At 47.2% G+C, this 141,259-nt stretch overlaps 4 protein-coding genes, 1 long non-coding RNA gene and 1 other non-coding gene across 63 annotated transcripts; 4 read left to right on the plus strand and 2 right to left on the minus strand.

The window, feature by feature from the left end:
- Positions 1-2,817: 2,817 nt before the first annotated feature.
- On the minus strand, positions 2,818-30,782 carry LOC145518568 (testis expressed protein 56-like). Of its 35 annotated transcripts, none has more exons than XM_081523277.1 (8): positions 30,466-30,782; positions 25,020-25,218; positions 23,271-24,290; positions 19,985-20,100; positions 16,940-17,014; positions 15,121-15,375; positions 10,319-10,451; positions 2,818-3,467 (listed from the first exon to the last, which is right to left on the minus strand). In XM_081523277.1, the coding sequence occupies exons 1-3, from the start codon at positions 30,656-30,658 to the stop codon at positions 24,017-24,019; spliced, it is 666 nt and encodes a 221-aa protein (XP_081379403.1). In that variant the 5' UTR covers positions 30,659-30,782; the 3' UTR covers positions 2,818-3,467; positions 10,319-10,451; positions 15,121-15,375; positions 16,940-17,014; positions 19,985-20,100; positions 23,271-24,016. The 35 variants fall into 35 exon arrangements, with proteins under 35 accessions (XP_081379403.1, XP_081379425.1, XP_081379422.1 ...); XM_081523299.1 differs by lacking the exon at positions 2,818-3,467 and adding an exon at positions 9,612-9,820 and having other exon boundaries at positions 23,580-24,290; XM_081523296.1 differs by lacking the exon at positions 2,818-3,467 and adding an exon at positions 9,612-9,820 and having other exon boundaries at positions 15,121-15,476; positions 23,580-24,290.
- Positions 9,129-27,714, plus strand: ECI2 (enoyl-CoA delta isomerase 2). Of its 4 annotated transcripts, XR_014062980.1 has the most exons (12): positions 9,129-9,202; positions 12,383-12,545; positions 14,618-14,716; positions 14,939-15,127; positions 15,345-15,414; positions 18,364-18,466; positions 19,178-19,298; positions 21,563-21,652; positions 22,958-23,101; positions 23,699-24,331; positions 25,867-26,002; positions 26,351-27,714. XR_014062980.1 is itself a non-coding variant. In XM_081523257.1 (11 exons), the coding sequence occupies exons 1-11, from the start codon at positions 9,152-9,154 to the stop codon at positions 23,852-23,854; spliced, it is 1,260 nt and encodes a 419-aa protein (XP_081379383.1). In that variant the 5' UTR covers positions 9,129-9,151; the 3' UTR covers positions 23,855-27,714. The 4 variants fall into 4 exon arrangements, 3 of the variants coding, with proteins under 3 accessions (XP_081379383.1, XP_081379385.1, XP_081379386.1); XM_081523257.1 differs by adding an exon at positions 10,297-10,370 and having other exon boundaries at positions 23,699-27,714; XM_081523259.1 differs by having other exon boundaries at positions 23,699-27,714.
- Positions 30,677-45,829, plus strand: FAM217A (family with sequence similarity 217 member A). Its single transcript, XM_081523256.1, has 9 exons — positions 30,677-31,173; positions 34,513-34,745; positions 37,596-37,700; positions 38,469-38,553; positions 40,979-41,063; positions 41,211-41,224; positions 41,832-41,906; positions 41,999-42,066; positions 44,291-45,829. The coding sequence occupies exons 1-9, from the start codon at positions 31,156-31,158 to the stop codon at positions 45,501-45,503; spliced, it is 1,896 nt and encodes a 631-aa protein (XP_081379382.1). The 5' UTR covers positions 30,677-31,155; the 3' UTR covers positions 45,504-45,829.
- A 2,616-nt stretch (positions 45,830-48,445) lies between these two features.
- On the minus strand, positions 48,446-76,002 carry PRP4K (pre-mRNA processing factor kinase PRP4K). 21 transcript variants are annotated; one of them, XR_014062988.1, is made up of 21 exons: positions 75,936-76,002; positions 67,711-68,907; positions 65,623-65,799; positions 65,102-65,257; positions 64,347-64,428; positions 62,848-63,058; positions 61,860-61,933; positions 60,736-60,826; positions 60,028-60,175; positions 58,951-59,088; positions 58,184-58,337; positions 55,364-55,478; positions 54,642-54,793; positions 53,465-53,551; positions 52,502-52,779; positions 52,043-52,174; positions 51,490-51,535; positions 50,891-50,973; positions 50,562-50,634; positions 50,061-50,105; positions 48,446-48,627 (listed from the first exon to the last, which is right to left on the minus strand). XR_014062988.1 is itself a non-coding variant. In XM_081523302.1 (15 exons), the coding sequence occupies exons 1-15, from the start codon at positions 75,974-75,976 to the stop codon at positions 52,076-52,078; spliced, it is 2,922 nt and encodes a 973-aa protein (XP_081379428.1). In that variant the 5' UTR covers positions 75,977-76,002; the 3' UTR covers positions 51,284-52,075. The 21 variants fall into 21 exon arrangements, 4 of the variants coding, with proteins under 4 accessions (XP_081379428.1, XP_081379426.1, XP_081379429.1 ...); XR_014062986.1 differs by having other exon boundaries at positions 50,514-50,634; XR_014062995.1 differs by lacking the exon at positions 52,502-52,779.
- On the plus strand, positions 75,702-119,369 carry LOC145518570 (uncharacterized). The gene is made up of 4 exons (XR_014062998.1): positions 75,702-76,216; positions 112,167-112,241; positions 115,021-116,172; positions 117,929-119,369. It is a non-coding gene; the product is annotated as an uncharacterized LOC145518570 (long non-coding RNA).
- LOC145519204 (U1 spliceosomal RNA) lies at positions 92,609-92,771 on the plus strand. The gene has a single exon (XR_014063629.1). It is a non-coding gene; the product is annotated as a U1 spliceosomal RNA (small nuclear RNA).
- Positions 119,370-141,259: the final 21,890 nt, after the last annotated feature.

A 141,259-nucleotide genomic window follows, 5' to 3' on the forward strand; every position in this document is an offset into this window, starting at 1 on the left:
GCCCCAGCTCGCTGGGGCTGGAGAAAGTCCCAGTGCAGCAACAAAGGCCCAGCACAGACAAAAATAAATCTTTTAAAAATAATAACAAAAAATAAATAAATAAATACACATATAGGAGACAAGCTTATGCACTTCAGTCGCTCACTCGAGTCCAACTCTTTGTGGCCCCATGGACTGCAGCACGCCAGGCTTCCCTGTCCATCACCAACTCTCAGAGCGGACTCAAACTCATGTCCTTTGATTCAGTGGTGCCATCCAACCATCTCATCCTCTGTCGTCCGCTTCTCCTCCTGCCTTCAATCTTTCCCAGCATCAGGGTCTTTTCCAATGAGTCAGCTCTTCGCATCAGGTGGCCAGAGTATTGGAGTTTCAGCTTCAGCATCAGTCCATCCAATGAATATTCAAGACTGATCTCCTCCTTTAGGATGTACTGGTTGGATCTCCTTACAGTCCAGGGGACTCTCAAGAGTCTTCTCCAACACCACAGTTCAAAAGCATCAATTCTTCAGTGCTCAGCTTTCTTCACCATCCAACTCTCACATCCATACATGACTACTGGAAAAACCACAGCCTTGACTAGATGGACCTTTGTTGGCAAAGTAATGTCTCTGCTTTTTAATATGCTATCTAGGTTGGTCATAAGTTTCCTTCCAAGGAGTAAACGTCTTTTAATTTCATGACTGCAATCACCATCTGCAGTGATTTTGGAGCCCCAGAAAATAAAGTCTCACACTGTTTCCACTGTTTCCCCATCTATTTCCCATGAAGTGATGGGACCAGATGTCATGATCTTAGTTTTCTGAATGTTGAGCTTTAAGCCAACTTTTTCATTCTCCTCTCTTACTTTCATCAAGAGGCTCTTTAGCTCTTCTTCGCTCTCTGGGAAGGGTGGTATTATCTGCATATCTGAGGTTATTGATATTTCTCCCAGCAATCTTGATTCCAGCTTGTGCTTCTTCCAACCCAACGTTTCTCACGATGTACTCTGCATATAAGTTAAATAAGCAGGGTAACAATATACAGCCTTGACGTACTCCTTTTCCTATTTGGAACCAGTCTGTTGTTCCATGTCCAGTTCTAACTGTTGCTTCCTGACCTGCACACAGGTTTCTCAAGAGACAGGTCAGGTGGTCTGGTATTCCCATCTCTTTCAGAATTTTCCACAGTTTACTGTGATCCACATAGTCAAAGACTTTGGCATAGTCAATAAAGCAGAAATAGATGTTTTTCTGGAACTCTCTTGCTTTTTCGATGATCCAGCGGATGTTGGCAATTTGATCTCTGGTTCCTCTGCCTTTTCTAAAACCAGCTTGAACATCTGGAAATGCAAGGATTGAGATCATAAAATCTGTTCCCAAACATCCAGTGATCTAAAGAACTGTCACACCAGCTTCCCTGGAGCAGAGGGCGTCACTCTACCCTGAACTCCCTCAAGGGTTTATCGAAGGCCAACAGCTATAGCAGCACAGGGTTCAGTCTCCCTGGAGGCAGATGGCAAACGCCTTGTTGTTCAGTTGTTGGCAATGCTCTTGGTAAGTGCCAATTTGTAGTTGACCGTTGCAAGCCCAGAATCTGACTCTGGCCAACACCAGCAAAAATAGACTAGGACATTAGGGACAATCTGAAGACAGATTGGGAAAGATGAGGGCAGAGCAGACACAGGGCCCAGGGGTCCAGCCAGGACTTACTGAGCATCAGTCAGCGCTTCAGAGCTGGGGAAGAGCTCTGAGCATTTCCTGTCCCTCCTTGTGGCACATCAGTCACATTCCAGGTCCTGAGATGAGTGTCTAGGGGCCCAGCCTGAGTCCCATGTGCTCCCTGGGGCCAGGAGAGGGCAGAGCCCTTAACAGGCAGATGGACACTCCTGCACATAAGTGTGGAGAGAAAACATCCCCTGCAGAATAAGCAGCAAAATGTGGTGATCATTAAACAAGAGAAGACTAGTACGCAGGGTGGAAATCAGCTATGGGGAGAAAGGGGAGAGCTTGGCATTTTTACAAAGACATGGTTGCTTGTTTATTGGAGCCAAAGGTCAGGAGTACGTGATACCACAAAGAACCTCCCGGACGAGTCCCAGTCTGAGCTTTATCAGGACAGTCCGGAGAACCCCTGGAAGGTCTGAGGTTTGAGACTTGATGGGATTTGCGTTTTAAAAAACTCCCTGCCTGGGACAACCCAGAGGGATGGGGCGGGGAGGGAGGTGGGAGGGGGGTTCAGGATGGGGGGCGCCACACATGTACACTCGTGGTTGATTCATGTTGATGTCTGGCAAAAATCACCATAATACGGTAAAGCAATTAGCCTCCAACTGAAATAAATTAATTAATTAAATTTAAAAAAGCGAAACTGGGAAAAAAAGAAAACTGCTGTATAATAACATTTAATCATGTAACTGATGAGTAAAATATATGGGTTTTAAAATAAAAATGCATTTACCAGTGAGGTGTGAAACTTTATAAACTAATGGAATTGAAACAGTGTAATGATTAGTTTCTGATAATATTTTAAGAGATTAAATTAAATTGAAATTTACTCAGCTGTAATTATTGAATGAAAAAAGCATTAAATTATTTTCTGATTTAAAAAAATAAAAAGCACCCTGCCAGAGCTGGAGGTGGCTGGGAGGCGGCTGCTGGTGGGAGGTGGAGCTGTTAGGAAACTGCTGCGGGATCCAGGTAAAGAGTGAAAAGGGGCAAGGTGGGAGGGAGACGAGGGAGGACCTGGGAGGTGAAGGGGCAGAGCTCCATGGCTCGGCTGGCTGAATGTAGAAACCAGGGCAGTGAGTTATTTCAGACAGGAGACTAGCCACAAAAATTCTTTATGCATAATTCATTTTAGTTTCAATTCAATCAGTGTATCTATATTCACCCACGTGTATATATTACATCGCTAAGCACACTGCAGAGAGTTGGCGAAATAGCTGCATAAAGAGCGAATTGCTGCAAACATCACCTGATATAGAGCCAGGTTTGCTCAATGAACCGGGCTCATCTCATGACCACCGCAGGCCTTGACCCAGGGCAGTCTGGGAGCACACAGCCAGCGGGAAGGCTGGACACCCCCTCAGGTCCTGCCTCCTGCCCTGCTGTTCTCCCGCCTTGGACCCAGAGGCCATTCCCCATGTCCTCACGTTCATGGACACATGCATTCCTGTGGGCCATCTCCTGGAAGCCATGGTGGAGCCTGTCCTGGGAGATGTACTGTGATGGTGTCCCTGTGCTGTAGCTGCTGTGAAGCACACAGGCACGGGTGAGGGCAGTCTTCCTGCTGCCCTGGCTTCAGAGGGCGGCCTGCTCCTGATTAATGGCCAGTGACTCTTGAGCTGAAGGCCCACAACTGTCCAATCAGTGACCGCTGAACACACGTTCTGAGTGCTTCCTGGTGCTGGCTGTGACAGCTAATTTTATCTGTCAGCATGGCTGAGCTGTGGTGTCCAGATGTGTGGTCAAACGTTATTCTGGATGTTTCTGTGTAGGAGTTTTTTGGATAAGATTAGCACTGAAATCAGTAGACTTTGAGTAAAGCAGATTGCCCTCCATAATGTGGGTGGGCCTCATCAGATCAGGTGAAAGCCCGAATACGTCCCCAGAACAAGAAGGACTCCTGCCCATGACCGCCCCTGCATCAGACTGACACACTTTCCTAGGCCTCCAGCTTGCAGCCCGCCCTGTGAATGTCGGGCTTGCAAAGCTTCACAGTCACAGGAGCCACTTCCTTAGACCTGCTCTCTGTGCACACACACATCCTGCCGGTCCTGCTTCTCTAGAGAACCCTGACACTCTTCAGCGTGTGTGTGCAGGCTAAGTCGCTTCAGTCATGTCCGACTCTTTGCAACCCCATGGACTGTAGCCCGCCAGGCTCCTCTGTCCATGGGATTCTCCAGGCAAGAATCCTGGAGTGGGTTGCCATTTCCTCCTCCAGGGGATCTTCTCGACCCAGGGATTGAACCCAGGGCTCTAACATCTCCTGCAATGGCAGGTGGGTTCTTTACCACGAGCGCCACCTGGGGAGCCCCTTGTGGTCTAAATTTTCCATCCCTAGGACCTGAAGTCAGTGCCTCCTTGCCCCAGATCTGCATGGTTTCTGGAACCTGCCACTTTCTGGAGCAGAAAGCGAGGAGGAGGGAGCCGAGCGGCCGTGGCCACCCACCTGCAGGCTCTCTGCTCTCCCTCTACCCCCAGTGCCCAGCGCAGACCTGCTCCAGGAGGCGAGCATCTCCAGCCAGGCCACATGTCACTCAAGAACACGGCAGGGTAAACGAAGGGAATGTGCTATGCACAGGCCTGTATTATAATTAACGGGGCTTCTTTGAAAAATAAGGATGACTTTCTCATTACCCCCAGGCAAAGGGCTGGGTGACTGATGGAAAACCATTAGTGACTGTTCCCTAACTAGAGCCTTGAGGGAGTTGCTGAGAAAGGGCGTCACTAGCCAAAAGGCTAAACAAACTCATGAAAGGCCTGAAGGTTTGACACTGAGGACTGTGCATTGTATATCTTTATCCCTGATTTGAGACTGTAAAGAACAGATACCTCTAGAGCATGAACAAGGAAGTCGATGTTCACAATAATAGGCATGGGAGGATTAGGATCTGGGCTTTTGCCTATGGATGGTATCGTCCCCTGATCCCCACGTTATTTCTGAGTCTTCTTTCTCTTTACTCTTCTGCAGCACCGCTCCCTGGGGTCGGTTCGTTGTTGGGCTGGTCCTGACATTTGACACCCGATCAGGGACCTGAGGGTGCAGGTAGCTTTCGAGGCTCTCTTTTGACAGCGCCAGAAGGCGCGGGGAATTCCAGCAGAGAGATCCGAGGACAGTGAAAGGACGTGGTGAGTACACCCCCGGGGATTTGTCAGTCAGGGACACAGCGGGGCAGGCTCCTTCTAAGCATGCTGACTATACTGTGCTTCTAAAAACCTTACTACGTAGCTCTGGAGTGAAAGTGAGAGAACAGAATTTTCAGGAATTATTTCAGGCAATTCATAAGCACTGTCACTGGTTGGACCCAGAAAAAGGGACTTTGCTTCTTAATGAATGGAAAGAACTGCAGCGTTGTTTGTGTAGAGCCTATCAGTCTGGGGATGAAAGGTTGTTTGCTGAATCACGAAAAGACGGCCGGGATTCTTGGCCTCTGGAGGAGAGGAATTCAATCCGGGGCCAGAGACGAGGCTTGATCGCTCAGAGCTTTTGTGCAATAGAGTTTATTAAAGTATAAAAGGGATAGAGAAAGCTTCTGACATAGGCGTCCGAAGGGGGCAGAAAGAGTACCCCCTTGCTAGTGTTAGCAGTGGAGTTATATACTCTAAGATAACAGGATTAGCCAGAAGGTTTAATCCAGAGACTGTCCTTCAGGCAGGATACATTATTGTTATAATCCTTGTAAAGACAGACATACTCCCATAATTTACATTTTAAGATAACAGAATCAGCCAGAAAGTTTAATCCAGAGACTGTCCTCAGGCAGGATACATTATTGTTATAATCCTTGTAAAGACAGACATACTCCCATAATTTACATTTTAAGATAACAGAATCAGCCAGAAAGTTTAATCCAGAGACTGTCCTCAGGCAGGATACATTATTGTTACATAATCCTTGTAAAGACAAGATAGAATGTGGTCCACTGGAGAAGGGCATGGCAACCTACTTCAGTATTCTTGCCTTGAGAACCCCATGAACAGTATGAAAAGGCAAAAAGATAGGACACTGAAAGATGAACTCCCTAGGTCGGTAGGTGCCCAATATGCTACTGGAGATCAGTGGAGAAATACCTCCGGGAAGAATGATGGAATGGAGCCAAAGCAAAAACAATACCCAGCTGTGGATGTGACTGGTGAGAGAAACAAAGTCCGATGCTGTAAAGAGCAATATTGCATAGGAACCTGGAATGTTAGGTCCATGGCAAATTGGAAGTGGTCAAACAGGAGATGGCAAGAGTGAACGTCGACATTCTAGGAATCAGCGAACTAAGATGGACTAGAATGGGTGAATTTAACTCAGATGACCATTATATCTACTCCTGTGAGCAGGAATCCCTCAGAAGAAATGGAGTAGCCATCATGGTCAACAAAAGAGTCCGAAATGCAGTACTTGGATGCAATCTCAAAAACGACAGAATAATCCCTGTTCGTTTCCAAGGCAAATCATTCAATACCACGGTAATCCAAGTCTATGCCCCGACCAGTAACACTGAAGAAGCTGAACTTGAACGGTTCTATGAAGACCTACAAGAGCTTTTAGAACTAACACCCAAAAAAGATGTCCTTTTCATTACAGGGGACTGGAATGCAAAAGTAGGAAGTCAGGAAACACTTGGAGTAACAGGCAAATTTGGCCTTGGAGTACAGAATGAAGCAGGGCAAAGGCTAATAGAGTTTTGCCAAGAAAATGCCCTGGTCATAGCAAACACCCTCTTCCAACAACACAAGAGAAGATTCTACACATGGACATCAACAGATGGTCAACACCGAAATCAGATTGATTATATTCTTTGCAGCCAAAGATGGAGACGCTCTATACAGTCAGCAAAAACAAGACCGGGAGCAGACTGTGGCCCGGATCATGAACTGCTTATTGCCAAATTCAGACTTAAATTGAAGAAAGTAGGGAAAACCACTAGACCATTCAGTTCAGTTCAGTTCAGTTCAGTTCAGTCGCTCAGTCGTGTCTGACTCTCTGCGACCCCATGAATTGCAGCCCGCCAGGCCTCTCTGTCCATCACCAACTCCCGGAGTCTACCCAGACCCATGTCCATCGAGTCGGTGATACCATCCAACCATCTCATCCTCTGTCGTCCCCTTCTCCTCCCGCCCCCAATCCTACCCAGCATTAGGGTCTTTTCCAATGAGTCAACCCTTCGCATGAGGTGGCCAAAGTATTGGAGTTTCAGCTTCAACATCAGACCTTCCAATGAACACCCAGGATTGATCTCTTCAGGTATGACCTAAATCAAATCCCTTATGATTATACAGTGGAAGTGACAAATAGATTTAAGGGACTAGATCTGACAGACTGAGTGCCTGATGAACTATGGACAGAGGTTCCTGACATTGTACAGGAGACAGGGATCAAGACCATCCCCATTGAAAAGAAATGCAAAAGAGCAAAATGGCTTTCTGAGGAGGCCTTACAAATAGCTGGGAAAATAAGAGAAGCAAAAAGCAAAGGAGAAAAAGAAAGATATTCCCATCTGAATGCAGAGTTCCAAAGAATAGCAAGGAGAGATAAGAAAGCCTTCCTCAGTGATCAATGCAAAGAAATAGAGGAAAACAACAGATTGGGAAAGACTAGAGATCTCTTCAAGAAAATTAGAGATACCAAGGGAACATTTCATGCAAAGATGGGCTCGATAAAGGACAGAAATGGTATGGACCTAACAGAAGCAGAAGATATTAAGAGAGGTGGCAAGAATACACAGAAGAACTGTACAAAAAAGATCTTCACAACCCAGATAATCACGATGGTGTGATCACTCACCCAGAGCCAGACATCCTGGAATGTGAAGTCAAGTGGGCCTTAGAAAGCATCACACGAACAAAGCTAGTGGAGGTGATGGAATTCCAGTTGAGCTATTTCAAATCCTGAAAGATGATGCTGTGAAAGTGCTGCACTCAATATGCCAGCAAATTTGGAAAACTCATCAGTGGCCATAGGACTGGAAAAGGTCAGTTTTCATTCCAATCCCAAAGAAAGGCAATACCAAAGAATGCTCAAACTACCGCACAGTTGCACTCATCTCACATGCTAGTAAAGTAATGCTCAAAATTCTCCAAGCCAGGCTTCAGCAATACGTGAACCGTGAACTTCCAGATGTTCAAGCTGGTTTTAGAAAAGGCAGAGGAACCAGAGATCAAATTAATGGATCATCAAAAAAGCAAGAGAGTTCCAGAAAAACATCTATTTCTGCTTTATTGACTATGCCAAAGCCTTTGACTGTGTGGATCACAATAAACTGTGGAGAATTCTGAAAGAGATGGGAATACCAGACCACCTGACCTGTCTCTTGAGAAACCTGTATGCAGGTCAGGAAGCAACAGTTAGAACTGGACATGGAACAACAGATTGGTTCCAAATAGGAAAAGGAGTACATCAAGGCTGTATATTGTCACCCTGCTTATTTAACTTACATGCAGAGTACATCATGAGAAACGCTGGGCTGGAAGAAACACAAGCTGGAATCAAGATTGCTGGGAGAAATATCAATAACCTCAGATATGCAGATGACACCACGCTTATGGCAGAAAGTGAAGAAGAACTAAAGAGCCTCTTGATGAAAGTGAAAGAAGAGAGTGAAAAAGTTGGCTTAAAGCTCAACGTTCAGAAAACTAAGATCATGGCATCTGGTCCCATCACGTCATGGGAAATAGATGGGCAAACAGTGGAAACAGGGTCAGACTTTATTTTTGGGGGCTCCAAAATCACTGCAGATGGTGATTGCAGCCATGAAATAAAAAGATGCTTACTCCTTGGAAGAAAAGTTATGACCAACCTAGATAGCATATTAAAAAGCAGAGACATTACTTTGCCAACAAAGGTCCGTCTAGTCAAGGCTATTGTTTTTCCAACAGTCATGTATGGATGTGAGAGTTGTACGGTGAAGAAAGCTGAGCGCCAAAGAATTGATGCTTTTGAACTGTGGTGTTGGAGAAGACTCTTGAGAGGCCCTTGGACTGCAAGGAGATCCAACCAGTCCATCCTAAAGGAGATCAGTCCTGGATGTTCACTGGAAGGACTGATGCTGAAGCTGGAACTCCAATCCTTTTTTGGCCACCTGATGTGAAGAGCTGACTCATTGGAAAAGACCCTGATGCTGGGAAAGATTGAAGGCAGGAGGAGAAGGGGACGACAGAGGATGAGATGGTTGGATGGCATCACCGACTAGATGGACATGAGTTTGAGTAAAGTCCGGGAGTTGGTGATGGACAGGGAGGCCTGGCGTGCTGCGGTTCATGGGGTCACAGAGAGTCGGACATGACTGAGCGACTGAAATGAACTAACTACATCGCGTTAAGCCCCTCCTCGTCCCCCCCGCCCCGGCCCCGCCCCCGGCCCCGGCCCCGCCCCCGGCCCCGCTTCTGCCTATGGCCTCCGGCCCGGCGCCCTGCCCGGCAGTCCCGCCCTTGTCCTCTGTCCTCGGGCGGGCGGCCATGGCATGGTGTGCAGGCCGGCTCGCCAGGCGCTGGTGCTCCAGGCTTCTCCGCAGGTACGTGCTGAGCCCGGGCCCAGGGCCGCCCTTGGCCGCCGCGTCCTTGCGGGAGCGCGCTGCCTGTCTCCGGCTCCTGCCGCCGCCGACCGCCCGGGCCGGCCGGGGAGCGGGACGTCAGGCGTCCGCCTCGCGCTCGCCGTCCTCGGAGCCCGAGGTCTGGCCCTCCGAGCCGGGGCCCGCCCCGCCGGCCGCCGCCGGGCTCGGGGGCGCTGCGCCGGGCGTGTGGGGCGCCGTGTGCGCGGCCTGCCGGGTCGGGCCCGCCGGAGGAGCGCCCCGCGGTCCGGGGGGTGACCCAGGTGCTTCGCGGACGTCCCCCGGGTGACCCTGGCGGGGCGCGCGGCGGGCCGCTTGGGGCCGGACCCAGGGCGCACAGGCGACGGGGAGACCGCGGGACGCGCCGGCCGCCTTCGTGGAGAGGGACGTTCCCGTTTTATTTATTAAACGGTCGTGCTTTGTAATTGTTTTTAAAACTCGATTTTAAAATAAATACGTTTGCATCGTATTTTGTGGAAAAAAAATCGCACATTTCGGCCTTTATGGACATTTAAAATTTTCCTTTCGTTTTCTGCTTGAAACTTGCCAGCTGCCAGATTCGTGTAGGATTCAGAGTTTTTCCTTTTTAGGGGGGGGGAAATAATTCAGTTATTTAATATAAAACTTGTCTTTTAGTCGCTAAGTCTTTCGTGACTCAATGGATTATAGCCCTCCAGGCTCCTCTGTCCTTGGATTCTACAGGCAAGAATACTGGAGTGGGTTGCCATTTCCTCCTCCAGGGGATCTTCCCGGCCCAGGGATCGAACCTGGGTCTCCCGCATTGCAGGCAGATTCTTTACCACTGAGGCACCAGGGAAGCCTAATATAAAACCAGAAGGCTAATTTTACTGAATGGCATTAATTCAAAGTTTGGACTCACTCTTTGAAAGTTACATTATTGCAGAGGAGGTGATACATTTGTTATGTTTGGGTTTTCCTAACTTATTTTAATCATCTTGGATGCTATTAACTGTATCACTCAAGGCCATTGCCGTGAACATCCATTGTTTGTGACCTCACCGCTGTGCTGTGATGCTTTCCCTCCCCTCTGCTTACAGTGTGTGCTTAAAAAGGACTTACCTGGCCACGCTTGCTGTCCGCACTCTGCTGCTGGCTCCTTGGACTTCTGGAGGTGAGGACTGAGCACATCTGCTCCGTGAGCTTCACAGCCTAGCCTCCAGGCCAAGTAGATTCCCCCAGGAAGTTCCTCTGCCTCCCTTAAGAAAGAAGTGCTCTCTGCAACACCAACCAGCTTTCCTTCTGAAAACTTACCTCCTTCTCCCCTCCTGTCATCTGTGTGTGTGCTGGGACGCACATGTTTGCTGAACAGAGAGTTAGGCATTGACCTGATAAAAGTTTATACTTGGTTAATCAGTGACTAATCACAGAGCAAAAGGCTCTTGTGCCCTTGGAGCAGAAGACCAAGTTCCAGCAGCAGGAGCTGGCAGCAAAGTAAGGATTTATTGCAGGATACCAAGGGCATGGGAGAAGAAGCTGCAGAAACCCCCTCAGGGGTGTTTTTGGTGGGGGGAGGGGGGAGAGCAGAGAAGCTGGTGACAGTAATCATTGGATGTCTCTGGTTTATGACTCTCTGGCCAGGTGGTCCGTGGCTTGGAGGTCTATGGGCTCATCCTGCTCTGGAGAAATAGCCCGAGTTTGCACGTTTCGGGGGCTGTTTTAGTACAAGAACGATAGTATCGGCAGCAGCAGTTTCAGTCATCTGACTGGTTGCGTAGTACTCAGTTCGCCAAGGATTGAGGTCGGGGACAAGAAAGGGGACGGAATTTTGGGCAGAAGGACGACTCACGCAGTCAGTAAGGAAACTTCGTTCTGGAGGGACGCAGGGTCAACCGCAGCGGCTGTTTCTGGATCTTGGGGCGCCGACTCCTGCCTGTGCGCCTTACCCCCGTGGTCTCGGCGTCCTTGTCTCGTCTGTGGGGTGTGCGTGCGCTCGGTCAGGTCCGACTCTTGATCGTGGCCCCTCTAGGCTCCTCTGTCCGTGGGATTCTCTGGGCAAGAATACTGGAGTGGGTTGCTATTATGCTCAGAGATTGAGACTGTCTTGTCAGTGTTTTATTTGACATGGCTTCATGGCGGGAATTATAATCATTTCACAAGCCAGAAGTGTACAGGACAGTGTCTCTTAATAAGCCAGGAAAGAGTTTTGACTTTGCCATCCAAGAGCTGGGCTTCCCTTGTGGCTGGCTCAGCTGGTAAAAGAATCCGCCTACAATGCAGAAGACCTGGGTTCAATCCCTGGGTTGGGAAGACCCCTGGAAAAGGGAAAGGCTACCCACTCCAGTATTCTGGCGTGAAGAATTCCATGGACTCTATAGTCCATGGGGTCGCAAAGAGTCAGACATGACTGACTTTCACTTTCCAAGAGATAATGTCCAGCTGCCAGCTTCAAAATAAAAGTCTCTCAATGATGGAGCAGTTTGCTGGGGTTGCCAGACAGGCGGATTCCGTGGTGCCCCCGATTAGCTTTTACCACTGCTGATAAGAGTCCCCTTCACCACGGCAGGAACTAGTGCTCCAAGGTCTTGGAGAGTTATTTAGAGCAGCAGAGGGGAGCTTTACCCAGGCTGAAACTCTCAGATCATCCCCACAAACTCTGGGCATTTACAGTCTGAATGTCCCTTCCGTGTAGTTGCTTCATCGGTTTTGTTTTGTTTTTTTTTAGCTGTACCAGGTCTTCCAGCATGTGGGATCTAGTTCCCTGACTAGAATCAGACCCAGGCTCCCTACATTGGGAGCACAGCATCTTAGCCATGGGACCACCAGGGAAGTCCCTCATAAGACAACTTTTTTGCTCTTTGCCATCATCAAGTGGGTTAAAACAACTTCAGTTGCGCAAGAGGCTTGGCAGCTCTCAGACCCTGTCCCCCTGCGCCTCCTCCCAGGACTCATTTACTTCCTGCTTCTGACAGCAGCTCCTCGGCTTCTGGCTGCTTTTATCTCTGAGGGCCTTCGTTACCGAAGTTAGCTTCTGTCTGGATTTCTTATCTGGGGACCGGTTTGGAAACCACTGACCATTTGCAGCCAGGTGGCTGGGGCAAGTGCAAGGAAAACATTGCTGGAGAATCGTAACACTTTGGCGCGGAGGAGTTGGAAACAGCTAGGAACCCCTTTCCCGGTTTGCAGCCCCCTGCAGGTCCCTCATTTCCCAGCTCTTCAGCTGCACATGGGTGGCCCCGCCATGCAAACCCGCCAGGATGACTTTACCCATGCAGTGAACCAGGTGAAACTCCTGAAGGAGGATCCGGGCAATGAAGTGAAGCTGAAGCTCTACGCACTCTACAAGCAGGTAAGCGCCTCAGGGGTTGGAGGAGCGTCCTGAGCACACAGTCCTCAGATGGACTTGCTGCCTGTTGCTCTGAAAAGGCAGCCTGAGTGCTTGCCGCCTTTCCTCTAAAGAGTGTATGTGTGAGAGTTTATTAGATTAGATTTCAGAGTCCTATTAAGGCAAATAGCAACTCCTTAGGATCACTCCGAGTAAAAGAGACTTAAAAGATACAACAACCAGAGCAACAACCAACAGTCAGCCGTCAGAGTGGCCTTGAGACAACTGGGGAAATTTCAATAGGGATTGAGTATTAGATGACACCTAGGAACTATTCTTAATAGCATCCTGGTTATATAAGAAAAGTTGATTTTTTTTTTTTTTAGGAGTGCATACTAAGTACATGCAGTGAAAAATGGTGTTAGAGAATGGTTTGCCATTCTCTAACAAAATTAAGCAAAACAGAAAAGGATGGTTGAAGCAAATATAGCAAAACTGAGAGTTAATTGAATTGGGGGGCTGAATATTGGGAGTTGATTGTAATATTCTACTCTTATAGATATTCGAAAATTTTTATAAAAACATTTTTAAACTTGAGTTTTCAGTTACAGTGTCTGAAAACTATCCAGAAAGTCAGACCCTCTGGGCTCCTGTGTCCTCTCTTTTTTCCTTCCTGTGATCCCTATGAGCCCCTCTTACTTTGATACTAGTGTGTATATTAAAGAATTTAACCTTGCCCCACAGAGGTCTGACCCTCGCCCTTGGCTTCTGGGAGGTAATTTCTAAGCCCTTGCAATGCCAAGCGTGATAGACTGTCTTTGTTCGCCTGGAGAGTCTAATGATGGGATTTAGAGGGGACTGGCCGCGCAGGTCGTGACTGGGGTCTGGAGTGGAGGCTGCAGTTACAGAGAGTCACTCAGAAGCGGTGGGGCCCCAGGGAAAACTCTGAACACCGAGGCGGCTTGGATGAGCTTCCCTGGTGAGCGGGACTCTGTGTGTGTGTCACACATCAGTTCGGGGACTGGGAGAGTACACAGTCCTGACTCTGCAGTGGCCGGTGTGGGGGGTCACACTCACCTCTCCCAGACTCCACCCCTGTGCTCCTGCCTTGCTGATCTGAGTCCGTGTCTTTTCCCCGCAGTGACTCATAACGGAGAGTAGGAGAATGTGTCTTGTGAGCCATCCTCCAGGTCACTGCCCGAGTCAGAGAGTGCCTCCAGGGGCCCCTAGTCTCACAGCCCTGTGTCAGAAGCCGGGGGCAGTCTTATGGCCCGTGTTGCCTCTAGCATCCCCCAATGGCTAACTCTTGAGAAATAAGTCTTTTTCTTTGGACCATCTCAGCCTCCTTTACTGTCTTTGTCTTTCAAAGCCTCTCTCTTCTCTTCTCTTTTAGCTAGTTGTATTATGAAAATCAAAAGGCATGGTTATTAAATGGAGTTTTAAGTTGCCATTTCTGAAAAGAATAGTGCATATATTTTTTTAATCTCAAAACACTCACTGCACCTCCCCCCCACCCCCAACCCCGCATGTCCTTCAATTAAGTGTCTTAAGGGCCGGTGGCTCTGGTACCCACCCGCCCTCCCCGACCCCTGCCTCCCTCCAGGTGCAGCTCTTGCTCACTTTCTGGACACCCACCACGACAGGTTTGGGAGGAATTGGTGGGGGTTGGTACCTTTGAATGAGCTTTCAGGATATACTGTGTTTTCTAAATGTTTGTTGGCTAGTTACCTTTGAAGATTATTTGCTTGAACCATCATTATATAAACCTAACGAATGATTAGTTTTTTGAAAGCATTTCCCCAAACCCTGATCTTGCGTTATGTTCATACGCAGGCAGTTATAACTTATTTTAGGGACTGATAACCCATAATAGCATATTTTGGCTCTCCAGTCTTTTTTCTTCTGTTTGTACATCTTTAGCAGCAGCATCAAAGAGAGGGCAAGGGAGAGGAAAGTTCAGATCAGTCTCTGTACCTTGTGAAACTACCCTGGAGGGGAAGGCACAATCATGCCAGTGTGCATTTTATAGATCTCAACTGTCTAAGGCTCCAGTTTGCATGTGCGTTTGACCAGTAATTGCCCCTCTCCTTTCATAGGCCACTGAAGGACCTTGTAACATGCCCAAACCAGGTATGCTGGACTTTATCAATAAGGCCAAATGGGATGCATGGAATGCTCTTGGCAGTCTGTCCAAGGTACATGGACTTCCCATCCTGCTTTTATTTCACTGACTGCTCCTAAGGGAGGTGGGTGTTTCTCCCTATTAAGACAGAAAGATGAGCCTTCTGGGGATAGAGGTCCCTATATCCAACCAGGACCTCTATTCTTGCTTCATTGCCAGGTGTACTTATTAGGACAGGAAGTTTCTCAAAATGCTTGTTTGTTAACTGTGGGCTGAAATCATCATCTCTCTTTAGGAAGCTGCCCGACAGAACTATGTGGACTTGGTGTCCAGTCTGAGTGCTTCCTCTGGGTCCCCCAGCCCAGAGACACCTGCAGCAGATAGGAGGCACCCAGAAAGCGACAGCCTGGTGGTGACCTCCGAAGACGGCATCACCACCATCAGGTTGAACCGTCCGACCAAAAAAAACGCGCTCACCATTCAGGTAACCCCGTCTGCCCCAGGAGTCCGTCCCGCTTGTCTTCCTGTTTCACTCAAAAACCGTAGTGTGTCAGCATCCTTTCTGGTTCTGTAAATATAGCCAAGGTAAGCGTTTGGCACTTTGCAGAGAGCGGGCTTGCAGACTGACGTGGAGAGGACCCACTGGGTGGGGGTGGTCATCTTCAGTTTTCCCCTTTCCTCCTCTGCCCTCTTTCATGCAGATGTATCGTGACATCATGGCTGTGCTTGAGTCTGCAGGCAAGGATGAGTCAGCCATAACTGTTTTAACAGGTAAGACATTTCCTTGGATTTCTTAATTAAATTTCTCTTTGGGGGCGGGGGAGGATATTCTCCTAGAAAAGGAATTGAGTAAATAAGCTCTATCATCTTTTCTAGTGCTGAGATACCCTAATTCTTAAATACATAAACAATATGGTGAGAGATAGGATTGATATCTTTATCATGTAAAAAGCAGGTACAATTTGGTAAGAAAAGCGCTAAACCTGTTAGATAAATTGGTGAGTAAAATGAATAGACAGTTTGTATGAGAAAGTCTTGGCATCAAAGAAACAAGGAAAATGCAACCAGATTAATAAGAACACAAATAAAAATGATGAGATACCATTTTATATTAATGCTTATCTGAATTAGCAAAATTTCGTACTATACTGAATTTTGACAAGGTCATGGTAGAATAAATGCCTATTGCTGACAGCATAAATGACTTTAAAAAGTGTTAGGTACCTTTTAAAAAGACAGCATTTGACAATATGTAAAATGTTCACATACTTTGACACAGGAATCTCCCAAAACATTCTAAATACTCTAAATAACCATAATAAACCAAATAATAGAACATCTTGTAGACTATGTATTGCAAAAGCATTAAAAAGTGTAACTGTAGAGACTAACCATATAGAAAAATGTTTAAGAAATAAAACATTAGCAATTATATCAGCACTGTGATAATAATTGGAAAACATGGATGCTGGTGGGCCTGGGCTGATGAGAACTTGATGATTGAACTTGGTAGGGGCTTTGCATGTATGTAGCGGTGAAGGCTAAGGTTCTGGACCCAGATCAACTTGAGTTTAAATCCCAGCTTCACTTCTTACTACTTGTGGGTGAATTCTGCTTCCTAAATGGAGAGGACAGTGTCTTCCTAACCCCGCAGAGTGGTCAAGATGGGGACATTAGGCAGCGCAGGGCAGGGCTCGCACAGGCACTTGGGAGATGGGAGCTACTACGTGTGTTGATGTGGCAGAAGCAGGAGTCATTTTATTTTATTTATGTTATTTTTGGCTGCACCACGCGGTTTGTGGGATCTTAGTTCCCCAATCAGGAACTGAACTCCCGTCCTTGGCCGTGAAAGTACAGAGTCCTAACCACTGGACCACCAGGGAATTCCCAGGAGTGAATTTAATTTTCATTGAAATTTGTAAAATATATAATATTATATAGAGATATCAGAGCACTTTAGTAAAAAAAGAGAGAGAGGTGAGGAGAAAGATACCTAACAGCTAATGAGAAAGGGGGTAGCGGGGAAGACGCGAAGGTGCCCTGCATCCCACGTGTATGCCCAGGAGAAGGAGGAAAACAGGAACAGTCCAGAGGCAGCATTGGCTGGGTACAGGAGAAGAACGCTTTAAGACTATGAAATGCCATATAACTAAACTAAAAACCCCCGTCCTGCGTCCTAAAAAACCTCAGCTTTTCTTGAGCCTTCTAGAAACTGCCCGTGTGTGTGTGTGTATGATTCTCCCCACCCCTCCTTCTGTAAACAGAAAAGCACGCAATACATACATACTATACCCACCTTTCTCTCCTAACTGCATGTCCTGAAAATTTGCTCTCAGTCAGCACCTGCACATCAAAGTTTTCCTCTGCAGGACTGCAAAGTATGAAAGTTTCAGGACGTCATAATTTATTTCATCTTTCTTCTGTCAGTGAACAGGTAGATTGTACTTAGTCTTTTGCTATTAAAATCATGCTGCAAGGAATATCCTCAGACATACATCTGTCAGCAAAGGTGCAGAAATATCCATGTTGTAGGTGAAACTGCTGAGTTGCATAATAACTGGTCATAACAGCTAATGCTTATATCATACTTTTGTTTGCCAAGCACTGGTCTAAGCATTTAAATTTGTTTGGCAGCTTTCTTAATTCTTAACTCTTCTAAGCTTTCTTGCAATAACCCTATGAGATTAGGCCCCATTATTACTAGTATTTTACAAGTAAGAGAACTGAAAGATTAAGTTCTGGTAAGTAGTGCTCATTCTATGGGCTTCCCAGGTGGCGCTAGTGGTAAAGAATCTGCCTGCCCATGCAGGAGACAGGAGAGATGCGGGTTCAATCCTTGGATCGGGAAGATCCCCTGGAGGAGGGCATGGCAACCCACTCCAGTATTCCTGCCTGGAGACTCTCCATAGACAGAGGAGCCTGGTGGGCTACAGTCCAAAGGGTCACAAAGAGTCGGACGTGACTTAGCATACATACCCTTCACTTTTGGTTTCTTATTCTTTTTATCTAAGCGTTGTAATAATAGGTTCTTCAGTTTTCAGAAAGGATTTTTGTTTGTTTTGCATTTCTGTTATCAATTCCTAGCTTAAAATCAGAGATGATCAGTTTTTCTAAGTTGTTTTAGAACCTGTTAAAATTTCATGTATACTAGATGTATATTGAAATCTCTACCTTGAAGATTAAGAAGCAAAAAATGGCCATTTTTTTTTTTATATCATCCAGAAACACTTAAAAACTAACTTCAGGGACATCACTGGTGGTCCAGTCACTCCCTGCTCCCAATGCAAAGGACACAGATTTGATCCCTGGTCAGGGAAACTAAGCTCCCATACGCCACATGGCCTGGCCAAGTAATAAGAATCAATGTTTAAATTTTTTAAAAATTTTAAGAATTAAAAGTAAGTTCACTCTTGATTGTTAAGGTGTAGAGTTATGATTATGTCGATTAGACTTGCCTTTCTAATTCATGTATATAGATTCCCTGAATTCTGCTTTCTCTTCTAACTTATCTGTCTTGGACTGAGACAAACAAACTGCAGGCGTCTATTATTTTGTGATGGTGCCTCTCTGGGCGCATCCAGACCCAACCAATCCCGTCAGGAGGGCAGGAAGCCCTGCGGGTTCCCGGTGCGCTCACAGAGCTCGGCGCTGAGCTAGGCGCCCAGAGGCGCCCGGGAGCGGCGGGGTGAGTGAGCGCGTGCCCGGGGCTTGTGTTCGCAGGCAGCGGGGACTACTACTGCAGCGGGAACGACCTGACCAACTTCACGAACCTGTCCGCCGGCAGGCCAGAGGAGATGGCCAGGAGTGGGGCGGTCCTCCTGAGGTGAGGGGCCGTCTGACCCGGGGCTCGCCCGTTCACCAGGTGTTCTAAGGTTGCGGAAAAGATGAATGCTTGTTCCGTACGGTCGGCTGTGACTTCCGACAAGCGTACTTGTCAGGCCGCCACCAGGAAGGGCGTCTGGTTCCTCGCTGTGACTTGTCACCCGTTCCTCTGAGCCGGCTTCCGTCTTGGTCTCAGTTCTCCCGTGTCGAGGCAGAGTCGGTCACGACTTAGCAACAGCACCGCCACCGCCGCACCGAGGCGGGGGAGCCAAACGCCGTCTCCTGGGCTGGGGGGAGGCCTCGCTGCCCGGACCACTGCGCCCAGGGGACTGGAGACGGGCCCCGCTGCCCAGCGCTCTGCTGCCCAGGCGCGTTTGCTGCCCAGCTGCTTCTGATGCCCAGCACTCTGCTGCCCAGCACGCTGGGACCCTGTGGCCCGTGCTGACTCCCAGTCGGCCGCTGGCTCACGGCCCTGACTGAAGGCCCGGGACGCAGGATCTGGACCAAGGCCGGCCCCTGGGCCCTGCAGGCTCCCCTCCAGTGCCCTGCAGACGGGACTGGGTGAATCGGGGGCCGCAGGCTGGGGAGGCGCCCGGAGGTGGAAACGTCCCCAGCCCGGCCAGAGAAGCACGTTCCGGACCCGGTCTTGCTTGTACCTCGGCGATGCTGCTTGGGAACAGCTCAACATGCTTGTCTATTTCTGTGTCTGCAGGGATTTCGTCAGCTGTATCATAGATTTCCCGAAGCCTCTGGTGGCCGTGGTCAACGGTCCGGCGGTGGGGATCTCCGTCACCATTCTCGGGCTGTTTGACCTCGTGTACGCGACCGACCGGGTAAGTCCGTGCGCAGGAGCGAGTGATGTCAGGCTGGTGAAAAGGCGCCCCTCCAAACGCTGCTTTGTCATTGCCGGTAGTAAATAGAGGGTGTGCGGTCGAGGGCAGAAGGGATGAAAGTTACGTTTCCCCCGAAGAATTAGTCTGCCTTCACACGTTCTGTTCCTCCTTCACTGTTAACCTGAATTTTCCTAAACACCAGTGTTGTCGTGAACATTGTCCCAGCCCTTTTGGTTCTGTTTATTCTCATCCTGTGACACAAGAGTTATTCAACTTTGCTCTAAAATAGTCAGGAGGCCTTCAGACTTGCAAGCAGGGGTTAAAATAAAAAGCGTAGCTTTGAAGGTTATGCAGGTGAGTTATTTGCTCATTTTTTTCAGTGTAAATGAACCCTGGAATTTAGAAATCTAGACTAAAAAAGGACTTTCAGGCAGTATCTACTTTCACTCCCTCCTTAGCAGATAAGAAAACCAAAGCTCAGAGAAGTTACTGCCTCATGCTCACTGTTGAATTATATAGATTTTCACTTCTGTTCCTACTATAGTAGTGATGTATGTCATAGTAGAAAATAAAAATATGGAAAAGTACAAAGAGAAGAATTGATTTAAAAATCGCTCCTTGGGACTTCCCTAGTGGCCCAGTGGCTAAGACCACGCTCCCAATGCGGGGGCCCGGGCCCAGCATACCTTTAGCATATCTTTAACTTTCCATGCACCTGTTTGTGGCTCTTAGCAAGGTTGGCTCCTTCTTTGGTTTCTGATTATGTTCCTTACTTCTCAGCACGTTTTCTCCAAAAGGCTTTCTTTTGGGGGGAAAAGAGAAGGCAGGTGACTTTAATATCTGTTTATTCGTTTATTATTTTGATTTGTATGTGTCGCACATCATATGTTTTTATCTTCTAACAATATTCATTGAAAAAAACTCAACCATATCTGATTATGGAAAATGAAGTCTAAATATGCTGTTTACAGAATTGTCGATTATAAGTTAATTTCTTAAGAACTTTTCATTCATCAAGAAACACAAAAATATTTCTGACATCTAGGAAAACATGGAAAACACAGTTATCATAGTCGAATAACTGACTGACTCTATAGTCTAAATAACCGATGTTAAAGTAGTTTTTGGTGTTTAAAGCCAATCAAAAATCTCTGGGGCAAAATCAAGACAATTGAGAAACCAACAATAGAGGCTAACCTTGCTCGTATAGTTTTAAAAATGAATCTATAAAATGATGGATCAGCAACGTAACATAGAAACGCAAGGTGGAGAGGAATAAATAGCTCACAGAAAAGAAAGTATAAATGGCTCTTAAAAATATGAGAAAGACACCATTAAGAAAAGGACTTATAAACGGAACACGTAAAGAACTCTTACAGCTCGATGATAAAAAGACAACCAAGCCAACTTAAAAATAGTGTACGAAGTATTGCAAGTTACTTCAGCAAAGAAGGCATTAAATAGCTGATGAACACATGAAAAGATGCTCGGCGTCATTAATCGTTGTTTAGTTGCTCGGTCATGTCTGATGCGCTTGTGACCCCGTGGACTGTAGCCTGCCAGGCCCCGCTGTCCATGGGATTTCCCAGGCAAGAACACTGGAGTGGCTTGCCATTCCTTTCTCCAGGGCATCTTCCCAACCCAGGGATCGAGCCTTTGTCTTTTTTGTCTCCTGCAGGCAGGTTCTTTACCACTACAGGCAATAAAATATTCTATATCTTGATTGTGGTAGAGGCTACATAACTGTATACATTTGTTTATAACTCATCAAACTGTGTATGTTCAGAGAGTCAATTTTGTGTGTATATAGGCACACTTTGAAGATATTGTGGGTCCACTTCAAGACCACCGGGATAAAGCAAATTTCACAATAAAGTGAGTCACAGGAATTTTTTGATTTCCCAGTACTTTGAGAAGTTACGTTTACATTACAGTGTAGTCTGTTGAGTGTGCAAATAGCATTATGTCTAAAAAACCATGAGCTGTTTTAAAAACATTTTAATTTAAAAATAGCACTGTTGGGAAAATGGCACGGATACACCTGCTTGATACAGAGGTGCCACAAACCTTCAATTTATTTTTTAAAAAAAGAAAAAAGCAGTGTCTGTGAAGCACAGTAAAGCAAAGCACGGCGGCGTGAGGTCCGCCTGTAACACAGTGAAGGGCCTTAGTTCAGTGCTGCGAGGAGGATATAAACAGACTGTGATGCTTTTGTAATCACGTGTGAAAAGATGATTTTCTTTTCTCTTTTTCTCTCCAAAAAGGCAACATTTCACACCCCGTTCAGTCACCTGGGCCAGAGTCCAGAAGGCTGTTCGTCTTACACTTTTCCCAAGATAATGGGCCCAAGCAAGGTAGGTCTCGGAAGCCTTAAAAAGAAATGTTAATAAGTCTCTCCACTCCAAAAGCCGTCCCATACTCCCTGTTCTTTTCCTCGATAATCAGAGAGGCACATGATTAGCTCCCCAGCTGGGCCGGGGGTTGGGGGGGGTCTGGGGGGGGAGGGGATTGGCACTCAGCCTGCCGCTCCGCAGACAGGGGCTCACGCTGAGCTGGGTGCCCACTGCTCGCAGAGCCGCCCTGGCCTCTCCAGCCCTTTCTCCAGCCTGCTCCACAGGGCAGGGTGGGCACCCAGGGCCACTCCGGTCTGTCCCTGCAGCGGTGGAAACCTCCACGCCCCCTGTCTGTGTGCAGGACCCCAAGGGGAGCGTGACGGGACGGGGCGCCAGGGGTGGGAGAGGCTTGGCAGACATCCTGCGAGATCTGAGAGGGGAATGGGGATGGAGCTTCTGCCTGTTGCTACCAGGTTTCCATGGGAAAAACTGTGTATCTTAAATCTTTTTTTTTTTTTTGGCCATGCCGCATGGCTTGCAGGATCTCAGTTCCCCGACCAGGGATTACACCTGGGCCATGACAGAGAAAGCCCAGAATCCTAACCACTAGGCCGCTGAGGAACTCCCCTTTTAGGTCTCCTTCTGTCACATTCCCTGAAGTGTTACACAGATGTGAACTTTGAAAAGTTGGGCAGACCCAGCTCGAAGGCTTAGAGCATTTGGCTGTGGAGCAGTCTTTGAAGAAATATGGCAAACATAGAGAGAGATACCCACTCAGTGACCCCAGTTTTGTTAGAACCTGAACCTTAGTCTTCATCACTTTCCTCCAGTTAATTAGAGCTCATCCGAGTCCCTGGGCAGGTAAAGAAACCTGTCAGAGCCAGACCTCTGTGTGAGTCTCCAGGGAAGGGGATTCTGACCGTTGCTGTTTCTAAACGTTGGTTGTCACGCTCTCTGACCATGAGTTTCCATTTTTTGTTGTTGTTTTTTTTATAATTGTTTATCATGTACAAAACAACAAATCATGGCTGCCATTTGTCAGAGACCCAGTATCTGGCATTTCTGCTCCAGGTCCCGGCTCTTACCTCCCCACCATAGACACACAACAGAAGCAGCAACCTCCACATGCCTTCGCGAAAGTCTGATGGGCCCAGCACACAGCCTGCACACCACTGCCTGTGGGGCGTCAGTTGCTCCCCTAATGAGAAACACTGGCCATCTCAGAGACCGAAGGAAACATCCGCGTGTCTGCTGAGAGCAGCCCACTCTGAGTTACTGAGCCTTTTCTTCACTGAAGTCACGTCCTAACCCTGCTTTTCATTTCAGGCGGCAGAGATGCTCCTTTTTGGGAAGAAGTTAACGGCCCAGGAAGCATGTGCCCAAGGACTCGTTACTGAAGTTTTTCCCGACGGCACTTTTCAGAAAGAAGTTTGGGCTAGGCTGAAAGCATATTCAAAGCTCCCCACAAATGTTAGTATTAGGGATTGTTTTGTTTTTTTTTTTTTACTTACAAGAATCGTTTGCCTTAAATAGGCAATTTAAAAAAATAAGACACCTTCGCTTGCTCTGAGCACATGTAAATCTGATATTAAAAGTAACCATAATAACGTTAGAAATACTGACTTTTTACGAAACTTACCAAATGGCCGTTCCACTTCTGGGCTGTGGAGACGGGGACAGTTCTTCCTGGGTGTGACTTTGAGGAGGCTGGTCTGCCGCCTCTGCTGGGACTTCTGGCCTTGAGCCCAGGCGAGCGGGCAGACAGGTGAGCTTCGCAGGGACGCCTGCACGGAGCGGCGGCACGTCTACGTGCGCCCGCGGTGAGCAACTCTCATGGCCTCGCTGCTCAGAATGCAGCCCTGGAGCCCGATGTGCGCGGTCACAGGCCCCGCCCACACCTGCCAAGGTGACCTGCGCACACACGAACCTTCTAGAAGCCCTGTCGTACCTTATACGGTGTCACGGGATCAAAGGAACAGCGGAGCCACACAAGCATCAGAATTCTGGAATGATCCCAACTCCTCTTAGAATACCTCTTCAGCTAACTGTTGGCTTTGATTTTTTCAGGCCATGAGAATTTCCAAGCAGATCATCAGAAACAGGGAGAAAGAAAAGTTGCACGCGATCAACGCGGAAGAAAGCCGTGTCCTGGAGGAGAGATGGCTGTCAGACGAGTGCATGAATGCCATCGCGAGCTTCCTGTCCAGAAAGGTGAAGCTCTGATGCCCGGCGCGGCGCGGCCGGGCACCTCCAGGGAAGCGTTGTACCGCTGCTCCCGCCTGTCAGCCCCTGAGCCGAGTAAGCCTCGCCGTGCCTTCTTTCAGTGCTTCAGTACCAGTTGCTGTGATTGTATTGTGCTGGAGCCTTGGTGAAAAACAAACGATGTCAGACGCGCTTGGGGAATTTCTGTTGGCTTTTGGTTGAGGGGAGTCTCAGGTCTCTGGACATGAACCGCTGCTGCCAGGCACAGTGAAACATGCTGCCCGGCGCCCTGCTCTGGAAAGCGGTCACCGCGTTGCACGCCGAGACCATGTGTTTGAAAACCACCACGGCACTCTGCCGTCCGCACGGGGTCACCGACTCGATCGGCCCGAACACCGACAGTCTCTGCGTGACCGAGGCAAGGTCTTCGGTGGGTCGCATGTTCTTTCTCAGCCACCTGGCAGGGGAGTGACCAGGAAGGAGCAGGACTGTCAGAAGGTCAGTTAGAGCCCCGTGTCACTCCACCCCGTCATCTGCCGAAAGGACGCAGAGAATTAGACCGTTTCCCAGGAACGCGATAGTCTGTACCAGTGGCTATTTCCTCATTTATTGTCTCGTCTTCATTCTCATTTAAGACGGTCCCTTATAAAAAACACATCTGAAAGCTGCCTTCACTGTCCTTGTAACCGAGTAAAAACACAACTTAGGGGATAAGGTAAAATCAGTGCTGAGTGGAAAAATGTGTAGCTGTAGGTGCTTACGTGAAAAAGGCATCTGGTAGACTAGGAATAAAGCCACGGTTCTCCACTCGCGGTTGTGTCCCAGGTCCCTGGCCGCGCTGGGGTGGGCTGCTGCTTCCTGACTTGCGCAGCAAAAAAGCCCCAGAGCTCCGTGGCTGGGGCCCTAGGATCGCACTCCCAGCCCTGCTAGGTCTCCGCCCCCTGACCTGGAACGCGGTGGCCCACGGGGAACCCACATGCCTGCTCCGCCTCTGAGCTCGCCTACAGACCCCGGGTGCGGCGGGGGTGAAAAGGCGGCTCATCGGTTTTATGCAGAGCGGTGCTTGTTTTCACACCACACACACCAGAGACAATTTCAAGTCACTTTTTAGCTCAGGCATCAGGGGTTTGTGGCCATCCTGTCACATCTCTCAACAGGCCTGCCTGGGACAAAGCTAGCCGCCTACCTGACAACTATGGTGGACGCCGGAGGCTCCTTTGTGTCTCTCCTCCACAGGTGGCATTTCTCCCACCCCTGATTGGCACTGTTGTTTTGTGTTCTTCTCCACAGGGGCATACTGCTTGGTTTGGGGGTCAGATTAATCTCTTTTGGAAACTGATGTCTTTCCAAGATCCTTTCTAAGCCAGAGAATTCAGAATTCTCACCTAGTAATAGAATAAATTAGTGTTAGTCGCTCAGCCGTCTCCAGCTCTGCTACCGCCCTGGACTGTAGCCTGCCAGGCTCCTCTGTCCTTGGGATTCTCCAGGCAGGAACACTGGAGTGGGTTGCCATGCCCTCCTCCAGGGGACCTCCTCAATCCAGGGACCGAACCCAGGGTTCCTGCACTACAGGCAGATTTTTTTGCCAGTAAACAGCTTTGTGTTTTATTTGCCCGAGCCCAGCTGTCGCAGGCACTGAGGCCCCAAGACTTCCAGACAGGATGGGGCGCGGTGGAGCCCCCCCCGCCTGCCGGTGCCGCCTGCCCCGTCCCGCTTCCTGCCAACGTCTCCTCCATTCTGTATGTCAGTAGCTCAGTGCTGTCCCGCGCTGCGACCCCATGGACTGTAGCCCACCAGGCTCCTCTGTCCCAAGGGCTTCTTCAGGCAAGAGTACTGGAGTGGGTTGCCATTTCCTTCTCCAAGAGGCAGATTCTTCACCATATGAGCCCCCAGGGAAGCCCTGGTGCAACGAGCATTAGTGTAACTCGGTGCTCCTTCCCCTCTCTGCTTGGGAAGAGTAACGTGGCGTTGGTTTGACAATGGCTACTCATGCCACTTAGTTGCTATTTAGCTCTGCCATTTCTTCATTCCAGAAATACCAGGGAGCAGCAGTTAGACCTTAGCCTGGTCCTGGACATCAGAGACGCACAGCAAGAAGGGAGTGAAGGAATGCCCAGAGCAGATAATGAAGGTCACTGGTGTGATCTGTCCATGATTCTCAAACACAGAGTAAGTGCTTTGGCGATAGTAACCACACACTTCATTGACATCACACGCGCTGCTTCACACGAATGGCCCATAACCACATCGCCCGTCGGCAGTGAGACAGGACCTGTGTCAGAGCGTGTTCTAGGACCCCGCTTCCTTCCTTCATCAAGACGATCTCCTCCCTACCACCCACCCCCCCCAAAAAAAGGAGGGAGGGAGAAGGGAAGGCAGTTAAAATGCACGGTGTTTAGTGGCAGAGCTGAGTTATCTTGCAGGGCAGGCTTTTAATCTGTCTGCCAACTGGTAACACTTTGAGAAGCAAAAGCCGGTTTGCAGGCCGTGCTCTGAGCATCTCTGCAACCCATTCAGGTGCAACGAGAAGAGGTGCAGGAAGAGGAGCTGAGCCTCCAGAGATTCGGGGCAGCCCTGCATCGGACTCGGAATTAGATCAGAGCTCATCCAGCCCCCGTTATTTCACCAGCTGGATCCCTGAAGGTCCTTCCCAGGCAGGGTAGTTGGTAGAGACCCCCGGGAACATCGCTTCATGCAGACTAAGCGAACTAAATGGTATAATGACAGTGAACAGCTTCATCCTTAGAGGGCAGAAAATCACACCAAGTGACTCAAGAGCAGGCCTGAGTATGGGGCTCCCACCTGCGGGCGAAAGCCAGGGTTCTCGCAGCGGTTCCCTAGCCCCATGACTGCACAGCTGGGCCGCCCAGTCTCCCACGGGCTCCCATGCCCAGCAGCAAGAGTGTAGGGTTTGATTGGTTGTCAGGATTTCAAATATATTGATAACTCAGTGGACTGCAGTTTACATGGCAGGAACATTACCAACTGCTAAGTGTGTCAATTACTATTTGTGTCTACACTGGAAGGCTAGGAGAACAAACTATAAATCAACATATAACTGGAATATCATTGAGAAATCAAAACCCACTTCTCCAACCTCACATAAACGCTCACTGCATTTTCAATTTTAAAATTGAATTTTAATTACAAAAATTAAAGATGCATGGAAAGACTTCCATTAAAATAAAATTAAACAACTTAAGTATAGTGAGTGAAAGTCGCTCAGTCGTGTCTGACTCTTTGCGACCCCATGGGCTGTAGCCCGCCAGGCTCCTCTGTCCATGGGATTCTCCAGGCCAGAATAGTGGAGCGGGTAGCCTTTCCCTTCTCCAGGGGATCTTCCCAACCCAGGGATGGAACCCAGGTCTCCCGCGTCGCAGGCACATTCTTTACAGTCTGAGCCACCAGGGAAGCAGTATACCTAGCGTAAAAAATTAATGAACAGAAACCGCAGAGCCAGGAGACCAGCAGGCGGCGCCCTCAGCCCTGCGTTGGGAGCGGAGCCCGAACCGAAGGAAGAAAGAGCCGCCCCACCCTCCTCTCCCGCAGGACTCAGCCAGACTCTGTTTACTCCTTTTGTTGCCCTCCCAACTTCCTTTACCTTCCGTCAAAGCGTTCTCCTGTCCTTGCCATGTGGTGACTTCCTTGTAGTTTGCTGATTTGCAATTCTCCGTGGATACTGAATAAACCCATCTTTGCTGGAGAAATACTGGGCGGTCCTTTTAGTTCATCGCTATCCTGCCACCATCCTGAATTTGCTGTGTCTCCTTCTAGAACCCTTTTCTATACGTTTATGTACATATTTCCATCTATGAATTTACAGTCTTCTTTCGGCAAAAATGGAATCATTACTATTAAAACTCTGCAGTGTGTTCTATAGATATTTTAGTATCGACTTCCTTTTTAACAGTATTTCACAGTATGAATGTTCCTGTTCAACCATTCTGTTGTTGAACGATATTAGGCTTTTTAGAACTTTTTACCTTTATAAACAGTGTTTCAACACACACCTTTGTTCCTGCACCTGTGTGCGGGGGGGGGGGGGGTGGAGTATTTCTCTAGGACACTAAGTAGAAGTGGAATTGCTAAATTGAAGGACATGCATATCTAACAGGATGTTAAAATGTGAATTTTTCTGTTGTCTCAGTTTTGTCCTAAGCCCACCCACACAGTCTGAAAAACGTCCAGTGGCGCCAGATACCCAACTATGAACAACAAACTTATCTATATAAGAAAAAGCTAAGCATTCTTTTAGGCACGTGGGGATTTCCTTAGGCAGAGGTGCTGCAGTGCTGGGGATTGTAGCGTCTCCTAACCCCAGTATCCCCGGATGTGACCTCACTGGAAATAACTTCCAGATGTAGTTAAGATGAGGTCACTCTGGGGCAGTGTGCGCTAAGTCACTCGGTTGTGCACAGCTCTGTTTGACCCTCTGGACTGTAGCTCACCAGGCTCGTCTGTCCATGGGGATTCTCCAGGCAAGAATCCTGAAGTGGGGATGCCATTTCCTACTCCGGGGGTTGAACCCGAGTCTCTTACGTCTCCTGCATGGGAAGGCAGGTCCTTTACCACTAGCACCACCTGGGAAGCCCTGTTCTGGAGCAGAGCAGGTTCTTAATCCAACACGGTAGTCCTCGTAAGAGGACAGACGCGCATACGGAGAAGCTGGGTGTCACATGCGCACACGCGCACCTGAGACAAGGGAGGTAGAGGATCGAGCGACGGGTCTGCAAATCAAGGAGCACCGAGGGTTCCCAGCAAACTCAAGAAGCCGGGAAGAGGCCAGGAAGAGTCCTCTCCCAGCCGCTTCAGAGCCTGCTGACCCCCTGGCTCTGGACTTCTAGCCTCCAGGCCATGAGACCTTTAAGCCCCCAGTCTGTGGGTCTGCGTTCTGGCAGTCCCGGGACACTCTGCTCACTCTACTGAGTTCAACTCATTCAGTAAGCCAGCAACATACATTTTAAACGTTGACAAAGACTTTCAGATTATCTTCGAAAAAGCCTGAAGCAATGAACATACCATCAATTGTGAGGGTATTAATTTCCCCACGTGTTTATCATTATTGATCTTACAAAATTTGACCACTCTGATGGCTTAAAAATATCTCCTTGATTTTCTTTCTTAAAATATTTCTTTCTTTGGCTGCACTGAGTCTCAGTTGCAGCAGGGAAGAGCTTGCATCTTTGTCGCTGCAAGCGGGATCTTTACCTGCAGCCTGCAGACTCTCAGCTGTGACATGTGGGATTGAGTTCCCTGACCAAGGACTGAACCCAGGCCCCCCACACTGGGAGCTTGGAGTCTTAGCCACTAGACCACAGGGAAATCCCCTCCTTGGTTTTCTGTTACTTCCTTGATTACCAACCTCTCATGTCTATTGGCGGTTTGTATTTCATCTTGTGAATTGCCTGTGTATAATGTCTGTCCATTCTATTAGGTGCTTACACTTTTCTTGATTTTTCTGTAATCGTTAATATAACCTGGATCTTGGGATTGATTCACAATACTGTAGGTTCAGGGATTAGGGATTAATCAGAAGACAAAATGCGTGAAACCCAGGTTCAGTTCCTGGGTTGGGAAGATCCCCTGGAGAAGGAGATGCCAACCCAGTCCAGTACTCTTGCCTGGAGAATCCCATGGACAGAGGAGCCTGGCAGGCTACTGTTCATGGGGTCACAAGAGTCGGACACGACTTAGTGACTAAACCACCACCACCAGAAGACAAATAGCCCAATCAGCCATTGCGTTCTAAAATCATTACCCTGATACCCGCCTTCCTACCCAGGACTTGTGTCTTCCTCAGTGTGGCAGCTGCCACTTCACTCCCTAAGCCCCCGGGGCCAGTGGCTACCATCTACCTCTGCCCTTCACCTCAGCTCGAACAACACAGGAGGCAGGCTGCACCCAATTCTGCAAATCAGTCCAGTTATTACCCTCCTCGACGGATCCAGGAGGGGCAGGCCGCTCCACAGTGAAAGCCTGTAAGGCCTGGGGAATCAGTGTTCCTCCAGGGCGGTACAAGCCTGGGAAAAGAAAGAAGGAGAGGTAGGAAACAGCCATGGGGTAAGCGTCAAAGCCTGACCTTTAATTGGGAAGTTATCCCACTAAGCTTCAAACCAGATCTAGGACTGAACTTGGACATTCCCTGGTATTTGTCACTTAGGCCCCTTTCCGTCTTTCCACAGATTCGTAAAAGACTAACTTAAACAAAGGAACAGGAGGCGGCGCTGGGAAAGGCAGTGTGTAGGTGAACCGCGCCTGAGCTCTGAGCACAAGGCCGCACAGCAGGAAGGATGGACCACACCTGCTCTTAGGACTAACCTCTCACTCATGACTGCAGAGGGGCTTCCCAGGGGGCACGAGTGGTAGAGAACCTGCCTGCAATGCAGGTAGATGGTTCGATCTCTGGGTCGGGAAGATCCCCTGGAGGAGGGCATGGCGACCCACTCCAGTATTCTTGCTGGAGAATCCCAGGGACAGAGGAGCCTGGCAGGCTATGGTCCACAGGGTCGCAAAGAGTCGGATACGACTGAAGCGACTTAGCACACGCGCACTCAGGACTACAGAAGGGGTGTGGGTACCACAATGAAGTGCAGGCTTCCTAAAGGGTTGGCGCCCGCCCTCTGCCCACATACATTTTCTCTTGTCCTCCTCACTCTTGCAGGAGTGCAGCAGCTCCATCAGACGATTGGGAAGCAGCTTGTGAAGGTTGGACAGAGTCTCAAAGGTGTGACGGAGAACCTCGGGGTGGCTGTAGGGTTTCGAGGTCTTGGGTTTCTCGAGGAGCGGGAGTTTCAGCTCCACTTGGTTGTTCCTGGCTGTCCCCATGATGACCCTCTAGGTTACGGAGAAGGGCCGAAGGAGGGCTGGAGGCGGGGAGTCCCTGCTGCGGCTCGGTCCGGGCTCTCCGTCATCTCCAGGAAGGCGCCCTGGGCCCTGTTTTCTGCCCTCTGGCTGCTGAGCGTTCTGAGGGTCACAATGGCCCAGAGCTCAGCCTGGAACCCTGAGCGCTCGCCTCACACCTGCCAACCAGAGGAAGTTTGCCTTTCTCAAATATCCCGAGTCTGACGGAGATTTTAGGCAGAAACCCGTTTCCTGTCCAGACACGGGTGATGCCTAAGGAAGGCAGGGTGCTTCCCTAGAGGAGGGGACCCGGTGTGCGCACATCAGTGGTATTTTCCCATCCGGCCCCCAGTGTGAGCCGAGCACCTCATGTGGATCTAGTTAAGGCTCTGCAGACCAACCAGGCCCTGGGGAGTGTGGCTACAGCAGCGAGGTTTCCAAGCAGAACTGGGGAAAGAGCGTCATCGTCCACAGCTGAGGACATGTCCAGATTAACGCAGGTAAGACGCTCACCTGCTTCTTATTCTCTTACCCAGACTAACACGAGGAGACAGAAGGAAACAAACAAAAGATGCTCAGCTCTGGCTTTACTAGAGAAGCCATTCTCCACCGTGGACCAAAAGCAGACGGAGGGTCACACGGGTAAACAACAAGGCCCTGCTGTACAGAGAACTGGACTCAGTAACTTGTAATAACCTAGCGATAGAACGGAAAAGAATCTGCAAAAAGAATACATATGTGTGCGTGTGTATGTGTGATATATGTGTAACTGAATCACTTTGATGGACACGTATGCTCCTCTGCCTGTGGGATTCTCCAGGCAAGAATACTGGAGTGGGTTACCTTGCCCTCCTCCAGGGGATCTTCCCGACCCAGGGATGGAACTCAAATCTCTTACGTCTCCTGCATTGGCAGGCAGGTTCTTTGCCACCAGTGCCATCTGGGAAGCCCTTTAAAACTAATACAACATTGTAAATTACCTACAAGTCAATAAAAATAAATAAATAAATAACAAAAGCAGACATACTATATAATCTTAAACCACCACAGCTGATAGCACAACCCCCAAGAAAGACGGAAGTTGCCAAGAACTACTCCCAGAAATTGGGCAAAAATGCAAATAATGAAATCTATTATAGGTGATCCTGGCCAGGCTCCAACTGAACTTGTACATTCCCTGGTATTTGTCACTTAGGCCCCTTTCCGTCTTTCCACAGATTCGTAAAAGACTAACTTAAACAAAGGAACAGGAGGCGGCGCTGGGAAAGGCAGTGTGTAGGTGAACTGCGCGTGAGCTCTGAGCACAACTGCGCGTGAGCTCTGAAAGGCATAGTTGGTCTTTTCCATGAACTGGCTGGACAATCACACTGCCAAACGGTCAGAAACAGGGAAAGCCGTGGTGAAAGCTGGGCTCCCCTCGTGGCTCTGAGGGTACAGCGTCTGCCCGCAATGCGGGAGACCTGGGTTCAATCCCTGGGTCAGGCAGATCCCCTGGAGAAGGAAATGGCAGCCCACTCCAGTACTCTTGCCTGGAAAATTCCACGGATGGAGGAGTCTGGTGGGATACAGTCCATGGGATCAGAAAGATTTGGACACGACTCAGCAACTTCACTTCAACTTCACATGGTGAAAGCTAGGAGTGTTTGCAAGCTTTTGTTTTTTCCCCCCTATCTTTTGGTGGTGCTGTGCAGCATGGGGGATCTTCACTCCCCAACCAGTATAGAACTGTGTCTTCTGCACTGAAAGTGCAGTGTTTTAACCACTGGACTGCTAGGGGAAGTCCCTGTGTCCCAGGTTTTTATCAAACTTCAAAACCCTTAGCCAGGACTAGAAGAAAATCATGATGTTATCATGGTCCCCAGCACAGGAGACACAAAATTCCACTTCTGAATTTTCAACTTTAAAAAGTACAACTTTAAAAGTAAACAGAAAGATGCACTTTAAATACAAATACATTTTAAATATGATATAGAGCTAACCAGAACCCCTGGAATAGAGTGTAAGTCTCATAATTTCACGGGTGCTTTTGGAGAGAGAAAGGAATTGGTGGAGGGGGAAGGTAGAATATTCTGGAAGCCAGAAGTTTCTCTCTTCCAAGCAGATGTGAGTGGGTTACTCTAAATCCTCTTTCACATAAATAGGGAAGAACAAACCATGTTTTAAGCCATTTAAAGGCCAAGGAAGGGATCTATTGAAATTTATTTTTTCCAATTTACATAAATCGACCTACATGTTTTTAAATTTTTTGTTGTTGATGTATAGTTGATTTACAATGTTGTGCTAATTTCTGCCATACAGTGACTCAGTTATACATATATACACATTCTTTTTCATATTCTTTTCCATTATGGTTTATCACAGGACGTTGAATATAGTTCCCTACGCTATACAGTCGGACTTTGTTTATCCATCTATATAATAGTTCACATCTGCTGATCCCAAACTCCAATCCAGTCCTCCCTTACTCCCCTCTCCCTTGGCAACCACAAGCCTGTTCTTTATTTGACCCATATATTCTTTTTAACACTTTATGTAATATTCGGGTATAGCTGATTAACAAATAATATTGTGATAGTTTCAGGTGGACAGCAAAGGGACTCAGCCACACACACACACGTGTATCCATTCTTCCCCAAACCCCACCTCCCATCCAGGCTGCCACATAACGGAGCAGAGTTCCACGTGCTATGCAGTAGGTCCTTGTTGGTTACCCATTGTATTTTTAAGCAAGGCTTATTTCTGGCTGTGTTGGGTTTGGTTGCGGCACGCAGGCCTCTCTCTAGGTATGGCACGTGAGCTTAGTAGCCCTGCAGCACGTGGGATCTTAGTTCCCCGACCAGGGATCGAACCCATATCCCCTGCACAGCAAGGCAGATTCTTAACCACTGGACCCCCAGGGAAGTCCTGTCCATTTTACATGTGGTGGTGTGTGCGTGTCGATCTCAGACTCCCTAACTATCCCTCCCCATCCATCCCCCCCACCCCACAACCACAAGCTGGGTCTCGAAGTCTGTGAGTTGACCCATATATTCTTACTCTTTGCTCTAAATAACAACTGTTGGAATCTTTCCAGCAATCTGAAGTTTACTGACCTTGGCTGAAATCAGGAGGCCACGATGATTACCTTTTATTTTTAAACAAAGTATCGGAGGAATAAATGTTTTCTGCCATAGGTATGTCTTCTTCAAGGAGTCAGATTTCGTCCCTTTTCTCTGATTATGGTGCGGTGGCAAGAACGCCATTGGGGGTGGGCGTGAACAGTCTTCACAGGGCAGGAGGGGTGCCAAGCCCAGCTGTGACCCTCACTAAAGTAGCTGCGTGACCTTCACTGTAGTAGCTGTGTGACCTTCACCGTGACCTTCACTGTGACCTTCTTGTGGCCAAACTGCTCTCAGCCTGTGGTGCTGATGTTGAGGACACACACCCCTCCCCAGGAGCCTCATTCCAAGCCCCACACACGCCTCCCCGGGAGCCTCGTTCCGAACCCCACACACCCCTCCCCCGAGAAGCCTTGTCCCCAACCCCTCTTACTTACAATTCTGCTCTTCAGTGACCGGCACATTTACCTTTCAAAACTGCCCTTGGGGTCAAGTATTATCTTCTCCTAAGAAAGCATCAGGAAGACCTCCCCTCGGCCTGCCCCTGCCCCTCCGGTCACTGTGATGCCCTGAGTCGCCCTGAAGGGCCGGCAGCCCCGGGCCGGGGGCCGTGAGTTATCAGCTTGATTGCTCCCACAGCCGAGCTGCTGCAGCGCTCGGCGCTGGTCTTCTGCGTGGGCTGGTCTCGCATTCTTGCTTCCAGGTAACCGGCAATTCCTTTCTCTGTGGTTGTTCCCACAGAGGGCTGCCGTGTCTCCCGAACTCCTCCCGCTCCCCCTCTTCCCCGGCGGGTGTGATAAGCTCAGCTGGCTTCCAGAGGACAAGGTGTTCAGTAACGTCCAGAGAGAGAGGATCATCTCCAGGTTCCTGAAGGAAAGTGTGCTAAAGAGAGTGTTCCGCTCCAAGCAGCTGAGGTGGGAAGGCCCCAGCTACCAGAAGGAGGATCCAAGCCACAGCTTTCCTGCCAACAGAAAGTAAGTGCTGTGCTAAGTCGCTCAGTGTGTCTGACTGTTTGCGACCCCATGGACTGTAGCCCGCCAGACTCCTCCGTCCATGGGTTTCTCCAGGCAAGAATACTGGAGTGGGTTGCGATTTCCTCCTCCAGGGGATCTTCCCGACCCAGGGACTGAACCCCTATCTCTTAGGTCTCCTGCACTGGCAGGCAGGTTCTTCACTGCTAATGCCACCCGGAAAGTAAGTTCTGATCCCCAAACCCCAACCAAATTCCAAAGTGAGTGGGGGATATAAAGCTAAGAAAACCCAGCTACAGAGAACAGGCACCTGGAGGACAGGGTGGCATAGAAAGCAACTCAAACAGCAGAAATCAAATTTTGCAGAAAAATCGAAGTAAAGGTGGAAATATGATTGAGAACTGGATCAAAAGTGTGAGCTGCAACAGAGGCAGGTGTGACTGTACTGATGTGTGTGCTTATCTTACATTTGGAAATATATTCACGTACATGTCTATTACACACCTTCTAGGAACAGATTTTAAACAAGATTTCTTACAGCAAAATCGTGGCCTCCCAAATAAGGAAGAAAAGTGTTAAAGCTTGATTTTTCAAAACAAATACACACTTCTAACTACAAATAATTTCATGAATATTTCTTAGAGCAGAATTATACAAATACAAGGAAGTTAGGCTATTTAAGGTAAATCTCACAGAAATGGAGTCCTAAATTGGAGATAAATATAACTGGCCCTGACTGAGAGACAAAGCAGAAGCTGGAAAATGGGGAGGTAGGTGGGGTAGGGGAAACAAGTTACCTGAACACACTAAATGCAAACTGCCCACAACTGAATTGGAACCTTCCCCACTGACTTACAGAGTCTGACTGGACAACAAAAATGCATGGTATTGGGACTTCTCTGGCAGTCCAGTGGTTAGGGCCCCAGGCTTCCCCTCCCAGGGGTACGGGTTCGATCCCTGGTCAGGGACCTAAAATCCCGCATGCCATGCAGTGCGGCCAAAGAGAGACATATTATCAATTAGAAAAGATTGTCCTGACTTTCTGAGAACAAGTACATAGTTACACTGCCCGAGATCCTTCAGCAGAACACCCCCTCCACGAGCTTGGCAATACCTGGGAGAATCAAGGGAGGCGGATGGAGAGAACTGTTGCCTTCAGGAGAACGAGAAGCTAAGCACTGTCGTTCCTGACCTTGTCCATAGGCCTGGACAATGAGAAGGAATGTGTGTCAGGGTGCTCTCCATAATAGTTGTCAAGGGTCCACATCACCTTTCCACAGCAAGAGAACCCGGGGTGGGGAGAAGACCCCTGGCCCACAGGGTGACTGGCCCGAGGAGCTCCTCTTCTGCCCGCCCAGACCAGCTCTGTCCTAACCGACGAAAGAGCTTGTCCAATGCCACGAGACAGAGGCGACCTGGCCCTGCTTCAGTGGGTTAATAGGGAGGAACGGGTTGGAAGTAGGGCTACCAGCTGAATCCCCGCAGAGGCCTGGGGCTGGTCGAGAAGGACAGCCTAGGACCTGAGCTGCTCTGGGAAACAGCCCACGTCCAACTCGTGCCTTGACTCTCAGGGCTGGACTGGAGGCAGACCAGTCTGCAGCTAGGCTCCACCCAGGCTCCCTGCCTGCTGCCCTGCATCCTCCACATCCACGGCTTGTCCCTTCCGCCCCTTGGGAGGCCTGGCCCCTCCCCTCGCTCTCCCAGAACACCCTGCGGGGACTGTGCGGTCACTGCCGTGTTGAACACGTGATGCTAAAAACCTTATCAACTCAACAAGTGACGGGGGAAGGGAGGCAGGGTTTTGATGCTGATGCAAAGCCTTCAAAAAGTCTCCAGAGACAGGAAGAAGCGTCCAACGGAGAGAGCAGGAGAGTTTTTAAGAATATGTTCCATCAAGGAAAAAAAGAGAGGATCTTAGAGGATGTGCTTATTCCTGGATGCCACAGCTCAGAGGGGCCTGAGGGGTTAGGAATCAGGTCAAGTTCTGAAGCTAAAGGAACAGCAGAAACAGAAAACAAGGAGGATGGGGGCTGCATAAGCTACACACGTGACATGGACACACACATGTGAGATGCACACGTGTTCACATACACACATCATTTCTGTCTTCTAGCCAGAGAACAGAAAACCCTTTCCCACTTAGATACATTAGCCAGTGTTAGCTAGGAATACGTGGACCCCCACATGTACCCAAGTCACTGTTTTTCAAGTAATCTTAAGTTGGGAAATGTAATATTTAAGGCCAGGTTACTCATTTATAAACAGGAATCACTAGAAGTACCACCCTCGCTGGGCTGTTGAGTGTTACACTGGTTAATCTCTATGAAATGTTTGGCAGTAGGCCTGAACACAGTAACCACACCATACAGAAAAATGTCATTTTGGGGGTAATTTAACCCAAACACGTATGGACTGCCTATTATGCCAGGCACTCTGCCACTCAGAGAAAGGCCAGGTCTCGCCTTCGAGGTGTTTAAAACGTAGCGAGTGAGAAATTGTAAATGAGTAACTCTGATGCAACAGGTGAGCAACGAATTGGAAGCAAATCCTGCTACAAACCCAAATCGGGGTCTCGGAGGAGGGAGCGGGCGGGGCGGGGCGGGGTCGGACGCAGGGTCGGGGGCCTGGGGTGGGGGCGGGCTGAAGGTCGAGGAAGGAGTCTGGACCTGGTGTAGCGTCCGGAGGGAGGCCGGGGTCAAGGTCGGGTGCAGAGGTCAGGGGGCGGGGTCCGGCGCGAAGGTGAGGTCGGAGCGGGGCCGGAGCGGGGCCGGAGCGGGGCCGGAGCGGGGCCGCGGTCAAGGTCGGGACGGGGGTTGGCGTGCAACGGGGCGCTGCTCTCTGTCCTCCCTGCAGGCCGGCCGAGCCGGAGGCCCGGGGCGCGGAGCGGCTGGGGCGCCCGGGCGGCAGCGCGCGCGGAGACGCGGCCGGGGACGAGCCGGGGGCCAGCGGAGCCGAACGGTAAGAGGCGGTCGGGCCGGCCGGACGCCCCCTCCACTCCCCTGCCCTCCCGCCCCCGTTCAGACCCAGTCCGCCCTGTCGCCCCCCGCCTGGCGGCTCCCGGGGCGCCGAGCGTCCCCGAGCGGCGTCCCTCCGGGACCGACGGCCGTAGACGCCCGGCGGGCGCCCTGCTGTCCGCGGTAGCTGCCGTCTGTCTGCGTTTTTGCAGCGGGTCCGAGCCTGCGCCTCAATCCGCCGCGGCAGCGCCGTGACGCTAGCTGCGCCCGCAGGCTCCGCCTCGACGGCGGTGGCCCGGGCCCAGGGTCGTTTGGGGTGGGAAACAGGCCTTTCGGCGTGTCTGAGGCTCTTGGCGGGGTGGGGGCGCGGGGGCCTCTGCCCGGCCCGTGCGGAAGGTGGATCCTGCTTTCAAACGGGGCCCCTGGCTTAAAGGCTGAAAAGCAGACTGCACGACCCTGTGTCTTAATTCCAGACGATTCACCAGATGTCTTCTAGTTTGTGTTTTCCTCTTCCGGTCTGATAGTAGCTCCCTTCTGGCTTCAGACCTTCATTTCCGTCTTCTGTCTCTTAGGTCTCCCGGTTGCTCTTTTCTGTGCCCGCCCCCCTTTTGCCCGGCGGGCCTGGGTTCCCCGTCAACCCCCTCTTGTGAGCCGGCCTGCCCTCGGGCCGCTCTCTCCTCTTCTAAAGCGTTTTCTTAACCTCTGGACGCTCTGTCTGCGCTGCGCTCAGCCGCGGGCCTCACCCTCCGCGTGCTGTCCCACACCCGCGCAGGACTCCCAGGAGACCGAGGAGCAAGATGGGCAGAAACACCGGTGCGAGCGGCGGCCCCGGCCCGGGCGCGGCCGTCCCCTGGGAGGTAGGTGCCGCGGGTCGCGCGGGGGGCGCAGCACCCCCTCACCAGCCACCCGCCGCGGCCAGCGCCTCCGCAAGGTGCCCCCGCGCGCCCTGCTGCTCTCCCTGGGAGCAGTTTGCATTCCCCCTCTGGGTGCGTTTGCGAGACCAGATGGAAAAGTTCTTTTTAAAAAGTTTTAAATTTCATATTGGAGTTTAGTTGGTTGACAATGTTGTGTTCGCCTCAGCACAGCACAGGGCGGTTCAGTTATACATGTATCCGTGCTTTTTTCATTTCTTTTCCCGTTTATCATATTACAGAGTACTAAGTAGACTCCCCTGAACATTTTTATGTCCTTTAACAAAGGAGAAGTTAACCAGCTTTTCTGCAAGTCTCCAGACATTTCTGATTGCAGTTGAATTTCATGAAACATGCCACCTTGATCCATCAACAGTGCTCACCTGTTCAATATCCTCACATGCGTTCTGTGAGAAATGTTGGCGAGGCAGGTGGATATCAAGTAGGAGGGCCCAGTTCCCACCTGTAGGGAGTTTACAATGTGGCAGATGTCGCGGGCGACGGCCTCCTTACCTGATGACTTTGCTTCCTTTTATGCTGGGATCTCAGTGGCGCAGTTTTCATCAGCTGCCCTTTATTGTGTTCCCGTAGAGCTATTCCTCTCACAGGTGGTTTTGTACCTTAGGGAACCCGGATTACAGAGGCGAGAGAAGCTTGAGAATCTGTCAGGAGGCTCTAAAAACACTAGTGTCTGGCCTCATCCTACTTAATCAGAATCTGTGTTTTTCAACTATTTTTTTTTAATTGCATGTATTTACTTATTTACTTTTGGCCATGCTGGGTCTTCCTTGCCGCACGCGGGCGTTCTCTGGTTGCGGTGTGCGGGCGTCTCACTGCGGCAGCTTCCCTGGTTGCGGAGCGCCGGCCCTAGCTGCGGCCGTGCGCCCGGGAGTTGCCGCTTGCGGGCTCTGGAGCTCGGGCTCACAGCTGCGGCACGGGCTTGGTTGCTCCGCAGCCTGTGGCACCTTCCCCGGCCGAGGACCAAACCGGTGTCCGCTGCCTTGGCAGGCAGATTCTTAACCACTAGACCACCAGGGAAGCCCTCAACTGTTATTTTTAAAGAGCACCCCTGGTGATTCTCATGCAGAGACTAGATCCAAAGCATGTTCTCTCAGAGAATGAAGAATTTTATTAACTTTGTTGATTTTATTAACTTTTTTTTTTTTAATAAAAACCTCTAGGAAAAGATAAACCAAGGCCCACCTTCCAATGTTCAGCTCTCCTTCCTGCCAGGAGGTAACTTCCTTGTGGATCAGTTAAATTCTCATTTGGTATTTAAGCTTGTTTGTCCCTTTCTCCTTAGTGCAGTGATGATGACCTAGTACTACCTAACGTTTCATTGGTGTGAATGTTGCTTAGTTTAGTTTACAAAGGGTTTTCTCATTTGGAGTAACAAAGCTGCTGAGTTCATCGCTCAAATATTACTTTTTGAAAATTTATTTATTGACTTAGTTTGGCTGTCCTCGGTCTTGGTCGCTGCCTGCAGGCTTCGTCTAGGTGGGGCGAGTGGCGGCTGCTCTCTTGCAGGGCGGCGGCCCCCCTGGCGCAGAGCCAGGGCCCTGGGCGCGCAGCTGCAGTGGTTCCAGTTCACAGGCTCCGGAGCGCAGGTTCAATCGTGTGCTGCGTGGGCTTGGTGGCTCCGTGTGGGATCTTCCAGTATCAGGGATTGAACCCATGTCTCCTGCATGAGCGGGCAGATTCTTCCCCGCTGAGCCGTCGGGGAAGCCCTCAAATAGTAGTTTTTTTAACAGTAAGCTGCCCGCCTCTTGAGTTTCCCTTTTCTGGGTCAATTTCTGCGGCCCCCTCCTGCACACACCCATGACTTTCCCAGAGCGGTCAGCACAGTGTCTGCAGCGGGAATCCTCAGTAGATACTGTAACTTTCCTTATTCATTTCTTGCCTTAAAAAAAAACATTTCCTGCGTGTTTCTCTACATCTGGAGTCTGGAATGAGATGCGGGCTAGTCAGTGCTAAGTATGTGCAAGTCAGAGAATTTTGTTCTGTTGATGGAAAGACTTTCATAGACTCTCAGATCTGGTACTAAGATACATAAAATCTGGTGAAGGAGCCATCGTGTGCCCAGGACACACTGAACTGGACACTTTATCATATTTTAAAAATCAGTTTTGAAACGAAGCCATCAATTCTTGTAAACGCCTTTCCGTTTCCTGACGTGTTATCCAGCTGATACTAGTTTAAAGCGAATGTTCCCTGCTCCTCAGAAATACTGAGTGTCCTTACGGGGTGGACGTGGGAGTCATAGAACTTGGTGCCTTTTGTCATATTTTACCCAAAGGACCTATACAATCATGTACTTGGGCTTGTAAAATTTTCTTACATTAAGTTTATCCTAAAACAAATATTGTTTTAGAACTTGTCTCACTGGAATTTGGATGCAGAAGTACCTGTTCCTGAAAATAAAACCCTCCCACCTGGAAGGGATGGCGCCGCAGGTGGTAAGAAATCCTTGACGTGTCTGCTTCTATTTATAAAGATACGAAAACTTACATCCCTAACCACTCATATTAAAGGGGGCTTGTTTTGAGTATCACCAGTTTTATGTAACTATTAATTGTCATTTTTTTCCGTATACATTCTTTCAGGCAAAATTAACAAGGTAAGGATAAATATTTGATTTCAAATAATTCACAGCACCTTAACATGACATTGTATGTTCCTTAAAGAAAGTTTCTTTCCTCTAAGTTAAACTTTAAATTTTATTTCTGTGACGTTCTTCAAACAAGTCAGTGCCTTCATTTACTGTTTTACAAAGCTGCAAATAGGTCATTAAGTGAATATCTAATTATATCACTTTTTTCAATAACAATATTATAAATGGAAATAAACATTGTAATGAATATAATATGTTCTGGTCACTGCCAAAAGGGAGATGGTCTCAGCTCTTAAGATGCCTTAAGGCAGTTGAAACGGTTGTATTTTGAAGTAGTGAAAGAATTAATCTTTCATTTGCTTTTATTGATCAAAATGTAAAACAGTTAACTGTTAATAAAGACAATTTTAATGATAGTCAAGTCTTATTAGTTAACATTGTTTAGTTGATATTTATAAATGGATTATTCTATTCCTACAGACCAATATGTATATGAGGGAAAATTATCAGATTCTAGCATATATTGCTTGGTTAGAACAAGAACTGTACATTCTTAGAACAAGAGTTGGGAGTAGAGATGCTGGGTGTTTAAATGTCTTCTGCCGCTTTATAGAACCACCTGGAAATTCCAGCAGAGGAGCTCCTGCTGGAGCTCACTTTCTCAGAGTTCATGCCCCAGAGAACACAGGTGGGGTTCTATCTATCACACTCTGAAAGTATCATTATTAGTTTTAAAAAGGCATGCAGTTACTAAAATGTTGTCCATGGTTTTTCTCTTAGAATAGTAAACAAGGGCTATTCCAGCTGTGGAGTGACCCTCTGAGCGAAGCAAGTCCCATGGAGATCAGGTGAACAAGTGTTTATGACTGTAAACCCCTAACTCAGTGAGAGAAAGGTAACTACAGATGAATTAACTACTCAGTTGAAGTAGGAGGCCAAAAAACAACCAGAAGCAAAAAGGACTGTGCGCAAATCAGGGGGAAAGCCCCGAGAAAGGGAGTGGCCGAGCGTGGGAAGTCGTGAGTGGGCCTCGAGCAGGAGGGGCTGGACGTCTCGTCCAAATGAAAAGGAGCCGTAACGGGAAAGGAGTAATTCACGTGCCAGGCACGGTTTCCATTGCGTCCCTGTGTTCACTCTGAACTCGCACGACAGTCCTGTTTGGCAGGTCTGTCGTCATTGTTCCTGTTTTAAGGGTGAGGACGGGGGCAGGAGACAAGCCATGGATGGTTGAACCGGGATGTGAGAGCTCGGCTCGTGCTCCCAGATGCCCTTCCTCACTTCAGACCCTCTCTGGGGTCCGAATGCTTCCTTTTTGCTTCTTCAGTGTGCGTGAGAACCAGCTGGAAGGCGTCTCCAAATCGCAGGTCACAGGGACTGGGACGTTGCCGTGGACTGAGCGCCGCCGTCCGTCACTGTCCACCACGTGTCCTCTGCAGGGTTGCTGAGCTGGGCTTCTCTCTGGTCCCTGGTTCTGACAGTCGGGCATCTCCCCAGCAGCGCTGTGTCCTCTGCTGAGGGTTCTCTGTGCACTCAGGGTACGGCCCTCCTCGTGCTGAAGCTGAGGGCAGATCGGAGGCGTGAAGGGGGTTGTGGTGACTCATGTCTGGGCTGATGGTGCTGATGGTGGCGGGAAGCCTGTTTTTATGAGCAGGAGCTCGCAGGATGAGGTCAGGTGAAGCGAGAGGACATGCATGCAGTCAGCAGAGGGCAGTGGCTGGGGCCACAAGCGCGAGACCCTCAGCCCGGGCTAACCCCAGCTCCACTGCTTACGGGATGTGTGACCTCAGCCTGCCTGGGCCTGGGATCCCTGATCCGTCCAAGGGGGAAAATGAATCTGTCCAAGGGAGAAAATGAAACCGCCGATCTCGTGGGCTGTTGTGAGGACTAAACAGAGTTGATGGGTGTTCACAGCTGATACTGGCGAGGCCTGGTGGTGGTGTAGAGTTGGAAGCTTGGGGGCAGGGAAACATTTTGCTAACGAGATGTTTCTCCTCAATGTCAATGAGCGTTTAACAGTTTACAAGAGTGCGTTGGTGTAACTGTCTCGCTTCTCAGACCATCTCCAGGGTGGATAATTTCCACTTTGTTCGCTGGTGGCAAAGGGGTCCAGCCAGTCTTCCACATTGAGATTCCATGCTCTTTTTTTCTCTTTTTTGCTACATGGATTGTCTGTTATCAAGTATAGACTTAAGGTGATTTTCCTGTGATTTTTCAGAGGCAAGTCATTAAACCTAATGCTTACCTAAATGAATAGATTTTTACCATTTTCTGTATTTTTGTAAACCCCTCAAGACTTTGTTGATTTTAGTGTAAGTTGGCTTTAAAAGAAGCAAGAAGAGAATGCAACTATGTCAATTAATGCATCAAATCTTTCCATGGCAGTATTTCTATTAAGTGTTTAAAACGTACTAACTCTAAATTCAGTATTCTATGGCCTGGCTTTTTTGCAGTTTTCATTTGAATATAATATCTAGAAGTATTACCCCTAAAATGAAAGCGTACCATCAGATGAAAATTGCTATAGACTTTATCTGGGATAATTTTTGTTTATAGCTAGACATTGTTTTGCTTCCTTTTTTGGTTAGACTAATTTTTAAAAACCATAGTGGCCCAAGTAGAAGCCTTTCTTAAGTAACCTGACTACACTCTTTGAGAGTTTCCTTTTGTCTAATTCTGGGTCAATATACATTTCACTGTAATTTCAGTTTGAGGTGGAGAGCCTCCTTCTCAGTCATCATAGTTACACGTACAGTATATTCATAGGCAAGTAGCTATAATCAGCCTCGTGTAGCCTCATGGCCGTTCATAGTCAGCCATTTGTAGGTAGAATGGTCTAGTCACCTATGCATGTACAAAGGACTGCCCAGTTATTATTTTAATCTATACTTTTAAAAACGTAGATAGTTGTATATAGTTAGAGTGTATTTGAAAATTAACATGTTTCTGTTACAGGTAGATATACATGCCATTGGGGGCTAAACATTAGTCTTTGATAAAGTTTTCTTATTCATTATTTCAATAGCATTTTAATTCTAGGCAACCAACCATTCATTATATAAATCATGTTTTAAGGGATTTCAAAATATCTTCAATGGAAACTGGCTGTAATATGACCAATAATCCCATAAGGCTCTTCGGAGTGAACCACTCACTGACGAGTGTTTCTGTGGACAAGCTAGCTGGCTCCTACCCCGCACTGCAGACGCCGTTAAGTCTCTGCTGCCCACATGCTGATGGAGACTTTTTCAAGGACAGGAATGAGCTTCATATGGATTTATGCTCAACTCTAGAAAACAACAGTGGAGAACTTCTAACTGCTCCAAACTGGAATCTGAAGTATGGAAGTAGCAGTGTGGAGGAAAATTTAACAGATGAAAGTGATTTATCAGAAAATGAAAAAGCGAACGATACTTTACTCAGCTATTTTAAAAAGATGGACCTGAACTTAAAGCCAGAAACAATAGAAAATGTTGAAGAACCTTTCACAGAAGAACTGAATGAAGTATTTCCATATCCTGATTTTCTTCCCCCTCCTTTCAGTACTTTGGACTTGCACAAATTAGCCCTCTCAAAATCTGACAGTTGGAAAATGACAGTGGAGACGCCAGACAGCTCTCTGGAGCCGCTGATGGCTCGTTTGCTGGACATGGAAAGGCTTCAGCGCCTGACCATTCAGAGAGAAAGGCCCAGACCACAGACCTCCTCCTGTGCCCCAGTCATCACGGAACGACCCCCTTCTTCCAAAGCTGTCTCCAAAACGAGACAGCCCAAACCTCCTGACGCTGGGGGTCTTCAAATGGCTTGTGTAGAGAAAAGTCGTGAGAAAAGAAAAACCAGTTCTGGTTCTTACAAGCCTGAATATACTGCTCCCAAGTGGAACTGGAACAGTGCTGGCAAATACAAGTGGAGTTCTAGACCAGCTCTGAAAACCTCATCTACCCCAAAACAGGTCATTGCAGCTCGTGACGACTTTAAGAATCCCAAAGTCTCCGTTGTAAACCCATGCCAAGAGCTCACCATCAAGCCTGCTCCTGTCCAGACGACTCAGCTGCTGGTTAAAATGGTCTCAACCAGGCATCTGCCACCAAAGTCCCCTACACCAATTTCACCCACACATCTGCCTTTTCCTGATAGTTCCAGGGAAGAGATTCAGGCACCAAGGACCAAAAAGAAACTTTACCGAAAAGATGTGCTGAACAGACCATTCTGTATTCAGAAGCTGAACTGTTGTCTATCACCTTCATTAATAGCTAAGGGTAAGTGCTCACCCACTGACCAAAAATAATAGAACTCTCTTCTTTCCTGCATCTCAACATGAGCAAATCTATTCCAAGAAGCCCGGCTAAAATATGGTTCCTCATTCCAAGATACAGGTATTCACACACACACGCACGCACGCACGCAGTCCCTGAATGTGCTGTGGAGTGGAGCTTGTGAGAGTCCCAGCTGAGATGGCTACACGTAAACCAAGGGCTTCCCTGATGACGCACTTGAGTCTCCTACATGTTTCTAAGGAATGTTTCACTTAGAAAACCATTCTACTCAAGGTGGTTCTTTTGTTGTGATTATTTTCCAGTGTAATTCCACCATCAATAAACGGTATAAGACTTATCACTGGTATGATTGTTTTTTTTTATCCTATTATGCAGTCATTAAGAATCAGTAATTTTTTGTTGTAGTTGATTTACAGTGTTGCGTTTCAGGTGTAAGCAGTGATTCAGTTATTTATATATATTTATATATATATATAAAGTCCTTTCAGATTTTATTATAGGTTACTACAAGGTATTGAATGCAGCTTCCCTGTGCTATAAAGTAGGTCCTTGTTGGTCATCTATTTTATATATAGTAGTGTTATCTATTAATTCCAAACTCCAAATACATCGCTCCCTCTCTTTCGCCACTGGTAACCCTAAGTTTGTTTTTTATGTCTGTAGGTCTGTCCCTTTTCTCAAGTTCATTTGCATCCTTTTTTTTAGATTCCACTATATAAGGGACATCATGTGGCATTTGTCCTTCTCAGTGATTTTTTTTCCCCCTCACTGGTACCCTTTTCCCTTACCCTTCTCATCTCCACAAATCTTTGTCTGTCACTTTGACCTAATCTTTGGGCATTTGCTTTGCCTTTAAAAGCTAAAGAAGTTGCTGTTTTATTAAATTAACATGCAAGATCCTCTGGGTCCTTCCTTGAAGCCTCAGAAGCTTACCCTTCCCCAGGCCCTTGATCACAGGCGTGACAGCAAGGTCAGTTGTGAGGCCCAGCTACAGATAGAGGCTTGAAACAACCCTCTTCCCTCAGATTGGATAGCTTTAGGATGTTGAAGGAAAACGGGGAAAGGTCACTGGTCACAGAATAGCCCAAATCTCTCATTCACTGAACTGTCCCCAAGACTCTTCATTGCTGGAGTCAGCCCTGGGTAGTTCGTTGAAACCCCAACAGCTAAAACTTAACTCATCAACTGGCGAACAAGACAAAAAACTATGTGATTAACAAGGTGGGGCTAGTGGTAAAGAACCTGCCTGCCAATGCAGGAGATGTAAGAGACATGGGTTTGATCCCTGGGTGGGGAAGGTCCCCTGCAGAAGGAAATGGCAACCCACTCAGTATTCTTGCCTGGAGAATTCCAAGGACAGAGGAGCCTGGCAGGCTACAGTCCATAGGGTCGCAGAGTCGGACACTATTGAAGCGACTTTGCACACACGCATAACTGATATCCTTTTCTGCACTTGAGAATCAGGGAAACAAGAGGGTCCCGGTTTCTCTCAGAGCCCTATGGAAACAGGGTCTTTGGGAAGGGCCTAGGGCTCCACTCTGAAAACAGTATCCCAGGTGAGTTTGATGCAGGTGGCTCTTGGAACACACTTGGAAAACACTGCAAAGCGGGAAACCTGCAGCCTGCCTGGACTGGAGTCTGGGTATTTCAAGGGAGTAGTGGGCTTTGGTTTCAGTGGATGGTTGGTGAATTCAAATTAATTGATTAAAACTTCAAACATCACCTAAAGGAGAAATAGAAAAGCCTTCTTCCTACCCCCAAACCCCTCCCACAAAGGCAGTTACTATTAAGTTTTTGCATATCATCTCCCCAAATAAGGTGGCATATTGGAGTTGAGATTAAAGGGCAACTCAAATGAATGTTGAAGAGGCAACTGTAGCTTGTTTCCGCCACTGTTATCATTAGGAAAAGAACAAGATTCAAATAGTACTTAGAGGCAGGGGCCAGGGTATGCTTAGTTTTTAGATTAATTTCAAAGAATGTTCTGGAACCTTACAACTGCAGTAAAAAAATAAACTTAATTGTTCAGGATCCCTTGTAATTGACTTTTACTTGAATTCCACACAATTAGGGTCATTAGCCAAACGGTGTAACAGCCTTTCCACAGATATTCACAGAAGTGGGCTTGGGCTTTAACTCAGTTTTGACCCATTTCCCCACCAGCGCGTCCTTCTTTCCTGCAATTCTGAGTCCTGAACCTGCACACCAACCCTCTACCCATTCTCACTTCTACCTCCTTCACCTGTTTGCATTTCAGGCAGGCCCTCCTCACCTTGAGAGCTGTAAGATATCATTTTCATTCATAAATCCTTCGCGGGGGGGGGGGGGGACATGCATTCTGTTCACTGCTGTGTCCTGGTTGCTGCCTGGCATGTCACAGACACCCTTTATGGTCTCTGGCTGAGAGGTGGATTTCAGCCTCCACACAGACTTGTGACGTTCCCGCAGTGGCTGCGAGCACTGGCCCCATGGCCAGCCGTCTGCGTGCGCACCCAGGCTCCACTTAACAGCTCTGACTCCTCAGGCAGGTTCCTTAACCTCTCTGTTCTTCACTTACCTCATCTGTAAAGTGAGTAGGAAACCTTTTCTCTCATATAATCAAGAGCCTGGCAAATTCAGGAAACGTATCAAGGAGAGCAGGAAGGACACAGGAGGGCAGAGAGGGTGCGCTGGGCTGCCTCAGCCCTGGAGTAAGTTCCTGACAGGCCGTCTGTATTCCCACTTCTTAGAGGCACGTGCTGAGCCCCAGGGACGTGGTGCGCAGTGAGAACGTAAAGCCTGTCTTTCAGGAAGACAAGGAGCAGGAGTTGGGCGCGGGAGATAGGAACGTCTGCCAGGGCTGTGTGACAAGCACGTCTGTGAAGATCAGTGAGAGACAGCAGGTTAGAAACAGTGCTCCTCCCTTTACGTGTAAGACATGAACTCAGGCAATGACACACAGGAGGCAGCAGGGTAACAAGAGGCGTTTTTATTGCATTTTCCTAGTAGGTCAGTTGGGAACATTGGTGTGGAAATGCAAGTTACAACTCAAAGGACACTGGGAGTAATTAGGATACATATTGAGTATTTTCAGAGGTCAGCTTCCGTATCTTGATCACTAAATGGAAAGATTCTTCAGAAGAACAGTCCCTTACCCTACACATGGAAGGAGAAGAAAAAGATGCCACAATGATGAAATCTATCAAAGTAACTGGAAAGCATTTTAAAAGTCAATTTGGTGCACATTAATTGACATAAAAAACAAATGAATTTGTAGTGAACACTTCTCTAAAAATTCACATCTGAACTAGGATGCTATGAAAAAGAAAGCACTTTAGGAAGCTTGATTTCTAACGCTGTCCTAATTAACAAAGCAACTGTACGTTAGACATCTGGCTTCTTTCCTATCTCAGTGTTTAGAAGGGAATTCCTTAACTGCTTGGCCTGCATCTGAAGACATGGGATTCCTGTTGCAGAGATTCTCTTTCTCCCCAGCTAGCTCGAGTTCCACTATGAAACCACGATAAGCTACAGGTGGAGAGGAGGAGGCGTGCACCCAAGGACAAGTCCCAGCTCACTGCCTCCACCACATACCAAAGACATGTCCCGAGAATGTCTTACGGAAAGAAAGTGGTCATTACACTGATAAAAAAGGCGAAGGATGCTATTAATAAGAACTGAGGGTGAACTCATGCTGGGAGGGTCTTCAGGTTTATTTAACCTTGGAGGACAACAGGTCTACCCGAAGAATGATCCTAAGACGTTTAGGCTGAACCACTTCCCCAACTACAGAGAAAACTACGCTCTGAGGGTCACGTTCTAGGACTTACAGACCCTCAAGTCTCACAATCACTTGATACCATTTTTGCCACAAAGTGAAATACAGCAAAACCTTCCTGGGAGAAATGGCACAGCGGCCGACACAAGCACCCCTGCCTGCTGGGGACTGTCCACCACCTGGCCCCGCCCCGCAGAGCTCCAGGTCTCTGCCTCAGAGCACCACGGGCTCTAACACAACTCCGCGTGCGAGGATCAAGACTGCTCAGGGAGGCAAGTGGAGGAGTGCTGAGACCGGACACCAGAGACCTACAGAACGCCCCTCTCGCTTCCCTCGAGGAGGACCATGGCGGTGCTCTGGATATGTGGCCTATTCTAAGACCACGACAGCACTGGCTGGGCAGACCCCACGGGTGAGCCGCAGAGGTGGGTGCCCCGGGAGCTGAGCAGCGCTCCGAGGGCTGGTTTCTTATCACGACCCCCACGGCGGAAGACTGCCCCTGGATGGATGCTCTCCGTGGCTGTGGTTTTTCTAGTAGTCCGCAGGGACTGATTCTGACAGCCGTGCGCTACGCGGGATCTCCCCATCCACACCGCTAACACTGCTAACTAAGTCTGACAGCTCTTTTCGCTCCGGGGGAGGGAAGGGGCAGGGGCAGGAAGCGTGATGAGCGAGCACTTTACAATGAACACGGGAGCACTACTCTCAGTACCAAACAGCAATGCACCCTAAACCATCATGCTGGAAACTGAAAAACCAGACAAACTAAAGGGAGGGCTCTTTTTTCTTAAATCTTTTATGGGACAGAAACCTTAGCTCATGTCTTCTGGTGCCATCATCTTCCACTGAGCTGCACCTAAAACACAAAGAACAAGTAACAAGCAACTTTGTTTGTTTTTTTTTTTTTAAAGAACGCGTTAACAGTTTTGAAGGCATAAGATGAACTGTTTCTACTGGAAGTTAACTTACTTAAATAAGTATACAAAACGAAGCCATGAAAAATCACCAGAAACATACAAATGTTAACTATTCTGAGTGACAATCTACAGGAAACACTCGCCTGTGCAGCATTTATATGACCACCAGAGTGAATGCGGTGGGAAATTGCTACGTTTTGTTATGGCAGGAGAGCTGCACCTGTGGGCCTTGCTTACAAGGCCTCACCACCTGAGGACGAGCACGCCTGGTGATTACGTCAGTTTACGGCTAAACCACACGGAGAGGGGGGCAGAGAGTCAGAGCTGGCCTAGGATAGCATCTGCACCTTCCTGGCTGCAGGTCATGTCATGCCTTTAAATGGAGCCAAACCCACCAGAAGGATGCTGCTACTCTGATTTTCCATTCTTGAATACACCAAAAGGTGCATGCTTGTTGTAATTAGGTGCCTGGGTGAATAAAAAAATCCCATTTACAATTTTAAAATAGTATGTTAACCTCTAAAAATCTGATTATTTTCCACACTCCTCAGGGAGACAAGCATTAATTTTACCACCCAAACAGAAGAGATTACATTTCTGAAAATTCTCTGCTACCATGTTAAAAAAGTTACTAATTCCTTTGTGTTGCAAAACCAAACTGATTGACATGATTTTGATTTAAACTGTTGCTAAATGTTTATCTACACATGCTGTCAGAAATAACCTTGTTAAGAAGGTGCAGCTGGTGTCTCAGCAAATCAGACCCTGGAGAAGGCGGTGAGTGGCCTGTGCCCCGTCTCCTTTTCTCTTTCCGCACCATCAGAAGGAAAAGTGAGAAAACAGCAGAAACATTAGTTAAATCCTGGACTGTACCGCACAACCTACAGGAACTACCTCACTACACTGAGAGCTGACAATACTGGTAGAATCTTTTGATGAAATAATTAAGATCCTAATTATTAATAAAATTATACATTTCTGGCTAGGTTACACCTTTAACGAGTAATTCTGTCAGTTAAGGAATTAAAGGAAGAAACGCAAGGTTGCTTTTAATTCTACGTGGTTTACCTGACTTACCAGCACTGAAGACAAAAACTTTTAAAAATGGCTACCAATGCCTTGTTCACAAAAGACTTTATTATCTAGTGATGCATACTGAGAACATACAGAAATCTGCATGGTCCACGCCACATGCAGCAGAACAATCTTCACTTTACAGTAAGTGAGGGTCAACTGTTTTATGCAGTAGACAACACTTTAAAGTCACATCCTTAAAGAAAAGCTTCATTTTACAAAAGAAATAAAAGGTAAAGAAGCAATTACCGCTTTTAAAAAGCAGCAGCTTTGTTCAAGAGTGGAAGGTTTATGCCTGTATTGAAAGACAACATGATCACAAATAATGAAAACAATGAACAAATGAAAAACACTTTTTACCATAAAGCATACACTTTCAAAATGACATACAAATAGTTAAAAATTTCATTACGTTGTCTATCTAACTTTTAAATATGAGGACTTCCAGAATTAGGCCTCAACATTTGTTATCAGTAAAGGAAACTACGCATTGTTTCTGTCACTAGGAACTGTATTTAACAAAATGTGTATAAAGTCTATAGCAAGTTGATTTAAAAAAATGAAAGTTACTAAGAAACAGTACACTGAAGGCGCTCCATCCATCAAGCGCATTCTCTTCAAATTGCAAATGTGATGAACAGAACAGAAACTGTAACTACTCCACAGTTGTGATGCCAAAAATAAAACAAGATCAGCTCTCACACATGCGGGGAATTCTGCCACAACGCTAACGTCCCTCATTTGTCAACTGTTCCAGTAAAATAACATCTTACACACCGGTGATGTTGATGGTTCAGCTTACCTTCAGTGTACTGAATGCTGTACACAACCTGCTTTAAAAGAGGAGGCCGTCCCTGCAGGCAGGCTCACGAAGGAACAGACCCCTTCGGCACTGACTACACCCAGGGCATGCTGCTGTGGCCTGCACACACACCTAGGGAAACGTGAATATAAACAGCATTTACGCTGGCCATTTTATCTCAAGACCAAAATGAAGCCAAGTTTGCTAACATAAATCAACCACCCATATTACTGCTCATTTTATAACAGATGCTTTTGTCTTTTATGTGAACTGCAACCATTTACATTAGCACTGTAATTCTGTGCAGTCTTGGCGATTAAAACAGTTCTACAGTGAGATTTCACATAAGACACAAAACAGATTAACTAACATTTCTAAAAGAAATATCACCCTTGGTGTTAATTCAAATATATCATGCTTCCTCAAATTTGCTGGAGAAATATTTATAAGTTTATATACATTAATAAACTGCTGTGAAATTTCTTCAGTCTTTGTATTTAGTTACTCAAACCCTTGGAGCTTCTTCATCTCATTTATATCTTCTCCTGGATGAAGGCGTGCTGCAGGGCCTGGTTGATGCTAATCCGTTTAGCTGGGTCCAACATTAGGATCTGGTCCAACAAGTCCTTCAGCTGGTGTACTTTTTTACGTTGGTCTTCGGGAAGTCGCTGGCACCCAATCAAGTCAGCCAACAGGTCCTTAGTTGGATTAATGGTGCTCATGACAGTAACTTTCTCCTACAAATAATTTTTTAAATGTGTATCTCTAAATAAATTACTAGACACACATAACCTAAAAACTTAAATGAAAAAGGTCAACCCCAAGTTAGCCATGATGGCTTTTTAAAATATGATTCTGTAATTTTATAAAAAGATCAGAATAAGAACAGAAAGGAAGTCTATGAGAATTCAACAACACAGCTGGTGCGTGAACACAGGCATGGGGTCTGCAACAGCGCACGCCCACTGGCCTACCGCCAGGCGCGGAATGGCTGGTCCATGGCATCGCAAGGAGGGGGACATCCCCCGCTGGGGACAGCAGGCTCTCTGAGGAGTTAAGTACAGTATTTTATAGGTAAGAGGCACCAGGGAAGAATTTTTAATCAGGAAGAGTAACACGATCAGATTTGGTTTTAGATCTGGAAGCAGCAGGGAAGCTGAATGCGAAGCCAGACCAAGAAAGTAATCCAAGGAAGGAGAAAAAGGCCGAAATACGATAAAATAAACTCATGCTAGGCAAACGTTTTTACATCTCTTCGTCTTTTCATAACCTGATGTGTCTTATTCAGAAATTGGCCAACAGGAACAGGAATTATTTTTAGTGTTTTAAAATATTCATAGCTCCTAGACCATCCGACACTCACTCAATCCATCCGTGAGCTACAGACAACCATTTAACGCAGCACACCTAAACGACACTTACCCTCTCGGTTACTTTATCGACCTCTATGTACATGAAGTTGAGGTTTTGATCAAAATGTTGGTCTTTAAATACGCCTTTCCGAATCATCTGGCAATAAAACAAAAGTTGGATTTTGAGCTCTTAGTCTGATCTACCAATAACCTAATATATATGTCACACAAATATTACTATTTAGTCTCCCTGGGTTTGTTTACTTATTTGAGTATTATCAGATTCCTTGCTCTTGAGAAAGTAATATATTTGGAAAAAATAATATAAATGCTGTATTTAAAACTACTTAATAACATGAAATTAATTTTCCCAGGCAGTGACTTAAATAAACCCATTACAATATCAAGTTGTACTTTCATTATTCAAAACTGAAGACTAAACAAAGACTTAAACCAGCTGCTCTTAGGAAAAACGTTACACAATTGGGGCCTTGTCTATTGGCAGTTAAGAAACCTCAGGACATTTAAAAACATTATGTTCTAGTAACAGCTCTGAGATGATACCAGGTCAGACCTCATTAAAGCAAAAACCAACACAACTAATTTCTGTCTTAGTCTAAACAAGTTCAACACAACAGACTTTGAATAGAACCTAAAAAGATGTCATTTCATGTGACTTTTCTTGGCAGCTTTTTCTTTGCCCAGCAGCGTCCAACCTTTAATACACCGAGTGCCCCGAGTCCCACTTCCGATAGCCCCCTGACGTTAGTCCCCCCAGGGACTCCCTGATGACCAGGTCCCTCCTCTACCTCCGTCCAACCTGCCAGCACCTGGTTCTCATGGCACAGCCTCCAGGACAGGCGTGTGCGCTCCAGCACTGCCGCCGCTCTGCCCGGGTCAGCGGGACAAGGGAAGGCTGCGGAGATGTGGGAACAGCCATGTCCTCTCTCCCAATGCAGCCCCACCCTAAACCACCCTGCTGCTTAATTCAGGAGGGGAAAGAAATGTACAAGGACTTCAGATAGGAAAAGGAAGATGGGATTCTCTCATTCTGTCCTGGTAGCTCTTGGCTGCTTAGACCCACTAATTTAAGCACCAGAAAGGAGAAAGAGCTCAGGAATCAGAGTAGCCAGCTACCTGCCTCTCAGAAATTGCTCTACAATCACTAGGGGTAAGTGTCAGCCACCCACAAATCTACAGGATGGTATGGCTAAGACCTTAAAAACAAGCTCACCCAAACATCCTACCTTATTTGGCATCTTTCCTTTGAGATCCATGGCGAGCTTCAACATATGGTTATTGGTTTTGCCAGGAAATAAAATTTTTCCAGTATAGAGTTCATATAAGGTGCAACCTACAGACCACATATCTATACCATAGTCATAGCTTTTACCTATAACTGAAAACATAATATAGTTTTAATATACAATGATACTATCAACCAACTACTATTTATTTCCATCAACAGGGGCATTAATTTAACTCGGACGATATAACCACTTTGATGTAACACTTCGGCATTAGTTTCATGTTCATTCCCACTAATTCTTAACAGGGACTCTTAAAAACTTTAACAAATGAAGGCATGGGGAAGGAACTGAAGAGGCAGGAAAAGTATATATATATATATTTCTTCTATCTTTTCATTTCACCTTTTGTGGAGGGACTAACCAGCCTCAGCCAAGGCAAAAGAAGAGAGAACCGCACAGGTCCCAGACAAGCCGTGAACAGGACTGACGACCAGGCCGGAGTAACGAGGGCAGTCTTCTAAATCCGAGGCCTTCCACGCCCGTTTGCGACTCCTGCCACAACTAACTACCGCCGCCCCACCTGAGGAGGACGGAGGGCTCCCTTCTTATTAGCAACGGCTCGAGTGGTCGCTCAAGTGTGACAGGAAACGGTGCTCAGTGACCCGGGTGCTTCCACCGCCCACGACGGCCCAGGTCAAGGAGCACCGGAGGGAACTTACTGATTTCAGGAGCGCGGTAAAATCTACTGACAAGGTAAGGCGTTATGTCATTATCCGCAACATGTGAGGCTGACCCAAAGTCGCAGAGCTTTAATATAGTTTTTGATTCATTAACCTGCAAAACATTTTATCAGGGAAGTTTGACTCAGGCTAGGAATAATTAAGACATAATCATAAAAATAATTGGCTTTGAGAGGTTATTTGCAATACTGAGAACAAAGTCACTCATTTAAAAATTCCTTTCCTAATTATTTTATAATTCAATTTCCTAATTATGAATAATTAAGAGCTATGGTATTCTAACCAGGGAAAGAACTTTCTTCAATGAGGAAATAAGGGATAATACCAAGTGAACTGAATTTTAACCAATGCTGTTTAGAAAAGGTTGGAGTAGTGAGATAAAGCACTGAAGCCAAGTCTCTTCTAAAACCCCCCAGAAAACCCGGACACAGTCATTACTTAAGGAACATGAAGACCGTCATTGAAAAGAGATCGGACTTAACTTTCATTTGCCAGAAAATTATGATGGCAATGAAAGCAGGATGATACAGATTAAATTTGGACAAAAACAGAATAGAAACATTCTTCATCTGAAGCTGTTAGACCATCCCAAATTTAGCACTCAAGTCTTAGAAAAAATTAAATCCCTTAAGTATAAAGAAAGTGTTAGTCAAGAAAATGTTAAATATATTTGGCAAAACTGATAAACATGAACACTCTATTAGTCATCGGTTTCTCTTCCCTTGGCAAATACTTCCACATACACAGTAACAGTGACATCTGCTGAGAAAGGCTGGAGGTGCTCCCATGCCTGCTGCCATCCTGAGTCAGAAGCATGTTCGGGGTTAACAAGTGGAGATAAGTCACATTCCAGAGTCCCTTCCCCCCTTCAAAAGAGACACACAAATTCCGAGTTGGGACTTGAACTTGGCCTCTTGTTCCCACCCCACAGACACGTAGCACTTTAACAGCCCCGGGCTACTCCTGGGCTATCACAGAGCCTGGTCAGTGGTAGACTGGCCCACTACAGATGGCGTCCACAGAGCTGAGAGCAACAGAAATGGTCAACCACCAGGGTTCCCCTGGGGAAATCAGGAAAAGAAGTGATTTTCACAGGGAAAGTGATTCAACGTTTTTAAACATAAACTGCATTCAGCTACTTAAGGGTGCAGTTTCAACAATCACTGACAAAACACCCCGGGGCCACTTTCAGGGGATGCTGGGTGGACGGAGGGCCTTCACCAGCAGCTGGGGACCCACACCCAGGCACTCCTCATCCACTGGCCCTCAGGGAGCCCAGCACACTTCTCTGTCAGACTGACAGTTGAAATCTTGGGCGAAAAGCTTGGGGTTTTCACTCACAAGCAGCTCCACGCGGTCTCTGGTATTTATTTTCTCCTTTCTTAGGAAGAATGCCAAACTGTCTGAAATCCATGTGAAAGCCTATACTAGGTTAAGCACTAACTCAAAGATAAATGAAGTTTTAAAGACAATGGCAAATGTCTTATTATTTACCCTCCAAGTGGTTACAGAGATGTTCACTGTGTGATTACTTTTGACTGGCACATAGTTAATACATTCTTTGATATGGATGGTGTATTTTATAATTCAAAAAAGAGAAGAAAAATTGGGGTAAAAGTCAATTACAAAGTTGATTAGGCAAGACTACAACTCATACTGTACCTACCATTTCACTAAGAATACTCATTGCTTCAAACCCCAAGTTACTGTAGAGATGCAATACCTTATATACTCAGACCAAACATAACAAAATGGAACACCTCAATAATGTGGTAGTCTGGAAGGAAATAGTCTAAGATATTTAAAAAGAAAAACAGAAATCTGAACTAAGCGCTAAGTTACTGAGGAGGAGTTTGAAGCGCACTTTAAAGGGATCTTTCTTTAAACGCGTGGCGTGTGCTGTGGGCAGACAAGCTACGCTCTCCCAGCTCTGACAGCGTGACCAGGGCGGAGCTTTAAAGGGATCTTTCTTTAAACGCGTGGCGCGTGCTGTGGGCAGACAAGCTACGCTCTCCCAGCTCTGACAGCGTGACCAGGGCAGAGCTTTAAAGGGATCTTTCTTTAAACGCGCGGCGTGTGCTGTGGGCAGACAAGCTACGCTCTCCCAGCTCTGACAGCATGACCAGGGCAGAGGCAGGGCTGGGAGGGGCAGGGGTGTGTGTGGACCAGTCACCCCACTGGGATGAGGTTTCAGAAACACACGCACTGGGAAACCTGACCTCCACACCAGAAGGCACACGCTGGGAGAGGCACACCTTGCACACAAGGCCCGACCACGCCTCGGCTTTCCCGGGCGTGGCCCCCGAGGCCACAGCTGCCGCGAATAAAGAACAAAGGACGAAGATTGTTCCTGGGCACCCTAAACTCAACCCCAGGCATCCACTTCAGAGAGCGTGACTCCCTTAAAAGTCCCTCACTCTGTGAAACTAGAGAACAAAGGACTGCCTTACTTTGGTGAACATGCCTTACTACAGCAGGGCGATCCTGCAGCACTGCTGTTCAGACACCAGAGGAAGCCCATCATCACTGCATCAAAGAACTCCCAGGGTCTGGTGGACTCGAAACCCATCGATCAACCGGGAAAGTCTGGGACAGCAGCCTACTTCCTCTCTCTTCATATACTTCACTATAACATTTCATGGCCCAATTTCCAAAGAGTGAAAAACTGGTAAAGTCATTTGTAATGGGTAATCAATACACAGAATGACTCTTGGAAGATGTAATTTGTAGGACACAGTGGTAATCGCGTTACAAAAGGAGCCGTAAGGACGAACAAGGCTGTCTGATCGTCTGACTTACCAAGATATTGTCTGGCTTGATATCTGCATGGAGGATATTGCATCTTTTAAGGAGTTTCAGAGCCAAGAACAACTGCTGACTATAGGATCGAACAGCCTTAATATGAAGGCCAACATCCTTACCATATTTTTTTAACACCTCTCGTAAATTCATACTTTTAGGAAAGAAAAAAAAACAAAATCAGAGGTTAAAATGAAAAATGGAAATTAAAAAAAAGCAAAAACATTTTCAAGCATAAAGTAAAATCAATTCAGAGTATGAAATACAGTGAAAACACTGTTCAAAAATCCCCCCGCCCACTGCCCAAATGTTTGATAAGTTATTCCACACCGAAATGAGAGCATATGAACTGCGTGTACACAACACAGATTCCAGAACGAAGAGAAGGGAAGGTACACAGGGGTAAGAGTCCCACTGACATGAAGACATGGATTGAAGGCGGAAATCACAGTCCTACCCCATGACTCCCCTTCCTGTTCATTCTGGCTTAATCTTTCCTTGAAGTGTTTAACTTTCAGGGAACTCTCTGCTGAGCTGAAGGCCACACAAGGTGAGCGTGTGACACATAGTACATAGCCAACTACTGTTTACACATTAACAACTGTCAAGAAGCTAACTATTCACCAACAGTTAAAAGACAAAAGCCAGAGCCAACTGGAAAAAAACATCAAGCACCCAGAAAACTGGTCATAGCGTTTGTCTGCTCTGAGGATGGCAAGATGAGGAGGCTGAGCGGTCAGGGTCAGGGTCAGGGTCAGGGGTTGTACCTTAGAGGCTCAAACACCAGGCACAGATGCTGTTTGTGATAAAAATGTCTGAAGAGTCGCAAACAATGAAACTTGTCATCAGGATCAGCATCATTAAGTTTTTTCAAGAATTCTAACTCTTTTAAGCCAGTTTTTTGCCTGAAATGAAAAAGAAAATTAGGTCAAAACTGGATACGTCAAGAATTTAGGAAAACTAAATAATGTGTATTTATTTAGTGATGCGTTAAGTTTTTTTTAAGTACTAATAAACGATCTGTTGAGGAACGACAAGTCTCCGCGTCATTCACACAATACTTCCCACTTGGCCAAATACTGTTTTCATGGGGCTAATTTCCAAAATAATCCATGAACAAAACAAACACTGAGCAACAAACCCACCTTGCTTGAAGGGAAATCAATCTTGCACATTTCATCTCAACATGCCTCGATGCAATATCCTCCTCCAAAATTCTAGTTACAATTTGACAATAGGCTATATTTTAAAGCTAGTGTCTAAATACAGAAGTTGAGGACTCCCATCGAACTAACCTGCTAAGCCCAGGGCAGCCCAGGACTTCAGCATAAATGTAAACACGTCTCTCTAGTGCTCCTAAACCAATGCTAAGTTGACTTTAATGCAGCCCAGTGTGTGGCATAGATTGTTTAAGCAGTATGGCGGTGACCTCATTGCTCATAAAGAGAAAAGGCAACAGATAAGAGATTCGAATGATTCCTAGACCTGAGTTTTCACCTTTTGCAGGCCATATGCTCGGTGACAGCTAAGCAAAACGACCCTTGGAATTTGCACCTCTGGTCTTGGGCTTATGACAGTCACAGTGAAGATCGGCCGTTAAGACAAGGGGCAGAGAGGAGGGGTCTAAGTGGACAGGAGTTCACACTGTAGGTACTGAAACGACTCTATACAGTTGCCAGTTCCACGGTGTCACATGTACTGACACGTGACTGTAAGTTAAACCCCCACACAGAGCCGCTCTGCTGTTTCATAAGCCTGTCCCACACAGGCTGCCGTCACTATTCACAAACACGCTTGTTGGTGAGCACCTGGGTTGAGCCGGCTGTGCTGCCCCCTGAACTCACATGAGCTCGTTGTTTCTGATGATCTTCACGGCCACCTCCTGGTTGGCCCTCGCATTATCCCTGGCTCGGACCACATTACTGAACACACCTTGACCCGTGTAGCCGTACACATTGTAACGCTTATCCAAGACTTCACCTATGTTCACACCTAAAAAGATAAACTAAAACATTAGAATGCTGACCATAATGCATTAATGAACAAAACTATGAGACCCATCAGAAATCCGAAGGCAGGAAACACAGCAGGCTAACAATGTGCCAAATCTCTCTGGGGTGCTCGGCCTCCTGGACACCACGGAGCCCCAAGGCCTCGCCTCCACACTACGTGCTGGGAGCTGCGGGCCTCCAAGCACTACAGGAAGTTTCTGCTTCCCTGGCAACTGCTGACGCCCCGAACCCTGAGGAAGCAGTGCCGTGGTCGCATCCAGCTGTGGCCTGGCGTGACTGGCACCCCCTCCCTCTGGAGGATGACCTGAGGCCTGAAAGTAACTGAACAGATTGAAGGTGCACATCGGGTCTCGCTGCACTTCAGGCTGCGAGGCTTCTGGGCAGCGGCCCGGGTACACGCGGCGGCTGGCGGTGCCCCACTCTCCAGAGACGGCACTGGGGTGTGACTCCCAGAGTCCTCCCGGGTGGGATGGCATCAAGCCACACAAGTTTACAAAGTATTATGATAAACTCTGAAATGAGTAAGGACTGTGAACTTACGGTAATAGCCTTCTGCATCCGTCCAGTTATCCCTGAGGTTGGGATTCTCTTTGAAATCTTTTCCAATGCCAGCAGCCCGCAGACGCGCACTCTGAAATTAAGGGAGTAACACAAGCTATTCACCTCCAATTTAGGCAGACATTTAAAACACTTCCTTTAAACTCTGACAAGAAGATTTTATGCCAAGTTAAATAAACTCTTACTACGACTCACGTAAATGCAACACAACAGAAAAATGATTTCTAAGTCTCTTGTATCACAGTAATGCTCAGGGAAAAATTAACATTATCTTCACATTTCTTCTACTGCCCTATTCTCGTAACACCCCGTGTCTCTTCCCGTCTCCGTATGGAACAAACTGAAACCCTAGAAGAGTACCTGGCACTCCCGAAGACATTTTCCTTACGCATCACTCTGCAGGACACCCGGAAAACCCTTCACATCCAGGCAAATGAAAGGCGCCAACAGTTTAGCTGCCTCAGAACCACTTCCTCCTCTCCTAACCCGTCTCCTGTGTGCGTGGCTCACACTGTAAATGCGACCTGTTACCGAAGCCAGTCACTGGTGTCTGGCGGGTCCTGGACACACCCCAGTCCATTTTTAATCTCCCTGTTGTATGTTCTCTGTCTGTATGTGAGTAACCCCACTTCCCTTCACCAAAGCCTCCCTATTTCTCATGTCTCCTAAATTTATGATGGAAATGGTCTGCTACTTTTGAGACCATTCCTCAAGAAAAAAACTGATAAAATGTTTAAAAGAAAAAATTTCTTAAGCCAGTCCTTATAACATTCCCAGTTCTTCAATGAATTCCATTAAGCTCCAAATCCTAAGTTTCCAATCACCTATAATACAGAAGCCCAGAGTGGAAGCTCTAAAAGTTACTCATGTCACCTGGTCTCCCACTAACCAAGACACACACAGACGTCTGTAAATCCAAGAAAAGAGCTGTTTAAAAAGAAAATAACTACATATTTAAGTCATTTTGTATTTAACTTTTATGAAGCCCTCTGATTCTTCTTTTTTTTGATTCCTTCTTTCTCACTAGGTATGTACGTACAACCCCAACACATACTTGCTACATGTACTTTTTTAACAGTTATGTTTTTATGACTAAAAATACTCACATCAAAATAGGCAGCAAACATATCATCAGATTCTGTAAACATATCAGGTGCCAACAGCTTCTTCTGAGATGAACCTGAATGGAAATTAGCATTAGTATTTGGAAAATGGAGAGATACAAACTGAAACACAAATGATAAATCAATGGAAAATCACTAACAGCAATTCAAACTTTTTCCTCTTGTGTATATCAGTTTTTCATTAATACCCAACTTAATATCACTTTATAACCCAAGATATATAAAGCTATCCACTTTTTACTGAGAATGCATTTCAGAAAGGTGAAAAACCTAATATCGATACTTTCACTAACATTGAACTAATATGCTAATGACTAAGCAACAACTGGGCTTGCCAGGTGGCTCTGTGGTTAAAGAAACCACCCACCAATGCAGGAGCCTGGAGTTCGATCTCTGGGTTTGGAAGATCCCCTGGACTACTCACTCCAGTGTTCTTGCCTGGAGAACCCCATGGACAGAGGAGTCTGGTGGGCTACACAGTCCATGGGGGTGCAAAGAGCTGGACATGACTGAGCGTACACAAGTAACAATCATATACTGCCAGGAAAGCTCCTCTTTAAATTGCCAATTCATACCTCAAAAGGTTGAACCCCATATCCGGATTTTGATTCAAACCAACGAACTATAGACATGAGATATTTAAAAATCATCAATTTTACTAAGTGTAAGTAATGTTTTTTAGAAGCCTTATCTAACAGAGATACAAACTGGACTTTTCCCAGGCGAAATTAACCACGGCTTGGCTTTGCTTTCAAACATTCTAGCACGCAGAACCAAAGGTACTGAACATGCATGGTGGACCGAGTGTGAGCTCCGGTGCTGGTCCCGGGGACACTCACCGGGGTATTCCGAACACTGCATTCTCCATCCCCTTCCCTCCTCCCCTCCCCAAATAACCTCTCCTCTGGGCGGAGTGACAGAGCTAAAACCCGGGGGAGAAAAGCATAGCTGAAACAGAAATCTAACTCACCATTATTCTGTTCAACGGTCATCAGATTATGCTTGGCTTTGACCGAGGCCTCAAATGTGTCGACGTTCTCTCGCTCGTACTCCTTGACGTCGGCAGCCACCCGTTCCAGGATGTCGTCAGGAGAAGGGGAGCGGGTGCGGGTGCTGCTCTGGGGGCTGCTGGGCTCAGACGGCACCGACATGTTGCTGTCGTCGGCAAGGTATTTGTATTTCTGCAGTAACAACACAGAGCATGTCACCGATCTGGGGGAGCTGCACTGAAAACTGAAGTGTCAAATAATGCTAAAAAAAAAAAAATAAATGTATTGATGCCTCAACTGAATTAGATCCACAATCCCTTATATATAATTCCAAATCCACAAAACTGTGGAAGGTTTTCTATGTTTGGTGCACATTCATTACGTGGTAGAATCTGACCTGAAGACGTGACTTTCTGAATGTTCCCAGTGTGAACACGAGGTGTCTCACAGTGAAACACTCCCAGTGTCTGATAATGGGGTGCTGTGCTCACCCCCACTCAGGGGCCAAGTAAGATACATGTATGCACCACATTACCTTTCTAAAATTCACATATTTCTCAGTTCTGAAGCACATCTGGCCCAAAAGGTTGGAGATAAGGGATTGTGGACCTGGGTAAGAACAGAAAAAGGTTCAACCAAGTCTTCAGGGGTACCCAGTAACTGTTCAGTACCAGTTTCTGCAGCACCCCAGGAAGCAAAGTCGCCTCTGGAATTCCAGTTACGCCCCAAGCACTCTGGTAATTCCAGCTCTCCCCTTTGCGCTGAGATGCTGTGGTTGCTCCAAGTTCACACAAGCTGCTACAACTATCCTTTCCTTGTCTGCTGTCCGCCTTACAGCACCCAAGCATGCTTCATGCCTTTCAGAATTCTTCTCTCAACTCCACCGCTCACCTCCCAACACATGATGGTGAGAGAAGGCGCTTTACAAGGTTGGCCATGCTCACAGGGCCGAGCGGCCAGGCCTCCTCCCAGGACAGCCAAGGAGAGCTGGCAGCCTTCTGCGCAGCTCACTGTCTAAGGCTTAGGTGTGACACCCTTTCCCGCCCGGCCCTGCATCACTCAGCTTTCAAGGAGTCTTAAATTTATTGAGACATTCCATTTAAACATGCGCATCTGTATTAGAAAATTTGCCATTTTTACTAGGCATTAAAGAAAAATCTTTCTCATGTATAACAGGCTATAAAACATACAATTTTTATGCTAAAGGAAATTCTTCCAAGTTATACTCATTTATGAGGGTTCTTCTGTTTTATCAATGTTAAAAAAAGCACACTCCAAATTTTGTCTTAGAAAAGAGCTTTATATAGGAATCCTATGTATACAAAAAAATAACTATTTCTATTTTATTAAGAAACTACCTTTTTTTCATGACCTATTCAAGTGCTCTACTAACACTAATTGTTAAAGTAAAAATCCTTAATTTTGTTAAAATAGTGGTTATTTAAGGACTGTTGATCAAAATGTTACTAAAATCACATACCTGAACGATGGCCTGTCTTTGTATTCTTCTCTGTTCTATCAAGGCTTCTTCATCTTCCTCCTCAACATCAAAGTCTTCAAGGCTTAGAAAAAGTTACATCCATACATGTTAATTCCAAACATCCTTTGAGAGTCCAAAACCGTAACTTGCATACATTTAAAAAAATAAAAGCTGGAAAATGTCAGTCATCAGTAAGTTTGAACAGAAACCTGAAGCCACCTTATTCTATCTTTGCTTTTAAACTGTCCTGGTTTGGAATCCTGGAAGGAAAACTTAACCTTCCATGTCTCCTTTCTCTCCTCACCTATTCACCGCACAAAGACTGGCAACAAAAGAAACATCCTTAAGCTTAAAAGTCATCACTGCTGCTACTGTTGCTGCTAAGTCGCTTCAGTCGTGTCCGACTCTGTGCGACCCCATAGACGGCAGCCCACCAGGCTCCCCCGTCCCTGGGATTCTCCAGGCAAGAATACTGGAGTGGGTTGCCATTTCCTTCTCCAGTGCATGAAAGGGAAAAGTGAAAGTGAAGTCGCTCAGTCGTGTCCAACTCCTAGCGACCCCATGGACTGCAGCCTACCAGGCTCCTCCATCCATGGGATTTTCCAGGCAAGAGTATTGGAGTGGGGTGCCATTGCCTTCTCCGAAAAGTCATCACTAGCTGTGATCAAAATTATAGATAGAAATTAAACACTTTCAAGTCACACTGTGTTTGTCTAATCTGGAAAAAGGAAGTTATAGGAAAGTTCCGTTCTTACTTGTCATCAGATGAAGATTCCTGCTCGACCTTCATTCCTTCAGAAAGACTTCCTTTAAATTTGTCTTCCTTTACTTTGCTCCTGCTCCTACGTCTACGACCACCGCGTGATCGAGACCGCCTTCTCAGGCGTGATCTGCTCCTCCGACCTCTGTCCCTATTTGAGGAGAACAAAGAAATATAATACATGTAAAAGGTCAATTAAAGTTAGGGAGGCTGTGAGTGTGCTGGGGTATGGGTATTACAGGAACTCTCTGTGCTTTTCAAAAGCTTGATTTTGTTATAAACCCAACACTGTTCTAAAAATAAAGTCTTTAAGGGGCCAGTGAAAATGTTTTAATGAATACTGATTTAAGTTTAAAGCAAAACTCAAAAACCTGTGTGTGTGAAATATCACATGCTGGCAACAGAAAAACTACATGGTGTCACAGCTACAATTTTTCAGAGAAACCTGGTTGTTAAGCAAACCTACCCACTGAGCTTCAAAAGCTTCAGTCTGACGGATCAAAGGGGAGTCTTTACCTTCTCCGAGGAGACCTGCTTCTTCTTCTGGGAGACCGGCTCCGTCTGAGGGGGGAACGAGACCTCCTCCTAACAGGAGACCTACTGGCTCGTCTTCGAGCTGGAGACCACCTACTGATCGGGCTGGCATCCTTGGACCTTTCCCGCCTACTGAGGATGTCATCTCGAGGTCGTGTTCTTAACGGGACCAGATACAGGTTCACAGAAGAATAAAATCAAATCAGAATAAGCGACTTTCTCCTACACGTAAAGAACACTTTAAGAAAGGGCACAGTAACCTAAAGATTGCAAACACAGAATAATATGTTTTGTAACAAAAACTCAGATGACGACAATAACATTTTGGTGTTATGGCTGACACACAATAGAAGGTCTATTTCCTCTGGTCTCACAATTTGAAGAATTAGTAAAGATTATTTATATTGTTATTTATTTATATTGTTTATCTGATTCTCATTTCAGATAAAACTTGCCCAAATAAGGAATAATATTCCATTCCCTTGGTTTGAGGACTGTTTTCTTTCTAAACTGTTGCCTTTTTTTTGCAATGAAGAGCCTTATTTTTAATGTATCAATTAAGAATAAAATCCCTTTACAATCAACATTAACCTCAGAAGAGAAGAACTATAGGTAAGAGTGAAGAGAAAATGCCAGCTCACCGAGTCATGGACGTAAATACTGGTATAACTTATCTGGAAGGAAATATGGCAGTGTCTTTCTGATATGTAAATATACGTAATCTCAGACTGTGTAATTCCACTTCTATGAATCTACCCTAAAAGAAGCTTTACACAGACTCAATGGATATCTCTGCACACAATTGTGAAAAACTGGAACCAACCTCAATTTTCATCAGTCTCAATAAGGGAATAGTTAAATACATTATGATACATCCACAATGTGAAGTATCATGTTGTTGTTATGTAACAAATTACAAACAATCCTTATATACTGCCACACAGTGTTTGAGGAGAAAAGAAAACCACTGCTAACATGAATGGTATGAATCCTATTTTTAAGAAGTATCATGTGCATAGAGAAGGGGCTGAAGAAAGACTCCCATCTCAGGAGTGGCGGCAGAGGAGGGATGGGAAGAGTGAGTTTACAAGCTTCCTGCAGGATTTAAACGTCTCTTTCATTAGCATGCATTTCTTCTGTAAACTAACACTAAAAACTTGTTTCAAATATTCAACTCTAGTCCCTTAATGAACTCCTAAGAATTTTCTTTTCAAAATGAAAGCAACTGAAAGAGAATAGGATCCTCAAGAAAAGATATTAAGATAGTAACACTGTCTCCATGCAGAGCTACAGGCAGGGGACCATCCCATCACTTAGAAGTAAAGAATCAACAGTAGCTCTTAAGAAAATTGCATTCTTGAAGCTTCTCAAAACAGGATAATTTAAACTTCAACATCAATTCATATTTATATCCATACACAGTAGATGGCTAGGAATTCATGAAATTATGAGACAAGAATTGATGGATCAAATGTATTATGTAAGTATGAATTATTTTTATTATGACTGATTAAAAAAATCATTTTAAGAGCTCCTACTTTTTTCAACAATGAGACTATAGGTATATGAGTTAATAAAAAAATTTTCCATTTTCAGTTGTATTTTGGGGACCAAAAAAACCCAACTGTAGTTCCAACTATATTGGTAGGGTTCAAAATCACACCAATTCAAAAGAATGGACAGGTCACGATCCTTAAACTGATACCTCCATTTTTTAAACTTCTAGCCCACACTATTCAAAGAACAATTCCCACTCTAGAAACTAACACCTTTCCCATAAAATGCATAGACTCAGACTTATCAACCAAATTACTTGGATTTAAAGGTGTGACTCTGCACATTAGATACTAAATTAAGAACTTAAAAAAAAAAGTAAGTTCAACATTTAAAAACCAGCTACAGTCACGATACTGACAGAAGCAAACATTATCATGGTCAGCAGACAGGACAGGGTTATACCGGACACTATAAAACTCTTCATCATCTCCGTTTTTATCATCCCCAGTTTTAGCTTCTCCACTGAAATCTGCTGCAATGCTAGGAACCACGACGGCTCTGAAATCAAGTTACCTTGGAGAAGAGAGGCGTCTCCTTTCAGGCTCCCTGCGTTTTCTTTCCAAGGACCGGCTCTTGGCTCTCCGGCCAGGAGACAGGGTTCGAGAAGGTGACTTGCTCTGTTTAGACCTCTTGTCATTCAAGAGTGGGGATCTGCTTCTTCTTGACTTATCACGCTGTTTCGGAGACAAACTTCTTCTTTTGGGACTGCGACCAGGCCTTCTGCTGGGTGACCGGTTTTCCTTCCCAGAGGAAGCATCTTTAGAGGGAGACTTGACTGGCTTCTTCTCTTTATCAGCTTCAGACCGTTTTGCTTTTCTCTCTTTGGACCGTGACCTTCTGTCTTTGGATTTACCTCTCAAGTCGACCGGGGATCTAGATTTCTTGCCTCGGTCACGACTTCTACTTTCATTTATAACAGGGGATTTTTTCCTATCCTTTGACTTCATTTTATCTTCGACTTTAACCTTGTCATCGACAGGGGACCTGGCCTTCCCAATTTTCTCCTGAGAGCGCCGTCTAAGGGTGGGCGACTTGGACTTTCTGGCTTCATCTTGAGACTTACTTCTTTTGGAGGGACTTTTCGACTTTTTCCTCTCCTTCGACTTGCTCCTTGTTGCCTTCTCTTTAACTATTTCAACACCTCCCTTACTTTTCTTTTTATCAGACCTGTGTCTAGTCCGTTCTTTGGATCTGCTTTTACTTCGCTTTTTTGCACTATTTTTATTGTCCACGACTTCAAGTTTCCCCTTCGTACTTGAAGATCTAGTACTAGACCTATTTCCATTTCTTGCCTTTTCATGAATCTCCCCCTCTTCTTCAGAGCCAGACTCATAACCTTGTAATATGAGCCCCATCCCAGACTGGACCTTTCCTTCCATTAACTCATTATCGAGTTCAGCTTTAATCAAGGCTCTCTGCTTCTCCAAGTCTTCCAGCAAAGCTAAATCATCGAGTTTAGTTCTTTTTGCTGGAGACACACCTTCTCGGTCAGAAGCGTCCACGGCCTCTTTCCTTTTGTGTTTCTTGTGTTTATGCTTGTGTTTGTGTTTCTTATCCTTGTCTTCTTCTGAAGAGTGTTTGTGTTTCTTATGTTTACTTCTGTGTTTATGTTTCTTTTTCTTGTGACGACTGTGCTTATTTTGAGACTGGTCTTCTGATACTTCTCCATTTTCTTCATTAACACTCTTTTCAGAATTTGCATCTTCCATCCTATAAATGTATCAAACACATTTAAAAGACACATTACTCATGGAGCATTCAGTTGTAACAAAATTGCAATGATAAAACATATCTTGATGTGGTACATGAAGTTAGCCACTGAAATATTTTATTTCAAAGGTATGTGGCAAGAACTGAGCTGAACAGTGATTTAACTTTGTTTCTAATGGTTGACCTCAAATACTGAAAGTATTAAAGGAAATACATAATAGTGGAGATTAACATAATTATACTTAGTAGAGAAAGGAAATTCAAACCAGTACTTTTGTGCAATAAGTTAACAATGACTTTCTTAAATAGTCACTCCGTAACTTGGTTTTTAAAACAGCATTTCCCACACCACTCCACACCAAAGGAACCCGCCCATTCTTTTTCCATAAAATATTAATAATAACACGCATTGCAACACTAATCTCTTTCCCTACTTGGAATTCAGAAACACACACACACACACACATATATATTTAAATCTCTAGAGCCAATACAAAGCTATGACCAGAGTCATTCTGGGTCTGTAAGTGACAGCCTAGCCACCATGTGCCACAGCAGCGCCCGCACATCTCTCTGGGGAGCGTCATGACACCGTCACACCATCCTGCCCTGGGCCCCCACCATGAACGCTGTCTGCTCCTGACATCTGACAAGCCGCATCCTCAAGGCTGAGGATCCAGGGTCATCGAAAGCAGGTGATCCTCCTCCTGATATCCGGTCAGAACGATATGGATTATTTTGCTCAAGTCCTCCAAATTATATACTCCTGTACTTTCAATAAGTTTAATGTATTTGTACCATATACTACCAAGAGCTCCTTGCAAGTTTAGAGTTAATAAGTCTATTCAATCTCTTTTAACATCTAGAAGAAAATCACGTACACAGAATGTAGGCATTAAATCAGGCAGCAGGAAAATAAAAATCTCTTGCTTCTCTTAAGGAAACTTCCAGTGGAAAAGACTCACATGCCACACTGGAGAACTGCAGTGATAAAGACCTGAGTTAAGTCTGGGTGGACCCCGGGAGTTGGTGATGGACAGGTAGGCCTGGTGTGCTGTGGCTCATGGGGTCGCAAACAGTCGGACACGACTGAGAGACTGAACTGAACTGAACTGAAGGGCATTATGGGAACGCTGACAGATCACTTTACATCTTTTGAAACGGCCAAGGAAGGTATCTTGTGGATCACAGAAAAACCCAAGCGATTTGTTCAGCAGGGACTTTGGGGGAGAGAAGTTTATCAACAAGGTATTTGGATTAAAAAATAGGCTGAGTAACACTGACCTGAAGAATGAGTATGAAATTAACCAGAAAGGTTAAGGAAGGGGTATTTTAGAAAAACGAAAAAAGATCAGTGTTGCCAGGGTGTCAAACCTGGGGAAGAGACTGGTCTGATGGAAGCTAAGCTCTCAGGTGGACCGATTCCAGGAGATGGAGAGGCACAGCACAGGATTCTGGGAGCACACAGCTGAGACAGTGGAGAGGCCCAGGAACTGCAAGGTCAGGCTGCTCAACGGACGGTCCCCCAGCCTGGTCTCAGTCTTCAGTAAACTTGGCGGGGCCAGGGCACGACACAGTGGAGGATGCTTGAAAAGTTGCTAGCTCACAATAGCGAGGGGCTGTGCAGAACACACAACCGCCACATGGCAAGAACTGAGAATCCGGGGTGTCAGACCGCCACTGTCCTAACCCGGCACTGTGGACTCTGGGGAAGGAAAGGGTACTAGAGAGCCGCAGGAAGCTGTGTCTTCAGCTGAGTCAGGTCTCAGTCTGGCCTGACTTCTCTCTAATGGAGTAGAAGAAGAGACAGGATAAACAGTGTTCTGGGATCACCAAATTTTCTCAAAGACTTGGAAAAAAACAGTGTAATATCTTTGTATATTAAAAAATATCCAACATGGTTCTATTAAGGAGGCGGGGGGACATCACAGATTTAGGGTGAAGATACAAAGGCATTTCAGCTCCGTTCCTTGTATAGGCTATAACCTCATACAGGTAACCGTGTTCCTTCCCTAGACTCTCCCATCCCACAATCCAGAAGGTGGGGTATAAGTCAATTTTTCTGAACCTTGAGTTACAGGGGGAAAGTGTGAGAGAAACAGAACCAGGCTAACTCAAGATATACAGATGGGCAGGGAGGACCTTTATGAAGGTTGAGAATGATTTTCAGGCATATAAAAATCTAAGTGCCGAAGTACAAAATTCTAGTCAGTAAGCTAGAACTCAATCTAAAGGCCCTCTAAGAATCCCCCTGAAAACGGACAGCTGAGTGGTGAAGCCTCCAGAGCCAGGCTACATGGGCTCAAGTCCTGGTCCCACTACTGACTAGCTGCGTGGCCTTCGGTGAGTGTAAGCTTAGTGGAGAAAGCACAGTACCTACTTTCAAGCACACAGTGAGGACCGCAGTTCACACATTACAGCTCGTAAGGCCCAGCACAAACCCCATGCCCCCAAAGTCAGTTATGCTTATGGCTCAGATACTGGGCAAAGTTACTCCCCGGGGCACTGTGGAGCTGCCGACGGACACTCAGAAAGTGACTTTAAAGAGCTAGGATCCTCGATCAAACCGCCTTGTTCTGATGCTGCCTGCAACACGATACCCTCAGTGTGCCCTCAGAGAAGCTACTCCCGTGCCTCAGTTTCCTCCACTGTAGAAGCTGAGGAAATAACACTTCTGACAAACCACAGGTATGTCGCTGCAGTGAGTTCATCATATGACAGCAGTCACACCAAGTGTTCAAGAAGTGCTGTCTCTGCCCACGTCCCCATGACAGATGTGACGTCACATTCAAGGAGGCAGACGGGACTCATCTGAGGGCATGGGCACATCCAGCTGGTGAGAAGGCTGGTGCTACAGCTGACGTCAGAGCTCTTGTTTCTGCTTGAAGATGCTTTTTAAGACATCAGGTCACCGTCACCGAGAGAAAGCTGATTACTGATTCCTGCCTCATTCAGAGTAAAAACCTGAACCCTCCACAAGACCTGTAGTGTCAGTCCAGCCTCCTTTCAGCCGAGCCTGCTCCCCCCCAACCCCACGGCTCTCCTCCCCCCCACGTACGGGCCTGGGCACTCCCCCGGAAGTACACACTGCCGGTCTCCCTGCCTACCTCAGGCCTTGGCTCAAGTTCCACTTTCTCCATCAAGTTTCCCTGACCAGCTCACTTTAACTACACCCCCCCATCACACACTCCCTTTCTCCCCTTCACTGTCCTCACCTAGCACAACTCCTGTTTGTGTCCTCCTATTATAACATAAGCCCTGTGGAGCAGGATCTTAATCTGTTTAGCTCACTGCTCCATCCCTGAGGCCCAGAAGATGACTTAAGCCTCAGCGGCTACTCAGTAAGTGCTTCTGTGTCAAGGGAATGATTCACAGAGCAACAGCTGGCTCGGTGCTAAAGAATCATCTGCCAATGCAGGAGAGGCAAGAGATGGGGGTTCAATCCCTGGGTTGGGAAGATCCCCTGGAGGAGGGCATGGCAACCTACGCCAGTCTTCGCTTGGAGAATCCCATGGACAGAGGAGCCTGGCGGGCCGTGGGGTCACAGAAGTCGGACGGCACCGACCACAGCTGGTTTATGCGGTCTGTGCACACTCGCAGCCTGTGAAGGGGAATACTTTGTTTTCGGCTCACTTACGCCTCCAGAGCATATGCCTATTTCTCGACCACAATACCCTCAAATGATTTAAATTTGATCACCTCCCCACAGAAAAATCTGCTCTTCTAACTCTTTCCCAATGCTACTTATAATTTACAAGTTTTCAAGGAATTTCAAATCCAAATACTGAAGGGTTTACCCAGAGGAAGTAATTTCCTTCAAAAGAAAACCTAGCATCTAAAGTTTCCGAGAATCAGGATCAACATCTCGGTGCCCAAAGTTACTAGTCATTCCCAGGAGTAATCCCAGTTTTCATGTAACTTAATGAATGTTAATTCAAGAAATAATGACTAGGTTACTAATAAAATGCCACCTAAGTGCCTTAAGGCCAGCTAGCTTAACGTTAATTCCAGAGTGCTCCTACATTGGGATTAGGCAGAGAGCAGACCTTCAGCCTCTTTGGTTGATCTCTTAAAGCAAATTTCAAACAAAATAACTGAAGTCTGACTAAGTACATCAGGAAAACTTGAAGTCAATGCATCAACGACACCCGTGTCAAATATAATGAACGTGCTTCTGCTAGGTCCCTTAATTTAGGCTCATTAACAACAACGTTCTTCTAAAGCTTTAGGAAAAGGTTTCTTGTAAAGAAACCTGATTACCTTCTTGGACAATTTACATTTTGCAATCTAACACTACACATTTAGTAGGTACATTTCTATACTAAACTGGTCTACAACAGGTTTGTCACAAACCAGTACTTATTGAGAGCTGAGTAACATCCTTCAAATCTCATTTGGAAGGAAAGCTGCATTTGAAGTGCAGACAGCATGGTAGTGTCAAACAGTATTTACTCATACGTTAGGGTATTTCATTCTTCAAACAACCCAGAATCTTGAGGCATCTGGCACAATAAAAATAGCCGTGGAACAACTTTAAAATCAAGTGACCAATTACCAGCCACTAGTATTATGTTAACTTTCCTCTTCACATTTTTTTTTTTCAAAGAATATTCCTAATAACATCTTATATGGGAGGCATTCAATTCATGCTTTGGAGCTGGGGGTGATGGGGAGCAAACTGAATGCCACTGCTTTCGACAAGGAAAATAACTATAAGTAAGCCTGTTTCTCTGACAAGTGAGACTACTTTAATACAGAATTAACATAGATGTAAAAATAAGAATGGATTCAAAGACCAACTAGTCTCAAAGGGAACCATTCCACCCCCATTCTTTCCAAATGGGATATTAAATTCCAAAGAGTTGGAACGGTCATATACATAAAAATGGACCTTTCTGGGATACTGGACATAAATAAGAATTATTTCAAATGTTAAAGGCTATTAATATTTTTAATAAAAGGAGCCACAAAGTAGAGTAAGAGACCAGAAGCACACTAGTTAGGAGCAGGGCTCCACAACGGGGCTGCCTGGGTGTAAACCCTACACCTGTCACTTGGTGTGACCCTGGGCAAGATAACTTAATTTCTCTGTACTTCCAGTTTCTCAACTGTAAAATGTGGGGAGTGTCAGGACCGCCTCCACAGGGTTGTCATAAAGACTGAATGAGGTAGTATCTGCTCAGTACCTGGTCTGGGTAAGTTCAAGTAGGTCAATGCATATAAAAATTTAAATGCTTAAAACTATGAAAAAAGACTGAGCTAAAGACATCGACAAACCTTAGAAGCCACTAAAAAGCATTCAGGGAGCTTTACTTTTTCAAAATACTCCACCTGGAGTAGATTCCACGCAACTGCGAATGCCTCAGTGTGTCTTCACAAAAAACCTACTCAGACACTACATTCCAGCACTCACTGCGGGCAGCCGATATGGTACTTGCTTTCCTAGTAAACTGTCCTTTTCTACATTAAAACGTTTCAAATAAGTGAAAGTGGGACGCATATAGATGGAATATTCTGTGTGTACCAAGTGTGTGGGGTGTGTGTACGTGTGTGAGTGCAGAGGTGCAGTCAAGACCATCTCAGTGCCATTCATATTGTAGGAGCCTAAATAAAGATTATTATTACATCTAGTGTTATTTGAGTATCTAAATAAACATGGCTGCATCCCTCCTGAAAAGGAATCTAAACCGTTCCTGAAATCAAATTAATGGACATAATACTACAGAACTTTAAACAGATTACTAGAAAAATGAGCTGCATAGCCTAAGGTTTTCATAGGATCTTCTCATGAAGCCTGGAACAAGGCCTCACTGTGAACTTCGTGAAAAACAAAAGAGACAAAGTCTACCTAAAAAGTTAACAACCCACCTGCCCTCTTTTAAGTCAAACTGTGAAGATAATAGAGCAGCTTTTAGAGGCCCTAAACGAAAAGCTCCTGGTAACTCTGCCTAGATGGGCAAAGCAAATCCCCGAGCAGTCCAGCGCTGGACGCACAGCGGTGAAGCGATGGGCCGGCTGGGGAGGTGCAAAGATTTCTCCTCTTGTCAGTCCAAAGTTGCTGGGAGACTATATCTACCTCTTTCTTAAAACAGCTGGAAACAAATCAGATAATGAGCATGCAAGCAAAAAAAAAAAAAAGGCGCTACAAGCATATTGTTTTAAAGTCCATTCTCTCTCTTAGGTTCCTGAGTTTTCCTAGGAAACACAAGGAAAACAGCACACTGCTCTCAGTGAAGGGAAGGGTTACCCTAGCAGAACACACGAGGATGCGTTCACTCGGCTGCATCGATGCTTACGTTAGCTTGATTACAGACACGAAGCGCTCGGGTTTGCAAGTAGCTGACCATTCCCACTCCTTACTCCACTGGGGCTCCCAGAGAAGCGCTGTAAACTCGGGCCAAAAACCCTAGGCCTCAGAACCGAGGACTTGTTCTTACTTTGCCTCGAGTTTGCGAGCTGGCAGACCAGCTGCACTGGGCAGAGGAGGAGAAAACACCGAGGGAACGCTGGGGCCGAAAGCACCGGGCGGGAAGGAGCGCCCCGCCGGCCGCCAACCGCGGCTCCGGGTGGTGAAGGAGGGCGCGCCCGGCGCCCCTCTGCTCCCGGCCCCGAAGGCTGACACCGGCGGCGGCGCGGGAGCCGCCTGCGGAGAGGAGCGCTCGGGGCTCGCCGCGCGGGCCGCGCCGCCCGGGCTGCTCCGGAAGACCCGCGCGCCGCCCCAGAGGCGGGCAGGCGCGCCCGCGCCGCGGCCTCGCGCTCGGGACCCGTAGAGGCCGCTCGCGCCCTCGCCTTCCGGGGCAGCGCCGCTGCGGGCCCCGGCCGCCCTCGACCCAACAGCCGGGGCCTCCGGGCGGGCGGAGCGCCGAGGCCGCCCTCCCGCGCCCCCACGGCGCCGCGCGGGAGGCAAAGTTTGGCCGCGACCGCTGGGCCGCGAACTTTCCCGCCCGCTCGGCCGCCCGGGCGGCGCTCCGCCCGTCCCCTCTCGGCCGGCCCCCGGCGCCGGCCCTCCGCGTCCCCGGACTACTTACTCTGGCTGTTCCCGCAGCGACGGCGCCTCCGCGGCGGCCATCTTGAACTTCCTGACTCCTCGGCGGCGGTGGCGGCGGCTTCGCGGACGGCGGAAGCCAGGGGAGGCGGAGGAACAGGGAACAGGGCAGTCGCGCATGTGCCGACAGCGTCGGGAGCCGTGGAGCTCGGCGTCGCTTGAAGACTCCGGATATACAATCGCATCCGGGGATGGAGCGCACGAGCGTCGTGACGCACTTCCGGCGGAGGCGCGGCCGCGGCGGCCCTGGTCGGGGCTCTAAAGGTGCTCGCTGATTGGGTAAAAACCGTTGTCACGTTCTAGGAACCTGGAGAGAGGGTGGAAGGCGGAGGGCTCCTGGGCTCCTGGGCGCAGCTCCGGGAGCTGGTGTCGCTGTGGGGCCCAGAGTCGGGTGAAAATTTTCAAGCTGGGCAAACAAGATGATTTTGCTATTTAAATGCCTTCTTGTTCCTTAGATAACTCCACGTGAAGCGGCATTAAGAGAAAGTTTGTAGACAGGCATTTTGAGAATACTGAAAGCTAGGGCTGTACCTAGAACATAGGGAACTATTAGTATCGGCACGTTCGTTGGAAGCTTTTGGAACTTTGTTTCAGGTTTTGCTGAGTCCACAGGTCGGGAGTCCGTTACTCCTGTCCAGGTTCTCTGGACCTGTAAATTGAATTTTTAAGTAGTATTTCTGACCCTAATAACTTTGTGATTTTGTTTTTTCTATAATAATGGAATCTACAGTAATAAGATGAAATGAAATACCGTGTGTGAAAAGTTACTGTCTCTTGGTTAAAAGTTGCTGTCTCTAGCTGACTCATTTGAGAAGACCCGATGCTGGGAAAGATTGAAGGCGGGAGGAGAAGAGGATGACAGAGGATGAGATGGTTGGATGGCATCACCAACTCATGGACGTGAGTTTGAGTAAACTCCGGGAGTTGGTGATGGACAGGGAGGCCTGGCGTGCTGTGGTTCATGGGGTCACAAAGAGTCGGACACGACTGAGCGACTGAACTGAACTGAACTGTCTCTTGGAGAGCTTTCAATAACATGTAGGTTTTTACATTCTCTTTCTCTCTCTGAAGAGTATCTTTCTTCATACCTGAGCCTGAAAGCAAGGTGATGATCACTTTTATTCTTGTAATCAACTGAGTTTGCATTTGATTTAGAAATCTGAGTTCAGAATAGCTGAGCTTCTTATATGTCTCTTGATTGTCAGAGGGGAAGAATTACAAATATTCTTGTAAGTCTCTAGTTGGCTGAATCCCAAATGCTTAAAATGTTAAGCATTTTCCCCTCATGGACTTTATTAATACGGAATACTAAATCCTTGGATGTTTATTGACGACTTCTGTGGGTTCCCCCACCCTCACCCCACACCCATTGCTGCATTTCTTTGAATGGTCAATTGTTTTCTTCGTGAAGGGTTCCTTTCTTTCTCCTTAATTATCAAATTCAGGTATAATAACTTAGAAGGTTTCTTTCAAAGGAAATAGTTTTCAGAAATATGTTAAGAATGGTTTATATTTTCACCCATATATTTATTGATGTACTAGTAGTGTGTAGATTGAAATTTCAGAATTCTGCTAATTGTTCCTATCTCTAGATTCTCATCCAGGTATATCTTTTTTAAAGGTATTATGTATACAGCAATACAGCAGTCTTGTATTTATAGTTTATTATATTCTCTGTCCCACGAAGGCAAGGCCATGTGTCACTGTGTTAAGAATAGCTCAGATACATTATTAAAATAACATTAGTACATTATTTTTAAATAAATAATTTTAAAGTGAAAATAAACATGGTGTATGTAGCACAAACCTATTACAGACCTCTTCTTGGAAGTGAGTACAAGCCTGTAAGAGATCTCATCTTGGATATAAAGTAGAATTATACACTTTAAGGCAAAAGAAGCTTAGTAAACTGGCACTCAGAGGTAAGGTGACTTGATTGTGATGACTCAGTTCCGAGATGCCAAACCATGGTTTGAACTGAAATTTCTCAAGTCTGCGCTCTTATTGTACTGATTCCCACAGAAAAGTAGTTTGTTTAGCATCTCCCTATAGTGCACCCATCCACACAGTGCTTTGGTTTTCAAATGCTTTTTGAATATAAGTAATGGAAAGAGTGAGGAAGGCATGGCAACCCACTCCAGTATTCTTGCCTGGAGAATCCCATAGACAGTAGCCTGACGGGCTACAGTCCATAGGGTCACAAAAGAGGTGGACATGGGTAAAACGACTTAGCATGCATGCAATGGAAAGAGTACTAGATTGGCACCAGAAATTCCTTATTTCCTCTGGGTCCAGAAACTATAGTCTCTTTCTTGTTGATTAGTGGAGCGCTTACACATCAGTCTGTTTCCTCAGCCTTAATGTGGTCTCCCTGGCCCCCGCCCCACTCTCCATTTCTTTGCATCATCATTACTGCTACTGCTAAGTCGCTTCAGTCGTGTCCGACTCTGTGCGACCCCATAGATGGCAGCCCACCAGGCTCCGCCATCCCTGGGATTCTCCAGGCAAGAATACTGGAGTGGGTTGCCATTTCCTTCTCCAGTGCATGAAAGTGAAAAGTGAAAGTGAAGTCGCTCAGTCGTGTCCGACTCTTAGCGACCCCATGGACTGTAGCCTACCAGGCTCCTCTGTCCATGGGACTTTCCAGGCAAGAGTACTGGAGTGGGGTGCCATTGCCTTCTCCGGCATCATCATTAACGTGGAGATTAAACTAAGCATCCTGAGTGTGGGGAAGGATAGGTGGGGAACAGAGGAACTAAGATTCAGGTTTGAAGCCTGATTATGTCTGGCTCAAGTTTAGACTTGGACAAACCATTCAAGTTTTAAAAGAGAGCCTAGTGAAAGTCAATCTTCAGAAAATGATGCTGGCAAACATCTCCTTCAAAAATGTCTCACCAAATTCGCTCGCACGGTGCTACTTTCGGAGAGGACAGGATTTGTCAAGGACTCACTCCAAACTGTGCAGCCTGTTTGTAGTTTTGGAAGAAGCGGCGCTCTCTGAAGGCGGAGTTAAAGCAAACGTCCGCTTATTACTTTCATCATTCAGCAAACGTTTCCAAAGCAATAGACTTAAGCCCGACTTTTCATTTTAAAACCCGAAGCCCATCGTTGCAGCCGCGATGCTTTTCCTTCCTGCGTTCGGAAACCTTTGCACCGGAAAGCTGCCGGGGCAGAGCCGCTAGGAAGGGCTGGCCCCACCCACTGGAAGTCCATGGAGGCGGGGCCTCAGTGGAGGGCGGGGCCTCGGTGGCGAAGCAACGGCTTGGTTGCTCCGAGGGGTGTGGGATCTTCCCAGACCGGGGACTGAACCCCTGTCTCCTGCATTGGCAGGCGGATTCCTGTCCACTGCGCCACCAGGGAGATCCCTAAAGTCTGTTTTTTTAAAAAGCTCAGCTATCAGTTTTATGAGGTAGACCTCTATGTTGTGAGTATATGAGGGGAGTGTTTTTGTAAACTGGGTGAAATCACAGATAACTAGATGTCATTTCAGCAACGTTTTCCCTCCACATTTATAACATATTGTTTGTAAAGTTGTGTGCCTTGCAGTGAAAATTTAACACCCAGTTGTATGTCAGTCATCTCAATTAAATTGGAAAAAATAAATTTAACACCAGCTTTTAAAAATGCCTTTTTATGCAGTTTTCTTTTTTTCTGTTTGTAGGTATGCATTGTTAAACTCATGAATTCGAATGTAAATTCTAGTACATTTCCTGTGATCCTGACATTTACCAGAGGAAAGCACCACTTCAATCCTTCTTTCCTAGGGGAAGACTTTGAAACTCAAATTGCACGCTTGGGAGAAATCCTTTCCTTAGAGATAAGTGGGTACAATCTTTACCAAATCACCAGCAGCAGAAAGAACAGCCTCAGGAACCGCATTTTAATTTCCTGCTGAATGACAAGGTGGTATTATGGTTTTGAACCAGAAATGAAAACCCACTCAGATGGAAACTTCAAGTTTTAGAATGTGGATCAGTCAGGAAACAAAGGAAATCTGAAAGCAATGCAACAGTGTACTGTTGTGTCAACGGTGTACTGATTGCCCCCAGACCCCAGTTCTGTGTCAGATCCTAGCCCCAGGGGTCACAGCAACGGTCCTCGCGGCCGAGAGACAGCACACTAACGTTGCACGGTTCCGCGGAGCGGCCGTTCTTTCCTGTGGCTCATGTCCTCTGCGCTAAAAGCAGGCAGGAGAGACAGAGACCCACCAGAGCACCCCCTAACTGTTGTTCTGTGCTGAATTTCTCTTGTACAACCTCAGAACCGTGGGAGAATTCAGTGTCCAAAGTAGTTTCAAATGAGAACTGATCAAAGTCAGTAAAGGAGGAAGAAATGGCAATCGAGTTCACCTCTTAAAATGTGACGAAAGAAGCCTTCTATGTAGCCTTTTTTTTTTTCAATATTTATTTACTTGGCTGCGTTGGGTCTGAGTTGGGCCAGGCCGGATCTTTCCTTGCAGCTCACAGACTCTCTAGTTGCATCATGCAGGCTCAGCAGTTTCCGGTAGGGGACTTACCTGCCTCCACTGCACGTGGGATCATTCCCCAGCCAGGGATGGAACCCACGGCCCCTGCATAGCACAGTGGATTCTTAACCACTGGACCACCAGGGAAGTCCTTGTGTAGCCTACCTTAGACCGCAGTTGTATTACATTATGTTATATATGTCAACAGAGACCTTTTGGAATTATGAGTTTCTATTGTAACTGAGACCTAAGTAGAATTTAACAAGAAGACACCATTTTCCACATGCTAGTAAAATTAACCGTCAGTGCTTGATAGAGAAAAAGTTTTCTTGACACCAAATGGTTGGGGGAAACATGGGAATCACTCATCTAGGAAAGGAGTCGGTCATCGTGGTGTTTTAAAAACTTGTCCAAAGTGGCTTTCCTTGATGCTGAACACGTAAGAAATCTCAAGGGAGTTCTCATTATGACAACTGACTTCTCTTTATGATACTGACAATTTTACTGGAAAGTTTAGAGCATTTCTTTTGTGTTCCTGCTGTTCTTATTCAGTCATTTTAAATGAAATTCAGCAAATTGTACTTTGGATGTGAACAAGTCACAGCACCTGTGTTTCCTGGTACAGCTGGTTTCCGTTAGCCTTTTGTAACTTGCATAATTTTGGGCAGTTTGATATAATTCAGTATAATCAAAGTGTGTGGGAATAGAAAATAATTTTCTAGCATATGTGTTATATTGTCTCCTTTTAATATTTGTTTGAAAATATGCCCATAATTTGTTTGCCTGTGCCGGGTCTTAGCTGTGGCAAGCAGAATCTTCAGCTGCAGCGTGCAAACTCTTGGTTGCGGCAAGTGGGATCTAGTTCCCTGACCAGGGATCGAACCTGGGCCCCTCCAATGGGAGCGTGGTGCTACTGCCTTGATGGGTACTGAGGTGGCAGCACTTTTACAACCTCTGATTTTGCACCATCAGCACGATGACAATGGAGCCAAAATGGCAGGCAGCATCTCAGAGCTGTTATAAAGTAGTTTTGACATTGTAGGCCCCATGAGAGGCTTCTGGGAGCCCCTAATTATTCGTGGACCACACTCGGGGAACCGAGATGGTCATTGGAGAACCTAGTCAAGTAGACGGAATGCTGAGGGACTGTACCGTGCCCGGGCTCTCAATGCCAGGGGAGGGCTCTTGCTGGTGCAGGGCAGCAGGGCTCAGCACGACATGGTCTAGCGCTGGATGGAAAAGCATAGAGAGGAGACGGAGGGAGACCAGCTCTAACACCTAGGGCGTGCTGGTCCCCCACCGCCAGCAGGTCCCACCTGGCAGACACAGGGCAAATGGCCCGCGCACAGCCCGCGCGAGCTGCGGCGGAAGGACACGCCCCTCCCCTGAGCAGTGTGGATGCTGAAAGCTGGGAGCCTGTCGGGGCCTTCGAGACACCCGCCGGAGCAGAGCAAAGGAGCCTGAAACGGGGGCATCCATCCCCACACGAGGCAGTAAAGGGCCAGGCTGTGTGGGCTCTTTGGCTCAGTGAGGAAGCGTCCAGGGCCAAGGCTGGTTCTGAGTGTGGCTGAGCGGGCGGAGGGACCGTGAACCAGAGGAGCTTCTCAGCAGGAGTGTGTGACCTGCTCCACGACTGCCTGACCTACTGCTCCTCTTTGTCTAACCTCGTCTATTAACAGTTGCTTTCCTTCCTTTTTTTGGTCAAATTATTTTGCCTTAATGTATTCTGTAATGCTTTCTCGTTGAAAATTATTATAAAACTTAATCATATAGAGGTTTGCTTTTAAAAATTAATACTGGAGGAAATAGGCATCATTTAAAAATTATAACCAAATAGCAGTGAATCCAAAGTAGCAAATGGCTGTGTATTACAGGCTTCCCCGATGGCTCAGGGGTTAAGAATCCACCAGCAGAGCGGGAGGCTCAGGAGACTGGGGTTTGAGCCCTCAGTCAGGAAGATCTCCTGGAAAAGGAAATGGGAACCCACTGCTGTATGTGCCTGGGAAATCCCCTGGACAGAGGAGCCTGGCGAGCTGCAGTCCATGCGGTCACAGGAGTCAGACATGACTGAGCGACTCCCCTGCCACAACTGTGTATTACAAATGCCTTCAAGGTGGAAGAAGGAATAAAACTCATACTCCAGGCCTCCTGTCATTTTCGTATCTGGGGAGGCGTGTGGTCGGTCTCTGTCGTTGCCTCCTCCTCTTGTTTTCTGCCTTCTGAGAGCCTCTTGCCATTTTCACAGACTATTTGGAATAAATAATGCTGGATCCTGTCTACTCTGGGTGTTTATTAAACTGGTAACCGACTTCTTACTGTACAGAGGCTTATCAGCAGAGAATGTGAGAGGCAGGGACATCCGCTAGAGAACAGGCTGATTTCTCCCCTGTTCCTACACGGGAAGTAGCCCTGCGTTTCTCTCCTTCTTGAAAGAGATCATGGCTACTGGACTCCTCCTGCTCACTTCACGGGAGGCAAGTTCTCGCCTCTCTCGAGGGCAGCTTTGGTGTGCCCTACTAGAAGGAACGCATCTGCTTCCTCTGAGTGGTGGAAACGGCTTCAAGTTTGAAGTCCTAGGTAGAGTTTTGGGCAGAATTTGAATTGTTTTAGATTGTTGTTGTTTAGTTGCCCAGTCCTGTCCAACTCTTTGTGACCCCATGGACTGTAGCACGCCAGGCTTTCCTGTCCTTCACTGTCTCCTGGAGTTCGCTCAAACTCATGTCCGTTGAGTCAATGATGCCATCCAACCATCTCATCCTCTGTCACCCCCTTCTCCTCTTGCCCTCAATCTCTCCCAGCAACAGCATCATGTTTTGGATTCAATTCCCAATGTATAAGAATGGCTTGTAAACCCTGAAATGGTATCCGCTGGAGAGGGGCCAGTGAGACAATTTCCAATTTTTAAGTACACATGAGTTCAATTCATCTTTCCAGGGACAAAAGTTACAGATGTCAGGTTACAGTTCTGCAACAAGAACCATCTATAGACAATCTGAACCATTCTGCCTTATTTGTCTTATTTGGATAATACGAATGGTTGCCCTAATTACACAATTTATGTGAAAAGTACTTTGCAATCTGTACGGTGTGTACAGATTGGAAGTTAGTAAAAGACGAAGACCACTGAGCGAGGGTCAACCACTTGCCGGAAAAAGGCTTCCTGAGACACACACGCGGCGGCAGGAGCCCGCAAGGTGCATTTCAGCTGGAGACTGTCTTCCGGTGTTGCTCCTGTTTATAACCTGTACGTTTGTTCCTTTGCTTTTCTCATCCATACAGGACTTAGTTTTGATACAATCAATATGTATTAATCTGTAAATATATGTACAGATTTATACTGTATCTGTACTAATTATAATTCATAGAATTAAAATGAGTATTTCTGGTTGGTCTTCATGCTCATTTTGAAGATGAGAGAGCATCTAAATATGCAGAAAAGGGAATATAACCATAGTTTTATGATAACTTTAACTGGTGACATAATCTACAAAAATATTGAATCACTGTGATTCACAACTGAAACTAAAATGGTAATGTACATCAACTATTTTAGGAAAGGAAGCAAAGGTGCTTAACAAGTGATTAAAGTGAAAATTTACATTATGATTTTTATTTATTTTGTGAATTTTATGACTTTATTGTAAATAAATTGGCTACATGATGCAATTTTACAATGTTAAATAAACACGATATATGCCAATCTGTATACCATAAAGATTAAATTGAAAGGTGTTTAGTCATTTAACTAAATAATTTATCATAAGATTCTTAAAAAAGCAAACTCCTGGTACGTATCAGAGATTCAGTCAATAAAACTTTCAGTTCAATTCTACGAATATTCATCGAGTCCCTCTCATGCACCAGCTGCGTTGTTTTAGAAACTCATCTATCACTTAAATCGAGGTGGTGGCTGTTCAGTCGCTCAGTCGTGTCCGGCTCTTTGCGACCCCACGGACCGCAGCACAGCAGGTTGCCCTGTCCTTCACTGTTATCCTGGAGTTTGCTCCAATTCATGTTCATCGAGTCGGTGATGCCATCCAACCATCCCATCACTGACTCGATGGACATGGGTTTGGGTAACTCCGGGAGTTGGTGATGGACAGGGAGGCCTGGCGTGCTGCAGTCCGTGGGGTCGCAAAGAGTCGGACATGACTGAGTGACTGAGAACTGAACTGAACTTGCTCCAATTCATGCCCATCGAGTCAGTGATGCCATCCAACCATCCCATCCTCTGTCCCCTTCTCCTGCTGCCCTCAATCTTTCCCAGCATCAGGGTCTTTTCCAATGAGTACATCTGAAAGAATTCAGTTACGAGGAAGTGACACTGCCTTTATTGGCGGGGGATTTTCTGTGTGTGTGTGTCTATGGACATCTTCCACGAGAGGGCAGCAAAAGACCATCCTGGTTTTGTTCTTATGCAGTCTTACACTAGAGCAGCTCCTGTTGCAAGCAAACACCAGGCATCTTCAAAGAGGAAGGAAAACGGAGGGTGTGGTTACGGCTTCACGTGGTTTCCACGTTGTCTTCTGCGTGGTCTGACGCGGTTTTTGTCCTGCAGAGTGTATCACACCCGACTGCAGTTTCGGGGAGAGCCTTGTAACTGCAAGCTGGCTGTGGGTCAGCTGTGGGGGTTTGAGTGCTGGAAGCATGGCTCACCAGCTGTGTAACCTGGAAAGAGTACTTCAACTTTCTGAGGCTGTTTCCCCATTTAGTAAGAAAAAAAAAAAGCTGGAGCGTGAGTAGAATAGCAATGCCTCCTTCACATGGTTCCAATAAGCACAAGGGAATTTTTATGTCCAGGAAAGGCTGAGAACAGTGAAAGGGTAGAGTAGAAAAGACTAATCTTATCGCCTGATAGCACTACTCACCTGGGGAAAATCCTGCTAAGGGTCTGAAAAAGAAACTATAGCCCGTTACAGAGGTAGCTACATATATATATATATATAGATTTTTTAAATTAACTTTTGGCCGTGCTGGGTCTTTGCTGCTGCTCCTGGGCTTTCTTTAGTCGTGGTGAGCAGGGGCTACTCTCTCGTTTCAGGCGTACAGCAAAGTGATTCATCTGCATATATTCTTTCTCAGATTCTTTTCCATTGTAGGTTATTACAAGATGTTGGATATCATTCTGTATACTATTCAATAGATCCTTGTTGTTCATCTGTTTTATGTATAAGACAGTGTCATTCTCAGTCATAGAAAAAGGAAGAAATTGGGAGAACAATTGTGGATCGAAGCTTTCCTCTGACTGGATCAGAGCTTCTTCACTTACACATACTCCCCTTTCCATTTTTCCTTAACAATCATTATGGTTTTCAAAGCAGTATAATTCTGTATCCAAAGCCTAATATTTTAACTTGTATGTATGTTTATTGTAGGGCATTTACAAAGTATAAACATTAAGAACAAAATCACCCACCATCCTACTAGAGGCTGTGTATCTTCTTGGTGCTGTCTGCCCACCCCCCACACACGGGCCCACTCTCATGAAGGGTCAGAACATGCCTGCTGTGTGTGACCACCTTATTCATGCAATGATGTATGATGGCACAGCTCTCGATAGGCTATGTCTACGCGTGTTGTGGCTGCAGAGGTCGTGTGGTGTAGACTGCCCGGGAATGATGCTCTCCTCGTCCCTCCCACCCCGAGGGGACAGCCACACTGGCTGTTAAACTACAATCAGACCTCCTCACTGCTGGGTGAGGGTGCTGCCTGAGGCGTCAGTGCCCCCGGAGCCTCGCCAGCAGCCGGAGAGCGAAAGGCTGGCCCGTCGGGGGACTCCCAGGTCCTGTTCCGGCACTTGGCCAGTCTGATTTCCAAATGTCCGCGCCCACCCCAGTGGTCCTGGCTATCGTTCTGAAATGTAACATGATGTAGCATTTTGTTGGTAATATTTAATCTGTTTTTAAGAAAGTGTTTTTCTCTTAAATATGTATTTTAAAGTCTTCTTGACAGATTTCATTGAGATGTTACAATATCTTGAGAAATCGATAGGTTTCCTTTAAAAAAACTTTTTATTTTGTATTGGGGTATAGCCAATTAACAGTGTTGTGATAGTTTCAGGCGGATAGCTAAGGGACTCAACCATACACATACATGGATCCGTTGCCCCCAAACTCCCCTCCCGTCCAGGCCGCCACGCTGAACAGAGTTCCTGTGCCCTACAGCAGGTCCTTGTTGGTTACCATTGTAAATACTGCAGGGTGCACACGTCCATCCCCAGCTCCCTAACCCTTCCCCTCATCCTTCCCTCCAGGTAACTGTAAGTTCGGTCTCTAAGTCTGTGAGTCTTTTTCTGTTTTGTAGGTAAGTAAGTTCATTTGTATCAGAAATCCATAGGTTTTCATGGGTAATTGGCCTCTCAAATTATCACCGCAATTAATGTAATAATACATAACTGATTGGAACGGTGGTTTGGGCATATAAAAATCCAATTTAAACACAGAGTGTACCTGACTTTATTTCTTTCTTGATAGAGCAGAAACCATGACATTTGGGTGGAAGTCACTGTTTTTATGTAACTTTAAATTCAAACATTCAATGCATTTCTCTTTTGAGTATGATTTTTTTTTACTGTAACAGTATATTACACTTCAGCATCTTTCAATACTGTTCTCACTTATTCTTTCCTCATTTGTCCATTCCTAACACACCCATAAATATGTTTTCAGATATCTTTTACATTTTTCTAGTCTTGACTAGAATATCATATTTCATATTATTTGGTTAATTTTTTTATAATATAATATCCGCACTTGTCCTCATATTACTTACCAGCTTTTATCTATTTTGGAGAAGGAAATGGCAACCCACTCCAGTGTTCTTGCCTGCGGAATCCCAGGGGTGGGGGAGCCTGATGGGCTTCCGTCTATGGGGTCGCACAGAGTCGAACACGACTGAAGCGACTTAGCTTAGTTCTATCTATTTTAAATAGACAGCTTTGTTATCAGGCTTGTATTTAAAAAAGAAAGAAACTTGCAAATTTTTGTTTATCCGAATCTTCAGCCTGTGTCTTTGGTTGTTGTGTTTGTGTTATGAAGTGGCTGTGAGTTTTGTTGTTTGACTACATTGCATGTGGGATCTTGGTTCCCCAGCCAGGGATCAAACCAGCAACCCCTGCAGTGGAAGCAGAAAGGCTTAATCACTGGACAGCCAGGGAGGTCCTGGCTGTGAGTTTTTATTTCCAAGTCGTCTCTTTTTGGCCCCAGGAGGAGAGGTTTTGTTTAATTCTCAGATGATGACATCTGTTGCCGTCAGGGTCTGAGGTCAGCCCACTCCTGCTCCTGCAGTGCGGTTCTAATTAGTTTAGTTGAGGGAAAGGCAAGTGCCTGCCTGTTGACTTTGCAGTAAAGTGTGCTGCACGATTTTGCCTTGTCTTCATCTCCATTTCTACCATCCCCGTCTAAGCCACCAGAATGTCTCTCTGCTTGTATTTCTTTACTCCTAAATCAGCAGAGCGATGTTTAAAACATTAATCAGAGCAAAGATCCCTCAGCGTTTTCTCCTTGTATATCAAATAAAATCCAAATTACTTATTGTGGTTCAGAAGCCCTTATATGTTTGGTCCTCCCTAAATTTTCTCTTGAGCTCTTTAAGCTCCAGACACACCCTCTTTTCCTATTTCAATCTCTAAGCTTCTTCTAGTCTTAAAATCCTTCTAGGTGTTGTTCCTCTGCCAATACTTCTCCTGCTTTCATCTCGAGTGTTCGCTTGTCCTGGCTTTCAAGTCTTGGCTGAAAGGTCACATCTTCAATGTCTCTGTCTCAAGTAGCCTCTCACCCCTAACTCACCAGTCACCTTCCCCATGTGGCCCTATTTTATTTCCTCCTCATGACTCAAGACTGTATACAATTGTCCCTTCTACTTTGCATGCTTCCCCAGCGGCTCAGCAGTCAAGAATCTGCAGGCAATGCAGGAGATGCAGGAGATGCGGGTTTGATCCCCTAGAGTAGGGTCAGGAAGATCCCCTAGAGTCGGACAGAGGAACGTGGTGGGCTACAGTCCTCGGGATTCCAAAGAGTTGGACACGGCTGAGCGAGCCCATGCAGTCGTCACGCAAGTCCCCAATCATCTGTAGAAAGTGGCTAAATCTAGCTCCTGAATAATAGTTCTTCTTAGGAAAATTTTAGACACGCACTTTATTTCTGTAGTTGCTGACAAGTGTTTTATTTTACAGAATAAAAGGCACCTCGCCTGGGCTAAAAGCGCAGGGCCCTGTCTTTGCAGGGCTTTCCTTTCTGTCGTAGAAAGCGGTGTCTTAGCTGCTCTCTGTCATGCTAATGTTGAAGTCTGTTGGAGGGCTAGGGTTTTTGGTTTCCTTGATGTTCCTCGGCTTGGAGGTTTTGTTTCAGTTTTGTGTTTTAGGATGAAACATTTCCATGGTTACACTCACTTCTTTACCATCCTGGGGGGGGGAGCGGCGGGCGGTGGAGGGGAAAACAACGTGATGACAAGTACAGTGATCTGATTCCTGGATTCCTACACAGATGTCTTTTGTGTCTGCCTACGTATGAAACTTCTTGGGCAACTTCCATTTCCGTGCATTTATTCCCTTGAATGCTTTTCTTAAATGAAGCATGTTTCAAGATTAGGAATAAATGACTTGGATCGGCAAATTAAACAGGGATGGCCTATGTTATGTTAATGGTCTAAATTCAATGTGAGATGAATTTAGAGGTAAGTGTATGAGGGGAGAGATTGTTTCAGAGGCAAAACTGAAGAGCAGCATCAGGCAGTAATCACACACGCGTGTAAAGAATCAATACTGCATTCAGAAAGACTGTGTTCAGAAATAGCATTCCGTTTTTTAAGTATAAAATTTCATGTCAAAATATTAGAACGAACGTCTGCGCTTTCACTGAGGCGGAGCCATGAAACTCATTTTTCCTCAGACAGGCTGTCTGCTTGTTGCGACTCCACTGGTCCAGACACGCACACTCCAGCACTTGGGGAGCATTGCAAAGCGTTTGCACAGATGCATCTGAATTCACACTCATGATTTCAGCTGAGATGAGGGAGCAAGCAAGAGACCTCAGCGTTAATGCAAAGTCTAAATTTTGAGAAAGTAGTGCAACCTTTTTTTTAAGTTAAAGTAATAGCTTATGCTCTATTATTCAGGGGATGGATGAAAATTTTAATTCGAATCTTAACTGTTCATGTGCAGACAGTTTGGCTGGTGGTTTACCGTCAAGTATTTAGTGACTTTCACCACCTGGTATCGCCCCAATTTGCCTGAACCTTAGATCCTGTTTTTTTCTCCAGCGAGACCTCCTTTTTTTAAATTTATTTGGCTGCATTGGGTCTTGGCTGCAGGATGCTTTGTTATGACACAGGCTCAGTTGCTCCCACAAAATATGGGATCTTAGTTCCCCAACCAGGGGTTAAACCTGGGTCCCTTGCATTGCAAGGCAGATGCTTTACCACTGGACCACCAGAAAGTTCTTACAGACCTCCTCTTATACTTTGATATCTCTCTCCTCCCCTGACCTAATTCAATTATCAGTTCAGTTCAGTTCAGTGGCTCAGTCGTGTCTGACCCTTGCCACCCCATGGACTGCAGAACGCCAGGCCTCCCTGTCCATCACCAACTCCCGGAGCTTACTCAAACTCATGTCCATTGAGTCTGTGATGCCATCCAACAAATTCATCCTCTGTCATCCCCTTCTCCTCCTGCCTTCAATCTTTCCCAGCATCAGGGTCTTTTCCAATGAGTCAGTTCTTCGCATCAGGTGGCCAAAGTATTGGAGTTTCAGCTTCAGCATCAGTCCTTCCAGTGAATATTTAGGACTGATTTCCTTTAGGATTGACTGGTTGGATCTCCTTGCAGTCCAAGGGACTCTCAAGCTGCTGCTGCTGCTGCTAAGTCGCTTCAGTCGTGTCCGACTCTGTGCGACCCCATAGACGGCAGCCCACCAGGCTCTGCCGTCCCTGGGATTCTCCAGGCAAGAATACTGGAGTGGGTTGCCATTTCCTTCTCCAGTGCATGAAAGGGAAAAGTGAAAGTGAAGTCGCTCAGTCGTGTCCGACTCTTAGCAACCCCATGGACTGCAGCCTACCAGGCTCCTCCATCCATGGGATTTCCCAGGCAAGAGTACTGGAGTGGGGTGCCATTGCCTTCTCCGGGGACTCTCAAGAGTCTTCTCCAACACCACAGCTCAAAAGCATCAATTCTTTGGTGCTCAGTTTTCTTTATGGTCCAACTCTCACATCAATACATGACTACTGCAAAACCATAGCTTTGACTAGATGGACCTTTGTTGGCAAAGTAATGTCTCTGCTTTTTAATATGCTGTCTAGGTTTGTCATAGCTTTTCTTTCAAGGAGCAAGTGTCTTTTAATTTCATGCTGCAGTTAACAACTGCAGTGATTTTGGAGCCCAAGAAAATAAAGTCTGTCACTGTTTCCATTGTTTCCCCATCTATTTGCCACATATAAATGATATCAAATGGTATTTGTCTCTTTCTTAACACCTTTGTTGAAAAATCTCTCCCTCATGATTTGAGGTTTCACTTTTATAATATACAACATGGTCTATATATTTGAGTCTATATCCAGACTCTCTTTTCTTGTATAAAGAAATACAGTTGACTTTGTATAAAAATCTTATACTTGTCTACCTCATTAAAATCTCTTACTAAAAGATCCTGCATGCCTCAACTGAGACCCATTGCAGCCAATAAATAAATAAATATAAAAAATAAAATAAAATCTCTTACTATTTCTAACATCATATCTGTTGATTCTCTGTTAAAATTATCACACCATTCTCTAATTAAGATTATCTTCTTAATTCTCTAATTAAAAGATTCTCTATTTTTTTAGAGATCTATATCTCTAAAAAAAGATTCTTTAATAAGATTATCTTCAATCCTTTTCAATCTTTCTAATCCTTTTCATTCAATTTATCTTTCTTATGTACTTAGATCCTTCAAGTCATGGTTGCTCATTTTTAATTTTTTTTTAAACTTAAGAAAACACAGAATAAATAAATATGAAAATACACAAAGCCAAAAAAAAAAAAAAGAAACACACCTTCTATATTTTAACCCTAAGGCTGAAGCAGCTGAAAACTAAACTCAAAATTTGAAATTTAGGGTCGCTGAGTTACTCTATCAGTTAAAGTCACCATTCATGTTAGTGAAAGTTAGAACACAGAGTTGGGAAAAATCAAGACGTGAATTGGCATGGGGGCCCTTGAGAGGGTTCAGAGAACTCCATAGGGAATTCATCCTGTGCACTAACAGGAACAGCCGACATTTGATTAAAAGATGGGCAGAGGAACTAAATAGACATTTTTCCAAGAACACATTTCACTGCATCTGAATCACATCAGCAAAGAAAATACAACTTCTTTTTTAAAGACACCAGTGATAAATTTATTGGCTAAAGGAATGTATCGCTCAGCTTCTCACTTGCAGACAGCCTCCAGGTTAGATTATTGGGACCTTAGAAAACGTGGCTGGTATAGAATATGTTCCAATTTTTATGTGTTCATGTTCAAGCTAGTGTGTAATAATCCCTTGATAAAGTTATTAAATAATGCAGGCTTCTAGGCTGGATGTAGCTGCAACAAGCTTGCTCCACGACTAACTTCTCTGTCCATGGATGTTATCCGGTGAGTGAACGACAAAGGCCTTTTGTATTCCCGCTTCCTCTTCTCCAGTCCTTCTGTCCTGTTGTCTTGTTCTCCTGTAGCCGACTTCTTTCACGGGCAGGAAAGAATCTCTATTCAGGGCTTACCCCAACAAAGCATGGTGGCAGCAGCGCTGGCACAAAATCAAGGGGAAGTTGGTAAGAGAAGTGCCTGGAGTAAGTGTTCTGTGTTTTCCTCACTGACTGCGCTTGGACGTACAGAGGCGGAGGATCCTGCTGACCCGCATGCCTCGGCCACTCCCGGGCGATTTCCTTATTGTATAAGCTGAGCGGTGCCTCTATCCTCAGGCCAGCTTCACTTTAGAACCGAAAGAGAAGAGGCATATGCCCTTTAAATCTACTTGTAGTCACATTTTCTAAAACTATAGGTCCAACGTTTAATGAATGTGGTAACATTTGTGTACCTGGATTGAGCCTTTTGCTTCAGGAAGACATTGGCCAACACATGAGTCCTCAAAATATGCCAACTGAAAATGAACTTTTTTAAAAAACAATTCCGAAGTTTCTGAAACATTTAGTGCTCCTTTTTAAGAATTCCCTTCATACTTACCTGGCAGAGGAGATATCACGATCACGAAGGTGGTTCTCCCAGGGCGAAACTCCCCATTGCACTGCTGGTGTGTTGACCTCAGCGATTTCCCCAAATGGGGGAAACTCGACTGCGTAATTTGTGGTAGTGAGGGACTGCGTGCGGGCTTTCCCCTGAAAAAAAAAAAAAAGGATTCCCTTCAGAACTTTAAGCATATTCTTAACAAACATCAGTGGTGATAGATCTTAATTCACTAATCCTGGATTCGATTATTGCCAGTAATCATTCGGAGTTAACTCTGAATGTATAATGCAGAAGATAAGCAATGCCAAACTTTTATTTTATTTTTTAAAATAAATTTTTAATAATTTTTTTGGCTGCAAGGTGAGGCATGCCGGATCTTCTTTCCACCACAGGGATGGAAGTCACGCCCCCTGAAGTGGAAAACCGCGGCGCCACCAAGGAAGCCCCGAAACTTTTATTTTAAAAACTGTTATTTTTAAGATGCAGCTATAAGTGACTAGATTTTGGTTTGTGATGGATAAATTCACTTGTAATCTGCTCCAGCAAGTTGCTTTACACAGAAGCATCATCAACATAAAGACGGTTGACCGTGAATGTACCATGCCCTGCTGCGGTGTGTGTTTATACATTTTTTGAAAATTTCTTTACGTTACTGAACCCTTTCGTCAATACTGTGTAGAATATACAATATTTTATTATTATTTTTATTATCAGCAGTAGCATTACTTAGGAATATTATCTTTTACCCAGGAGTGCTAATTCTAAATTAAATTACGAAAATTTCAAGTAACATGACACTGAATATTAGAATAGTGAGATGCTAAAGATGTAAATATAAACAAATTTTTAAATTCTTATATTTTAGTCAAATTATAGAGAGAGCTGCTGCTGCTGCTGCTAAGTCGCTTCAGCCGTGTCCGACTCTGTGCAACCCCATAGACGGCAGCCCACCAGGCTCCTCCATCCCTGGGATTCTCCAGGCAAGAATACTGGAGTGGTTGCCATGCCCTTCTCCAGAGGATCTTCCCTATACAGTGATTGAACCCACATCTCTTATGTCTCGTGCATTGGCAGGCAGGTTCTTTACCACTAGCTCCACCCGGGAAGCCCTTTATTCTATGTAGTATTTGTCATAACTTTTTAAAAAACAATAAAATAGGTATTATCATTAAAATCATTTAAAAAGAAGAGTGCTGATTTTCATGCAGGTAAACGGTCTTGCTCAAGATCATACAGCATAAGTGTTAAAACTGGACTAAGAACATAGATTCTCTGACTCGAAACCCTGTGTTTTACCTGGTAATTCACACGGGAACACCTTCCAGGAGGAGCATGGAGTGTAAATGCAGGGCAGTAGACAGGATCCAGCCCTGCCTGTGCCCCTATATATTAATGGCTGTGTGATTTAAGGCCAGTTTCCTTCACCTCTTTGGCGCTTAGTGTAGTCATTTGTTACATGAGGGTGTTTTTCCTCCCCTGAATTATAGGCTAACTTCAGAAACTCCATAAAGTGCCATCAACCTTATTTAATAGGGCAGAGTGGGGAGAGTGTCACAAATATTACGAAGGAGTCAGTCCGCCCTACCAAAGCCTACTTCATGTAATAACCACTAAGAATTTACCTGGGGCTTCCCTGGTGGCTCGGTGATAAAGAATCTGCCTGCCAAGGTAGGAGACTCGGGAGATGCAGGAGATGGGGTTTCAACCCCCGGGTCGGGAAGATCCCCTGGAGGAGGAAAAGGCCCCTCTCCAGTGTTCTTGCCTGGAGGATCCCATGGACGGAGAAGCCTGGTGGGCTACAGTCCATAGGGTGGGTCACGAGTTGGGCACAACTTAGCAACTGAGCGTGCATGCAAGGGTTAACCCAAATCCTACCGAAGAGCAGTGAAGGATGTTTACAGGCACATGTAGCACTATGGGATCATGAAAGCTAATAACAATCTTTGTGATTGTTTTACTAACTTAGTCGAACTTGACAAACATTTATCAGAGAATATACAAATGTGGCCTTATCTGCAATTTAAGGGGAGACTGAAGGTGCAACGGAGGAGGAAGCAGAGCTGCTGTAACTATATCCTAAACTCTCTTTCTAGGGTTCACACCTGTGTGACCTGAGGCTTCGTTTATCTTTTAACGTCCCCATTGGTCTGACTGCAAATATCACAAGATTATGCTAAATTTAGAGTCCCCTACGGCTTCCATGACAGCACAAACTGGGTGGCTTGGGACCACAGGAGCTCCTTGTCTCGCAGTTCTGGAAGCTGCAAGTCCAAAATCGAGGTGTTGGCAGGGCCGCGTCTCCTTTGAAACCTGCAGGGAAGAGCGTTGTGGACTCTCCTGCAGCTGCGTGTGGCCCTCATGTTCTTCGGCTCGTGGCGGTTCAGCTCCGGCCATCACGTGGCCTTCGGCCTGAGTCTCAGCATAGTCTTCCTTGTGAGCACGTCTGTCTCTGTTTCTCAGCTTCTCCTTCTCCTAAGGATGCCGGTCAGTTTAAATCAGGGCCCACCCAGATGACCTCGTGTTAACCAGACTACCTCTGTAAAGACCCTGTTTTTTTCAAATGAAGCCACATCCTGAGCTGCTAAGAGCAAGACTTCAGCATATCTTTTTGGAGGACGTGAGTCAACCTGTAACACTGAGAATACTCTTCCTTCCGTCCTTCCACTGCACTGGATCTTGGCTGTGGCACGGGTGATCTTTCTTCGTTGTGGGCTCTTTAGCTGCACCATGTGGGACCCAGTTCCCTGACCGGGAATTACACCCAGGCCCCCTGCATTGGGAGGGCAGAGTCTTAGCCCCCGGACCACCAGGGAAGTCCCTCACTGAGAACAGTGTTCTACTAGACAAATGTTTCCATTTTAAAACTTGGAGTTATTTATGTTTTGTTGTTTTTTATGTCCTTAGAACTGATGGACAGTTCTTGATTCTTCTTCTCCTGCTACAGACCTGTTCCTAAAAGTGACGATAGCTACTCTGGGGGCAGCTCTAGCCCCTGTCTCCGTGTGAATCATTCATCTCTCTTCCTTTTTGTATTTTATCTCATATTTATTTATTTAAAAAATAGTTATTAGCTACCTATTATGTGCCAGACATTGCACCGGGCATTGGATTCTATTAGCTTAATGTTCATCTCACTTTGGGGAAAATTTCTGATAGAAGGTATAATAACTCTGGAGCATTAGAACACTACCCAGTAATTTTTGTGACTCAGATTGCTAACTTCTATTCTTATTGTAATGAAACATTTTTGTTATGGCTTTCTGGGATTTCTGACCCAGAAGTGTGCACGCATGTTCAGTGGCTCAGTTGTGTCTGATTCTTGGCGACGCCATGGCCCGCCAGGTCCCTCTGTCCATGGGGTTTCCCAGGCAAGAATACTGGAGTGGGTAGCCATTTCCTTCTCCAGGGGATCTTCCCAAGCCAGGGATCAAACTTTACCAGTAGCACCGCCTGGGATGCCCAGGAATGTGGAGAGATACATTTATGTGGTTCCCCTCTGATGAAGAGACCACATTCCCCTCCCCCCGCCGCCCCATGTTTTTTGTTCAACATTTATCATTAGGGCACTTTTTTTCAAGTCCTCAAAAAGTCAAAGAGAGATTTGCAGAACAACTATGCAGAAGAGGATCTGTGAGTTCACACTGTGAAACTCATGCAGAAATCTGAACTGGTTTACAGTTAGTGTTCAGCACTAAGACTGAGAAACAAGCAAAGTGAATCTGGTAACAGCCCTTAGCCCTTACAGACTGGAGTACGCATTCCGGAACTTCTGCTCTAGAAGATTTCAAACAGTGTTTCACCTCCCAGACCACAGCCTGGCTCTCAAGTTCCAGCTTAGTTTTCTTTCTGCAAGTGACCAGGGGGCTGTTACTTTTGAGAGCAAATCAGCAGCAGGAGCCAGAGAAAGCCAGCAAGGATTTGCCACACGGAGAAGTGAAATAAAGAGACTCACGAGGGAGCTCTAACTTGTGGGAAAGCCTTCCTTGTTCTTCAGTTAACCTTGATTTCTACCTACTAAAAACCAGGGGAAACGACTCCAGTGGACAGTTTACCCTGTCTGTTGGTCAGTCTCAAATTACATCAATAGACACACCGATCATTTCTGCTGCAGTTCTTGAGGAAGAGCTCAGCTGCCCACACTTGGGTCTGCTCTCCTGTGTCTGGGTTTATTAATTTCGTGATTTTTTTAAAAAGGAGTTGTGATGTAAACCATTTAGAGACCCAGAGACAGTACAGATCATGTTCAGCCAAGATTTCCTTGGACTTAACCTGCGTATTACTACTGATATGTTACCCTGATGACCTCAGTTCTTCTCTTCTCTTGTAGAAGCTGAACTTTGAAACCCTGTGGAAATATTACACCTGTCAGAACTTGATGTTTATTCTGAAATAGTTTCCAAGAGCATTTTCCAAGTCTATTCCTATAAAGTCATGGGACCAAAAGAAAACAGGATTAATGCAAAACATCAACAGCTAGGCAAAGGGAACAGCCCTGCAGCCGTGACGGGGTCCCACGGACATGCAGAAGCCTGGGTCCTTCATTTCAAACTGAACCCCTCTACCTGGGAATGGGGTGGGGAATCACCTGAATGACCCAGAGAAATGGGTCTCACTTTCCTGGTTCATTTACAGGCCACCCCCACACTCCCTTTCCTACTGGCCACACCCCAACAGTGGAGCCTCAAAAGGGCTGGAGGCTCTGCTGTCCCTGAACGACTCCTAAGCCTCTGCATGTCCCAGCCAGATGCCTTGGAATCCACTGGGGCTCAGAACACATCTGCAGTGGAACTTTTCCTACCTGAGTACACCGGGCTTCCCAGGTGGTGCAGTGTGGTAAAGAAGCCGCCTGCCAATTCAGGAGACACAAGAGACACAGTTTTGATCTCTGGGTTGGGAAGATCCCCTGGAGGAGGGCATGGCAACCCACTCCAGTCTTCTTGCCTGGAGAATCCCCATGGACAAAGGAGCCTGGTGGGCTACAGTCCGTGGGGTTGCAAAGAGTCGGACAGGACTGAGCACGCGCCCAGACGTTGCACTGGGCATTGATTCTATCAGCTTTATTTCCATCTGACTTTGGGGAAAGGGAGATGCGCACACAGACACCGTCTGCTCCGCTTTTTATGTTAATGGTCTCTCTCCTGTCTGTTTGGTGCAGCCTGATCGGCATTAATAGGTTACATTTGCTCAGAAGAAAGTTTTATCCATTAAAAGTCACTAGAGAATGTTCTTTAGTTTGAGACGACAAGTGCTCCTCGGAGACCTCTTTACTAGCCTAATCTATATGTATGTTCTCTGTAGAGAGCCTTGTTCTCTGCCAGAGCTCTCCCCTTCACTTAACTCAAAATGTCCAAAACCGAACTCATCATCTTTGCTTCCAGAAGGCAGCCCCACCGTGACCCCTGTGTCCAGGGGTCCCTCACTCTGCTGGGTGCCAGGCTCAGGGAGCTTTGCATCTTATAGCTTTCTTCATTCACCAGTTGCTCTGGACTTTTCCAGTCCTGTCCATTGTTATGGTTACTACCCTATCTATCTCTTCATCCTTTCACATGTGTATTTATTCTTTAAAAAAAGATCATGTTTGTTTTTGGCTGTGCTGGATCTTTGTTGCTGAGCACGGGCTATCTCTAGTTGCAGCATCAAGGACCACTCTTCCCTGTGGCTCTGAGCTCCTCGCTGTGGTGGCTTCTCTTGTTGCAGAGCATGGGCTCTAGAGTGTTTTGGCTTCAGTAGTATTTGTGGCGCACAGGCCTCGTAGACCAGGGATCGAACCCGTGTCCTTTGCATTGGCAGGCAGATTCTTAACCCCTGACCACCAGGGAAGTCCCATCTATTTACTTTTAATCTGTATGTGACTTTAAAGTGGGTTTCTTCTGGACAACATACAGTTTGATCCACCTTGATAATCTCTGTGTTTTTATTGGTGCATTTAGACCATTGATGTGGACCTGTGATTTTGAGGAAGTCTTGGCAGGTCTCAATAGCAAACAGGCCTGCTTGGATATGTTTATTTTAACGGTAGATGAGCTAAGGCAAATCAGTGCCAAGGATATAGCGAGTATTCAATAAACATTAGGCGTCATTGTTAGGATGATCGCTTTTACTCGTCAGCTCCAAAATTCGCCCCTGGTACCCCTTCATGCTGCTTTGGTGTGACGGGGACCCCGCTGTTTGTTACCCCATCTTTTTCACTCATAGATTGTCACTTCCAACATTCTGTTTCAAGTCACATCGAAGCAAGCATTCATTTTATTGACTCTCACAGGGCATCTTTCCACATAAAATGAACCGATTTATAGTCATTGCTCACAGCTGTTTCTTTCTTTTTTTTTTTGAAGGAAAGTCCATTTTCCTTAGTTGATTACGAAGAACAGTGATTAATTCAGCTCACCAGCCTGCAGCAGCAAAATGCTGAAAAGGGCCTCTTTGTGCGAAGCCCGCTGGTCCCTTAAACCTACATTTCTGAGTTTGTCAGGATTTCCTGCGCCTGGCCTGGAGTTCCAGAGGTCACTTAATCCACCCTCCTCCTGTCTCCTTCCCTATTTTTAAAGACCTCTAAGAGAAAATAGAGCCTGTTTTCCCTGGCACTGGGCCATCGAGAGAGGTGAATTTGACGGCATCTCTGTTTCAGGATTCTGTGGACGTGAGAGGGGGCACCTTCCTCCCCAGGTGACCCGCCAGCCCCTGGGAGGGCAGTCTGACGCTGCAGTTGCTGGAGATGTTTAAGGGGCAAAGGCAGGCCTGGCTCCCTCCGCCCTGCCTGTGACCAGAGGGGGAAGGGGTTTGCGGTGATGAAACCCGGAGGCATCAGGGCAGCGGGCAAACCCCGCGTGCTCCTCCTCCCGCAGCTGCTCTGCGAGGGGAGACCCCCTGGTGGACCCAGGGGAGAGGCAGCCCCAGGGAGACCCCCTAGTGGACCCAGGGGAGAGGCAGCCCCAGGGAGACCCCCTGGTGGACCCAGGGGTGGGGCAGACCCAGGGGCGTGCAGAGGAGGGAGGGGAGAGAGCGGCAGCGGGAAGCGCGGGCCTTCCCCACAGCTGGCCGTGAAGCGGACACAAGCTGGCCGGGCCGGGCCTCTGTGGACCAGACCTTGCGGACATGCACGGCGGCTGCCTAGACTTTCAAAGTGTCTGTGCTTGGCCCTGCCAGCCGTGGACTTGGGCCACGGGCCCTGCCTTGACAGCTCCTGCCCTCCAGCACCTGCAGTCCAGCCGAGGAGGAGTGGGTCCAGGCGGCCGGTCTCCTCCTCCCGGCCGGACACGGAGGCAGGGAGCGACTTCCTTCCTGTCCCTCACTGCCTCACTCCTTCTCCTGACCGAGTTGTGCTTATTCTTTTTGTCACCCTCTTATGTGTGTCTTAAAGCTCATGTATCTTCATTTCTTCCTTTTTTTAAAAGTTAACAAATAATTCACCTCTTCCTTTCCCCCGTTCTCTGTCGCATCCATCAGCAGCTCTGAATCCCTCCTGCGCCCGTTCCTGCTAGCTAGTTATTATTCACGGAAACCATATGCGCCGGTGGTAAAATGCACAGCAGTTGTTTTATTCAATTCATCGTGACAACAAGTTACGCCGGCCGTGCTTCCTAGCTCAGTAATATAATATTTTGGTCTTAGAGTTTCTCCGGAACTCTCCCATATCTTTTTTCTCATATATTTAAAATTCCTGGACTTCTCTGAAGGAGGCATTCTTTGGACCCCTAATTTGCTGACGTGGAAGCGATGGCTCAAGAGACTTCAGCGAGTCTGTGGCGGGGCCAGGCTGGGAGCCAGGGCCTCTGCCTCCTCATTTCCTGCTCATGTGTCATCAACACCCTGGGAAGGAGGAAGAGTCTGCTGTCCTGTGGAAACATGTAAAACTCGTGTGGGCTAAACGTGCGTATTCCAAACAGCTGTCACCTCTGCAAAAATGATCAAGACATTGACTTTTAAGCTGCCGGTCACCCACGGTGGGGGGAGGATGCGGTCTGAGCCGGGCAGCTGGACTTTGGGTCCGTATCTGCACGACACCAGGGCACAGCAGAGGGTCGGGTTTCCAGGACAGTTGGCAAGAATGTCTCTGTTTCTCTGTGTTTCCCAGAGAAGCACACTGCTGCAAAGGGAGAAATTGTTGGTTTTTCTCCAGCTGCTTAGCTATTAAGAAGCAAGACGTGCTGTTTCCCTGCAGGGCGGTCCTCAGAGAAAACGGTGAGGCCCTTCCTCGGCACAGATGAGAACGCTGGGCAAGTGCACCTACCTGACGTCACGGGCTCTCTTCCACTGGTCCACCTGGGGCATCGCTGCCCGGAGAGGCCGCAGGCTCCAAACCAGAGATGGCCTTGCAGGCGCGGAGGCTTGCTCTGCCGCAATTTGAGCCAGGAACGCGTGACAGGCTGAGCGGGGCCAGAGGGGCCCCTTCTGGCCACGCGTGGAGCAAAGTGTCCCCTCCCTGTGACTGTTCCATGTGACGTGTGCTGGGAATCAGCAATCTCACACAGCTGCCCTCGGTTTGTAACAATGTTGAAAAGATAAAGTCTGATGTGTCTGGAAGCAGTTTTCAAAGCCTGTGAGATGTGTCAGGTGTCAGAGACTGGCTGCCAGGTTGTTATTTACAAGACTATTCATTTGATAAGTAGCCCATGAGGCTCAGGCCCAGGCCCGATGCTGCACATAGATCCCCATCCTGCAGTTGGAGTTGAACCTAGAATCGTTTACTTGATGGGTTTTTTTCTTTCCCTGGAAACAGGAAATAAGAGTCTCAGCTTTCTCCCCAAGCCTGAGGCAACAGGGCTGGTGCAGGAAACACCAGAAAACAAAGATACACACTTGAACCTGAGCACTGCAGACACAGCTCTGCTTTCAGCCTCACTGGGTCCCTGGGTCCCCATGCCTTCCCCTGGGCTGGTTCTAGCGTAAATCTCCACATCTCGGGGTCGCTTCCCGTCTGCACACAGGCTGCTTTGTAAGTGGGAGAAAGAGTTCACAGAACTGGATGTAGATTTCCGCGGGAACAGATGGGCGGTATGTTTGCAACACACCTGTACTATCACAAACCAGCCCAGAGAGGTGGGGACCTAGGTGAGTTGGAACGATTCTTGCAGCCATGCTGTCAGCTTATAAAGCTTCAGCCCACTCCCCTGACAGCCTGGAATGTCTCACCTGGGAGCACAGGGTCCCAGATGAGGTCACAGCGCAGCTGTGTCACCCTCTTCCTTAGAGTGGTCGGCACCCTGAAATGCTTTCCTGAGCCACAGGTCTTGGGCAGGACCCCACTGACTGCTGAACCTGCCAGACAGTGAGAGATTCGTAGCACAGGGCAGGGTGGATATACCTCGGGCACCCACGGTCGCTGCACCTTCACCAGCCCTTGCCTAGGGGAGCCCGGAGGCAAAGGGAAAAGCTACCAGTTGTCTCTGGAAATGGCCAGCCTTGCCCAGCCTGGCTTTCAGACTTCCTTTTGAGTGCTTGCTAAAATAGCATCTTAGAAGTGTGTTAAGGACACTGCCATCCTAGCTGTAGTTGACAGGGGCATGAATGCTGCTTTAAAAAGAAGCCCAGTTGGGAATCCGAATCATCATTCTCTCCAGAGACCTGGTTCTCAGTGCCTCTAACTGGTCCTGTTATTTCAGTCCCTTCACTGTTTTCCTCACTGCCTTCCTCCGTTTACGAGTTTGTTCCCCTATGGGAGGAATAGCCAAAAACCTCAGTTGTTTTCAGAATACTTAAAATAATCTGTTTTATGTTGGGACATAGCCAATTGTAACAATGTTGTTAGCTTCAGGTGTACAGCAAACTGATTCAGTTATGCAGTTATACATATATATACAGACTACTTATAAAATTTTTATTTATTTATTTTAATTGTAGGATAGTTGCTTTCCAAAGATGTGATGGTTCTGCCATACATCAAGGTGAATCAGCCATAGGCATACATGTGTCCCCTCCTTCCGGGAGCCCCCTTCTACCTCCCTCCCCATCCCACCCCTCCAGCTCGTCACAGAGCCCCGGCTTTGGATTCCCTGCATCGTACATCAAGCTCCCACTGTCTGTCTGTTTTATGGTAGTGTATAGATTTCAGTGCTACTCTCTCAAACCATCCCACCCTCTCCTCCCACTGTGTCCAAAAGTCTGTTCTTTATGTCTGTGTCTCCTTTGCTGCCCTGCACATAGGATCATTGGTACTGTCTTTCTAGATACCATATATATGCGTTAATCTATGATATTTGTATTTCTCTTTCTGACTTCACTCTGTATAATAGACTCTAGGTTCATCCACATCATTAGAACTGACTTAAATTTGTTCATTTTTATAGCTGAGTAATATTCCTTTGTGTATATGTACCACAACTTCCTTATCCTTTCATCTGCTGATATATACAGAATACTTTTAACTTACTTTTTCAAAGAGTAAATCTTTTAGTTAAGCAAAATTTAGACAGAGAAGTGCACATGCTCTTGAAGATTCAGCTCTGAGACGGTCCACAAAATGAATGCATTAATGTCGCAAAGCACCCAGGTACAGAAACAGCACCAGCAGCCTCCTGGAAGCCCCGTAGGAGCTCCTTCCGTCCCTGTCCACCCACAGCGGACCCTCTGCTGGCCTCCATCCCTGGGAGTCAACTTTACTTATGTTGAACTTTTCTTAAGTGGGCTCATGTGACAGTGTGACTCTGAGACACACCCATGCTGTTGAGTGTGGAATTGCTCAAGAGTCCTTGAACTTGTGGTTTGCTCTGAAAGAACACTTAAGGAATAGCAAGTAAAAGAAAGTGACTTAGGACATAGATGGGAGACCTCAGAGACCTTGGCCTTCTGAGTGTCTGAGCTAGAGGTGGAAGATGAGTTAAGGCCGCCCGGCCCCCAGCCCCCTCCTCCCCTCTGAGATGTTGCTCCCAGCTTGCTCTCTCTCCATCCCTGACTGACGGTCAGAATGAGGTCAGATCGAATGCTGCTTGTTCGCCTTCTGGAAACACTGTTCACATGAGACTGGGCCAATGCAGGAGACGCAGGAGATGTGGGTTCAGTCCCCATGTTGGGAAGACCCCCTGGAGGAGGGAATGGCAACCCACTCCAGTGTTCTTGCCTGGAGAATCCCGTGGACAGAGGAGCCTGGTGGGCTACCGTCCACGGGGTGGCAAAGAGTCGGACATGACTGAGCCAATCAGCACTCAGGACACGCTGGGACTGATGGACGGTCCTGGGAGAGGGTGCGCTGCCCGTCACCCGAGCAGACCAGGAGGAACTCTGCTGGGGCAGCGATGGGAGCAGGGTGAAGTGGGGCGTGGTCTTGAGCCATGACAGGCTTTGCAGCTGCAGCAGGACAGTGTGCTGGCTGAGGTGGGGGACAATCCGCTGTGGAGCCCCTGCCCTGACGCCCCAGGTGAAGGGAGACAGCTGGGGTTGCAATAACATCACATTGGAAGAAAAAATAAAGAGCCAAAAGATATATGTATATTTCAAAGATACACACAAAAAGATAGTAGGAGTTTATGGGCATATGTAATATGCAGTAACAAGTGCGGAATCACACAGCCACGAACATGCGGACATGTGTGGGTGGACGGGATCCCCGGGCTGGGGCTTTAGCTTTATCTGTCATCTTCTATTTAAAAGAGAAAGAAAAAGTGAAAGTGTTAGTTACTCAGTCGTGTCCGACTGTTTGTGACCCCATGGACTATAGCCCGTCAGGTTCCTCTGTCCATGGAATTCTCCTGGCAAGAATATTGGGGTGGGTGGGTAGCCATTCCCTTCTCCAGGAGATCTTTCTAACCAAGGGATTGAACCTGAGTCTCTTGCGTCTCCCTCACTGTGGGCAGATTCTTTCCAAGGAAGCCCTTTTAAAAGAGGGATACAGTAATTTTATGTATACAGTTACATAGTCAAATGCTAGCAGATTTTTAATTTTAGTGATGAGGGCATAGGTGTTATATTATTTTGGAAACATTGGAAAGGCTTCATAATGTTCAAAACAATTAAACAATGAAAAACTGCAAAGAAATAAATGAACATGTTCCTAGAAATATATTACAATGCTCACGTTGTTTGTCAGCACGGGAGAAGCTTGTGTGTCTCCTTTTGGCGTTCCAAGTTTTGTAACTGTAGTTTTTTATAATGCAACAAAATTATAGGCAATTCTTTCGATTTCTTTAAAAAGTAACTTTATGGAAAAGAAAAATGAGTAGCAGACTAATGTATCAACCTCTCTGTATCGACCTTGTAGCAAACAGGGCTCATTTGTCAGGTGTGATTAATAAAATCCACTGGGAGGTATTAGTGGGTACGGGGCTCATGTCATACAAAGGGCGCCGTGTTGCTAATTTTGACACCAATATTTCCGTAGGGCTGAATTGATGGAATCTTTCTGAATGTGTTATTTATGGCGCCAAATGAAAAGGATCTTGTTCAGCAGCCAGACTCTAGGCTGAAAAGGGACAGACAGAACTGTATGCAGGCCCTTGTTACCCAATTTAAAATCAGCATCTCCATAGTAACCAAAATTAATTCAGCACAAATTTTGCTGAATTGGGACCTGGGCCCAGAGGAGGGGGCGCATCCGATGGTCAACTGCACAGAGGGGCCCAGTCCTCTCGCTGCGGGTCACTGCACATTCTGAACTGGCAAAGAGCTCCTCATAGCCCCAGTTCACAAACACTGGGGAATCCAGCCTCCTCCCCATATTTGCAGGGAGGTGGGGACGTTTCCGGATTCCTCCCAGTCAGTTCCAGCTTCTCGTTCTGGAATCCTGTCCCTAGACTGTTCCTCCTGAACTCGCAGCCCCCCTTCTACTGGGGCCTCCCTCCCAATCCAGGTCTGAGGAGTCGGGGGGCGCAAGGGGGTGGTGGAGGGGCTGTGCTGGGTCCCTGCCCCACAAAACTTCCCCCAAATGAGCGCCCCCCCCCCGCAAAACCCCGCTTTCAGGGCCCTTCTGCTCCCCATTGTCTCTTGCTCCTCCGTTTACATTTCTGTTTTGTTTTTGTTTTTCTGCTCTAGGCTCTCCTGTCCATTCAGGCTTGGGCTGCCTTGAGGAAATTTATTAAGCAGGACAATTTTGTTCTGATAGTTTTACTCCCTTCTGTCTTGGCTTTGCTCCAACGGCTGTTATTTTTGCAGCAAAATAGTACCTCAAAGGGTTTTGTTAAAAAAGGATTCTCCACACGAGGTGCGATTCTGCCTACAGAGTCAGATGGCCACCGCCCTCATCCCACAGTCCTGCCGCAGGGCTCATCCCCTTCTAAAGCAATTCTGGAATCGGAGTGTATCCAGAACCAAACTGACCCAAGGGTCAAATAAATGGAGAAAGCAGTAAGTTTTGTAGGTGTGGGTGTGACATGGGGGGAGAAAGCTAAGGTGTTAGGTGACCCATAAGGTATTATGTGAATTATTGAAACGGTGGGTCAGAGGCAGAATGTTTTGTGTTTATTTATTCAGCAGCACTAGGTCCTTGTTGCTGCTCGCAGGCTTCTCTCTGGTTGCGTGGTCGGGGCTACTGTTCATTGTGGTGCGCAGTCTTCTTACCTCTCACTCCTGCTGCGGAGCGCAGGCTCCAGGGTGTGCAGACTCGGGAGTTTCAGCTCCCGGGCTCCAGAGCACAGGCTCAGTAGTCGTGGCGTATGGGCTTAATTGCTCTGCGGTACGTGGGATCATCCCTCACCCCGGATGGAACCCGTGTCCCTCTACATTGGCAGGTGGATTCCTATCCACTGGACCACCGTGAAGTCTGCAGAACGTGCAGTGACGTCTCTAAGACGGGCTTTTTGTGTCCTCAGGCCACTCAGCGGGCTGGGAATGGTTCCATCTGGTCCAGAAGATGTGCTGGTCTGAGAGCCATCAGCTGCTTCCCGGGGGAAAGCGTGGAGAGGTCTCAGCTCTGCTCTGGTCTGATTGATCACCAAGGACAAGGCAGGCCAGCATCTTCCTGCCTGAAGTGGGAGTAAACACACCGTCCAACCAGGAGAGCCCTGGAGTCCTTGTCCAGCCGAGCAGGGCGCTCATTTCTGATCATGGAGCCATTCCAAGAGTCACCTGTGCTGGGACGACCTCCTAGATGAAGAGAAAACTAAACACCAGGACTGAAAGAAGCAGAGTCCTTCCCACGAGGCCAGCGCAGCCTTACTTCTGTTCTGGAAATGAACCAGCTGTGAGTGGACATGGCCCAGTGTGGTGACTGGGTGGAGGTCTGCTGTGTGGAGGAAGGGGATCCAGACCTGGGAATGGGGAGAGCAAAGCTGCCTGAGCTCTGGGCTCCTGGGGCCTCACCCGTGGCTGAGATGGCCCTTGGCCCCCAGGAGAGCCTGGCGCAGTGTCCTGGGCTGCCCCACTGACCTCCTGACCCCTGACTCGGACCATCCTCAAGATAGAAATAGTTTGTTTTTGTGTGTGTGTGTGTTTAAAATTTTATTGGAGTATAGTTGATTTACAATGTTGTATAAAGTAATTCTTAAAATTTTCCAAGCCAGGCTTCAGCAATACGTGAACCGCGAACTTCCAGATGTTCCCGCTGGTTTTAGAAAAGGCAGAAGAACCAGAGATCAAATTGCCAACATCTGATGGATCATCAAAAAAGCAAGAGAGTACCAGAAAAACATCTATTTCTGCTTTATTGACTATGTCAAAGCCTTTGGCTGTGTGGATCACAATAAGCTATGGAAAATTCTGAAAGAGATGGGAATACCAGACCATCTGACCTGTCTCTTGAGAAACCTGTATGCAGGTCAGGAAGCAACAGTTAGAACTGGACATGGAACAACAGACTGGTTCCAAATAGCAAAAGGAGTGTGTCAAGGCTGTATATTGTCACCCTGCTTATTTAACTTATATGCAGAGTACATCATGAGAAATGCTAGGCTGGAGGAAGCACAAGCTGGAATCAAGATTGCCGGGAGAAATATCAATAACCTCAGATATGCGGATGACACCACCCTTATGGCAGAAAGTGAAGAACTAAAGAGCCTCTTGATGAAAGTGAAAGAGGAGAGTGAAAAAGTTGGCTTAAAGCTCAACATTCAGAAAACTAAGATCATGGCATCCGATCCCATCACTTCATGGCAGATAGATGGGGAAACAGTGGAAACAGTGGCTGACTTTATTTTTCTGGGCTCCAAAATCACTGCAGATGGTGACTGCAGCCATGAAATTAAAAGACGCTTACTCCTTGGAAGGAAAGTTATGACCAACCTAGACAGCATATTAAGAAGCAGAGACATTACTTTGCCAACAAAGGTCCGTCTAGTCAAGGCTATGGTTTTTCCAGTAGTCATGTATGGATGTGAGATTTGGACTGTGAAGAAAGCTGAGCGCCGAAGAATTGATGCTTTTGAACTATGGTGTTGGAGAAGACTCTTGAGAGTCCCTTGGACTGCAAGGAAATCCAACCGGTCCGTCCTAAAGGAGATCAGCCCTGGGTGTTCATTGGAAGGACTGATGTTGAAGCTGAAACTCCAATCCTTTGCCCACCTGATGTGAAGAGCTGACTCATTGGAAAAGACCCTGATGCTGGGAAAGATTGAGGGCAGGAGGAGAAGGGGACAACAGAGGATGAGATGGCTGGATGGCATCACCGACTAGATGGACATGGGTTTGGGTGGACTCAGGGAGTTGGTGATGGACAGGGAGGCCTGGCGTGCTGCGGTTCATGGGGTCGCAAAGAGTCAGACATGACTGAGCGACTGAATTGATTGATTGATTGATTGATTAGTTTCTGCTATACAGCAAAGTGACTCAGTTATACATATACATATATTCACTTTTTCAGATTTTTTTCCCTTTTAGATTATCACAGAGTATTGAGTCGAGTTCCCTGTGCTGCAGAGTAGATCCTTATTGGCTATGACTTTAATGTATATTAGTGTGTATGTGTCAGCCCTAACATCCCAATCTATCTCTCTCCCTCCTCACACCCTGGTAGCCATAAATTTGTCTCCTACATCTGTGACTCTACCTCTGTTTTGTAAGTAAGGTCATTTGTGCCGTTTTCCCTGTGCATCTGTCTTGCTGTGACGAGGAATGCATTTTTCTTCAGCTCTTCCCTCTGCTTCCAGATGCAGGACAGCCTGGGGTGGCCGTAGCCATGGTTGGTGCAGTTGGTGGAGGACAAGTGACCGCTTCTGGGAATTGAGGCTCTCACGTCTGAAAAGGCCCATGAGAGGACGACGCCTGACCCTTGGGAAGGGAACAGATGAGGGTGGGGTAGACATGTGCACGCACACGTGTGCTTACTTGGTGGAGACCCACTGAGCTGGATCGTGGCTTAAGGACTTTTCATGTTTTACCTCAAGGAAAAACAGTCCTTTAAAAAAGGCTTTGGCGATTCACGAACTGGGGTTTGAGGCCCAGCTCTGCTGTTTAGAAATGCGCGCTCGAGAAAGTCCGTCTTTTTAAAACACAGTCTCCTCAGGTGTAAAGTGCAGAGTGTGAGAGACAGCCTCGTGGGGACATCCTGGGGGTCCGAGAGCGCGGCCGGAGGGGGCTCGGAGGACCACAGCTGGGGGCGGGGGGCAGTGCCCTTACCGAGAACCTGCCGGGTGGGTGCGGTGCCCCCTCTCTGCCGAGGCAGTCTGTGCCGCCTCGCAGGAAGGACGCGGGGCGCCGGGTGTGGGGGCCTCGCTCGGGACCGTGGGCGGCAGGGCTGATGCTCGGGCTCGGGCCTTGTCCAGATCCGGGGCCGGGGACTCGTCCCTGGGCCGCTGGTCCCTCGGCCGCTGGTCCCTCACACAAGGACGATCCGCTTCCAGACCCAGCCTCCCTCTCTGCTCAGTGAGCACAATCTCCAGGATAACATCCAGATTCAGCCTTGCCTTGCGGTATTTCCAGTTTGCCCAGACTAAACAGGCTTGTTGAAATCAACTCTGTAAAAAGGAAGGCACTGAGTCTCATCTCAAGGTGAAATCGAGAAGTGCAGTAAGTTGGGTTACAGATTCAATTCCAGAGGAACCAAAAGAAATCTTTGCCAAGCTCAGAAGTAACTCAAATGTTCAGTAGTCTTTCTTTTTTAATATTACAATTTAAAACTTAAATAATAGGAATACATTTTTTGTACAAATATACGTTATATTTTTGTATATTATTTATTCTCATGACTATGAAATCACAGAGGATGAGATGGTTGGATGGCATCACCTACTTGATGGATGGGAGTTTGAGTAAGCTCTGGGAGTTGGCGATGGACAGGAAAGCCTGGCGTGCTGCAGTCAGTCCACAGGGTCACAGAGAGTCAGACATGACCGAGAGACTGAACTGATGAAATCACACCTGCCTATGCATAGTCCTTATGCCATGTGTGTGTGGGGGGGGTGGGTGTGTTAGTTGCTCAGTTGTGTCTGACTCTTTGCAGCCCCATGGACTGTAACCCGCCAGGTTCCTCGGTCCATGAGATTCTCCAGGCAAGAATACTGGAGTGGGTAGACATGCCCTCCTCCAGGGGATCTTCCTGACCCAGGGATCAAACCCAGGTCTCCTGCATTGCAGGTGTATTCTTTACTGTCTAAACTACCAGGGAAACCCCTCATATACCACAAGCAATGTTTGTGAACCGTGAATTCATATTTTTACTTTATGTAGATGTTCATTAGTCTTGAAGAAGAAGAAGGAGGAGGAGGAGGGTAGGGGCGAGGGCGGAGGGCTGCAGTGGGGCTGGGAGGCGCGCCACGAGCCTGTCCCAGAGCCAGGCTCCGGAAGCTGCGTCTGGAAGGTGCTGCGGTTCTCAGCCAGCCCGGGAGACTCGTGAGCCGCCTTCCGCCTCCGCTGGCCTGGCAGCCTGGAGACCCACTGGAGGTGAAGGGGGCCGAGGGACTGCGTGCATTCCAGCGTCCGCCTGTCCCCCTGGGACGGGGTAGCTTACCTCAGCAAGCTAGCACTTCCTGTTGTTGCTTGTGTTTTTCCCTCGAGTTGCCTAGTAAACAACTATTGGAAAATTCCAACCCTGCCTTGGATGAACTAAGAGGAAAAGCAACGTGTTCACACACAGGCCAGCCCAGTGCAGCCAGGGAGGGCAGAGGCCCTGGGGACCGGCTTCCGGGTTGAGGCTGCAGCTGGAGCTTGGGGACATCTGGACTGCGGCACCGGTCAGGGTGGACCCTGGGGGCGCTGCCCGTGGCCCCTGACCCTCCCCTCCGCCCTCACTGCCCGGGCCTCCTCCCCCCAACCCTCCCCCCTGCCCTCGCAGCCCTTTCGTACTTGCTGCTCCTTGTCCGCAAATCCCAACACTCATCATTTGCACATCTGTTCTCCTGACTCAGAGCCATAGGCTGGCCCTGCTCATGTGGCATCTCTAGGCCCTAATTTACACAAAATCAGGGTTTCTTGCATGAAGCCAAAAGGTGTGAGATGGACGTCGGGGAGGGTCTGTCTGAGCAAAAGAACAAGGAATGGGGTGAGGGGAGGATTCCTGTGTAACCTCCCCGGAGAACAAGAAGGCAGACAGCACCAGGGGGACCCCCGGGGGGAATTCATTATTAGCTTTTAAATTATCCTTCTTTTGAAAAACGTGGAAGAATGTTGTCAAGTGTACGTCCCTCTGACGCATTAGAGTCAGGTGGTGAGTCTGGCAGGTGGGGGCTGGGAAGGGGGCAGGTTGGGCAGCGGGAGGACCTCTGGGTTCGTCCACCGGGTGGCGTGCACCGCCTGTGCTCAGCCCCCATCCAGGAGCATCTCGTCCTTAAACTGCTGAAAAAAGGGTAACACTGGAGTTTGATTTGCCACCCTCCGCCCACCTGCTCTAGAACATTCCAGACTCTCACATGTGATCTTGTGTCCCCAGGAGCCTGACTTGGCTGTCCCCCCACCCTGCCCCCCACAGAACCTGGCCCCAGGCTGGCTCGAGCGCAGGTGTGTGGGCTGGTGCCAGGGTGACTGGTTTGAATAACTTGCTGTATTTGAACCTGTGGCCTCAGCTAATCAGACCATTGTCCTCATTCTGTAGAGCCGCCCAGGTGACCTGTCACACCAGTCTAGTTCCTGCGAATATCCCTGGGCTCCTTCTGTACAAAAGTTTCAGTTTCTAAGAGAAAGATCTCTGGTCTCTGAATTTGGTGAGAGTTTTAAAAATGCAGACAGAACGACCCCGTATAAACAGTGAGGAAAACCCTTGTCCTCTCTCTTAAGCTTGCACGCCATCCTGCTGGACACAGTCGTTGCACTTAGAGAATCGTTTTACTGTCAGAGGTAATGAACTTCATCGAGTTTCTCCCCATCAGTTTTCCAAACCTCCACTGAGAGAACGTCGACCAGGCATTCACAGAACAAAGAGACAAGCTCCCAAGATGCGAACAGCTTCCTCCTGACACATCTCCAGAATCTTCAGGTCGACCCCAGTTTTCACCAGTTTTGAGACAATTCGTGGTGACTGTCCTTCCCCATATCATGTGACAGGGCTGAGCATTGCTGATGTTGGAGCTGTGAGTCCTTGGCTCACAACCTTGTTCCATAAGGGAAAACGATTTTCAACTTCAAAACGTCTATAACCGTGCACCCTCAGGCAGTCTTTTGAAATGTCACCAGCTAGTGATAACAGTCTGCACTGCCTTCCAGCCAATGCGCCCTTATACCCCAAGTCATCCCGGGGTCCCTGTGTCCCACAGGAATGCTCGCCCACCATGGACAGGAGGAAGCGAAGAGTCGGGAGGCCCAGTGATCTGTACGCGATGACCAAACAGGCAAGTCGCAGAAATCCACCTTGCCCGAGTCCTGGGCCCGCTTGTCTCGCACCCTGTGCTCTTTCAAGGGGCAGACTCCCGCTCTGCCAGGTTCACGGCGGGGAGCACGATCCCTGCTCTGGTTGCATCCTATTGGGGTATGAGAATGCAGAGACAGTCACAGCATAGGCGTTTTATTGAATGGTGATGAGGACCTTGGAGGAAAACAACGGCATGGCCATGTGCACCCAGGGGCTGGAGCCGACATGGTGGGGTTTTTAGGGGGCTCAGGCAACTTCTGAAAAGAGGCCAGAGAGTGGGAGGGGGTGGGTCATGCAGAACCTGAGGGAAACGCTCGCAGGCAGGGGAAACGCTGGTCACTTGGGTAGGTCGGGGTCAGAGCAGCCGGGGAATGGCAGGCAATGAGGTCAGGAGGAATGCAGGCAGCTTGCGGAGGACAGGGTGCGGGTGGCGGGCCATGGCCCTGGCCTCGGCTCATCCCCTGACTGAGAGGAGCCGTTGCAGGCTTTGAAGACAACGAGTAAGTTTCCCTTATGACACGAATTTCTGATGAAATGCAGGAAGGCTGTGGCCCAGGTAAAAGGTTACGATGCTTCTTTGATCGTAGTCTTCTCGGATGGGGCAAGCATGGGTGTCTGCTGGGGGTGCTCCTTAGCAAGGGGCTCTCTCACCCACCTGGTCTCATTCTACCCTTGGAGTCGGCCATGCGAGATAATTGCTGTTGTGCCATTTTACAGATGAGGAGACTGAGGCTCAGAGGGGCTGAGCGACTCAGTTCACAGGTAACAGCAGCCTCCCTGGAGCTCGAACTGGACTCCCTGGCCTCTGGTGTGAGCATGTGCTCATAGTGTCTGAAATGGCCTTTTCAGTGAAAGGAAAGGTGATCCTTGCCAAAGTGCCTCATGAGAAATACACTTACAATAAAAACTGGTGAATGTTTTAAACACTTAATTAGCACTGTGGCAGTGTCCCTTCATGACATGTACATGCCATTCAACCTGCAAACTTTATTTTCAACAATGAATCTAGTAATATTTAATAACTTTTCAAACAGGGCCTTTGATTAATTTTTGGTCCTATTAAAAAAACCAAATAACCTTTTAAACAGCATTTGTAAATGTAATAATTTTATTTCCTTAGTTGTCTGATGAACAGGCAAATCGTGCCAAACACTTAAGTAATTATTTCTGGAGAAATAACAAATAAACTCTGGACACATAATGAAATTTACATTTTCTTAAAATGTCAACATAAAATCATAATCTGTCAACTATTTAAACTAATGCTTTAAATTAGAATTTCAAGTTTGACCCAGCAACCCAGCACACAAAATATTCATAAACATAACAAATGGGGAAAAAAAAACAAATATCCACGGACTTTCTCTTGGCACCAATATTTAAAAAAATAGCTTTGATTCATCTTCATTATTTTTACACTTAATTCTATATCTCTTTAAGACTAATGCCATGTGCTCACTAAGGAAATGATGATATCATTCCAAAAATTAAGGGTTGAATTAATTCCCAGGTGAATTCTGGGGACTCCTTACTGCTGGCTGAGGTCACACAACTCATGGGGTTATTAGGCAGAAAGTGTGAACCAGAGGGTGGGCTGTCCAGGGAGAATTTTCTCGATGGCCAGGCTGCGCCTGGCTCTGCACTGCCGTGTCTGGGTCTTGGGAACAGCTTGGCTTCCTGCTTGCCCCCCACGTTCGGATGTGTGGCACCTCCTTCCTGCCACATCTCTGTCCCCTGCAAATGGACTTCACAGTGCCGTTTCTGGTAGAATTCTCTTCTAAGTTCTTTTCACGTTCCGCACATTTGCTGCAGCCATAATGCACAGGTATTTCGGTGAGGCTGAACCAGGCTGCCTGTCTCCCCAAGGCTTGGTCTGACTCTGATCCTGGCTTGGAGTCAGGCCAATGGGGAGCCCAGGTCGTGTGGGAGACACTGACCGAGAGAAAGGGGAGAGCAGATCTCAGTGACCTTGAGCGACCTTGTGGAAGGTCGAGGGGCAGGATGTGGACACAGAAGATCTGTGAAGTCGTGGATGGAGACAGACCCACCCGCCCCGGCTAGTCGGGGCTGCCCGGCCCTGTGCCACCGGGCGGACACAGGAGTCAGCAGGGCGGCCAGAGAGGGTCTCTGAGTCAAGGTCCCAGGGCCTCTGCGGAGAGGAGAGAGGGCAGAGTCCGGAACCGGGAAGGAAACCACGATCCGAGGCCACAGCGGGGTGAGGGGCTGGGCACTGTGCATTCGAGGAGGCTCGAAGGGCTTACAGGGGCGTGGAGGGGCCACAGGGGCGCTGTCGACAGGGATGAGGCTCCGCACGCTCAGTGAGGTAGGCTGGGCCAGTCAGACACTGTGCGTGTCTGTGTGTGCGTGTGTGTCAGTGTGTGTGTGTGTGTGTGTGTGTGTCAGTGTGTGTCAGTGTGTGTGTGTGTGTGTGTGCACGCATGTGTACCCGCTGTCCCGGGTCGGGCACAGCACGCGGAAGCTGCAGGGCCTTCCCCTGCTTGCCTTTGGGACACAGGGGAAAGGGTCCGACCACAGCACGTGTCCACCCGAACGGCCGCGTCCAGAGAGATGTGGCCAGCACGGCGACATCCTCGCCCTGGAACCCCTCTCGCTCTGGAGGAGGTGGAAACAGCTGCACTCGCATCTTTGGCAACTGGTAGCTGTAATTCTCTATGTTTATAGAATTTTCTTTTATCTTCAAGTACATTGAAAATATTGAAGTGGCAATATAAATAACCCCTACTCTTTTTTTTTTCCAGGCAAGAAGTCTTTTGAATTTGTGTTGGTTAAGCCCAGGTACACACAAGATTCTCAGTGCTCCAGGCCCCCCGGGGTCCCCAGCAGACGGCGGACCTGTTGGAGGTCCCCCAGGGCAGCAGCCTGCTTGGGCCCTAGTCCACACACAAAGCTCACAGACAGCTGAGCCCCCCTCTCTCCCGGGGGCTCACCACCCCAGGGGCCTCAACGTTCAAAAGCAGAGAGAGGCCTTTGACACAGTCACCCTTACTCTGCTTGCAGAGGAGAGCTCCTGTCCACACAGAAAATGATAGTTTCTACTCTTGTGGTTTTGGAATTTGAACAACAAGTTACTTTATCCTGGAAACACATTATCATAGCTGGAAATTACGACTTCTCTCTTTGCCACGTTACCAAGGACTCGTGGAAGGCGAGAGGACAGCTCTGTGTATGCTGCTTGAAAAACTCAAAAGCTGCATCAGGGCTAGGGCCGGCAGCCAAGCCAGCATCTTGTCTGGAAGTAATTATGAGTCGGGAACAGAGCTAAAGAAATCTTGCAGGACACAAAACACAGCATTCAGACCCCGGAACGGGGGACCAAATTCCCTTCTGCGTTGGCCGAGCTGGGCCTAAGACTCTCAGGATGTGAAAAGCAGCCCGCGGCTTCCGTCAGACACAGAACATAATAAAATAAAAATTAAAAAAAAAAGAAACGGAATCAAAGTCACGTTCTTCACCCTGTTCAGTAATGACCCATCCATGAGGAGGGAAGCTTCCAATAAACTGAAAAACGATCTTTTATTGTGCAGTTTGAGAGGAGTTCCTGCAGCACCAAAACCTTCCCAGAGTCTTGTAGCTGTCCTGGGTTGCAGATAACTGCCATGTAAGCTGTCTACACGAGGGGCGGTGATTTAACACGTGCGGACGCTGCTGTCCCCGTTTGGTTGTCGGGACTCTGAGACACAGGGCGGGCGTGAGGCTCCTCGCTTGGTCTGGACTCGGTTCCTTTCCCGAGTGGAAGAAACTGTCCCGTCCTGCTGACCGAGTGGGAAGTTTGGCTGCGTCCAGAGTTGTGGGAAGTGCGGAGTCGGGCAGCACATCCTGTTTCCACAGCCTGACTCGTCTCTTCCTCTGTATCCAGCATGCAGACGGGGTTCACGGTCCCAGCTCTGGGGGTAAGATACACGGGGCCTGTAAAGAGCAGGCCGGATGCGCGGCCGACACTAAATGGAATGAGAAAGCAGGCTCCTATAGGACTGCGCTTAGGAGTGAGCTGGGCGAACCTGTCGGCTTCCCCGCTCCTGCCCTGGCTGCACAGATGCACAAGGGGTGGGCATGGGGAGGCTGGGGCTGGGGAGGGGCTGGGGTGGTGGTGATCAGTCTGCACAGAGGTTCATTTTCACAGGATCGAGAGAGCCGTGGGGATGGAGGGAGGGGGTGGGAGTCCAGCACCGTGACCACACCTGATGCTCCTGAACTCACAACACACATAAAAATGAATTAAAACAGTGCATTTCATGTTCTGTGCTTTATACCACAATTTAAAAGTACATTAAAAAAAAAAAAAGGCTAGGGGGTCAGGCTGGTTCAGGGAATCAGGATTCCTTCTCTGGCCCCACCATGCACAGCTTCTGGATAACTCCCTGTTGCCGGGGGCCAGACTTGGGAATACAGTGGAATTTCACTCCTGTCATTAAGTTGCCTGTATACTAACAGGTCTCCCCTGCTGACTCAGGCAGTAAAGAACCCGCCTGCCAAGAAGGAGATGCAGGTTTGATCCCTGGGTCGGGAAGATCCCCTGAAGAAGGGAATGGCCACCCACTCCAGTATTCTTACCTGGAGAATCCCATGGACAGAGGAGACAGGCAGGCTACAGTCCATGGGGTCACAAAGAGTTGGACATGACTGAACGACTAACACACTAAATAACATGGTGAAGATAAAGGGATTTTATGGATGTAATTCAGGTCCCTAAACAGCTGACTCTGAGGTCATGAAAAGTAAGATTGCCCTGGGTGGGCCTGACCTAAGCAGGGGAGCCCTTTGACAGAGGACTTCCTGACAAGGGTGATTTGGAGCAGCGGCTCTCTTGTTGGCTGTGCAGAACCCTGGAATTAGGGAGCAGCCTCCGTGGCAGGCGGGGGGGCGCTGTAGGGGCTTGAGAGCTGCACCCAGACAGCCCCAGGGCCTGACGGCCATCTGCTCCAGAGAGCGCAGGGGAGACCCCAGATTCCAGCCAGAGGAGGCCTTGCAGCTGCCCTGCTCCTCGAACCTGGGCTCCTGACCACGGGACCCGTGAGTCACCGTGTTTGTGCTGCGAATACTGAATCTGCGGCAAGAGACGAGTGTAACCCTGCGGTCGCTGGGTCGCGTCCATTGGCCTCTGCACGGGCTGGGTGTGGCCCCTCCCTGATCCCACCGCCACGGCAGCTTCTCCACTGGCAGAGCGGCCCCGGGTGCCCACCCCGGAGGAGAGAGGGGGTGGAATGAAATATTAGAAGTGTCAATATGAACTTATATAGTGTGCGCGCGTGTGTGTGTGTGAACACGCACAGAATTAGATATAGAAATTGTTACAGATGTCTGTATATGTGAATGTGGCAGGTTGTCACTAAGTCGTGTCCAACTCTTGCGACCCCATGGACTGTAGCCTGCCAGGCTCTTCTGTCCATGGGATTTCCCAGGCAAGAATACTGGAGTGGGTTGCCATTTCCTTCTCCAGGGGATGGAGCCCATGTCTCCTGCTTGGCAGGCAGGTTCTTTAACACTGAGCCACCTGGGAAGCGACTATGTGGATACTGGTATGTAATCAAGTATATTGATTTGCGTGACACAGTTTGATCATTCCCTTCACACAGGGGTTGAAGATAACTGCCATTTAATCAGCGCAGATAAGACTGAGGAATAAGTTATTTGCATTTTCCACTGCAGGCACACACTCCAGGGGATGTTGACCTGACGTTCAGAACTAGGATTTGGGTTTTGTACCATCCCGTGAGCCACCACTGTGAGTCTCAGAGAGAAGAAATCATCTGCAGAGACCGTTTTTCCAGCAGACAGATCCTCTCGCTGTGTAACAGTTTGGATAAGTTTTCAAGGTTGGCCCGGAGTCACAGCTGGGCCCGTGAGAGAGGGAAGAAAAACAAAGAAACATCGGTTCCTCTCAGAGCCAAGTCAGTGAGAACGATTTTCCAGTTTGTCACTCCGCCGGCCGAAACGATCCAGGGAGATGGAATTTGCCCTGTTGCTCAACTGGGATCAGGGTGGGCAGGGGTGAGAACCTGGTTCTTTTAAAAGGACAACTTCAGCCCCTTATGACCCAAGACATAGTCTGAACACATCAGTGTCTAATACAAGGCGTTGTATAGCTCTTTCAGTCTCTCTTTGTAAAAGCCCGGACTGCAGAGAGTTCCTTCCTCTTTCTCCAGGTTACCTTCTCAAACATCCACCATCCCGTAGGTCAAAGCCACTCCTGAGGGCCTCTGTGCTTTTTTCTCTGACTAGGGAAATGCCTTACTTTTCACTTTCCCTTCCTGCCATTCACTTTAGAAACTGTGGCTTTAATCTGGGAATATGGATTGAGCATAATCTTAGAGAGAGACTGAGAAAGAATTTAGCTGTATAGGGATATAAAACCTGGAGGATGCCCTCAGTATTTCAAGATGAAATAGAATCAAGGATTCAGACAGAGAAACTCCTGGACCATGAAAAGTCTAACACGTGGATGAGTAATGTGACTAAAGCATCTTTATTTATGTATCTGGTTCCGTTTGGTTCCTATGTATATTTGGCCTTTTCTGTCTCACTTACATCTCACTTCTGCCATTTTTTGAATTTCATGTATCTCTCTAGTTCGCCTTAAATTCTATTTGTATATATAATACCCACGTTTCCAACCAACTTGTAAGCAATCCTTAGTTACATTTTATTTACTCCAGCATCATCAATAGAGGCACTGTATATCAAAATCAGTTCATAAGCCATCTGTTGACAATATTTCTAGATCTTCTCAGAAGCCATATCTTGTTAAAAGTCTGATTCATACAAACCAGACATCCGACAATAGGAAGTGACAGTATATCAAGATCGTGGAATATTATGCCGCCATTAAAATGACAACTATGTATTTTATTTTGAAACAGAGAACTGTATAATATCTTATGGAAAAATAATACATAAAGTATATGTACACTTTGATTATAACTATGTGAAATATTTATGTATCAGAGAAAGAGTTAAAGATAATATGCAGAAAGGATGCCGGGCTCTTTCCAGGGCCTGAATGGTCTGTTTATTCCTCTTTCTTTCCTTTTTGTTCTTTTCGCTCAGATAAATGCTCCACCATCTGTTGGTGCAGAACTTTAGAAACAAACCAAAGAATAAGAATCTATAGCTTCTTGCTCCCTAGTTTCCAGTTTTCTCTCCTTCGTATATTTTCAGGAAAATCACGTTGATAATTATAGAACTGTATAATTGGATTTAGATATTCTAAAATCAGCAGACAGTTTTGCTAATGGAATAATATGCATGCTTGTTGACTGCAGTAAAAAATGGGATGATATACATTTGATGACAATAGGAGAAAAGTGAAATAACACATTTCTCGTGACAGTATGGAAAACGAAAGCTGAATAGCCTTTTCAAGCTCATTGTGGCTAAAAAAGGGAGATATATGACCTTAATTCATTGTCAAATGGTAACAGTATGTAAAACGCACAACAACGAAAATGATACCTCCAAGCTGCCTTGCCAACATCTCGGGACAAACAAACCGGCCCCAGAACCTCACACCAGAGCAACAGGGCTGGCAACGAGCAGGGGCCCCAGGATGCCCCTCTAGGCTCATGCATTTGATATCCCACCTGCGGGAGCAGGGCATTCGCCTGGTTTGGAACAACATGTCGGTTTGGTCTGTAAATGGTGAGTGATAGTCATGTCCTCCATAACCTGTGGAGGTAGTTCAGACCCAGGTTCTGCTGACTGCAGCCATGAAATTAAAAGTCACTTGCTCCTTGGAAGAAAAGCTATGACCAACCTAGACAGCATATTAAAAAGCAGAGACATTACTTTGCTGACAAATTCATAGACAAAGCTATGGTTTTTCCTGTAGTCATGTATGGATGTGAGAGTTGGACCATAAAGAAAACTGAGTGCTGAAGAATTGATGCTTTTGAACTGCGGGGTTGGAGAAGACTCTTGAGAGTCCCTTGGACTGCAAGGAGATCCAACCAGTCCATCCTAAAGGAAATCAGTCCTGAATATTCATTGGAAGGACTGATGTTGAAGCTGAAGCTCCAATATTTTGGCCACCTGATGCAAAGAACTGACTCATTGGAAAAGGCCCCAATGCTGGGAAAAGATGGTTCGATGGCATCACTGACTCGATGAACATGAGTCTGAGCAAACTCTGGGAGTTAGTGATGGACAGGGAAGCCTGGCGTGCTGCAGTCCATGGGGTCACGAAGAGTCAGGGAAAGAATGTGCTCAGGGAAAGAAAAAGGATGTGCACACCTGCTCTACATACAGCTGGTTCTCAGACCTCAAGAATAATTGCTAAACAAACCAACTAGGCAAGTCGCCGCCAACCTTAGTGGCTTTGACAACATCACTGTCTGTTATCTGTCTTGGTTTCCATGTGTCAGAAATTTGGGAGTGGTCCACCTGGACGGTTCTGGCTCCTGTGGAGTTAGCCATCAATTTTTGGCCAGGTCCCCCCAACTTCTGGTGGCTTGGTCCCTCTCCAGGTGGCTCCCCCCAGGGGATGGCAAGATGGAATCAGCTGTCAGCTGGGGGTCTCAGCTCCTTCCCGCGTGTTCCTGTCCACAGCGATCTCGCAATACCTGCTGACTCGTTGTCCCCAGAGCTAGCAAGTCAAGAGTCCAGGTCAGAGGTCTTCAACTCGAGCCAGTTCAGCCGTGCCTGGAGACACTTCTGATTTTACAACCAAGCAGGAGGTGCTGCTGCCTTCTAATGGGTAGAGGCCAGGGATGCTACTAAACACCTTACAATGCACAGAACAGCCCCCACAGTGAAGGGTTAGCTGGTCCAAATGGTCATGGTGCTGCTGTTGAGAAATCTGGGTTGTAGGTGGAAGCTTCAATGTCTTTCACAGCCTGGCCTGGAAAGCTCCACACTGTTGCTTCAGCATATTCTCTGGGTCACGTGGGACCAGCCCTGATTTCTCACGAGAGGCACTTCATGAGGATGTGCTTACTGGGAGGCAAGGATACTGATGGTTATCCTGGAGGTTCATAAGCCCAGCATTAAGCCTTAAGAGTGGTCATCTTGCCAACAGTAGGACTAGGAGTGACTTTTCCTCCACAGAGCCGTTGTTTGCAGTAGAATCTCCTGGAGGTCAACTGAGCTGAATGTCTTGGGTGGGGGTCAGCAGGGCTTCACAGTTGTGAGGTGCTCTCAGGACTCATGGTCACCGGGTCTAAGAGTCTAAGACCACCAGCTTATCCTTCAAGGCTGGCCTCAAAGGCGAGAGATTTCCTCCCCAGAACTCTATGTCAGTGCCGCTTTCAAAGGCTGAACTGAGCCTGACTTGTAGCAGAAATTCTTGTGATATGAAATCACATACAACAAGAAGGAAAAAGACGGACTGCAAACACACATTTTTTGTCCTGAACAACAGCTTTAAACTTTGATCTCACTTCCTTTTTCTTTTTTCGATAGCTACTTAAAATAGAAATTGAGATTAGTTGTGACGTATTTAGACTTTCAGTGTGAAGGAGGAGATTTGAATCTCCACCCAGCAGCACAGTTCAGAATAATCCATCTTATCCACGAACTCTTTGGCAAAGAGGTGGGAATGATTGTGTGAAGACAAAGCGGGTTTGGAAGCTCAAAGCGTTTATCTTGAACTCTATCACCTTATATCCTACAGCATCAGATTTTATCCGTGACCTTGTGTGGGTGATACAGTTAGAAACACACTGTCTTGAAAATCCTAACTTCCTTGAAAAGACAAGACTAAACTAACATGTTAAATAAGAACACCCTAATCTGCTGGTTAAATGTTTGCATTTCTGAAACCCAAGGTTGTGGACTGGTGGCTGGTGGAACCCTGGGGTGTAGCTGTGGCAGAGGAGGAGATGACAAAGGCTGGCTAGCATCAGGAGGAAAGTGCAGACTCCCGGGGTCACTGTTCCCAGGGAGGAATTCCTGAGAACCCCGACAGGACACAGGGTCAGCCGCTCCAAGACCCACTGCGGTCCTCGGAGCAGACGGGGTCCTGTGCACACAAGGCAGGGTCTCGGGGCCCCTGCTCCCCCTGCAAATCGTCTGTCTCAGCCCATCCTTGTCTGGCACTCAGACCCCCAGCGCTGACCCCACAGCCTGGTTCTCCGGTGACAGGAGAGAGGAAAAGTCTCCTCTGTGCAGCCCATCAGATCAGAATATCCTTCCTGGGGAAGATACTGCTTTGCACTGGCTTTCAAAGGCAGTCCCTGGCCCTTGGTTCCTAGGCAGCCATAGAGACATGGAAGGAATTGATCTGTGTCCACTTATCTCACCAGATAAAAACCTGGAAACAACCCACCGATTGTCTCATTGAACACACCTGTTCAAAGCCCCACAAAGTTCCCGTGAGTATGGCGTGCTGGTTTGACGGGAGCCAGATGTGGCTCGAAGGACCTTAAAAGGACTAACTTTTACTCAAAGGCGGCCTCGTGTTGGAGGGGCAGGTCTAGAGCTGGCATCTAGGATTTAGAGGCAGTAAAGGTGGCCGGAGTGATGAGGAGAAGGAGGGATGTTAGAAATGAGAAATTTGCAGCTTATTACGTCACCAACAGGGAGGAAAGAGGGATGTTGTTTCTCAGCAGGGAAGGGTTCTGTCTTTGGCAGACAGACTGGGACCAAGGTTTGGCCTGCGTTCTAATGGGCTCTTAAAACCAAAAACTATCGCAGGTGCATGGAGGAGCTAGGTGGGCTACAGGGGTCGTTTCATAACTTTTAAAAACTTTCCTCCCTTCTGCTTCCCACTCCCAAACTGAAATGATATCAGCTGAGTGCAGAAGGCTTCCCAGTTCACAGCTATGAGGGAGGCAGCTTCCAGAAATTCTGTCTGCGAGTTGGGGAAAGAGGTGCCTCAGGTAGGTGCCATGACAAATCATGTCCTAATGGTTCGAGGGTGAGATGGTTGGCTGGCATCACTGACTTGATGGACAGGAGTTTGAGTAAGCTCCGGGAGTTGGTGATGGACAGGGAGGCCTGGCGTGCTGCAGTCCATGGGGTTGCAAACAGTCAGATATGACTGAGTGGCTGAACTGAACTGAATGGTTCAAGGGAGAAAGTTAACCTCACCGCTGCTTGATCTGAAAAGTGGCTTTTCTACCTTCTAAAACATCCCACGTTTAGGCTAGTAGACTTTAAACTTTTTTAAAAAATAGGAAAGGCAGCAGAGGATTCTAGGCGTCTTTCCCAGGGTATGCACATGCAAACCTAAATTACTGCAGAGAATGGCCAGGACGCGCTGCCACCAGAGAGAAAGCCTAATTTGAAAGCAACTACAGAAAAACAGAAGCGAAACCTGTGTTTGCTTCACTGCCCATCATTTAATTTTTTAAAAAATCTAGAACGACTGAAAAGTTGCATCTTCTAAATCTGCATATTTTGAAGACATGTATGGATTATACACATATTTTTCAAAAACATGTAAAGGAAGACATTGAGATGAAAATATTTTGTGGAGTGTTTCTGAAGACAATGTGGGGAGGATGCTTCAATACAATGGTAAAATTTAAAAGCATATTACAAAATTGCATACAAATGAATGCTCCTCTCTGTCCTGCGTGGGCCGCTGGTCCCTGACCGTCCTGAAGTTATCTAAGCTCCTTACACCTGTGTGAGGATGTGCAACTACACAGGTGTCTGACACTGCCCATTAGGAAAAGCAAGAAGGAGCCACAACCATCTAGCCCCGGGGAAAAGGAGAAAGCGTGAAAGCCACACCCTTCTCCAGGATAACCGAGAACCCGGATCTCAGACTCACAAGGCTGGGAGGAGGTCTCTGAGATCAAAGCCTTTGCCACCCTCCCTGCATCGTCCTTGCTTCTTCTGGCTGAAATCTCTCTCCAGGGCTAGGAGGGAGCCCTGTTTCTGCATCCCCTTCTCTGGATGGAGAACTCTGCAGCGATCCAAGTGTCGGCTCTGGGTGTCAGGGCGGTGAAGCCATCCGGACTCCGGGAAGCTGGTCTTCTCGAGGGAGTCAGAGGGTTCGGGGCAGAGATGTGACCAGAGGAGTGGGGACAGGTGTGGGGCTCAGAGGGTCCTGGAGACAAGCCACCACCTGAAACCCTGTATTCGGCAGTTCCTGGAGGGGAGACCTCTTGGAGAGGACACAGTCTTTCCTCTGCCACCCCCTGTTCTCTTTCTTTCCATCTGGAGAGGGCGGTGTCTTGTGCGCTATGGAGCGATCAGCATCCCCAGAGGAGACAGCAACCATCCTTTCCCCGGGGTTCCTTTGGGTGGGAGGCTCCGAACAGTGGCTTGGGCATCCTGACGGTGTCAAGCTTGAATTCTACCCGGAAAGACTGGGGGGGCGGCTGAGGTCTGGGCACCCACACTAGTTGCTGTGCTTAGAATATCCTGGAGCAAATATCATCTTCATCCAAGTCAGTCAAAACAACAGTTCTGTGGTCCAGGCAGTCTGGAGAGACAGGAATCATAAAGCATTGACCCCTGGGTGTAAGGACTTGAACACACAGAGATGAGGAAAAAGCTTCACACGATACACACAGGTGCAAAGTGCCATGGGCAACAAAGCGGGGTGACTTCCATCTGCGTGGGGGTCTCGCAGGGAGGGGGCTGTGGAATCAGATGACTCGGCCCAGGAGGGTTTCTCCCTCTGAGAAGAGGCCTCTTTGATGGGGCACTGGACAGGCGGACGGAGCAGCCTAGACACACGGGGGAAGGGAGAGCTGGACCCTCCCTGCAGGGTCTGGGATGGAGGGAAGTTCTCCCGGGTTTGATATGATGACACCCCCCTCCCCACCCCTGCCAAGATCTTCCGCTCCAGGTACTAAGTGAAATAGTCAAGAAAGCAAACTATGAGACCATGGAGCGATGCCTTCAATGTCCTGACAGAACGTGATTTCCATCTGCCAAACTTTCAGTCGTGTAGAAGGGTAAAATGTATGTGTTTTAGATGTTCAAGCTCTAAAAACAAGTACTTCTCAGAAACCCTTGATCCTAAAGCCAAGGAGGATGTGCTCCATCAAAAAGAGGAAGCAGATGAGAAAGAAGAAGACCCAAGACAGGAACCACAGGGTGGGACCCGTGAGGCAGGTGGAGGAGTCCCCAGGGTGTCAGCCATGCCCCGCAGGGAGACGCCAACCCCAACGGGGGCAGGTCGGAGGCCTGCAGGATGTGTGTATTCAAGAGCTGTGGTTGTTAGAATGCTTCTAAATATTGTGGGTGGGTGCTCTGGTTTCTGGTGCCGGCACACAGGAGCTTAGGAGTTAGCACTCCACGCTAACAACAAGTAAAACGTGAGCAAACTGAAAAATCAAGTTATTCTTAGAACTGCCAGAGAAGCAAGGTCATAGGTCAAAGTGCTGTCCCCGAAGCTGGAGAGACAGCTGGATACAGAGCATCACCGCATACAGCAGAAAGCGGTGTCAGAACACAGACACTTGAAACTCTTAATTGTTGAATGACTTCTGCTCAGTGCGGACAACTCTGGGTTACAGAAATCCTAGGGGACTCACTCTGATGTCTGCACCCAAGGCGGAGAGCCACTGCCCTAGAGGGCCAGGGTTCTGGTGCAAACTCGCGTCTGTGGGTTGAGGCAGGAACTCTGAGAAAAGAAGTGTCCCTCCCACCCTCGGAGCTGGGTTGGGGTAGAGAGAGTGAGGCACCTGCTTTGGGCATTAAGGTACGGGCTGGGGACACCCCACATTCCAGTAGTCAAGATAAATAATGCAGTGTTTTAAGAAATCAACATTAACACAAGGAGCTTCACGATGAATAAAACATTAAAATCTTAAACAAAGACAGGACCTGTGGCCAGGTTGTGAAGAGATATATGGGGCTTGAGGCAGAAGGAAAAGTGGTCACACACACCAGATTTCCGGTCCCCTGACCCTGGGGGCTAAGGGATCCCGCTGGGGAGCACCTCGAGGGGGGGGGCTGTTCCCCCACTGTGTGATCTATCCACCCCCTCCCCCGATGCTGGGAAAGTGACGGGCAGGTCCGCCTTCGCCCTCAGAAGGTTCTGAAATGGGTCACAGGAAATGGCAACCCACTGCAGGATCCTTGCCTGGAGAATTCCACGGGCAGAGGATCCTGGTGGGCTGCAGTCCACGGGGTCGCAGAGAGTCGACACAGCGCAGTGACTGAGCAGCTCCTTCAGATAAATTCACCGAGAGCGTGAGGATAAGAGCAGACATCTGTTGAGTCCTAAGTGCTCTGCATGGACTGACTCATTTCACCCTCAAGTTGATGCCACCTAAGTGCTGTGGTTACCCCTGTTAGTAGGAGAGGTAACTGACACACATTTTCCATCGGTTTTCTCCGAATCACGCAGCAGGCACTGATTTTTCGTTTTACTTCAGTTCATCTAAACTTCAGTAGCGACACATGGCTGTGGCTCCCGTACTGCACTGTAAGAGGCTGGGAGAGGCCCCGGGCAGCGTTGCTGGTCTACCCAGCAAACCCTTACTTGTTCAGGGTCCCTCTCCTGCCCAGGTACTGGTCAGCGCACCCAGAGAGCCGGCCTGCCCAGGGCCTGAGTCTGGACCTGTGTGTGCTGACTGCAGGAAAGCAGACTGAGTGAGAAAGCACCCGTCTCCCCACGCAGGTACACGGCCCCCCAGGCGCTCCCGCCAGTGAGGGGCGGAGTCAGACAGCAGCTTCCAGCACCTCCCCAGAGGTGTCAGCGGCAGCTGAGTTTATGGGCGGGGCAGGACCCTGTGGGTCGCTGTCCCTACCCCTCCCTTAAAAGTCCTTCCTGCTGCAGGGAGTGTCTGCCGAGCCCCTGAGGTGCCCAGCGATCAAGTTCACAGCCGCAGTGGGCGCACAGCCCTTGCTGGGGACGCCGTAGTGGGCAGAGGGGATCTGAGCCCAAAACTGCCTTCTTGGTGTTTCAACCACAGCAGAGTGAGGACCCCCCAATTCACTGTCCTCAGCCTGAGCCCACCACCCTCCCTGGGGACCGTCCTGCCTCGGGCACCACATCTCCATCCCCCGCTGGACCCCATGCCCGTTAGCTCTGGACAGTGTCGCAACCAGCCATCCTGCCCCATGGAGCCCCCAGGGACGCAGCGGCTCACCTGTTCTCCAGGACAGCTGTTCCCTCCTTCCCCCTGTATCTCCTCACCCCACCAACTCGCTCCTGCCTCTCCCCACCCTCAGGTTGCCCCGTAAACACTTACCAGCACCCCATTGGGTAGAGTTCTTCTATAGACACACACACACACGGATGATCTCAGATAGTAGAATCCTATGTGTGTGCGTGCTTCAGTTGTACCTGCCTCTTTGCAACTCCGTGGACTATAGCCTTCCAGGCTCCTCTGCACATGGAATTCTCCAGGCAAGAATACTGGAGGGGGTTACCATCGCCTCCTCCAGGGGATCTTCCCAACCCAGGGGTCAAACCCGCATCTCCTGGATCTCCTGTGCTGCTGGGCCACCAGGGAAGCCATCAGGTCTCTAGTAACGGGAGTCCCTATTTCCTAACACCCCGCACGCCCCAGCATCCAGCAGCCACCCTGAACTCTTCACTGTTCCTGAACAGAAGCTGCCTTTTCATAGTTGCCACCTTTGGAGACGCCCTTCCTACAAGGCCTCCTTAACCCTAACCCTCAAGATCTCCAGCAGAAAACCTCCAGCTCCCTGCACTGACCCGCCCAGATACACAAAGTTATCCATACCCTCCTTTCTCCAGGCCCCCCGAATCATTCCCTTTATTAAACATGACATAAATCAGATTGCTTGGCCGCCTCCTTTCTCAATTAGGTAATCCAACCAGTCACACTTTAACCTAATCAACTCCAGGCGGGCCTCGGCCACTGCAACCCCCTTCCTCCAGTCTAATCCGAGCCTGAATGTCAACGTGCCCCCAAAGCTCATCATCTCTCTTCCTATTATCCGGCATCCACCCTCTTAACTCAATCACAGTCTCTGTTTCCCAGAGCCAGCTGGCTCCCAGAGTTAACAAGGTTAGTCTCAAACTCCTCCTAAAGGTTGGCCAGAGAACCAAACAGCAGGAGGGAGCAGATTTGTCTTCTTGAGGTTGGAATCCTCATTTTGATAGTTTCCCTCACGAGTTCCAAGGTGCTAACTGCGTGCTCCTGCTCAGTCGCTAAGTTGTGTCCAACTCTTTGCAGCCCCACGTGTTGCAGGAAGGAGGACCCCTTCCAGGGCCCGAAACTGGTCTCTTGTCTAACATTCGGAAATGGATTATCCAAGGAGACACATGCGCTGACAAAGGAAGAGATTTTATTGGGAAAGGGCGCCAGGGCGGAGAACAGGAGGGGAAGGGAACCCAGGAGAACAGCTCTGCCACGCGGCTGCAGTCTCGGGTTTTATGGTGATGGGATTAGTTTCTGGGGGGTCTTTAGCCGATCATTCTGACTCAGAGTCCTTCCTGTTGGTGCAGGCCTTGTTCAGCCAAGATGGATGCCAGTGAGAAGGATTCTGGGAGGCGGTTGGACAGGTGGTGTCTCCTTTTGACCTTTCCCGAACTCTTCCAGTTGGTGGCAGCTTATTAGCTCCATGTTCCTTACCAGGACTTCATGTCATAAAACAACTCATGCAAATGGTTACTATGGTGCCTGGCCAGGGTGGGCAGTTTCAGTCAGCGTGCTTCCCCTAACACACGGACTGTGGCCCCCCTGGCTCCTCTGTCCGTGGGATTTCCCAGGCAAGAGTACTGGAATGAGTGGCCATTTCCTCCTCGAGGGGATCTTCCCAACCCAGAGACTGAACCCGAGTCTCTTGCATTGCAGGAGGATGCTTCATCACTAAGCCACCCGGGAAGCCCATGCCAACTGTGTGTGGCCTCAATTCTCAATGAAAAGCAACCCATCTACTGGAAAGCTCCTGCTTCAACCTCTTTTAAACGTTATCAACAAGGAACAGTAACAGAAAGTGGTCAGGAGCCGCAGTCTGCACTAACAAATCTGAAATGCTGATTAAACAGGCAAATTTTAATTTAGGGAAAATGTCTTCTACTCCGGGCTTAGGTGAAACAAGCAGGCAAGCAAGCAGCAGCAAGTTTTAAAAAATTCCACAAACTAAAAGCTACTTTAACAGGAAAACAAACAGACAAAAGTCAGTCCAGTTTCCATTCCAGACAACAGTCACCAATCAGAAAAGGATGCCCTTTATCAGGCTTGCATTTCAGCTCACCTCCTGCCAGCCTGAACTCTGATTTAAATGATAATCCTACAGGCGACCAGGTGTCCTCTCCTCCCAGAGTCAGCGCTGCCTGAACACTGACGGTGGACCAGGGTCTGCAAGGCACTGAGCCTGCTCAGGGGCCCTGCTGGGGTCTCGGTTGTGTCTCCTGAGGGCCTCAGCCCTCAGGGAGCCCTCCAGAAGCCATCACCATGTTGCAAGCTAGTTGTTCAAGGCGAGTCACAGCACCTGTCAGCAGATGCCAGAAAGATTCCCGACCAACCAGTGCCTGACCTCTACAGAGTTCTCTAGCCAGATCAGAAGTCCTTCAATAGGTGTTTAGAAGTGAATACAAAAATGACGTATTGCATCCTTTCTAATCGGAGTTTAAAAATGTCTTCCAACATTTGCTGGGGAGAAATCCAGTGTTTGGGGAAGCTGCAAAGTTTGGGGAAGAACCTTCACATGTTCAGTGATGGGGAAGTACAGAATACACCAGCTGGAAAAAGCTTGGGTAGACAACCCATGACTTCTGTGTGTATCTGGTTAACTCCATCCTCCTAATCCATCCCTCCCCCCTTCCTTTTCCGTTTCGTAACCATGAGTTTGTTTTCTGTATCTGTGAGTCTTCTGTTTTGTACACCGATATATTTCTATCAATTTTTGTATCCCACATATAAGTGGTATCATATTTGTCTTCATCTGACTCACTTCACTTAGTGTGGAATCTCTAGGTCCATCCACGTTGCTGCAAGTGGCAATGCTTCATTCCTTTTTATGGCTGAGAAACAGTCCATCGTGTAGAGATGCCACGTCGTCTTCATCCGTGCATCTGTTGGTGGACACGGAGGCTGCTTCCTCGTCTTGGCTGTTGTGAGCAGTGCTGCTATGAACGCTGCGGTGCGTGTATCTTTGCAAATGAGGAGCTTTTATCTTTTCTAGATATATGCGCAGGAGTGGGCTTGCTGGATCATATGGTTGCTTTACTTTCAGTTTTTAAAGGAACTATACTGCTCTCCACAGCGGCTGCACCAGCTCACACTCCCATGCCAGTGTCGGAGGCTTCCCTTTTCTCCACCCCCTCTGCAGCACTGACTGTGGCCTTTTTGATGACGGCTGTTGGAAGTTGTCTTTTTTAGCCCCTCTCCCCTCTTCGCCCCCAGCTTCCCCAGCATGGTGGCCGCATTTCTGCTCCTTGTGCGCATGACCTTGGCGGTCTCCGTTTGCTCTTTCATGGTCCGCGTGTCAGACCACACAGTGTCTGTCCTTCTGTCTGACCGACTTCACCCAGTGTAATGCTCCCGGGCTGTGTTGTCATGAAAAGCAGGATTTCCTTCTTTTCACAGATAAGTAATATTCCTTTGTATATGTACACACACCACAGTTTCTTTATCCATTCGTCCATCTTGTTTCCACGCTTTGGTTGCTGTGAAGAACTCTGCGATGAACATACGGACACAGATATCTTTTCAGGATGGTGATTTGCTTTCCTCTGGACAGATACCCAGAGGAGGAGCTGCTGCATCAGACGGTAGTTCTATTTTAATTGTTGGGGGAACCTCCGTTTCGCTTTCCCTTGTGGCTGCGCCAACGTGCATTCCCACCAACAGTGCACAGGAATGAAATTGGCCCGTTATCTTACACCATACACAAAAATTAACTCAAATGGATCAAATAACTCAAATGGATCAAATGGATCAATTTTCGCCACTTCTTTGCCAATTGTGGTCATTTCTTGTCTGTTTTGTGACAACCATCCTGACGGGTGTGAGGTGACAGCTCGTTGTGCTTTGGGTTTGCAACTTCCTGATGATTAATGGTTGGTGATGTCGAGCCCTTTTCATGTACCTGATGGTCATCTGTACGTCTTCTTTGGAAAAGTGTCTATTTAGGTTGCCTGTCCAGTTTTTAATCAGTTTGTTTTTTGCTATTAAGTGGTTTGGGCTCTTTATATATTTGGGGTATTAACTTATTATCAGATATATTATTTGCGAATATTTTCCCCCACTCTGTAGACGGCCTTTTCATCTTGTTGATGGTTTCCTTTGTTGAGCAGAAGCTGTTTAGTGTGATGTCGTCCCTCTTCTTTACTTTTGTTTTTGCCGCCTTAGCTTTCAGCGCCAATTTAAAAAACCATCGACAAAACTAACGCCATGGAGCTTACAGCCTGTGCTTTTATCTAGGAGTTTTTATGGTTTCAGGTCATAAGTTCAAATATTTGATCCATTTGAGTTAATTTTTGTGTATGGTATAAGATAACGGGCCAACTTCATTCTTTTGCATGAAGCTGTCCAGTTTTCCCAGCACCATTTTTTAAAGAGACTGTCCTTTTTCCATTGTTTATTTTTGGTTGTTTTGTTGTAAATTAATTGGCTATATATGTGTGGGATTATTTCTAGGTTTGCTGCTCTGTTCCATTGGTTTGTGTATCTATTTTTATGCCAATACTGTACAATTTTGATTACTTCTATAAAAAATGCCACTGAAATTTTGATAGAGGTTGGACTGAATGTGAAGACTGCTTTGAGTAGTATGGACATTTAAACAATATTAATTCTTCCAATTCAGTATCTTTCTATTTATTTGTATCTTCTTCAATTTCTTTTATCTAATGCCTTATAGTTTTCAGTGTACAGGTTTTCACTTCCTTGGTTAAATTTTTTTTTTGTATTTTATTTTTGTTGTAAATGGAACCGTTTTATTAATCTCTCTGCTAGTTCATTACTAGTATATGGAAATGCAACAGATTTTTATAGGTTGATTTTATATCTGGCATCTTTGTTGAATTTGACTTGTTGCATTTTTATTTTCATTCAATTCAAAATACTTTCTACTTTGCCTTGACATTTCTTTCTTAACCTATGGGTTATTTATTTAAAAATATATTTTAAAATTTATAAGTATTTGGAGAAATTTCGGCCATCTTTTTGTTATTGACCTCTAGTTTAGTTCATAATGATCAAAGAACATACCTTGTATGATTTTTATTCTCTTAAATCTGTAAGAATTGTCCATAGCCCAAGATATGGTCTATGTTAGTGAATTTCCCACGTGCCATTGAAAAGAATGTGTGTTCTGCTATTATTGACTGGGGTGCTCTAAAAATGTCAGAACAGCTGGTACAGTTCTGTATCTTGCTAATTTTCTGCATCCTTGTTTTACTGATTATTGAGAAAGAAGTATTGAAACTTCCAATTATAATTATAGTTTTTTCCGTTGTTTATTATACGTTTTTTCTTCGTGTATTTTGAAGCTCGCTTGTTTGGCACATGTGACTTTAGGGTTGTTATATCTAATGGTTGTCGTTGTTCAGTTGCTCAGTCGTGACCCACTCTCTGCGACCCCATGGATGGCAGCACGCCAGGCTTCCCTGTTCTTCACCATCTCCCAGAGTTTGCTCAGACTCATGTCTGTTGAGTTGGTGATGCCATCCGACCACCTCATCCTCTGTTGCCCCCTTCTCCTCCTGCCCTCAATCTTTCCCAGCTTCAGGGTCTTTTCCAATGAGTCAGCTCTTCGCATCAGGTAGCCAAAGTACTGGAGTTGATTGGTAGGTTGACCTGTTATCCTGTCTCTTTATCTTTAGTAATTTTTCTTACTTTTTGAGTTACCCCAGTTTTCTTTTGATTAGTGTTTGCATGGCATCTTTTCCATCTCTTTGTACCTCTGTAAATATATTTAAAGTATGTTTCTTGTAGACACCATATCAGTTCAGTTCAGTCGCTCAGTCGTGTCCAACTCTTTGCGACCCCATGAACTGCAGCACGCCAGGCCTCCCTGTCCATCACCAACTCCCAGAGTCTACCCAAACCCATGTCCATCGAGTCAGTGATGCCATCCAACCATCTCATCCTCTGTCGTCCCCTTCTCCCCCCCCCCCAATCCTACCCACCATTAGGGTCTTTTCCAATGAGTCAACCCTTCGCGTGAGGTGGCCAAAGTATTGGAGTTTCAGCTTCAACATCAGTCCTTCCAATGAACACCCAGGATTGATCTCCTTTAGGATGGATTAATTGGATCTCCTTGCAGTCCAAGGGACTCTCAAGAGTCTTCTCCAACACCACAGTTCAAAAGCATCAATTCTGCGGCGCTCAGCTTTCTTCACCGTCCAACTCTCACATCCATACATGACCACTGGAAAAACCATAGCCTTAACTAGACGGACTTTTGTTGGCAAAGTAATGTCTCTGCTTTTAAATATGCTATCTAGGTTGGCCATAACCTTCCTTCCAAGGAGTAAGCGTCTTTTAATTTCATGGCTGCAGTCACCATCAGCAGTGATTCTGGAGCCCAAAAAAGTAAAGTCTGACACTGTTTCCACTGTTTCCCCATCTATTTCCCATGGAGTGATGGGATCGGATGCCATGATCTTAGTTTTCTGAACGTTGAGCTTTAAGCCAACTTTTTCACTCTCCTCCTTCACCTTCATCAAGAGGCTCTTTAGTTCTTCTTCATTCTCTGCCATAAGGGTGGTGTCATCCGCATATCTGAGGTTATTGATATTTCTCCCGGCAATCTTGATTCCAGCTTGTGTTTCTTCCAACCCAGCTTTTCTCATGATGTACTCTGCATATAAGTTAAATAAGCAGGGTGACAATATACAGCCTTGACGGACTCCTTTTCCTATTTGGAACCAGTCTGTTGTTCCATGTCCAGTTCTAACTGTTGCTTCCTGACCAGCATACAGGTTTCTCAAGAGACAGGTCAGATGGTCTGGTATTCCCATCTCTTTCAGAATTTTCCCCAGTTTATTGTGATCCACACAGTCAAAGGCTTTGGCATAGTCAATAAAGCAGAAATAGATGTTTTTCTGGAACTCTCCTGCTTTTTCGATGATCCAGCGGATATTGGCAATTTGATCTCTGGTTCCTCTGCCTTTTCTAAAACCAGCTTGAACATCTGGAAGTTCACGGTTCATGTATTACTGAAGCCTGGCTTGGAGAATTTTGAGCATTACTTCACTAGCATGTGAGATGAGTGCAATTGTGCGGTAGTTTGAGCATTCTTTGGCATTGCCTTTCTTTGGGATTGGAATGAAAACTGACCTTTTCCAGTCCTGTGGCCACTGCTGAGTTTTCCAAATTTGCTGGCATATCGAGTGCAGCACTTTCACAGCATCACCTTTGAGGATTTGAAATAGCTCAACTGGAATTCCATCACCTCCACTAGCTTTGTTCGTAGTGATGCTTTCTAAGGCCCACTTGACTTCACATTCCAGGATGTCTGGCTCTAGACACTATATAGATAGGCTTTTTTAAAAAAATCATTGTGACAATTCTTGTCTTTTTATTGGTATGTTTGGAACCCTTTACATTTATTACTGATGTTAGGATTTATATCTGCCCTTTTATTATTGCCTATTTTTCCCTATTTTAATTTCTCTATTCCCTCTTTACTGCTTTCTTTTGAATGACTTGATTAGGTTTTTTTGAAAAGCTGAGCACCAAAGAATTGATGCTTTTGAACTGTGGTGTTGGAGAAGACTCTCGAGAGTCCCTTGGACAACAAGGAGATCCAACCAGTCCATCCTAAAGGAGATCATTCCTGGGTGTTCATTGAAGGACTGATGTTGAAGCTGAAACTCCAATACTTTGGCCACCTGATGCAAAGAGCTGACTCATTGGAAAAGACCCTGATGCTGGGAAAGATTGGGCGGGAGGAGAAGGGGACGGCAGATAGTTAGATGGCATCACCAACTCAATGGACATGAGTTTGAGTAAACTCCGGGAGTTGGTGATTGACAGGGAAGCCTGGCATGCTGCAGTCCATGGGTTGCAAAGAGCTGGACACGACTGAGCGATTGAACTAAACTGAAAGTTTTTACTGGGGCTTCCCCAACGGCTCAGCAGTAAAGAATCTGCCTGCCAGATCAGAAGACGCAAGAGACGCGAGTTTGATCCCTTGTTTGGGAAGATCCCTTGGAGAGGGAAACGGTAACCCACTCCAGTATTCTTGCTTGGAGAATTCCATGGGTAGAGGAGCCTGACGGGGTATAGTACACAGGGTCTCAGAGTCAGACATGAATTAGAGACTGAACAACAACAGCATCTAAGTTGATCACAAGCCAAGGAGCAGGGAGCCTGGAGCTTCTTTGCTTGGGTAATTTCTCCTGGCTGCTGGTCATCTAGAAATCCAAATTTCTTGGGGTGGGGCAGGGTGGGGAGATTCTGGCTCAGCCAAAGGCATTAGCTCATAAACCATATCAGACTTTGGCTGGTCACAGCAGGACTGATGTGTTTTCAAATTAGTCCAAAGGTAAATCCAAAGGGCAGGGAAAGGATTAGATTAAGCACAAGAAACTACTGATTTGGAGTTGAGTTGAACTTCACAGCCAGATCCTAGCAAATGTTTGCTTCTCAGATTTTCAAGGACCCATTTCTGAACACCTTTGCTAAGGGCTTACTCTAGGGGAGTGAACATAAATAATCAAATCCTTTTTATTCACTTGGAGCTGATAGATTTTTCCATTCCTAGTTTCCTAGTTGGTCCAGTTCATATGTTACCAGTTTTCTATTGCTTGACATTTAAGTTTGGTTTTTTTTTAACTCTTTAATAATTGTTTTTATACCTGAATCTCTGTGAGAGAACTCTTACAGTCCCTGTCATTTAATATATATTAGTTATTACAATTATAAGTAATCCGTTTTAACCGGTTAGCCCTTGACTTTCTGTGATTTTAAGTTGAGCATCATGTGTTCTTTAAATTTCATGACAAAAATTTTTGACCTACTTTTCTATTGAGGAGATTTCTTCTTTTCTTATTGATTAATTTGTTGTTGTTGTTGTTCAGTTGCTAAGTCATGTCCAACTCTTTGTGTCCCCATGGACTGCAGCATGCCAGACTTCCCTGTCCTTCACTATTGAGTTTGCTCGGATTCATGTTTTTATTGATTTGTAAGAACTCTCTATATATTGTATTATGTTGAGAATACCGATTCTTTATCTGTCATATAAGTTTCAAACATTTCTCCCAGTTTGTTCTTTGCATTTTAACCTAGTTTACGATGATTTTTTTGGTCACATAACAGTTTTTATATTTTCATTTTAATGTAACCAAATCTGACAGTTTTTTCTTTTTGACTTGTGACTTTAATATATATATTTTAAAATTCACTCAGTTTTGTAGTGTTGTCTTATAATTGTTTCTTTTTACATAGATACTCTAGCTGAGATCTATTTCTGAAATACTGTAAGGTGGTGATTTAGACTTTTTTATCCCAAAAGGTACTAAATTAAAATGAAAACTTAGGAATATTTCTCAACCTGCTCCTTGAATCATAGGTATTTTTCTAACTAGTAGTAACAAAAACAATAAAAACTAATGTTTTTATAAGGATTTGCAAGTTACAAAGCTTGTTTACATACTTTATCAGTTGGGAATCTTTCTGTTTCAGATAAGAGAAGCCTGACTCAAACTGGCCTAAATAAAAGGCTCAGTGACTCACTAACCCTGACCCTAACTCTAACACTAACTTACCTGAAAAAACCAGACGCCGTCTGGGCTTTGCATGTGGCTGGATTTGGAAGGTCTCACCCTCCTGCTTCATCCTCAGGGTAACACTTGTTAGGGTCATAAGACGGTGTCCAGCAATTTCCAGGAATTACTTATGTCTTGTCCACATCCAGGGCAGACAGATTGTTCTTTTGATTGCTCTCAGAAGAGTGAAGGATTTTCTTTCCCAGATCCCACAGTAAATGTCTTCTTGCCTTTTCCAGCCATGGTGTCCAGGAAAATGATAACTGGTCTCTTTCGACTTAGTCAATCAAAGCCTTCTCTAGCACAGGGGGTGGAGTCGGAGGGAGGCAGCTACGGCACCTTGACGTGTCCAGGAAAGGTGACTCTCCATTCGAGAGAAAATCAGTGTTGTGTCACTGAGAGGCCAGTAATTTGAACTTTCTCTGGCATTGCCTTTCTTTGGGATTGGAATGAAAACTGACCTTTTCCAGTCCTATGGCCACTGCTGAGCTTTCCAAATTTGCTTGCTCCTTGGAAGATAAGCTATGACAAACCCAGACCGCATGTTAAAAACCAGAGACATTACTTTGCTGACAAAGGTCCGTATAGTCAAAACTATGGTTTCTCCAGTGGTCATGTATGGATGTGAGTTGGACCATAAAGAAGACTGAGTGCCAAAGAATTGATGCTTTTGAACTGTGGTGCCAGAGAAGACTCTCGAGAGGCCCTTGGACGGCAAGGAGATCAAACCAGTTAATCCGAAAGGAAATTAACCCTGAATGTTTATTGGAAGGACTGATGCTGAAGCTGAAGCTCCAATACCTTGGCCACCTGATGTGAAGATCTGACTCATTGGAAAAGACCCTGATGCTGGGAAAGATTGAGGGCAGGAGGAGAAGGTGACGACAGAGGAAGAGATGGTTGGATGGCATCACCGACTCGATGGACATGAGTTTGAGCAAGCTCTGGGAGATGGTGAAGGACAGGGAAGCCTGGCGTGCTGCAGTCTATGGGGTCACAAAGAGTCGGACACGATTTAGTGATTGAACAACAATAATTTATTTTTAAAAATTGAAGTGTAGTTGATTTACAGTGTTAATTTCTACTGCGCAGCAAAGTAGCTCAGTATTATATGTACACACACAATCTTTTTCTACTGTCTTTTCATTATGGTTTATCCCAGGACCCTGACTGTAGCTCCCTGGACTGTGCAGCAGGACCTTGTTTGCTTTCCCATCAACAGTGTTACCTGAGGGCAAGGATAGGAGCTGCAGGGCGAGAAACCCAGGGCAGGGGCCAGGCCGACCTCCAAACAGGACCACAGCCTGCATGCGCGTCAGAGTCTGGAGCACTCATCTCGGGTTCACTGTTACGACCCCCCAGTGGGGTACCCGCCCCTGGAGGCCCTAGGGCCCCGCTGCCACCTTGGCTGGGATGCCGTCCGCCCGGCCCTGGGAGCCTGCAGCTTTTGGGATGAGATCACCACCGTCTGACCCGGGAGCAGGGCTCCCGGCCAGGACGCTCCAAGTTAAGCCAGATGCTGTGTTTTTCCTTGAGGCGGGAGTACGTGTGCTCCAGCTTTGTAGGGAAAAGCCACTCGGGCTTCACGTTTGGATGGCGCTTGGCTCCCACCTGCTACCAGTCCAAACGTCTGCGGAGCAGGGAGGTGAGCCTGAGTCGAAGGATAAAGCTGACACGGTTCGTGAGTGTGTCGGGAGGAAAGGCGCAGGAAGCTAGGGGCTACGGCCAGGCCTGTGACATCATCGCCTCGGCATCCTGTCCGGTCCTGGAAAAATGCAGCCAGCCAGCACCGCCCGGAGAAGCTGAGACGCAGGAGACAGAAGCTATGTGGCTGCTCGGCCAAGTCCTGGGAGCAAGGAGCCTGGCTTTGGAGGTCTTATCCATCAGAGCGAGGGAAGGGTGAAACGCTGGTATGTGGACGGCTGCCAAGGACTCAAGGAGAGAGAGAGGAGAAACAGAACCCTTCAGTTGAAACGCCAGTGGAAAAACACTTCTTAGAGACAAACACCGGGAAGCCCAATGTGCTCTTATTGAGCCTGGGTTTGTTTTTTTTAAAGAAACGGTTTTGGAAAAATGATCTTTTGATGTTTATAAAGTTGCTCCTGAATGAGGGTCACTCCGGGGCAGTTGGGAACTCACCGCCTGAGCACTCACATTCCCCAGACATAGTGAGGAGGGAAGGTGAGTGTGCAGGAGTTGGTGGCAGGAGGAAGAGGAGGAAGAGAAGGGATTCTCACCTCCTTTGGTGGCGGAGGAGCGAGCGTTCAGGGTTCCCACAGGCCCACTCGGTGAGCGCGTCTAAGGCTCCTACCATCTGGTCCACAAAGGGGAAGTATTTTACCTTCACAGAAAAGGTTTACCAGCCCCGGGCCTAAAGCAAGAGAGCTGCCAGGGAGGAGGTCCCCTCTGGTTGCCCAGATCCGGACCCCAGAGCCCTCTCCTTTCCCCCAGACTCGGGGCCGTTTGCCTAAATGATGCATCGGCCGGGTCAGCTCTGTTCACGGTTTTCCCTCAGTCTTTGCTGGTTGCACAGCCTGGCTGCACCCCGCCTCGGCCCTGCAGTCCCCGCTGTGATGTGGCTCCCTTCTCTGAGCTCTGTGAGGGCAGGCCAGGCTCGATTATCTGCATTCTCAGTACCTATAATAGGTGCTCAATCAATGGATTTCAGTTAATAAGTGCAGAGACCATGGCTTACATTTTAAATTAACAGAGGAGTTGAGGCCCGTATCCCATGCAGACAGAACCTCTGTCCAGCAGGAGGAGGACCCAGACATGACAGTTTCTGGGCAGCTACAAATGCAGCCCAACTTCAAGCCAACATTCTTTTACTACGTAGTCCACATTTATTTAAGGGCTTCCCAGGTGGCTCAGTGATAAAGAATCTTCCTGCCAGTGTAGGAGATGCAAGAGAAGTGGGTTTGGGAAGATCCCCTGGAGGAGGGCATGGAAACCCATTCCAGAATTCTTACCTGGAAATCCCATGGCCAGAGGAGCCTGGCGGGCTACAGTCCACGGGGCCGCAGAGAGTCAGACACAACTAAGTGCACACGCGTGTGCACACACACACACACACACACACACCACATTTATTTAGCAAGAAGAAATAACTTGTGGTGGAAACTATCCATCTTCCCACTTGGGGGCTTATTAGAGACACTGAATACAGCATAGCATCTAAACTGTGTTTGAAGTTGTCTTTCATTTCATTTTTTTCCATCACTTGTGACTGGATTACAATGAGTCATTCACATACACAGAGAATTGAAATAACACAGAGCCTTATTGAAAATGGATTTTAAATTTATTTTTCCTGGCTTTCATTACTCCCCTAAAAACATTTTCCATTTTTCTGGGGTCTTTATTATACTTTGGGTTTTCTTTTGCAGTTTTCTGAACACAGCTCCTTGTTGACACACTAAGGGGTCTGAAATTTACACAGTGAGACAAACCCCTCGGTCCTGGGAGACACCCTCCTCGGCGCATGCCGTGGGGCCAGGACCTCGGCTGACCGTGGAACCGGCCGCAGCCGACGGAAACCGGTGGCTGCACCTTCAGCGTTCTCTCAGCTGGGAAATATGAGCTGAGCCAAGGGGTCTCCGCTCCCTCTCCCCTGGGGGAGTGAGCCACGCGGGTGGGGAGAGGACCAGTTTCTACTGAGTAATTTATCTGAAGAGTCTTCCATGAGCGCCTGCATTAACGAGGCCCCACTTGTGATGGTTCCAGGAAGGCCTGAGCATGTGGGGAGCCTGGGCCCTGAGAAGGTGCCTGGTGTTTGCAGGTTAATTCCAACCTGAGCCCTCCGCTCACATCCATCAACATCCAGGCTTACGGTGACCGATGGCCATGAAATCATGATGACGGCAACAGCTCCTCCAGAGTCTGAGCTCCACCCAGGCGGCCGTGTTTGCTGCACGGCTGGCTCCCAGGGCACAGGAAGCAAGGTCCAGACAGGCAACACACTAGGTGCAATAAACAGGTGCTCGGTGAACAGTGGGGACTGGATGAATTTGCCGACACATCGCTCTGGGTGAAGTTCCCTCTGGGTCCTTTTATTGAACCCTCACCACTATGAAGAGCACCACTGTGTCCATTTGACAGGTGAGGAAACTGAGGCCCAGAGGCAGACTTATCCACATACGTACAGCCGATCTGAGCTCAGACCTGTTGGACCTTGGGATCTGTGCTCTTTCCACATCCTGCGTGGTCACTGGGGACTCGGAACTGATTCTATCAGAGAACCTGGCAAGGCACAGAGAACACCCACTGGAGTATCTTCATAGCTTCCCATAAACTGCTAATCCCGCCGGGGCAGAGGGTCAGGGCCATTTGCAGGGCAGCAGAGCCTTATGTACTGCCAACTGCAGATAAAGCCCAGCAGAGCCTCGGCTTGTGGCTGCCCCAGAGCGAGGCTTTATTTGACTCCGAGTGGGCGGGTTTTGTGA

The sequence above is a fragment of the Giraffa tippelskirchi genome, chromosome 8, assembly GCF_054371585.1.
Source record: "Giraffa tippelskirchi isolate mGirTip1 chromosome 8, T2T-mGirTip1v1.2.pri, whole genome shotgun sequence".
NCBI lineage: Eukaryota > Metazoa > Chordata > Mammalia > Artiodactyla > Giraffidae > Giraffa > Giraffa tippelskirchi.

Excerpts from the sequence above, each read along its gene's own strand:
- PRP4K (XM_081523300.1), bottom strand. The coding sequence starts at position 75,976 with ATGGCCGCCGCGGAGGCGCCGTCGCTGCGGGAACAGCCAGA. Across the intron at positions 63,059-64,346 it reads AAAGACAGGCCATCGTTCAG|AAATACAAATACCTTGCCGA; the intron begins GTATGTGATTTT and ends TTGTTACTGCAG. Across the intron at positions 52,780-53,464 it reads TCGATAAAGTAACCGAGAGG|GAGAAAGTTACTGTCATGAG; the intron begins GTAAGTGTCGTT and ends AATTATTTGTAG.
- ECI2 (XM_081523257.1), top strand. The coding sequence starts at position 9,152 with ATGGTGTGCAGGCCGGCTCGCCAGGCGCTGGTGCTCCAGGCTTCTCCG. Across the intron at positions 12,546-14,617 it reads TCTACGCACTCTACAAGCAG|GCCACTGAAGGACCTTGTAA; the intron begins GTAAGCGCCTCA and ends CTCCTTTCATAG. Across the intron at positions 14,717-14,938 it reads CTCTTGGCAGTCTGTCCAAG|GAAGCTGCCCGACAGAACTA; the intron begins GTACATGGACTT and ends ATCTCTCTTTAG.
- FAM217A (XM_081523256.1), top strand. Across the intron at positions 37,701-38,468 it reads GGGGCCAGCGGAGCCGAACG|GACTCCCAGGAGACCGAGGA; the intron begins GTAAGAGGCGGT and ends ACACCCGCGCAG. Across the intron at positions 42,067-44,290 it reads GCAAGTCCCATGGAGATCAG|GGATTTCAAAATATCTTCAA; the intron begins GTGAACAAGTGT and ends TCATGTTTTAAG.
- LOC145518568 (XM_081523277.1), bottom strand. The coding sequence starts at position 30,658 with ATGGGGACAGCCAGGAACAACCAAGTGGAGCTGAAACTCCCGCTCCTC. Across the intron at positions 25,219-30,465 it reads TGAGGAGGACAAGAGAAAAT|GTGAGAATTCTGAATTCTCT; the intron begins GTATGTGGGCAG and ends TTCTATTACTAG. Across the intron at positions 24,291-25,019 it reads GCGTCCACCATAGTTGTCAG|GTGGCTGAGAAAGAACATGC; the intron begins GTAGGCGGCTAG and ends CTCCCCTGCCAG.